The sequence below is a fragment of the Patella vulgata genome, chromosome 7, assembly GCF_932274485.2.
Source record: "Patella vulgata chromosome 7, xgPatVulg1.2, whole genome shotgun sequence".
In the NCBI taxonomy this organism is placed as follows: domain Eukaryota; kingdom Metazoa; phylum Mollusca; class Gastropoda; family Patellidae; genus Patella; species Patella vulgata.
The window spans coordinates 9,171,477-9,315,655 of NC_065885.2; the positions used below are offsets into that span (position 1 = coordinate 9,171,477).

The window sequence follows — 144,179 nt, forward strand, 5'->3', positions numbered from 1 at the left end:
GCTAGTTACGCCCTGGCGTCGATATCTGAACGAAAGCTGGTAGGATTTCTGTTAAATTTTAATGTGCCCGATATATAATGCGCGGTCGTCACATCGCTTCAAATTGACCCCAACCCAATTAACATTAGCTAGGACTTGCTGAAGCTTTGATTTCTTTAAACTCCGTACATTTTTAAGAGAGTACGAGGGAGCCATTTTTGAAGCTAATATCTATGGGCGATCAATTGAAAAAATTACAATTAATGAATGGATGCATTCGTCAAATCGAAAATTATCATTTTATATAGCCCTCTCTCTCTCTCTCTCTCTCTCTCTCTCTCTTCAACATTAGATACAACTTGCTGGAGCTTTAACGTCTTCAAACTTCTTATTGTGTCTCGACGATCAGTTGAATAAATTACCATAAATGAATACAGTATTACTAACTTATAATTCCTACGTACAAAATTCCCTTTAACTTTAAAAACAATCAACGAATTCAACTAACATAATGCCTTGCCTCGTGTGACAGTTAGCACGAACAACGCTGACAAGGGGACGCCCACTTTCCGATTGGTTGCGCCTTCTACTAGAGGTATTTCCTTGCCAGAATACTTTATCGACTAGTTTTGGCGTTGAAAGGATTTCTTGTGGAAGCGTTGAGAACAGTAGTACGGCTGTCAGAGAGAAGAGAGTGAGGTGGTGGCTTGAACTCTATATACAAAAATTAGGTGTCGGATTACTTCCAGACATCTTATCGGTGATGTGGCAACAATTCTACGAAGAAATAAAACCATTCATGTAACAACAACAAACTTTAACCGCTGCAAAAAGTTGAAATATTCCAATTGATTCGTGTGACCTGCAAATACAGATCAAAACATTATTTGGAATTTTTTGGACTTTCAGGACAATTTGGAACCAAAATGCTTGCGTTTTTGGCTGTCTTGCTACTGGCCACTTGTGGCATTGATATAGGGTCATCGTCCGAATTAAAACATGGTGAGTTGACCTATTTGTAAACTTTTGTTTATTAGGGATTTGTAGGCCTATGTAGATGTGGGCTTACAGGTTTTGTACTAAGAAAGATGAAACCTGAAAGAAAGCCTCACCTCAGCTTACTACTAGTCAGGAATTTGAAATGAAAAATATATCATAAGATCTACAAGATGTCATGGTTTGACTCTCTATGATTTAAATGATGTGGTAGAGGGGGTATAATAATAATCTCTGTATTTTTTTTACTCTATGCTATATTAATAGACATGCGATAAATGAATAGACTGCAGAATCGTAAGTTATTAAATGAAAAAAGACCCCAACAAATAGCTATTTTACCCAGCCCAGCTGCTTTACAAATCATATTTTTGCTTATATCCAAAAACAACAAAAACAGATTTGATGATGATCATTATTAATAAAAAAAATTGTAACGGTATTCAGTTCTCTTTCAATGCAACACATTGAATGCATCCGTAGATAATGTTATGATGAACTGAAAATCAGATTTGTAATAGGGGTTTTATGTGTATTTCAATGTGAGTTATTGGTAAATATGTATATTGTATTGTGGATTATTTGTGCATACATCTAGCCAAATGCATATTATAACATATGCATTATATATATTTTTCACTGTGTTGTTGGTACCCCCCCCCCCCCCCCCCCTAGACTTGTGTATATTGTTAAGTTTATTGGAGAATACACAAGATACTTGTGTATATTATTATAAAGTATGGGTTTTATGTATATTTCACTGTGAGTTATTGATAAATACACCATAGGTGTTACATATTAGTATGGGTTGTATATTTCACTGTAAGTTATTGGTGAATACACAACAGAGGATGTATATATAGTCTATGAATAGATGATGAAAATATGTAGTACCTGTACATAAAATATCCAGTATTCTTTTGGTGTTATAGTTCTCTTATTAATTGTTGATAAATACTGTATAAAATGTATATTTTATCATAGTTAGGCTACTATGTGTTTCTGTATTTGGGGAGGTTGGAAGCCGAATGGTTAGCGCGTATGCATGCTGTATCATAAGGTCTGTCATTGAGTCAACTGGTGTGATTTTGATTCCCGGTTGACAAGGTACACGACAAGGAGTAGGGTCGCCTGTCCAACCTTGTGGTTTTTCTCAGGCTCCTCCGGTTTCCTTCCACCACTAAAGAACAGCGCACAAGCAAGTTATTGAAATAAAATTGAACCATATGTTAGTGCCGAAATGACCTAGTTTGTGTCGAGTGCATGTTACACTCCCCCTCTCTCTCTGTGTCTCTCTCTCTCTGTCTACCTCTCTTATTTAAAACATGTGGTTTTTTGACACCTTTAACCTGAAGATTTACTGTTTGATATAATCTATTGTTATATATACTTAATTATAACTGATTAAATACTTCTATAAACTATAATAGAACAGGTGTGACTTATTGATATCCTTATAAACACATATAATGAATCTTTGATGTATCTTATAAAACAATATAAAAACAAGTTAAAAATGGTTTAACTGATAATTTTAAAATAATTACCTAATAATTAGTTTTTAACCAAAAAAAAAATATATATGAATGATGCTATTTATTTTGTATTTGGTGCAGTATTTGCATTTAAAATACAGATGTGACGTCAATCATCCTTTGATGTTGGCGTACCATTATTGGAAAGAACTTGCCAATCGTACATTATCTATACTAGATGAAATATTGGACTCGCGTGACGTATTTCAATGAAAAGCACGTGCGGGATACAGTCTGTATTTTAAGTTGTTTAATGGTCTCGAGCTAAAGACATTGCGTAATATGTTGAAACAACACTCGGCTAACGGCTCGTGCAGTATCAAAATATTACTTAATGTCTCGCTCTCCACCATTAAACCACACATTGATAATGCCCAAACTCAAGGATGATTTTTATACGCTGTATACACCCTTGGTTTACATGTAAATGACATTAACAAGGCTTGCCTAAACTATTATTAGTTGCAATCAACAGATTTATCAAGGTATATGTTTGAATGAAATGTATGTCTGAATTGCGTGACTCCGGGAAGCTGTAGTATGGATATATATATGTAAAACATGATTTTAACCAACAACCAATAAAAATGCAGCCTCTGGCCTCAGTTCCGCAAAGCATTCTCGGACTTAAGTTGAGAATTACTCAGAACTGTTCGCCTTGTTTTAACTAAAATAGGACCCTTTATAAAGCCTTTCTTGTTTTAATGTTATCAGTAAGAAACTATGTGCAAATTTTTGTGTTTCTAGATCAAAGATTGAAAGTTGAGTAAATTATTAACTTCAGTCAGTTATATAGAGGGATTACACGTGTTTTCCTTTTGGGTTCGTGGCTTCCGATTGTTAAAACATTGATTGCGCATCTATCGTAGCAATGTATCTCTGTGTTAAAATTATATTTGGAACGTGTTTAACCAGTTCCATCACATATGTGATAATGACTGGCACCAATATTGTCCTTTCAGTTTCGGTAATATCCATGACAGTTGCTCCAGTTTTGGTAATATCCACTTTAAATTTCAAAAATGACAATGTCTGCCATACAAAGAACAAGTATGTTATGGTAAGCGCTGTAATAACGAAGGACCTATGTTAAACACTACCATATGTTTTAAGTGACGATTCTATTTTAGATACATGTATATATCCCACAAGCTGGTGACAACACCCAACAATTTATAATGTAACATATAATTTTAATTTAGTTTACATAACGTAAAAATTGAATTCTTAAAGTAATATCAGTCCAAAATGTTTTTGTTTCATTCAGTATTTACAAAGATGAGTGAATTGAAAATTTGTCAGCATCCATTGTAGACCATATAGTATAGGATATAGGTAAACCACCCAACAACTTATGATGTAACATAATTTTGATTTAACTTACATGTGAGAGAGAAAGAGAGAGAGAGTGAGAAAGTTTAATATCCACTAACACAAACTAAGTCATTTCAGGGCTACACATGGTTTAATTCTATTTCAATAATTCACTTGCGCATAGGGGTCTTTAGCAGTGGGAGGGAACCAGAGGACCTGGAGAAAACCCATGAGGATGGACGGGCGACCTTACTACTTGTCACGTACAACCGGTGAAACGAAACCACACCAGTTGACTCAATGACAGACCTTATGATACAGCGCACACATGCTAACCATTCGGCCATCCAACTCCTCAGATCCAAAAGGACTTTCGTTTATGTATATTAAAGTCTTAAAACGCCATTTGAGGGATTGGGGAATCCTTTACAAACTACATACAATATTGTGAATGTTTAATCTCTAAAAGAAATATCAATCAAAAATGGTTAAGTTCCGTTCAATGTATACAAAGATATGTGGAATTGAAAATTTGTCAACATGCTGCATCCACGGTGGACGACATAATATAAAATTCACGAATAGGACCCCTTAAAGCGGAAATTGCAAATTTTTAAGTTATATTTTTAAAATTTATTAAAATAAAGCCTGAAAATAAACAGTCCTACCTTGTTAAAGAATAATCCTATTAATCCTATAATTCACTATTGCCAGCTGAGAAATTGGCAAAAATATCATTTTCCTCTTCATTTTCAAACGTTTGGATATCGCTACTCCATGATGGAGAATAGAAAACAAGGGAGGTAATTGTGTTATTATTTCCTGTGTAAATGAATCTTAAGTGTGAGAATGACACCTATGATCGTATAATTGTGAGTTGACAACCTATTGAGCAAAAGACATAGAAATAATTACGTTTTGACTTTCTTAGAAAATTTGCAATTTCCGCTTTAAATTGTCCCTTGGTGGATTATTATAACTCGTCAACATAATTCTTTGTGTCAAATGTTGGAAATTTGGATTTTTTTTTCTATGGTTACATATGCAGTTTGAGATTTGGGGGGAATTTTTCCCAGGTGGCTTGTTTCGGGGTTGTGACTGTGTGTGTCTTTAAATACATATACTAATGTCCATAAGAAAGTATACACTGTGCATTTTATGCTGCATCAACCAAAGTTGTTTTTCCATGGTATATGTATTTGGGTAGAATGTCAATTTGTTTCACATTTTAATTTTGCTTAGAAATGTTGAGTTTGGACACAAGAGACAAACTCAGTAATGCTTTATCAAATGTTTTTAATCTAAACAAAACTTAGTTATACTTTTAGTGTGTATACTTTCTTTTGGACATTAGTCTATGTCGAAACTTCTATAAGTGTCATTTAGTTATTGAATAGTAACACTCTAACACTATTTATAGAATAACAATTGCTGGTTTATAAAAACACAAATTTATATGGAAAACAATCACTGAGTTTATTTCGCACTACGTTTCAACAAGTTCCTCTTGTCGTTCTCAAGTAAATTTACTTACTTGAGAATGACAAGAGGAACTTGTTGAAACGTAGTGTGAAATAAACCCAGTGATTGTTTTTTTTCCATATAAATTTGTGTTTTTATATTATATGTTCAGTTACTAAGATTTCAATTACATGCAACGTTTGCAAGATGATACTCTCGTCTTTATCAAGTAAAAAAAATATGTGATAAACATGTGAGTATCATAGTCGAAACGTTGCATGTTAATAAACTAGTAATTGGTGTTCCATAAATAGTTGTTAGTGTCTTTAAATATGGCCATTTTGGATTTACTTCCGTACATATTTTTTTTAAGTCTGTAACAAAATCAACGCTTAAAATACTTCCTGTACATTCGCCCGATTTAACATAGCGCCACAGTTGATAATAATTAAACCATTCACAAAATATTATCACCTTTTTTTTATGTCAAATTTAAATTCAAAATAAAAACTTTTTTAGGACATCATCTGGTTTCCATTATAAAACCACAAATATAATTTAAAGAGTCCTGAACACTGGAAAGAAATGTTATGTGTAAATATTTTATAGCATGTATGTATGATTGAATAGAATTAATTCATAATTTTCACCTGATTATTAGGTTAAAACTTATACTTTGATTATTCTAAAATGGCTCCTTTTTTATGCCCACATGGAAATGTGGTCGTACATTGCCAATGCCCCTGTCTGTCGAAAGTTATCATCCGATCTGTATGAAATTTATTTGCATCATTTAAATTAGTGAATCGAAGAAGCCTATTGGATTTCAGCAATTTCACTTAATTACTTCTAGAATGGCCCTTGTTTCACTTTGTAGTACATGTATCTTGTGAACCCTCAAACTAGGAAAATTATAATCTGATTCGTTTGAAATTGTCTTGTAAATGCCCCAGATTACCTTCAAACGAATAAATATCCGACAACCCTTGTCGACTGCTCAGACGATTTAGCATTATTTGAATTAGTATACTGAAGAAGCCTATAGAATTTCAATAATTTTTGCTACTTACTTCTATAGAGTTATGGCTCTTGTTTCACTTTATAGAACTTTGTGAATGCTCTGACAAAAGTTATCATCCGATCCACATAAAATTTATATGCATTATTTAAATGATGAAACGAAGAAGCCTATCGAACTTGAACAATTTCCATTAATTAGTGATAAGAGTTATGGTCCTTGTTTCACTTTCTGGATCCTTGTGAACGCTCAAACAACAAAAGCTGTCATCCTATTTGTATTAAATTGATATCATTGTCTTGCAAATGCTCCCATTATCCACAAAAGAATAAATATGAGACAACACTAGTTTTACAGCCCAGTAAGAAAATGCGCAAAAACCATGTGATTCCAATTTAGTATTCACTGGTGTCTACTGATAAGTTCATAGCTGTGTTTTTCTTTATTTAGTTTGAGTCATTCTATATGTTTCTATGACTAGTCTCTGCCCACGGTTGTATGCTTTCTGACTTACCATGTTTTTATATTGCAAAATTCTAATATTTTTCATATACATTTAGCCAGGTGTGCCGCTATTTTTTCATGTGTTCCAAGGTGTGCCGTTGGCAAAAAAAGGATTGAGAATCACTGCTATAATAGAACAAACAAAAAATGTATCGAGACAGGGCCAGTGAAGGACTAAAACTAAAGATAATCCGTAAACCAAATAAGACATGTTGCACCATTCTAGTGTTGGTAGGACATGATTTTTACAGTTAATTTAACATGAAATAGACACAACCTGTGACATAGTATATAAAATAATACCCATGTGTTACTTACTGTTTTACTTATACAAACACAACCTGATCAGCAGTAAATATTCGTTTGGCCACCAATATCACTGATCGGGGCGAATTAATTACATGTAGCTCTCAATATGAACTTTTATTTCTTCTGCTAAATAACATTCCGCAGTAGATATTCGCTTGGCAACCAATATCACTAGTCGGGGCGAGTTAATTAGCTCTCAATATCAACTTTTATTTCTTCTGATAATTAAATTCTAAAACATTTTTTAAATTATTAAAGGGCATTATGGAAGATTAGATAAAGAGCCTGCAGTTCTCACTATAATAGTTAAAAACTAGATAATGTAAAGGGAATATGCTGAAAATTTTAGTCAAATTGCTTCACTCGGAACCAAGATATTAGCGGATTACTAAAGTCGGTAAGATAAAAAGAAACATAGTCTCAATTATCCATTGTTGCATTTAATCATCAATGAGCGTTGAGCAGTAGATCGGATTCAAATCCAATAAAAATTAAACACATAAGATGGCATTGAGAGTTGATTAAGGTCTTTTCATGTTAATAGGCAATAGGCAGATTTAGCTCTTGCATAATGTATGTTTAAGAAAATGAATAAAGGTGTTTCAAGTATATCTATATTAAACATATTTCCTAATTAGTGTGAATGGGTGCATGTACATAAAATAGTATGCAGGGGCATAAAATGAGTAAAAGGCACCAATTCTGCCAGGACCAATTTGTATTAATACGTCCTATGAAAATAATGCAAATGGTATTGTTGCCATTTGATGTGCCGTTGCATGTAAAACTTTACTGGGCGTGACCTTAAAGGTCAGTCATTTTGTACAGTGTTAAAAGGTTTTTGCATTACCTCTGTGAAACAGTTTGATACAATCAATGGGGGCTGTATACCCCAGCAAACAATGAGGGCCATATACATGCACAAGCAAACAATGATACATACATCAACAAACAATGAGGGCTGTATACATGCCCCAACAAACAATGAGGGCCGTATACATACAACCAACAATACACTGATGACACACAGCTTCACACTGAACTTGATGCCATCTCACAGATACCATCCATCAAGGTGATAGAAATGAAATAGAATGGGGTTTAACGTCCTACTGTTCTGCTCCAACCGGAATTATAAAGACGGAGAAATGCTATACAGTGTGCTATGAGGGAAATTTTGGCCGGACAACGGCACTCTGGTTCACTCTCATATCAAATTCCAACTACCAAGGGATTTTTTAAGTGCATGGCAATGTGTACACAGGACCTTGGTTTTTCGTCCCTTGCCAGACCCGTTGTCTTGTACTACTGAAAAGGCCAACACTAGGATCGATCACGGGATAATTGGTACCAGACAGCAACCACATTGATCAGCAGTGAATATTCGCTAGACCGTGACAATCACTGATAAGGATATCATCGATGTGACTTAATGATACATTATGGGAGATTTTTATAAGGAGTTAGCCATTCTTGCTATAACAGTTCAAAAATAGATGATGAAAGAAGAATATATTGAAAATTTCAGTCAAATTACTTTATTCTGAACATAGTTATCACCAGTGTAATTTTTGACTAGAAATGGGATTGAATTCCATCTTCACCGATTCTTAGTATGGCCGATCGTTTGATTGACAGGCGTTAACTCCACCTACATAATCTCTGCTGTCTTTTGTCTGCTGTCATCATATCCGATGTAATCATAGCCAATGACATGGTTTGTTACAGCGAGTTCTTGGCGTGCCATGCACGAAACTGTGCATAAACCACTAGAAACGTCAACGCTGGTTGATTTATCGATGTCTGACATCATAGTTTCAAAAGACACCTGTATGACCTCTGACGTGACTATCTAACCTCTAGGTCCCGTGTTCGATCCCGGTGTTGGCTGAGAAAGTTCATCTGGATTTTCTGGCAGGGTTCACCCTTGTCAGTCGTTCGGATGGGACGAAAAACCAAGGTTCCATGAATCCATGTACAGATTGGCATGCAATCCTGATGACATTTCTGGACCAACAACGGGATCAAACATGGGAATACCAGGTTAGCAATCCACAGCAGATCCAAACACATTATAAATGTATAAATGTTATATTACAATAGTTAAACTATAGTTGTAATTTGACAGACTGCCCATTTAAATAGATTATGATTGTAAATATTGATATTTTTTTAAAGATACACTATGAGAGATTTGATAAAGAGCTGCCAATTCTCACTATGATAGTTAAAAACTAGATACTGTAAAGGGTATTTTCTGAAAATTTCAGTCAAATTGATCGACTCTGAACCAAGAATTTAGCAATTGAATTTTCGGCCTAGCCTCGATCATCATTACTAAAGTCGGTACGATAAAAAACATAGTCTCAATTATCCATTTTTGGATTTAATCATGAGCTGTAAATTGAATCCTAATCCAGTAAATATCACAGGCTAGCGATGACATTGAGAGTTGATTATGGTCTGGATAAGTTAATTAATGTCTAATTAATAGTTTATATAATATTTCCGAACTTAAGAAAGACCTGCAATAGGCAGATTTAGCTCTTGCATTTAAAAGTATGTTAAATAAAGTGGTAATTTGACAGATTGCACTTTTAAATACATTATGATTGTTTGTAAATATTGATATTTTTTAATGATAATATTATACACAATGTAGGTTGAGTAGGAAAAGCACATTGTATACATGCTTGTGAGTGACTATACTGCGCTGAAGGAGGGGGGGGGGTGGATGGCTAAATGGTTAGCGTGCGTGCGCTGTATCATAAGGCCTGTCATTGAGTCAACTGGCGTGGTTTCGAATCCCCGGTTGTACGTGGCAAGGAGTAGGGTCGCCTGTCCAACCTCGTGGGTTTTCTCCGGGTCCTCCGGTTTCCTCCCACTGCTAAAGACCCCTACGCGCAAGCGAATTCTTGAAATAAAATTAAACCATATGTTAGTCCCGAAATGACCTAGTTTGTGTCGAGTGGACGTTAAACCCCATTTCTCTCTCTGAAGGAATCAATGATATCCAAATAATGAGTTACACATTGCCAAATATAGTTCACTTGCCCCTGCTTCATAGTGGAAATCAGAGTTGATTTAATTTGTTTCTAATGATATATTATACAAGCGCAATTACAATATTCAATATTCAAATCGTAATATAATGAAATATAATATGCCACATCTGCAGCATGGGTAATGCGCCACTTATCACGTAAGGGTTAATATGGATTTCTGACTTGAAGAAACTATTTGTATGATACATGTTTATATAGAATGCTAAAGATTGATAAAGGGTTAATATAGGTTGATAAAGGGTTAATATAGGTTGATAAAGGGTTAATACTGATTGATAAAAGGTTAATATGGATTGATAAAGCGTTAATATGGATTGATAAAGGGTTAATAGAAATTGATAAATGGTTAATATAGGTTGATAAAGGGTTAATAGGTTGATTAAAGGTTAATATAGGTTGATAACGGGTTAATACTGATTGATAAAAGGTTAATACGGATTGATAAAGGGTTAATATGGATTTTTAAAGGGTTAATAGAAATTAATAAAGGGTTAATATAGGTTGATAAAAGGTTAATATAGGTTGATAAAGGGTTAATACTGACTGATAAAAGGTTAATACAGATTGATAAAGGGTTAATATGGATTGAAAAAGGGTTAATAGAATTTGATAAAGGGTTAATATAGATTGATAAAGGGTTAATAAAGATTGATAAAGGGCTAATATGGATTGATAAAGGATTGATAAAGGGTTAATATGGATTGATAAAGGATTGATAATGGGTTAAAACAGATTGATAAAGGGTTAATGTGGATTGATAAAGGGTTAAAACAGATTAATATAGGATTAATATAGATTTATAAAAGGTTAATATAGATTGATAATGGGTTAATATAGATTGCTGACTTAAAGAAACTATTTGTATGGTATGTATGTTTACTGGGTTAATATACAATGTGTGTACGTGAGAGTGTGTACGTAGTCCAGATGTAAATCTACTTAAAGATAAAAACAAATATGGCAGTGGTTCTCATTTTGTGCTATATTGATGTAGATATTGTCTAGATGATTTAATAGAAGCCATTTGTAGTCTTAAATTCATTTTGTATCAACATACAGATATTTAAATTAATGGAAAAATAATCTTTTGAAAATTAAACCATCTGCTGCACCCATGAATATTGCCTTGTAACTGCTATGCTTACACCCATGAATGCATCTACCCTGTATTGCAATCTCTACATTGATTCCCATTTCACCAAAGAATTAAGTTCAAGTCACTCCTATTTGTCTTCAAAGCCTTATACAACCAAGATACATCTTATATATATATATAAATAGAGGGAGGGGCTAGGGGGATGGGAACACCCCCTGAAAAGCGGGAATAAAGGGAGGGGTGTGGTGGCGGGTGGCAACACCCCCTTAAAAGAGTAGCAGAGGCTGGACAGGCCGGTAGATCTGTGTAGCTGTTGGATCAAACAATGATGCCGGCGGAAAAAGCAATGAGTAATAGATATTTAAAAATCCCTGCACAGCACCAGTACAAAAACAGACTTAGGTTACACGAGCGGTGGTTTATGTTCTGATAATGTTTCACTTTTAGGCTAAAAGACCGAAAACTTATGAAGATGAATAAATCACCTCATTTGAACCTAAGTCTGTTTTTTTTTGGGGGGGGAGGGGTGTTACTGCTGTTTTTAAATATCTTATTATATGAAAAGTCTTGTAAAACCCTATACTACCAGCAAAAATCTCTATTCTGAAAAAAACATCCTCTAAAAAAATATCCAGCTATAATAAACAACCCTAACTCAAATCATTCTTGCTTCAAAAAAACTGATCACTTGCATGAATTGTATATATATAATATATATAAACGTCCCATCACCATAAGCATAATTAATATGCTAATTTATCAAGTCCAATCATTGTTGCGAAGCGAATGTAATTTGCTCTGAAATGATGGTGACTAGTCATGAGAGAGAATTCTTTTCATCTGTATGTATACCAGACAAATCAAATATAAAAAAAATTGAAGTTATTGGTGTATTAGACATTTCACACAAGGGTTTGTTTGTTGGCTTGCAGACTTATTTTTTGGGATTCAGGGGGTCACAGTGGCTAAATGGGTAAGACACTGGCTCGCTAGCCTGGAGGTCAGGTATTCGATCCCTGCATTGGCCGAGAAAGTTCATCCAGATTTTCCAGCGTGGTTCCCCCTTGTCAGTGATGCAGGAGATAGGGCCTGACAAGACAGCTGTCTAGTTGTTCGGATGGGACGAAAACCAAGGTCTCGTGTACACATTGGCATGTACGTAAGAGATCCCTTGACAGTTGGAATTCAATATAAGAGTAGGTCATAGTGCTACTGTCCGGGCAAAATTTCCCTCATAGCACACTGTATGGCGTATGCCAATCTTCATTAGCCCAGTTCGGAGCAGAACAGTAAGACGTTAAACCCCATTTCATTTCATTATTTGGATTCAAGGGTTTTCTTGTGTTGGCTTTAAAAGGGCTTCATCCCTTTCACCAAGAAAATAAATGTCGTTAATGGGCCCCTCTTTAATCTAATCGTGTCCAAGCTGGAAGATTATTTACCGTTGATACTTTCGTTTAGTGTACCGGTACTTAACTGAATGATGAATGTAGATACAGCCATGAAAAATGTGATATTGTCAAGAAATTGATTTCTTCATTGAGAAAATGCTAATTCCTTTGAAAAAATTTCTTGTTAATCGGACGAGCATTTGTGGTCAAAGTAACTCAGAAATATTTATAGAACGGAGATCCAGCTGTTACAGTTTTGAAAGGATTTAAATAGATTTTGTTTTGACTTGTTGAAACTGGTTTTCTATATACACCCACATTGAAATATATCTGATTGACTTTATTTTTTTACACACTGTTTAAGGTCGGGAGACTAAGAAGTCTATTAATTTACAGCAATTTCCGATAATTGCTTCCAGAGTTATGGCGCTTGATCTCTTTGAAAAATATTTTGGATGCTTTAGAAGTTAAAATGAATATCCGATTAAGTTTAAATTTATACACAGTGTTAAGGGTCATGAGACAAAGAAGCCGATTGATTTTCAACAAATTTTGATAATTACTGCCAGAGTTATGGCCCTTAATCACTTCGAAAAATCTTGTGGCCGCTCTAGAGGCTAAAGTTAATATCTGATCCTAACAGGATCCTAATCATTTTCAACAATTTCTGATAAGTACTGCCAGAGTTATGGGCCTTGATCACTTAGTGGTTGCTCTAGAGGCTAAAGTTAATTTAAATTTGTCAAGGTCACGAGACACACAATCGAAACAAATTCTAATGATTTCTGATAATAACTTAATGTGTTATTATTCGTAGTATGGTTTTTATGTGCTGTGAGCATATGTTTCGTTGCCTGGCAACCTATCTTTGATAATTGGAACAGCTAAATCTATGATAATGTTTTGTATACTAAATGTGATCATGGAGCAGAACTAGAAGCCAAACCAATTCTAATGAATTCTGATAATTACTTAATGAGTTGTTACTCTTAATCAGATTTTAGTGTATTATAAATGTTTCATTACCGACAAAAGAAAAAAACATGTGACAACTCTTGTTGACTGCCCAGACAACTTAGCTGCTGTGGGTGTATGTTTCGTTGCCTGGCAACCTATCTTTAATTGATTCACATTTTTTTTTTCTTTTTAATAGTTTAAGTGTAAAACTGGAAATCATAAAAGCTACTATTTTCGTTTTTATGCAAACTCATCAGGCAAATTTCAAAGTGAATTAAAGAATCTGATTAAGATACAGATCTATATTTCGTTTTCGTTTCTTTATACTTTCGATGGCCTACACTACATGAAGATCTGACCGGTTGTAGTGATAGGTCGCGTCAGAGGTCATATGAGAGGATTTTGACCCTATGACGTCAGACATTTGATTAACCAATCAGCATTGATGTTACTAGTGGATTACCCACAGTTCCATGCAAAACATGCCTAAAGCTCGCCGTAACAGACCGTTTCATTGGCTAATTCCTCATACCATTCAGAACACGTCAATGATAACAACTTTTCCAGATCCAAGTGTAGTAAAGACAAGTAAAAGGAGATTTTGAACTATAAAAAACGAAACGAAATAGGATCTGTGTTTTAATCAGATGGCTATTAAACATTACAGATCAAAATCGGTTGAAATACATTTTAATCTTGAAGGACAAGCGAGTAGAAATGTTAAACTCCATTTCATTGCATTTGATTTTGTGATTGGGCACTATATTGAATTACTTGTTTAAAACTCCGTACCAGATCATAGAATCAAAGACAACATCGAAACTTTATTTTGCTTTATTCAAAATATCATGTATTTGGTAACCCCTGACAAGGACAGCTGTCTAGTCGTTTGGATGGGACGAAAAACTGAGGTCCCGTGTACACATTGGCGTGCACGTAAAAGATCCCTTGACAGTTGCCTCTGTCCGGGCAAAATTTCCCTCATAGCACACTGTATGGCGTATGCTCGTCTTCATTAGCCCAGTTCGGAGCAGAACAGTAAGACGTTAAACCCCATTTCATTTCATTTCATTTTGTAACCATAGAAAGAACAAAGGCTTCCCTATGTTAGTCCCAAAATAATCAGTGTTGGGTTGACGTGACATTAAACCCCATTCTAAGTTTGATTTCTTGGTTTATCACCAATATTTAATCATGATGGTTTTCTAGATGTTGGACATTGAACCATGTGGTGCCACTTGTACCAAAGGTTGTTTGGATGTCGGACATTGAACCATGTGGTGCCAGTTGTACTAAAGGTTGTCTGGATGTCGGACATTGAACCATGTGGTGCCAGTTGTACTAAAGGTTGTCTGGATGTCGGACAGTCAACCATGTGGTGCCAGTTGTACCAAAGAATGTCTGGGTGTCGGACATTGAACCATGTGGTGCCAGTTGTACCAAAGGTTGCCTAGATGTCGGACATTGAACCATGTGGTGCCAGTTGTACCAAAGATTGTCTGGGTGTCTGACATTCAACCATGTGGTGCCAGATGTACCAAAGATTGTCTGGGTGTCGGACACTCGACCATGTGATGCCAGTTATACAAACTTAAACAAGTTGAGCCGCTCAGGTCCAAAGGATTAAACTGTTGAATCCATCCCTTAAATATATATATATGTTAACCAGTTTTGTATTGGTAGAGTTTATTTCCAGTTTTGTAACATCCATAGTAACACAATAAGCACTAGTCAATTTTATCAGTAAATAATTTTAAACCACCGTACTGGTTGTTCAAAGCTAAGTCTCGCTCCTCCATTTTTAGATTAAATCAAAATATGGCTGAACCGTCCTATGGTTCTAATCTATTTAATATAGGAAAAATCTGATGCCATCGAGAGTTAGTTATGGCCTAAAGAAAGACCTGCAATGGCAGATTTAGCTCTTGCATAATGTATGTTTAATGTAAACAAAAAGTTTGAAAAATCCAAGATGGCGAAAATTCAAAATGGTGGCCAGAATTTCCGTAAAATGAATGATTTTTATTAGAAAATTGTCAATTTTCTGTTTTATATAGCTTATAATATCTCTTTTATAAGGTTTTCAGAGTCACTGAACTTGAATAAAAACTCAAAAATGAATGCTGAAAATGATGTTACTGATAATGCTAAAAATGATGCATCCGACCCTCCATTTAAAAATAAATGCTATATTTATATTGAAAGTTGTGAAGTTGATAAAAAAATTACACATATGATACCTAGGATAGGACAGGCGTATCTTTGCTCCGTGAGGTGAACGAAAGGGTTCTCTCCAACCAGGCTCGAAATTTCTTTCTAGAGTATATCCTGGTGTCTTTAGCTTATGCATATATCTTAATAATTCATCAAAACGGTGTAAATTCATGACTACGCAAGAACATTAACTAGTTTAGAGACCCCTGAAACTACCATACTCCTTTTGAGTGTAAATCCCTGAAAAGGGAGGCGAAAGGTATTATGTTAAAACGTGTTTCAAATTCCCGCATTACTTGAATACTTTAATTACATGTATCAGTAAAAATATGCCATATAAAATGATAATTTGTATATTATTTTACAGTTACTTAAAATAAAAAAAGTTTCCTTTTTATCCAATGAACAATTTATTGTTAGGTCGTGTAGAAAGATCTGGTGTTAAAACGTGTTGCAAATTTCCATATTACATGTACATGGTAGACTTTATCATATAAACAGTTGGTATTTATTTTACAAGTATAAAAAATGTATCTGTTTTATCCAATGAACAATTTATTGTTAATTCGCGTAGAAAGATATGATGTTAAACATGTTACAAATTAACAACTGGTGTATTAGTCGAGTAATTTACAGCTACAAGAAAGCTTACGTTTAATCGAAAATTCCAATAAACAATTTATTTTTAAGTTGAAGGGAGGGCCCTACGGATGAAAGACCATATTAAATGCTGTTTAAATGTGTATTTTCATAAACTTTGTATGCAGATAGATTATTGTACTAAAGGTTCGTCTAGATAGAAAATAAAATTTTGTGTGAAACAGGTGTCCTGGAAAAAATGGGTTCACTACCATCAAATATCTGCTTCTACAAATTGTATTTGTCCCTTCTAAGCTAATTCCTGTGCGGAACAAACCTTTCCGTATCATCGGAAATTCCAATAAATAATTCATTTTTAGACATTAATTTTAAATTTAGTGGCTACGAAAGCCCTATATTATGATATATCAAAAGCCTTAACTTGCGTGATACTCACCCATCCTAACTAGAAATTCCTTTTTCGGTAATTTTGGTGGCTATTTTAGAAATTGGACAGAACCCCAACCGAAAATGACATCACAGGAGTGTCATAATCACAAAATTGTCTTCAGTGACAAATTTTGACACAGAAACGACCCGTCCCCAAATATCGTTTGATTGTGACACACTAGCTGATCGTTCATTAAGTTGGTTGCCTGCCTCGCCGACGTTCAACACTTTAAATTTGACAATCTACTTCAGACTTTATGAAGGTTTCCCTGATGCGCTGAATTTCAATGAAATAACGGTGGCCATTTTTAAAAATGGCCATCAAAATGGAATTTAGCAAAGTGACCCGGAAGTCCATCAACCAAATTTCAACTCTTCAGCCACCAGGCTAACTGGAAATCATGGTTGAATTCATTTATTAAGTTGGTAATGATGCTCTCCAAAATCCGAGGTCTGTCACTGGACTATTCTAGGTCTTGACGTGTCTTTAAAAAAAAACAAATCTGTTTTTTTGTAGATTTATTGGCGTTGACTGTGGCGACTGAAGAAACCGATGGATTTAAAAGGTTTATGCGTTCAGCCAAAAAATATGATCTTAATGTAAAGGTAAGGTTAATTTATTTGTGGACAGTTTCTTCATGTCTTGTACATTGTTGAAACGCATGTCTCGCTTATTTAAAAGTAAACCAGGCCTGCAGGGTTGGCATGGAAATTATATTAAGAAGTTGCTGCAGTTTACAATGCATGTCTTAATGTAATCTAAACATATCAGTTCATTTTCCATGGTTTTAGGCTGGTCTATCCAAATAAATAAACTATCTTTAGATCTAGACTCGTTCATGTATTAAATATACTATCTTTATTGTCCGTCATCTTTCGAAAAAAGGAGACTAATAAATGGGTTTGTCTGTCTTTTTGGAACACAATTACTCTACCAGTTGCAGATACAGGTGTCACCCCCCACCCCCCACCCCCCTTCCTTAAAGATGCCTTCCCACGGACAAACTGGTTAATTTGATGATGTATTTGGACTAAAAACATATTCAAACTGATTATTCTATCTAAAAATTTGCTTCAAATCCTTCTTAAAACATTATATTTGCAAGGAAATATCCCACGATATAAAAAAATCTACTTTAAGAAGCCATATTTGTCACCGAACTTGATAGAGGGAGGGCCCATTTTCAGAAAGTATTACTTACTGCCCATTTACCATCCATATGAAACCTAAGTAAATGCTCGGATTATTTTCTGTCAACTTCTTTTTCCGTCATTTAATTGCAGAGTCTGTTGTATTATTAACCCCCTCAATGTTACCAAAACAGTCTAACCATTTGATCAAGAAATAAAAACCGCTCCCAAACTCAAGCTGGCAGACAATAAGCCATCTGGCTGACAGTTAGCGATACCCTGACATTTTTGCCCAGTATTTTTCTAGTAAGACTGAGTGTCTCTACTTTACATATATACCAAATTTGCCACATACCTATTGGAAATAACAACCCTGTAAATTATCTCGTGAGAATGTGTTTTTAAGTTAGGGTATAAAACATTCGCTTATTATTCTTTTTCTATGAAACATGTAATTTTTAGCTTTTTGTTGTTTGGGGTGTAAAGATTATGAAATTGAATGTTATGTTCAGGTCCAGGGTGGGAGGGGGGGGGTGTCCAGTGGTTATCGCGTGCGTGTCTAATCACAAGGTATGTCATTAAGTCGGGCGGCGTGGTTTTGAAATCCCAGCTTGTACGTGGCAAGGAGTAGGGTCGCCTGTCCTCTGGTTTCCTCCCACAGCTAAGGACTCCTACGCGCTAGCTAATTATTGAAATAAAGTTGAACTATATGTTAGCCCCAAAATGACGAAGTTTGTGTAGAGTGGAGTTAAACTCTCTCTCTCTCTGTCTCTCTCTCTCTCTCTCTCTCTCTCCGTTCCAGATATGTACCACCAATCACAATCTCAGAGGAGGACACATCTATTAAATATGCAATATTTAATTTTTTAGGTTCTAGGTTTAGGGAAGCAATGGAGAGGTGGAGATATAGCAAATTATGCTGGTGGAGGTCAAAAGGTCAATATATTACGAGAAGGTTTGGAGGAGTTTAAGGATCGTGATGATCTAATCGTAATGTTTGTAGACAGGTGAGGGCGACAATCAATAAACAAATCTCAACCTTATTCATTATAGTTTGCAATATCTAAAAGATCTCTTTGTTATACTGAAATATGTCTTATTAATGTGAGCCCGAAAATGAATTTTAAATATTTGGTGATCGACATGGACATTTGTGGATCCATAGGCAATGGTGCAGTATCCTATGTGTGGATTCGTGGGTGCGGATGGACGTGAATGAATCCACAGGTAGGAGATGGACATGTGTGGATTCATAGGTGGGGATGGACATGGGTGAATCCGCAGGTTGGAGATCGACCCACATGGATTCATGGGTGGGGATGTACATGGGTGAATGGATTCATGGGTAGGGATGGACATGGGTGAATCCACAGGTTGAAAATCGACCTACATGGATTCATGGATGGGGATGAACATGGATGAATCCGCAGGTTGGAGATGGACATGGGTAAATCCACAAGTTGGGAATGGAATTGGGTAATTCACAGGTTGGGAATGGAATTGGTGGATCCCTTGGGTAGATCTACAGGTTGATTTAAAGACATGGGTTTATCCAGATTTTGGGGTTGAAAATGGGGTGGTCTACAGGTCAGAATTAGACCTGTATGTTTCCACAGGTTGGGCATGGATATTGGGCAGAGACATGGGACGTATGGGATCTATAAAGGGACATGAAATCAAAATCTCCGTTACTTGTATAATTTGTTTTTCAGTTATGATCTGGTATTTTCTGGGGAAAAGTCAGAGATTTTAGAAAAATTTGCCAAGTTTGACGCCCGTGTTGTGTTTTCTGCGGAAGGATCATGTTGGCCGGATGGATCATTGAGTGTAAGTATCTATACATTATAAAGCTGACAGTTATCTTATGAATTGATGTATATCAGATGTATAGTTGACACAGGAGTCAGGACTAGGTCATTTCGGGACTAACACATGTTTCAATTTTATTTCAATAATTCGCTTGCGCATAGCGGTCTTTAGCAGTGGGAGGAAACCGGAGGACCCGGAGAAAACCCACAAGGTTGGACAGGCGAACCTATTCCTTGTCATGTACAACCGGGAAATCGAAACCCTGCCAGACCTTATGGTACAGCGCACACATGCTAACCATTCGGCCATCCAAACCCCCAGTCCTTCATAGGCATCTTCAGATGTTATAAAGTACATGTATATGTACCACAATACATTCAAGATCTACACACTCCATATGAATCCAGTAGAACCTTAAGATCTCAGAACAAGTCATTATTCCTGCTGTCAAACTTCAACAGACGAAACGACCTTTTTACTTTGCAGCACCTTTTCTCTGGAATTCTATACCCTAAGACATCAAAGAATCAAAAACTCTAGACACGTTTGAAGACACATCTATTTGACGAAAATAAATACTAAAAGAATCCACATCAACTTTATAGCGCATTAGGAACTTTATCGAGGTATTGTTGCGCTATACAAATTCTGTGTTGATTGATTGATTGATATGATTAAATACAACACTTCTTACTCTGTCTTTATGGGTATAAAATAACCAAAATACAATACTTATGTATAGACGTAATGAGAGGAGGAGGAGAGAGAACTACTTTAAGCAAAGATTGTATAAATGTAAGCTTACTCTTCCGGACACCTGTTACCACTGTTTGTCGTGTATTTTGTACATGAGGAGCAGTCCATTTGCTGATTACACTATTTTGCTTGAATACACTATTTTGCCTATAACGTTTTTTAGGACTTTGAATTCTGTCTTATGGTTTGGATTGTTCGTACTTGGTTTTATTTTATTATCTCCACTAAAATATTTTATGTGTGATGTAACTGTCGAGAGGGAGTCTTTAATATAGATTCTGCAAGAGGAAGTTAGTTCGAGGGCTGTATCAATATATACTATTCAAAAAAAGTAGGGGATATTTGATTTTTAAGTGTTATTAAAGTCACCTAATGAAACTGACGAAGAAACAAATGACAAAATGAAATGAAGTTCACATTCATCGATTTATTCCAAATGATCGTTAGACTAAGTAAGGCACAGACTGACCATTATAAGGGTAAAATGATACCCGGGGTCAAACAGCAAAGTTACCACAGCATCACAACCAAGTCAGTAACGGGTAAATCCTCCTCTGTTTGCCAAACAAGCATTGATCCGACGTGGCATACTCCTAATGAGACGTCTAAGGTCATTTTGGTCCAGATTGTCCCATTCCTGTTGCAACGCAGCAGCAAGTTCTTGGACATTGGCAGGACGTTGTTGACGTTGACGTAACCTCTGTCCAAGCATGTCCCAGACATGCTCGATGGGGGAGAGGTCGGGACTCAGTGCTGGCCAAGGTAATGTGGTGATGTTCTGTTGTTGGAGGGCTGTATCAATATATTACTCAATCTCTAGCTCGAGACCATTAAAAAGCTTAAAATATGCAGACACTATTTCAAATGAAATTGTCATGTGAGTCCAATACTTCTTCTAGTATAAAATAATGACGGTTAGCACGTTGCCCGTAGATTATTTAAAATACTACTATGCAAATGTCAAATGATGATGTCACATCTGTATTTTAAAACTTAATATAAACAGAAACTCACAATAACCATACCAATAAAATCTATAATGTAGTTGGGAAAATGAAGTCTTTTCTGCCAAACATACAGTTAATCGTCGAGACATTTGTTAATAATAATGTGAAATATTTGAGTTCTGTTTACAGAAGAATGAAATAACCATATGTTGCTACTTATATAATAGATTTACATTGATTTCTTTACAAATAGCGGGTGGTTGAGTTATAGTCGTACGGGTTTGATGACTGTTAGGGGGGCAGAACCTGAATGCCCGAAAAAAATTTCGGGTTACAGAGAGCGCGTCAGTCTTTTGCAAGAGGTGAAGGAGCGGAGCTTACCATGTAGGGATTCCTCAAGATAATTTGGAAAATTTGATGGCCGCAAACGCGTGGTCTAATAGTCAATTCAGTACAAGTTACTGGTACCCAACAATCTGATTAAAATACAGATCTATATTTGGTTTCGTTTTTTTTATACTTTCGATGGCCTACGCCCTACACTACATGAAGATCTGACAAGTTATAGCGATAGGTCACGTCAGGGGGTCAAAAGACCGACTTATGACCCTATGATGTCAGACATATGATTAACCAATCAGCATTGATGTTACTAGTGGATTACCCACAGTTCCGTGCAAAACACGCCTATAGCTCACCGTGACCATTTCATTGGCTTATCCCCGACACCATTCAGAACATGAGTTAAATAACAACTCTTCCAGATCCTAGTGTAGTAAAGACAAGTAAAACGAAATTTTGAACTATAAACACAAAACCAAATAGGATCTGTGTTTTAATCAGATTGGTTACTCAATTAAAAGAAAAGTAAAACTAGTGTTTTACTAGATTTCGGGCACTTATTTTTGCCAACTAATTTTTTTACACTTTACGTCAGTGAGGCCTTGTAATAATATTGGTAGAATTTTTGCTCTTGAAATTAATGGTGGCAGTATATTTCATTAATGAATATCTTTGGCAAGTTGATAGATTCCCACATATGTAGAATTGTACTAAATCAACATAGTCTGTAATTGACATATTGTTATATAAAAAAGAGTTACATGTGTCTATAAAATACCACAGAGAGAACATGTGACGGAAAATTACGATTGCATCATTCGGCTTGTTTGACCAATCTCTATACTTATTTACATGATATTTGACCAATTAGATAATTGAACGTCCAAAACCCACAGCTACAAAACTATCATACTGGTGAGAATTCGTTAGACTTGCATTAGATTCCGGAGAGGGACCATCTGAGTTCTTAGACAGCCGCGAGACTGGCTAGGGAGGAGAAATGGTTTTAGTTAGAATTGTAATTTGTGCTATGCTTGTATACCTGTATTCAGCTATATATATATAAAATGTAGAAGCGAACTGTTGCATTGTTATTCCTGGTAAGACAAACGTCTTGAGAAAAACCATTAAGAAGTAAATACACAACGTGAAGCAGAAGTAAAGACAGCTAGAGTCAAATTCTAGACGATCACAAGGCTACAGAAATATGTAGTAAGAAAAGATGCATGGGTCGTACGTAGGATGTGGCGACCGGTTTGGGTGGCTCGCTCTCCACGTCAGACAAAAGACCTATGGTGCTACAGCCTATTGAAATTGGTTTATGTACCTGTCTATCTGTTCCTCCATCTCTGTCTGTCACCTTTGGGAATATAATAACCATAATAATAACGAGGTAGGACAGGCAACCCTACACCCTGTCCTGTAGGGATGGAAACCATGTCACTTGAATCACTATAAAGTACATGCGTTAGACCACTCAACAAAATCAGTCTCGCCCATATGCTCTGGAAAAGCGTGGTTTCGATTCCCCGGTTGTACATGACAAGGAGTAGGGTCGCCTGTCCAACCTTGTGGGTTTTCTCCGGGTCCTCCGGTTTCCTCCCACTGCTAAAGACCGCTATGCGCAAGCGAATTATTGAAATAAAATTGAACCATGTGTTAGTCCCGAAATGACCTAGTTTGTGGCGAGTGGACGTTAAAATGACGAAGTTTGTGTAGAGTGGAGTTAAACTCTCTCTCTCTCTCTCTCTCTCTCACTCTGGAAAAGGTTCGTAATTTATTGTTGTGAATTAGGTGAATGTACGTGATAAGGAGTAGGGTTGCCATGCCCAACCTCATGGGTTTTCTGCGGATCCTCCGGTTTCCTCCCAGTACAAGCTTGTTATTGAAATAAAATTATACCATGTGGTAGTCCTAAAATGTCCTGGATTTTAAACCCTATTTCTTTCTCTCAAGTGTTGAATAAAGAGAAGCCTTTAGCACAACTCCCAGCTAATTGATGTCTATTATAACTTGAAATGAAATAAAATGGGGTTTAATGTACTACTGTTCTGCTCCTGACCGGGCTAATGAAGATGGGCATACACCATACAGTGTGCTATGGGGTCAATTTTGCCTGTAAAGCAGCGCTACAGCCTACTCTTGTATCGAATTCCAACTGCCTATGGATCTTTTACGTGCACGCTAATGTGTACACAGGACTTTGTTTTTTTGTCTCATCCGAATGGCTATACCTTGTCCCTTGACACGTTCTCTGTTTTGTACCACTGACAAGAGGGAACCACACCGGAAAATCTGGATGAACTTTCTCTGCCAATGCAGCGATCAAACACCCGACCTCCAGGCTAGCGAGCCAGCATCTTACCCACTTAGCCACCGTGACCCCCCCATTACAACTTGAAGCTACAGGATAGAGTTTAAACTTGGCACAATGGCTGCCAGTCTTTAGTAACCAGCCATAGAAACATTACAACAGTCTGATAACTTTAACATTTTATTACTTTCAGGAAAAATATCCACAAGTGAAAGCAACAGAGAAAAGATATTTAAATTCTGGAGGTAAATATTGTTTCGTAAATAAATCTTGGCTTTATTTTAAAAGATCAATGAGTGGAATTGTGACAATTATCGACAAAACAATCATGCTAAGTTTCATGTCTCTCTGATTTATTAATATTCTAGGACATGATTTCATTTTTATACTTCCTCATTTTAAGGTGGTCGTCTATTGCTATCAATCGTCCAGATGTCTTATGAGCACAATAGAGGCTGCAATAATCCATATGTCTTTTTGAATTACATGTTGATATGTAATATCTTATAGAGTTATTCCCCTTTGTTATGAGCACAATAGAGGCTGCAATAATCCATGTCTTTTTGAATTACATATTTGTTGTCTATCTCACTGATATGAAAAAATACTACACATTTTCAGTAATATCTGATAAGAGTTATTCCCCTTTGTTATGAAATCTTGTAAGCACTTTATAGGCTGCAATTATTAATTTATTTTTCTTAATTTATCTTGATTGTCTGTTTTATTGCAAGAAAGAATCCCATTAATTTTCAAAGATTTGTAATAACTTACAGAGTTATTCCCCCTTTTTATGAAATAGTGTTAGAAATTCGTAATCCTGTCTGTTTGGCATGTGTTCCAAGTCTTGCCCACCTCTTCTTATTATCAATAATGCAACTTTATTACGATTTTAGGTTTTATTGGTTATGTGAAAGATATTTACGAGATTGTGTCTTATAAACCAATTCAAGATAATGATGATGACCAACTGTATTATACTAAAATATACTTAGATGAATCTTTACGGGTAGGTTCTAATTTGAAGCTGGTTATACATCCCTGACAAAGTTGTAGCAAAAATGATATTAAAGGAGCTAAATCGCTAATATTTGGGACTTACAAATTGACACAAATGTTGCGCAACGCATATAATAATATGATATGAATGTATATAAACTGATTTACATTCAATTGTATCTGTTTCTACTATAATTTCAAAATCAGTTATGTTTGGCGACATACGCCAGAAGTCTCAATCGAATGGCAATCACTAGCGTCTGGTTATTCCAGTCTACACCGATGGTAATCAATGCGCATGCTTTCCAGATAAGAATATGGGTCACCATTTGACATGACTTGTAGAATATGTCTAACCTTGTTCTTTGAGACCCTTATTACAAATGGCACTGAATTGCATCATGGTACATGATTCGTGTACCAATGGTAAAATGTTTATTTTATCTTAAATATTGGATATCAGAAGCCCATTCTTTCCCGGTAAGAACACAGCATCATTGTTGATTTAAATTGACAAATAATCTGTGTTTTCAATGTCGAAGACTTTGGATGATATTGAGTTAGAGACTTAGTTACTTTAAGGTCAAAAACAATAACATAATAATCAAAATGGCCAAATTACTCTTGAAATGTATGGTAGACATCCAAAAGCTTCTGTGCAAATAAAAAATGTAGTTTGTGCTTTGTGTTGGATTGTGTATTACACCGTTTTAAAAGCTTTAATGTTTAGTAGGTTAATATATTTATAAAGGATATTCGGAGGGCCTGACAAGGACAGCTGTCTAGTCTTTCGGATGGTAAGAAAAACTGAGGTGCTGTGTACACATTGGCATGAACGTAATATTAATATTTTTAATTACACCCAATTCATTGCTTTTCAGTTTCTTTATTGTTATTTTTATTGTAGTTTTTGTTGTATTGATGTATTATTTTAGTAGATATTTGACTTTAAAATTGTGAGTTGAAAAAAACAAAAGTTCTTGATAAAAGATGATAATTGAATCATTCTTTGAAAATATTTTATTTTAGCAAAAGTGGAGTATTAAATTAGATACCAAGTCAGAAATATTCCAAAATTTAAACGGTGCTTTAGGTAAGATTAGTTGTTTTATTGAATAAACGCTTTAAGGGGTGAGGCTACCCGAAAAATATTTTCTGAAATTCTAAAGCTATTGAATAGAAAATGGCACAAGTAGTTAGGGAATGTAATAAACAAGGGAAAACTAACATTAAAGAAAAAAAAAGTTGTTGCCAGGGTAACACATTTTTTTGGAAAAAGTATGAAAAATGTAGGTACACCATCTCTGATAATAATAAAGATAAATGTCTCATTTTCAGACTGCTTATTCTTTAATGATAACCCTAAAACCAGACAGAGGGTTTTTCTCTATAATTTTTATGATTTCTTGGAAAATGATGGTTTAAAACATTTGCCTCACCACAGTATTTTGTCTTTGGAGAAATATTTTGATAACTTTTGAAATATTAATGATAATTCAAATTGCTTTCTGTCTGACTATGTGGTAGATATGAGTCTATATACCCTGCAAATTTGGTGAAGATATCTTAATTAGTTACAAAGATATAGCGTACCTACATTTTTCATAATGTTTTTCCCCCAAAATGAGTTACCCTGGCAACAACTTTTTTTTAAATGTTAATTTTCCCTTGTTTATTACATTTTCTAACTACTTGTACTATTTTCAATTCAACAGCTTTAACATTTTGGAACAAAATTTTTCGGATAGCCTCCTACCTTAACACTTTGTAGAATTAGAGGAAAGAAAGGGTGGAAGAGTCCCTCTAACAGTGCAGGTCAGTTTGGATCTCAGTGATACAGCCGAAGAAGAACAGGAAACAATCCTTGAAAATAATCCATAGTATAAGTCCCCTGATAACGAACTTGACAAGACTGTGTAGTGGTCAAAGATTTAATCCAGTATTCGTTTTGGGCGATATGCCCTTCTTCTGCCGGTATTGTACATGTTACAGATTGACTATATACACCAGAGCATCACTATAACACTGTTGTTGGTGTCCACTGACTACATCAATGTTATAGGTTGACCCTATACACTAGAGCATCACTATAACACTGTTGTTATTGTCCACTGACTACAGTTCGTGTCCGGTGTTGGCCGAGAAAGTTCATCCATATTTTTCAGCATGGTTTCCCCCATGTTTCAGTGGCGCAGGTAGAATTTCCTGACAAGGACAGCTGTCTAGTCATTTAGATGGGACAAAAACCAAGGTCCTGTGTACACATTAACATGCACGTAAAAAATCCCTTGGCAGTCGGAATTCGGTATGAGAGTAGGCCGTAGCGCCGCTGTCAGGGCAAAATTTCCCACACCCCATTTCATTTCATTTCATAGTTTAGGTTATCAGTAATATATTATTTGGTGTTTTTTGTTTTAGGTGAAACAACTTTAAAATTTAAAGGAAGTAAAAGTTACATGTATAATTTTAAAACTGGTTCTTCTCCTGTCATTATTCATGGTAACGGACCCATTAAGGTACGTCTATCCAATTACTGTGGTTAATTTTATCATTTGTTGTTTATATATAAGTTTGTAGTCTGTGGTGGGACAAGGATACAAAATCAACTTAAATAAGAATTGGCACTTATTTTTCAATTGGCAATCCTGTTTTCAAATATCTGGTCCAACTAAACTGACAAAAGTGGACTTTTTGGTTGCCAATATTGCTCAAGTATTGCAAAAAGGGACTTACAAGCACAGATATGTTACATATATGCATATTCTACTTATCTTATCCAAAATTTAGATAATTGTTTTTGTACTGTTTATTTAAACATACATTATACAAGAGCTAAATCTGTCTATTGCAGGTCTTTCTTTAGGTCTGAAATGTTATATAAATTATTAATTAGACATTAATTAACTTATCCAGACCATAATCAACTCTAGATGGCATCGCTAGCCTGCGTTGTTTATTGAATTAGTTTCCGATTTGCTGTTCGACTTCTATTCATAATTTAATCATGAAATGGATAATCAAGACTATGCTTTTTATCGTACCGACTTTAGTAATGATGATCGAGGCTAGGACTAAAATTCAATCACTAAAATCTTGGTTCAGAGTGGATCAATTTGACTGAAATTTTCAGCAAATTCCCTTTACACTATCTAGTTTTTAACTATTATAGTGAGAACTGCCAGCTCTTTATCTAATCTCCCTTTATGTATCTTTAAGATTGATATAATGTTTTTGTTTTTTATTATCTAGTCTGAGTTTAATCGTTTGACTAACTACCTGGTTGATAGTTGGACCGTTAATAGTGGTTGTCAAGCTTGTGAAGAAGATACTATTAGTCTAGAGGGTGTACGGGTAAGTCTATGTTATTAGTTCATTTTGCATTAGGGGTCACGGTGGTTAAGTGGGCAAGATGCTGGCTTGCTAGCCTGGTGGCTGAATGTTCGATCCCTGCATTGGCCGAGAAAGTTCATCAGGATTTTTTGACTTGGTTTCCCCTTGTCCGTGTTGCAGGATGGAGGGCCTGTGTATGCATTGGGATGCACATAAAAGATCCCTTTGCAGTTGGAATTCAACATAAGATTAGGCCATAGTGCAGCTGCCCATCTTCTTTAGCCCAGTCTGAGCAGATCAGTAGGACGTTGAACCCCATTTCATTTCATTTTGCATTGTGAAATAGCTTCTTGGAAGTGACAGACACACTGTAATATCTAGCCAGTTCTCTCGGATAAGTTCTCAGGATTGATCCTGATTCTTAGTTTTGGCCATTTTGAGAATTAGAAGTGCAGGTCAGTTCGTAGGACAGATCCTACAAAGAAATGATTTCTCCGATTGATACAGAATCTAAAGATCAATTCAGTTTGACCGCTATAGTTATAAATATGTAAGTGTTTTTACACATAAAGCTATAGTTATAAATATGTAAGTGTTTTTACACACAAAGCTATAGTTATAAATATTTATGTCTTTTTACATATAAGTCTTTTAACACACAAAGCTCTGGTTATAAATGTAGAAGTCTTTTTACAAACAAAGCCATAATTATAAATATATAAGTGTTTTACACACAAAGCTATAGTTATTAATATGTCTTTTTACACATAAAGCTATAGTTATTAATATGTCTTTTTACACATAAAGCTATAGTTATTAATATATAAGTCTTTTTACACACAAAGCTATATATTAACCTGTATGTGGTTCCCATGGTTACTGCTTGACTGATAGTAACCAGACTGTATACCCATTGAATGAGATGTATAGAAATAGATCCGTTAGTAGATGCAATAAAATGCCCCAGCATGGGAAGAAATTTTACATCCCATTACACACATCTGAATTACAAATTTTATTTTTCTGTTTTTTGTTTCTGTTTGCAGGAAGATGACTACCCGACAGTTTTTCTTGGTGTTTTTGTTGAAAGTCCAACAGCCTTTTTACGAGAATTTTTTGAAGATCTTGCAGCATTGGAGTACCCTAAATCAAAGATAGACATATTTCTTCATAATTCTGTAAGTTTATTTGGAATAGGTTAATTTTTTTTAAGGGATGCAAAGTAAGATATTGAGTTAATAAAGTTAGACTCTGTCTAGAACAGCCCTGTGGTTTCCAGCTAACTGTAAACAGCTTATTATGATCACAAACTAACTATCCCCGGTCCAACCTCGTGGGTTTTCTCTTGGTCCTCTGGTTTCCTCACACTGCTAAAGACCCCTACGCGCAAGTGAATTATTGAAATAAAATTGAACCATATGTTAGTCCCGAAATTACCTAGTTAATGTTGAGTGGACAGTAAACCCTTCTTTCTCTCTCTCATATAATTTTTATTAATATATTTATGATATGCTACAAAGAAATAAAATTTTAATAAAAGAAAACAATTAAAGATGTAAGAGAAGAGGGAAAATGTTTATTAAAGTTACAATTTCATATTTTCTAGGAAAGTCAAAACGTAATTATTTAAATGTCTTTTGCTTAATAGGTTGTCAACTCACTATTATACAATCATAGGTGTCATTCTCACACTTAAAACTCATTTACACCGGAAAAAATAACACAATTACCTCCCTTGTTTTCTATTCTCCACCATGGAGTAGCTTACTTCAAACGTTTGAATTTGTCGATGAAAATAATATTTTTGCCAATTTCTCAACTGGCAATAGTGAATTATAGGATTAATAGGATTATTCTTTAACAAGGTAGGACTGTTTATAGATACCATCTATTTTAAGGCTTTATTTTAATAAATTTTAAAAATATAACTTAAAAATATGAAATTGCAACTTTAGATATTTGTCTCACAAAAAAACAAAACAAATTGAGATATTTATGTTTTGATAAATTAATTGAAACAGTAAAAAACTTGTATTGTCTTTAATCATTGTTCATTGTGACATTTGGGGGCTTGGATGGCCGAATGGTTAGCATGTGCATGCTGTATCATAAGGCCTGTCATTGAGTCAACTGGCGTGGTTTTGAATCCCTGGTTGTACATGACAAGGAATAGGGTCACCTGTCCAACCTTGGGTGTTTTCTCCGGGTCCTCCGGTTTCCTCCCACTGCTAAAGACCCTGACGTGCAATCGAATTATTGAAATAAAATTGAACCATATGTTAGTCCCAAAATGACCTAGTTTGTGTCAAGTGGAACCTCATTTCTCTCTCTCTTTCTCTCTCATTGTGACATTTCTCAAATAAATTTGAAGCCATGTTTTTTTTTTCTCCTAATTATAGGAATCACATCACAGAAAAGTAGTAAATAAATTTTTGGATACTTATAAAGGAAGATACAGATCAGTAAGTTATATAACACCATTTGAAGATGTAGACGAATCTATGGCTAGAAACCGGGCTATGTAAGTTGAGTTGTATATTTAAAATGTTGTGATTATTAACTAAAGGGAGTAAATAGGGCTCTGGCTGGGCGGGGGGGGGGGGAGTATATGATGCTGGCTCACTAACCAGGAGGTTATATCGGGGGCAGGGGGGTGTATGATGCTGGCTCACTAACCAGGAGGTTATATCGGGGGTGATGGGTGGGGGGGTATATGACTTGACTTGAAATATTTATTGAGACTCAACTCGAACACGGCAGTCGTGACGACTTGCGACTTGAAAGAGCTCAGGACTCGAGTTGCTGCAGCGGGGGTGTCTTACTCTAAGTTACCTTATTCGACATGAATTTCTGACTCGTTTGGTGAACTGGCGACTTGAGCTGGACTCAAGCTTTGTAAAGACTTGGGACTCGACTCAACTTGGTACTAAAGTCAGCGACTTGGGACTTGACTCCAGCTCCAGGTGCAGCGACTTGCAACTCAACTCTGACTCAAGGTCCCGCGACTTTTGACTTTTTCCCACCTCTGGAGGCTATCACTCAAAATGTACAGTGACTGTAACCTCCAGAAGAGGTTATGTTTCGTTAGCATCCATGTTTTCCTTTCAGAAAAGCCGGCTGTAAAAGGCTATCTTTTTTTTGTGAGATATAACTGCTTTGTGGGTGTATTTCAGCGCTTTATGTGGGTATCTTAAATAGTATATTTATGGGGAAGCCCCAGTTGGCTTGATAACCTGAGGTTGGGTGTTCGATCCCTGCATTGGACCGAGAAAGTTCATCTAAATTTTCCATCGTGGTTCCCCCTTGTCAGTGGTACAGAACAGAGGGCCTGACAAGGACAGCTGTATAGTCATTCGGATCGGTCGAAAAACCGAGGTCCCGTGTACACTTTTGCATGCACGTAAAAGATCCCTTGAGAGTTGGAATTCGATATAAAAGAGTAGGCTGTAATGCCGCTGCCCGGGCAAAATTTCCCTCATAGCACAATGTATGGTGTGTGCCCGTCTTCATTAGCCCAGTATAGGAGCAGAACAGTAGTATGTTAAACCCCAGTTCATTTCAGTTTATGTATTTTTATGAATTATCTTGATATGATCTAGTTAAAGCGGAAATTGCAAATTTTTAAGTTATATTTTTAAAATTTATTAAAATAAAGCCTGAAAATAGATGGTATCCATAAACAGTCCTACCTTGTTAAAGAATAATCCTATTAATCCAATATTTCACTATTGCCAGATGAGAAATTGGCAAAAATATCATTTTTCTCTTCATTTTCAAACGTTTGAGTATCGCTACTCCATGGTGGAGAATAGAAAACAAGGGAGGTAATTGTGTTATTATTTCCTGTGTAAATGAATCTTAAGTGTGAGAATGACACCTATGATCGTATAATTGTGAGTTGACAACCTATTGAGCAAAAGACATAGAAATAATTACGTTTTGACTTTCTTAGAAAATTTGCAATTTCCAGGTTAAATCTTTATGTTATATTTCAGTGATGAATGTATTAAGAAGAATTGTCAGTATTTTTTCTCGGTGGACTCATCGGCTCATTTATCCAATCCTAAAACACTGATTGATCTCATTCAACAAAACAGGTATGGTGGCTTTAATTCCTCAAACACAAAACTAATACATTTTGGGACTAACACATGGTACTATTTTATTTCAATAATTTGTTTGTGCATAAGGTCTTTAACAGTCTAGAAGAGGAAACTAGAGAAAATACGTAGGAACATGCTTTAAAGTTGAGGGAAGTTGTGTGGCTGAGTGGTTTAAAGTGTGCGCAAGTGTGCGCAGCGGATTATTGAAATAAAATAGTACGGTGAGTTAGAAGAGAAGAGAGAAATAGATATCATGTTAAAGATGCCTTGCCACGTACAAATTTGTGTGATTTGATGATGTATTTGGACTGAAAACATATTCAAACTAATTAATCTATCTGAAATTTGCTTCAAATCCCTTTCAAATCCTGAAGACATAAAAAATCTATTTTTAAAAGCCATGTATCTTTCTAGTAAGAATTGGTGTCTCTACTTTCGATTTATGCTAAATTCGCTATACTTTTATTTGAAATAACTACCCTATACATACTTTTGTAGTAGAACTGTAGGACGTTAAAACCCATTTCATTTCATATTTTCGTGAGAATGTATCTTTAAACCCCAATTTCATTTTGTATATTAAACTCTACTGTCATAACTTGTATTAATGGGTTCATTAAGATATTTATCTTTTGTTTTAGATCTATTATTTCTCCTATGATGACTCGAGATGGTAGGTTGTGGTCAAATTTCTGGGGTGCGTTGAATAAAGATGGCTTCTATGCTAGATCAGAAGATTATATTGATATTGCAGAGAGACGAAAAATGTAAGTATAAGTAGATTTATCGTTATAAATAAAAGGTTATCGTTCATATTTCGATATTTTAAATTTTCCATAATATTTTAAATTTTCTATAATTACAGTTTACAATGGAAGCTTGCTAAGATTCAACATAATCTGTTTAAAATACAGATCTATAGTTCGTTTCGTTTTTTTTATACTTTCGATGGCCTACACTACATGAAGATCTGACCAGTTGTACTGGGTGGTCACGTCAGGGGTCATAAGAGCGGCTTTTGATTAATCAATCAGCATTGACGTTTCTAGGGGTTTAACCACAGTTCTGTGCAGAGGTCGCCAAGAACTCACCCTAACAGACCGTTTCATTGGCTAATTCCTCTTATCAACTAGAACGCCTGTTATATAACAACTCTTCCAGATCTTAGTGTAGTAAAGACGAGTAAAACGAAATTTTGAACTATAAAAAACGAAACGAAATAGGATCTGTGTTTTAACCAGATTGGATCCAGCACATTGTACAAACTGACTCATTAATTAGGAGTTCCGAGATGCTGACCGTGATAGTTCTTCTAATTTCCCCTTGTCAGTAGTGCAAGACAGCAGTCTGGCAAGGTGTCTAGACATTTGGATGGGATAAAAAACCAAAATCCTATGTAAACACCATCTGCAGAACGTTAAAGATCACCTGACAGTTGGAAATTCTAATAACCTTATGTTGTGTAGCGTCCATCTTCATTAGACAGTTCTTGTAGAAATTTTATTTCCGGTGATTTTAACAAGTGTTTGCAATAGAGGCCTAGTGTATGTACAGGACGGAGGGCCTGGCAAGTTACAATGCATAGTCGTTTGGATGGGACGAAAAATCGAGGTCCAGTGTACACATTGACATGCATGTAAAAGAACCCTTGACAATTGGAATTCGATAGAAGAGTAGGCCATAGTGCTGCTGTCAATACATAATTTCCCTCATAGCACACTGCATGGTGTATGTCCGTCTTCATTAGCCCAGTCGGTGCAGAACAGTAGAACGTTAAACCCCAATTCATTTCATTTTGTATTTTTTGTATTTTCTAGTGGTGTGTGATAATATTGTTTATATTTTCTCTAGTGGTGTTTGATAATATTGTTTATATTTTCTCTAGTGGTGTTTGATAATATTGTTTGTATTTTGTAGTGGCGTATGATAATATTGTTTATATTTTCTAGTGGTGTATGGGTTGTACCATTTATCAGCACTGTTTACCTGATCCATGGTTATAGACTTCCAGCCTTACGTAATTCTAATACTTCTCCAGATATGGATGCTGATATGGCCTTCGCTCAATACATCAGAAATAAGGTATGTCACTGTCAGAATAAGTTATGTCAAGGTGGGAGGGGGATTGGGTGGTGGCCAAATGGTTTAACGCATGCACCTTAGATCTTTCATTGAGTCAAGTGGCGGGGTTTTGATTTTCCGCTTGTACTTGACAAAGAGTATAGTCGGCTGTCCAACCTTGTGGGTTTTCTCCGAGTCCTCTGTTTTACTCCCAACTGGTAAAGATCCCTAAGCGCAAGCGAGTTATTGAAGTAAAAGTGAACCATATGTTAATCCCGAAATGACCTAGTTTGTGTTAGTGGACATCAAGGCCTTCAGTCAGCATGTTAGAAATAAAGTATGCCAAGGCCTTCACTGAATATGTCACAAATAAGTATGTCAAATCCTTCAGTCAAACTGTCAGAAAAAGGTCAAGGCATACACTGAACATGTACCAGTACATGTTGCGTTTGTGTTAGTGCCAGGAAGAATGAGAAACTTCTCTAATTTTTAGCACCATTACCTACAAAAGTGAAAACATATGTGACAGCTCTGCTGACTAAGTGGGTAAGACACTGGCTCGCTAGTCTGGAGATCGCGTGTTCGATCCATGCATTGGCCAAGAATGTTCGCGATTTTCTGACGTGGTTTCACCTTGTCAGTGGTGCAGGACGGAGGGCCTGACAAGGATAGCTGTCTAGTCGTTTGGATAAGACGAAAAACCAAGGTCCCATCTAGACACTGCCGTGCATGTAAAAGATCCCTTGGCAGTTGGAATTCGATATAAGGTAGATCGAACAGTATGACATTAAACCTCATTACATTTCTGATTGTGAGCACATTAATGGAATATAACCTCTCCTCTGTCCTGGGGTAATATTTACACATGCATGATGTCTGAAATGTTTTCCAATCACTACTAGAAAGTTACAGAATGCATCTAGATTTTAAAATTTTTATTATTGTTTATTTTTTTTCTTTCCTTTTTTTCAGGGTATATTTATGCATATTACAAATCGTCAAATGTTTGGTCATCTTGTAAATAGTGATAATTACGATATAGAACATGTTACAGATGAATTATTTCAAATCTTCGACAATCCTACGGTAAAAAATATATTCATATTAAATAGTATACACCATGGGTTACATGTCGGCCGTATATGCCAGTCATGACCGAAGGTTATGGAAAATGACTGAAATTAGATCTGACCCATTGGTCATTCTGCACGCTGTAAAAATGTTATGTAATTTGTCGGGTAAATTAATATTCATATTAAACAATACACACTGTAGAAGGTAAAAGTATTACATCCTCGATGAAGTGTCAAAAGGATGTATCTAAGAATTTATAAAGATTAAGAAATAGAACCTTTTGCATTTCAAAATTTCCACAAATCAAGATACAAAATTTGGACACCTGATACCTAGAACATTTCCAATTGGCGTAAAGATACACAGCTTAGACAGAAATGTGCATATTAATTGGGTTTTTTAAAAAATGCAAAAAAGTGTATTTGACTAATTTCCCGAGATACACCCTTTTGACATTTCACCGACGACATGATGAAATTGTTTGTTTTATTGTAACTAAAACATAGCCCTTTATAAAACGTTTGTTGTTTTAATGTATCAAATACATCAATAAGAAACTATGTGCAAATTTTTTTGTTTCTGGATCAAAGATATTTCTCATAAACAGTGGTTGAACGATCTTGAGTAAATTCTTAAATTAAGTCTGAGAATGCTTTGTGAACTCACGCCCAGATTTCTTGTCACAGCTTCAGATTTTTGCTGGCAAGGGAGTTAATCAAATAGCAAATATACACCAAATGATATCAAATTCTATTTATCTCTTTATTTGGGACAATGGGGGATTAGATGGCTGAATGGTTAGCGCGAGTGCGCTGTAACATAAGGACTGTCATTGAGTCAACTGGCGTGGTTTTGATTCCCCGGTTGTACGTGACAAGAAGTAGGGTGGCCTGTCCAACCTTGGGTCTTTCTCCAGGTCCTCCAGTTCCCCGGTTGTATGTGATTCCCCGGTTGTACGTGACAAGGAATAGGGTCGCCTGTCCAACCTCGTAGATTTTCTCTGGTCCTCCGGTTTCCTCTCACTGCTTATTAAAGACCCCTACGCGCAAGCGAATTATTGAAATAAAATTGAACCATATGTTAGTCCCGAAATGTCCTAGTTTGTGTTGAGTGGACGTTAAACCCCATTTCTCTCTCTCTCTCTTATTTGGGATATTTTGTTTAATTTTTAGGATTGGGAGAAGAGGTATATACATGAAGATTATCACAAACAGTTATTACCAGATTCCGAAGCAGCACAGGTACAGAAAATTATATATATTATCACAATGTATTATTGATAATTTGGGGGCGGGAGTGGGGGGGGGAGGGAATTTCAGGATGTGTCTTCTGGTTTCCTCCATCACCTTAAACAATTATTGATTAAAAGTGTATTGTATGTTAGTCCCAAAATGACCTAGTTTGTTTTAAGTGGAAAATAAACCCTCACTTTTAGTGAACAATTAGTGTAAAGGGAACAATTAGACGTCACCAATTATAACATCTGACAAGTGTTACCTAAGATCATAATGGTTGTCGTTGAGTCAAGTAGCGTGGTATTGACCTCAAGGTTAAACTGACAAGGAGTAGGTTGGGCTGTCCAACAGGATCCCAACACACCTCTTCCCCCATTCCTATCCCGCTTACCTTTGGTAATAGATTTGATATGATTGATATTTACAGCCATGTCCTGATGTATACTGGTTTCCTGTAACAACTCCTGAATTCTGTCAAAACTTTATTGACGAGATGGAAAACTTTGGACAATGGTCAAATGGTAAAAATGCTGTAAGTACCTTCTTATTCATCTTTGTTTAAAAGTATCCAGGTAAATTCAGCTCATTGATCAGTTGATAAAACAAAAATATAGCTAAAATAAATTATGCTGTAGAAAAACAGAAGAATGTGTGATGTTGTGGAATATTGAACCAGAAACTTGGGGCAACAGTTCAAACCAATTTTAGTACGACTGACATGAAACTTGGGGCAACAGTTCAAACCAATTTTAGTACGACTGACATGAAACTTGGGGTGGCGCTAAAAAAAACCCAACAACCTATGGTTCATCAATTCATATACAATCGACATTGGTATATTTATACCAAATTGAGGACAATGTTTATAATCATATTTTGATGGATTAATTAGCAATTCCAGATTATAAATTCAATTCTTTATCAATATTCGCTACACTGTATCTCCTGCGACTGTTTTTAAGAATGAGAATTTTTCTTCTATGAAAGAGGACACACAAAGATGATATTACCTAGTTTGTATCGATTGGACCCCATTTCTCTCTCTCTCTCTTTCAAATGTGTATATATATTTTAAAGGATCCTCGTATAGCTGGTGGATATGAGAATGTACCAACAGTAGATATACATATGAAACAAGTAGGCTATGAAAGACATTGGTTGTGGTTCTTAAAGAAATATGTTTCACCTTTACAAGAAAAAGTATTTTTAGGATATATACATGATGTAAGTATATTTAGAGCCTTAGAGGATATATGCATGATATACTTATACTTGGGGTAATATGTATTTTCCTGAGGATATATGTATAATATACTTGGGATAATGTATATTTTCTGGTGATTATGTTATATGTATAACACTGATTCATGAAATAGCACGTTTAACCACTGACTGAGTCTGTGAAATCGTGCTAAAAATTGCTTGAAACATTGACACCTGTTGACACCTGTCAATAATGAGTGGGTGAGATGTATCAGGATCAATGCACTTGGATGCATGGACAGCTTTTTGTATTATTAAATGGTCATCCCCTTGCACGTCAATGGTTGTCCTGCCTTCCCAGGTGGTGAAATAGAGGTGGGGGCTATACATGTCACTGATACATATCACTGCACAGGAAGCTACTTCTCCTTATAATTTCTACTAAAACTGGCATAAACTAGCAAAAAGTCTTGTTATTGAATGGTTAAACTTCAGCCAATCTACTAGAGCAAAAACAATCTGCTTATTCAATGAAAATAAGAAAGGAAGATTCCCAGTCCATGTTACAAATTTTGTTATAATACATATTTTCCAGCTATTATTTTTTTTGTGTGAATCTTATAATACATATTTTTCCAGTGATTATATTTGATGTAAATGTTATGATATATGTTTTTCCAGCTGTTATATTTGGTGTTTATGTTACAATATGTATTTTTCCAGTGATTATATTTGATGTAAATGTTCCTGTGATTATATTTGATGTGAATTTTATAATATTATTTTTCAGCCACCACACGCCATAATGAATTTTATAGTAAGATATAAACCGGATGAACAACCATTGTTACGACCACATCATGATTCCTCCACATATACTATAAACTTGGCTTTAAATACTCCTGGAGTTGACTTTGAGGTTGGTTTTATTCATTTATACACCCACATGTTATATAGGAGTATATTCTAATCCAATCTACATTGTAAAGTGCCACAGAGCAGTTCAGCACTATAGAAAATGATTATTATTATTATTATATTATTATTATCTCTGTCCGTCAATCGCCCTTGACAGTTGGAATTTGATAGCATAGCACACTGTATTGTGTATGCCCGTTTCATTAGCTCAGTTTGGAGCAGAACAGTAGGACGTTAAAATCGATCATTGACTGAGAAAGTTCATCAAGGTTTTCCGACAGGGCTTCCCCTTGTCAGTGGTGCAGGGCAGAGGGCCTGTCAAGGACAGCTGTCTAGTTGTTTGGATGACAAGAAAAACTGAAGTCCTGTGTTTACATTGGCGTGCACATTAAAGTTCCCCTGGCAGTTGGAATTCGATATAAGAGTAGGCCATAGTGCTGCTGCTCTGGCAAAATATCCCTCATAGCACACTCTATGGCGTATGCACATCTTCATTAGCCCAGTTCGGAGTAGGACATTAAACCCCATTTCATTTCATTTCCGTCAATTGGTCCCGTCCTCATTTGACCAGTCGGAGCAGAAAAGAAGGACATCAATTTTCGTCATTCTGTGCTTCTGGTCTACAAGTCAAAGTTTGCTGGCTTTTTCTTCAAACTTCCAGTGATTGTTCAGCTTGTCTTCAAGAGGAAGGGGTGTGGTAGCTGAATGGTTAATGGATGAACGTTGAATCCGAAGGTCTGTCATTGAGTCAAATCTTGTGGTTTTGATTTCCCGCTTGTACATGACAAGGATTAGGGTTAAACTTCTCTTGGATGCACCTTGAATCCGAAGGTCTGTCATTGAGTCAAATCGCGTGGTTTTGATTTCCCGCTTGTACATGACAAGGAGTAGGGTTAAACTGCCCTATCTAGTGGACTTGATCATCTATATAACAACATTTTTGTAGTAAAATAAAATTCTTGCAATTTATCTTTTCAGGGTGGTGGTTGTAATTTCCTGCGCTACAATTGTAGTGTAACCGCATCACGTAAAGGATGGTTGCTGATGCATCCTGGGAGATTAACACATTATCATGAAGGTTTACGAACAACAAAAGGAACACGATATATTATGATCTCTTTTATTGATCCGTAAACATTTTATAATAAAAATCTAAATCCGTGAGAACTTCCATATTTGGAGAGGAAAAAAAATCATTTTGGATAAGGTGAACATCTGATATAATCTCATTGATCATTTTGAGACCTGTAAAGTATTTTACAAGTTATTTTTATATTACAATGAAATCTATGTATAATCACACCGAGGGCTGTAATATTCTACCATTCTAGGACATCGTCCGCAAAGCGAATTTCATCACTACAAATATTTTAAAGCAGTGTGCGTTACAATCTCTGCCATGCTGTGATCAACACAAGATAATACCAAAGTAGAACGATTATTTTATTCTATTAACTAATCCAAAAACAACGATCAAGAAATCCAATTTATAATGTCTGCTTCTGTTGATTGTCTGTTGCTTGCAGCATGGCTGTTGCTGGTGGCATGGCCGTTGCTTGTGGCATGGCATTGAATAATTATTGACTCTATCTGTTTTTCATTTTTAAAATTTATAGCAAGGTTTTTCTAGATGTTTTTTTTCTTGGTGAAATTGTTTTTGTATGAATTCTATGTAAAATGTTATGTTAATATGGTTAAAGAGCATCATGATGTTTCATGAGGGCTGGAATATTTTTATTTAAAGCTGCTGATCAAGGTTCGAATTGTGCTGAAATTTATTTTGTGACAGTTTCTATTCATCATATATTTGAAGATACTGAATTCAATTTAACCATTTGTGGCCTGATTTAACATTCACTTATTATATTGAGTCTCAGTTCGTCATATCTTTGAAGCAGTGTTCCTATTTCAAAATTTTTCTTGTCAGACATTTTTACCAAAAATAAAGGGACATAACTCTTATAGTTATTTAAGCAGACGGATTCAGACCACTATTAAAAATCATGTATCAACAAAATATTCAAATCTGTACTAATGAAATTAGGTGTACATTAGTATTTTCCATAAGGGATGAGTAGTAGTTATACACTCAGTACAGTCAATTAATTTTGGAATTTTGAATATTATTCACCATATCTTGATGTCCGATTAGGCATATTCCTGGTCAGACATAGTACATATCTGGGATATACAGGCAAAATAGCATCAATACTTTGAAGATACTGAATGAAATTTAACTGTTTGTCGACTAATATCACTTTTAGAGATGTAACTTTCACAATATTGTAATTTGCAAGCGATTCCAAATCCTTCAAAAGACAATCAGTGGCTTTAAAACATATATAGCTTACTAATTGAATTGTTTTTCATGGCATTTAGTAATTGAACTGGAATATAATGTCACAATTCTATTACTCAGTAATAAGCAGTAATTGTATTCCATAGAACAGTGACCAGTATATGCTTATTAATTAGTTAATACTATATGGATTTAGATTTGTTGTTGAATCCAGCGTTAATGTAATTTGCTTCTGTATATCGTAAATAAATTAATGTAAACCATATGGGCTATGGTGAATTAAGATATATTGTTACGCTTTAAAATATAATCTTTAGCTTTAAAGTTGGTATATTGAATCTCCATTTTATTTTATTTTACACATTGAGATTATTTTTATCATTTATTAAAATGTCACAAATATTATTTGTAAATGTCTTTAAGATACAGATGTGACTTCATCCTCTGATGTTGACCGGTACCCTTATTTTAAAAAATGGTACGGGCAACGTGCCCAGCATCTATTATATATACAAGATGGCAGAAATAGTGGTCTTGTGGGATGATTTCATAGAAATGCGTATTCAAGCTAGTTTAACTGTATTTTAAGTTGTTTAAAGGTCTCGAGCGAGACATTAAGTAATGTGTTGATACAGCACTCGAGTTGACGCCCTCGTGCTGTATCAATATAATACTTAAGGTTTCTCTCTCAACTTAGTTCAATGTAAATAATTGTATGTAGATGTAAGGATGATCATGTATAATGCTGTGGATGAGATATCAGAATTCCAACTCACCAAAAATATTAACATGTTTAATGGATGGGATATCTGAATTCCAACTCACCAAAAATATTAACATGTTTAATGGATGGGATATCAGAATTCCAACTCACCAAAAATATTAACATGTTTAATGGATGGGATATCAGAATTCCAACTCACCAAAAATATTAACATGTTTAATGGATGGGATATCTGAATTCCAACTCACCAACTCTGATTTCTGAATGGCCCAAAATACTTTCTCAACATTATGAAATTTCATTTTATAGGCACATACCTGTAAAATAACATGTTTAGTCTATAAAAACCTCGTGGTCACGGATCTGGGGTTGTGACCCGACTAATAAGTGTGTTTATTCACTATGGTCAAATTGAGAACATTTACCTGTACATTTACATATAGGGTTAGATGGTTAGTCGAATAAAAATAGTAAGTGTGCTTTTCACTTTGGCCTGTCTACGATATCACCCTTGGTGGTAGTGGACGTAAAACTCCAAGAACGAATGAATATTCACTTGGGTACAATTAAGAACATTTAAATATTGGAATCTCTCTCTTTTACGTCTTCATACACTACATATTTTGTTTGTTTTGTCAACGACTTTTTAAGCGACAACCTGAATGTATAATATAATGAACAAAAAGAGTAGAACAAAACCCATATTCAAGTCTCTGTGCATTTGTTGTCTATTTTATTACTATCAGTATTATAAGAAATAGATATCCAAGTATGTTGGATCAGTTTTCTGTAGAACTTAACGCAGCTAAACCTCTTTGATTTAGTTCAAATTAAAGCGTTGAATTTGGTTAATTTGATGTGTTATTATGTTAAAATGTATGGTATATGTATAACTCAATATTGAATACCTATAATATTATGTGAAAAAAATCCATGGTATATGTATAACTCAATATTGAATACCTATAATATAATGTGAAAAAAATCCATCACACATCAAAATATGTATTTATTTTCTTGATGTTGTCTTCGTTACACTGAGAATCATCCAGTAACATAAAATATTTTATAATTAAAGGAAATACCAATTGTACATATATAAATCTCGGCCCAGCGGCTTTAAATGAATATTTACTAATAAAGCGATAAATATATCGATACCGTCCACAAACTGTGATTGTGAATAATTGAATATATACTTGCACTAATTAGGTATTTTATTTAATTTTTTTTTTTAAGTTAAAAAAAAAGAAAAAGGTTGAATAATTTAGTCAGTAAATATCTGAAATAGGTTCAGTTGGCCAATTTTGAACTTCTTTCCCCTATTGAGCTTTAATTCAATTTAAATGTTAAAAAAGGAAAAGAATTGGTTTAATTTCAAGATAATTTGGTAAATCGAATTATCATCACAGTTATAACCACTGTAAGTTTATGTCAATGTGTGCATTTAAGAATTTTTTATGCATCCTCCAAAATCTGTTTTTTTTTAAAAAATAGGTAATGGCCATTATGTCGGAGGATACAGTATCCCATTTAAACATTTGGTATCTTGTTTACATATTCCCCAGTTAATTTCTAGTCATATGAACTGTGCAAATTTATGTCATTATCAGATATTACTGTAGATTAAGACAATGCAGATCATCGTAAATAGATTATCAATCTTTATTTGGACTTTTGGTCACTCCTCTTAACTGGACTCTGGGTCAGTCCTCTTATTTGGACTCTGGGTCAGTCCTATTTATTGGAATCTGGGTCAGTCCTATTTATTGGAATCTGGGTCAGTCCTCTTGATATGATACTCGGTTGTCTTTATTGGTCAACTTAACGATACAATTTTAGTTGGTTTGAAAATCACATTTAGCCATGAAAATAAAATAAACATCGCCATTGAATGTAATTAAAGAACTTGTTTAAAAAAACATTTTAAAATCTTTTACAAAAGGAGTCCATTTTCTTTGAAATACCCAAGATGAAGTGATTTAGTTACATTTTTATTTGTAAAATGAATCAGGGATATTAAAAGCAATAAGGAAAGATTTCGAATGGTACCTTTTACAAAGATTTCTTTAATTTCAAATGTTTTGTATTTAAGAGTGTGTGAGAAGTTATTTTTGTAAATAATATATAAATAACACTCTCTCTTATTGGCTGATTTAGGGTTTTTAGATCGCTTGTCTTTCCAAGTAATAATAGACTCTTAACAGAGCTGTGCTTGTCTTCCATATTGGTATCATGTATAGTATTATTATAACGAATAAAACATTATATTCATTTAAAACTATTTGTCTTTATTTTTATTTACCGTACATTTCGTGGGGTTTCGTACCACAATTGTCGTTTCTCAAAGTGATTGGTGTAGATTTGGCACAGTTTCTCTTTAAAGAGAAATGGAGTTGGTTTCCTTTTTTATGAGGAGTGCTTCACTCCACAAGAGAGTGATTCAACAAGAGGGTAGAGGTGACGTCTCTTAACACAGCTGCTGTCTTCTACATGGAGTGCAAATTCACTATCATTTTCTAAATTTAGGTTTTGGCTGACATATTGGTTTTGCCTGCGAAATGCAAGAAAAGCACCACAACTAAACTGGATCTACATTAGATTCCAACAACCAAGAGATCTTTTATGTGTGGTTGAATGGTCGAGGGGGAAAAAGAGAGAAATGGGGTTTTTTAACGTCCACTTGACATAGACTAGGTCCTTTCGGGACTAACACATGGTTCAATTTTATTTCAATAATTCGCTTGCTGGTAGGGGTCTTTAGCAGTGGGGGGAAACCAGAAGACCCGGAGAAAACCCACATACAACTAACCATTCAGCTAACCACTCGACACAAACTAGGTCATTTCGGGACTAACATATGGTTCAATTTTATTTCCATAATTCTCTTGCACGTTGGGGTCTTTAGGCAGTGGGAGGAAACCGGAGAAAACCCACGAGGTTGGACAAGCGACCCTACTCCTTGTCACGTACAACTGGGGATTCGAAACCACGCTAGTTGACTCAATGACAGACTTAATGATACAGCGCGCACATGCTAACCATTCGATCATCCAACCGCTGTGGGGCCTAAGGATCAGTGTCTAGTTTGGAGAGAGAGAGAGAAATGGGGTTTAATGTCCACTCGACACAAACTAGGTCATTTCGGGACTAACATATGACAGACCTTATGATACAGCGCGCACATGCTAACCATTCGGCCATCCGACCGCTGTGTCTAGTTGTTAGGATGGAACAATAAAACAAAAACACAAATTCATATTTTATGGACATTTTATGACAAAATAAAAAGACAAAAATTAATATTTACAAAATCAAAAAACAGACAACAGATAGAAAGGTTTATAGAGTGAGAGAAGGAGAAATAATGACAATAGGTGATACATGTTGATATCTTAACAAGTGTATTTAATAATATATCAAAATTCATCAGTTAAAAAAAAATGCAAGGCTTATTAGGGGTCAGGGGTCCTGTTTCAGGAAGTTTTAACTAAGATAAAATCCAAATTTTAGTAATTTTAGTGCTTAGCCAATCGAAATTGAATAATCTACTAAAATTTGGATTTTACCTTTAGTTAAGATTTCCAGAAACAGGCTTAAACCTGTAAAGCCGGTGATTGTTATATGAGGAATTTTGAATCCCTTCTACAACATGGTGAAAGTTAAATCTCTAAAAGAATCATCAATCAAACCAGCGGCCCACATTTTGAATCCCTTCTACAACATGTTTGAAGTTAAATCTCTAAAGGAATTATCAATCAAAAAAATGGTTCCATTCCTTTCAGTATTTACAAAGATATGATGAATGAAAACTTCCCATGTCTCATCCCCTTCATACAATACAAACAGGTACAGGACAAATCGTCCCTTGACAACTCGTCCCCTGGGACTATTCGTACCCCACCAATTTGTCCTCTAGGACTATTCGACCCATTATTGTTATGCGTGGATAAATTGTCCTAGGGGACGAATATATTCGTACCCCACCAATTTGTCCTCTAGGACTATTCGACCCATTATTGTTGTGCGTGGATAAATTGTCCTAGGGGACGAATAGTCATGAGACTAATTGTCTGGGGATGAATTGTCCTTGGGGACAAGTTGTCTGGGGACGAATAGCCCTAGGGTACTAATAATCCTGGGACGAATTGTTCTTGGGAACGAGTTGTCAGGGGATCAATTGTCAAGGGACAAATTGTTCAGGGACGAATTGTCCTAGAGCCAATACAAACAAGCTGTTGTTAGTAAAATGTGAATTAAGATCAGCATCTTGAAAAGTTCTGTTGAAATTTAACATTTTTGCACATAATATGATTTTATTTGCTACAAATAATTTTAAAAGACTAATGCCCGGTTTAAAGGTTTATGTTTTATCAGATCCAATTTAACTTTATTTATTGTGCTTCAAAGTTAAATTCAAACTGAAAATGCATCTTTAACTGTTTTTATTAACCCGTTAACTGCGTAGGACGTTATATAACGTCCTGGACAACTGCCACTCACTGTGTGTAGGGCGTAATATAACGCCTTGGAGGTATTTTCCCCAACCTATTCTTCGAACATACGATCGCAGCATGTATAGGATGTTATATTACGCCTGGTACTGGAAATCTAATTGAAGGGAGACAACTGTATTTACAGTTATTTTTAATATGGTTTCAGACTACTATCATTTGTATTCAGGAATAAAAAGGTCCAAAAATGACGTTTTTCGTCAAATTAATTACACAATAGGGGATAGTTAACGTTTTAAAAACTACACAGTTAACAGGTTAATAAATTCTACTGCGATCGATTTGACAGAATATTGACAATATAAGCCAGGCATTAGATGAACACAACCAGTCTGTTTTAATATAGACAATGACATTAATAATACCAACTGTTGTTATCAACACTTATATTTAACACAATAAAAATATCCCCTAATATACACAATTTATTATTATAGCTTTGTACAAAACATTTCCATGCACAAATATATCCCTCATATTTTATAGGTTTTCTTTATATATATATTTATATATATAACTTTTCTTAATAAACCTGGGCCCTATTTCTTGAAATTACTAAAATTTGGATTTTATCTTAGTTAAAATTTCGTGAAACAGACCCCTGTCTCCATTTGACCTGGGGCCTGTTTCACGAAATTGTAACTAAGATAAAATCCAAATTTTAGTAATTTAATTTGATTGGATAATATAAGATTGATTTTAGTGCTTAGCCAATCAAAACTGAAGTATCTGCTAAAATTTGGATTTTATCTTTAGTTAAGATTTGGAGAAACTGGACCCAGTCCCAACAGGATGATACAAGCACAAGTTTAATTTGCAATGTTTTATTCATCATAATATACTGTCGTCCTTCATACATTTTTATAAGCCATAGCTTTTAAACTGTGGTGGACAGGGATATATACCCCATTCCCCAATAAACACTCCCTGACAGAGAGAGAGAGAGAGAGAGAGATTACCGTCCACTCGACACAAACTAGGTCATTTCGGGACTAACATATGGTTTAATTTTATTTCAATAATTCGCTTGTGCGTAGGGGTCTTTAGCAGTGGGAGGATACCGGAGGACCCAGAGAAAACCCACGAGGTCGGACAGGCGACCCTGCTCCTTGTCACGTACACCTGGGGATTCGAAACCACGCCAGTTGACTCAATGACAGACTTTATGATACAGCGCGCGCTTGCTAACCATTCAGCCATCCAACCCCACCCCCTACTCCCTGACAGGATGTTACAAGTACATCGTGAATTTGACATGTTGCCCCACCCCACCCCACCCCACCCATACATGCATGCATTTATAACAGATCAGTGGCAACGATCTTGGTTGTCAAATATAAGGATCAATTTCAGAAGATACAATACATAAATAGAATTGGCTTGTCAAAAATTCTAAGTTTCTAATAAAAAAAACTATTTATATTAACAGATTGTGATAAAAGGAGAAAAGTGACCTTTAAAATCCGTTCATTAAAATAATTCAATCATGCTGTAATTGTTTTAAATTAATCCCAGATATATTTTCAATAACAACATACAACAACAACAATACAACCTTATATATTACATACTTTCAATTATAAAATAGGTTTGTTTTAATTACACATTGATGAGAGTTGAAATACCAAGATGTAAAACAACCTTTGACAGGAAGCATAGCTGATGCCTTGGCAAAATTCTCTTTCCTCTACATATAACCATTGAAATTACCATGTGTTAGTCTCAATAAGGCAGGAATCTTGTGTTAAGATATTAAACTCCATCAGAGAGAGAGAGAGAGAGAGAGAGAGAGAGAGAGAGAGAGGCCATCACTTTCAAATTCTAACTGCCAAGAGATCTTTACATGCACTGGTAATAATTTGTATATTGTTTTTTTGATCAATCATAATGATGCTGTCCAGGCCGGTCCTGCAGACATTACCCCAAAAAATCACACAGATTTTTCATATCCCAGGGTTTGGGTTACTGCGCAATGATGAAAGATATACATGTTTCTATACACAACTTGTTAAATTATTTACAAGTGACATTACTCCCGTCAAAAGGCAAAACCTAGTAACTCACTTTTTTTTTTTATCAAAATTGACTTAGGACCAAATTTGTAGTTACTAGGGTATGTGCTTCCTGTTGTTGTACTACATGTAGATATTCCAATCTTTTGATTTTGTAAGCAGTTACACCCATGACACAACTTAGCAACTTCCTTCATTTGCCTAGTATACCACAGCAAAACCTAGTAACTCAATAGTCAAATCAATGGATGAGCTGGGGTTTAATATTCATTCATTACGTTTTCCTTTGTTTTCTCAAAATAAGAAAAAAGTGAGTTACCAGGTTTTGCCTTTTGACGGGAGATTTTGCAATATAAAATTTAAACCCATATATCCATCAAGGCAATCAAATTAAAGTACAGATCTATATTTCGTTTCAGTTTTTACTTTCTATGGGCTACACTACATGAAGATCTGACAAGTTGTAACGATAGGTCGCGTCAGATGCTTTTGACCCTATGATGTCAGACAAACCAGCATTGATGTTACTAGTGGATTACCCACAGCAAAACAAGCCTAAAGCTCGTCGTAACAAACAGTTTCATTGGCTAGGCCCTCACACCATTCAGAACACGTCAATGATAACAACTCTGCCAGATCCTAGTGTAGTAAAGACTTGTAAAACGAAATTTTGAACTATAAAAAACGTAACGAAATAGGATCTGTGTTTTAATCAGATTGGCCATCAAGGTAGGTTACATTGAAATTAACAAACTAAATATCAGGGATTGCTGTAAATCAATGGCTATGTCTCGTACACTATAGACACAATAAATAATAAATGAATGATGATTTAATGAAGCTTTGGTATATAGCTATTAAAATCTAACAACTAAATATGCAAACTTTTTCTTTTAACCCTCTTTTCAAAAGTAAGATCTTGAGTCTCATTTAATATAAACAACTAAAATATTTAAAAAATCCTAGCCTTTCATTGGCCTGGAGATAAAATTTGTCCGAGGATTTAAAATTCTCAACCAATGAAATGGCTGGATACTTAAAATATTTTAGTTCACGCTTTCATGAATAAGAGTCCTGTCAATTTATCAGTTCTTTTGAATTCTATGCTACGTTAAAGGGGCATTAGGTAAGATTAGATAAAGAGCTGACAGTTCTCGCTATAATAGTGAAAAAATAGATAATGAAAACAAAATACGCTGAAAATTTCAATCAAATTGCTTCACATTGAACCGAGATATTAGTCATTGAATTTAAGGCTTGTCTTGGTCGTCATTACCGACGTTGGTATGATAACAATGACCAAGTTGACTATCGCAGGCATCAGACATATATTCTAACCACTTGACTCTGTGAAGATGACTTTTATCTGGTGATCACCACCCTATCATAACTTGAAAACCTTTCTTTCAACTTGACTTTGTGAAGATGGCCTTTATCTGGTGATCACCACTCCATCATAACCTGAAAACCATTCTAACACCTTGCCTCTGTGAAGATGACCTTTATCTGGTGATCACTACCTCATTATAACCTGAAAACCATTCTAACACCTGGACTCTGTGGTGAAGATGTTGATCACCCCGACATAACTTGAAAACCATTCTAACACGATCAATCTGAAGATGCTGATCACCACCCAACACCATGACTTGAAAACCTTTCTCTGTAACACCTTGTATCCTTTTACATGTATTAAATAAATACATGGCTAATTACAAAAACTTCAAATATAAGTCTAGTTTACACATTTTAAATTTTGTTTTTATAACTTTTCAAGTTCATTCGAACCCTTTTAAAGAGTTTATTTTAGCACATATTTTAAGGGCTGGCCCCAGTTTAATGTTCATGGCCGTCATTAGATGATCCTCATTTAACAAAAGTAGAGCTTGTCCGTCAATCTCCTGCGAACGGAACTCTTCAGCTATTGAAGAACATCCTTGTAAGTTGTTGATAAAATCGCACACCTCCATTACCTGAAAATAGTCCAAATTAAATTATTTTTTCTTTTTTTAAGCAATATTTTATTCAGATTTATGTCTTGAATAGGGATTGGGGATCAGACATAGCCTATATTAAACCAATCTCCCTTAAACTTTGATAAGAAAGACGGATGGGTTTTTTTAACATCCACTCTACACAAAGTAGCTTATTTCAGGACAAACGTGGTTCAATTTTATGCCATAATAGGGGATATTTAGCAGTAGGAGGAAACCAGAAGACCCAGAGAAAACCCACAATGTGTTGTAGAAAGGGTTAAATGACCAACTGTTTCCTTACCACACCTATACGTCCTGTCACAGTGAAACCCTGCTGAAAAAAAACCATTGATGAACTTTCTCAGACAACACCAGCATCGAACATGAGAGACAGAGAGAGAGAGAGATAGAGAGAGAGAGAGAGAGAGAGGGAGAGAGACAGCCAGGGAGAGAGAGTGGGAGAGAGAGAGGGAGAGAGAGAGAGAGAAATGGGGTTTAACATCCACTCGACACAAACTGGGTCATTTCGGGACTAACATATGGTTTAATTTTATTTCAATAATTCGCTTGCGCGTAGGGGTCTTTAGCAGTGGGGGGAAACTGGAGGACCCGAAGAAAACCCACGAGGTTGGACAGGCGACTCTACTCCTTGTCATGTACAACCGGGGATTCGAAACCACGCCAGTTGACTCAATGACAGACTTTATGATACAGCGCGCGCACGCTAATCATTTGACCATCCAACCCCCCGGATCGAACATGAACCTCTATGTTAGTGAACAAGAGCCTTACTGTAGGCCCCCTTTCTGACATGAAAAACCAATATGAATGATATATTTTTATCCCAATGCTAACAATTCCTCAAAATCGTTATGGTATCTATCCTAACGCTAACAATTCCTCAAAATATGTAGAGTAATTGCAAGTAAGAGAAGAATCAATGATTCAGCGATGTTTAACGGCCTAATATAACTTACCGTCCATCTTGCAGGGTTAGTTGTAGTAGCTGGTTCAACAGGTTCTTCCATTTCTATATCTATATCTTGTGGATTAACTGGTGAAGCGGGTGATGAACTACTGTCCTGATTACTGTTAGAACTACTAAATTCATCTATTGGTACCTTTATACATAAAATAACACATGTAATTAATACACAATATCATCTAAATCAAGCTTGGAACATAAGACACCTGTCACAGACACAAATTATATATCACACTAAGTTTTTTATATTATAATACAGTAAAATTCACTTAAATTGGATTTGCTTAAGTCGGATCTTCGCTCCACTTGGATAAAATCGTTTGGACCCTTTGATCTTGTATATTTCTTTATTAAATTTCTGCGTGTAAGTCGGATTTCCTAAGTCAGATCTTTGCTCAACTCGAACATTTGATCTAATTCAGGCTTTTTTCCTTCGCCTAAATCAGATCGGCAGTATGTTCAGAATTTGACTGTCAGTTTCGTCCCGATGGTCTAAAACACGATTAGTTATAACATGCACAGAGCCCCAAAATACTTTCCCCTATCATTTTGTATCAAATCAGCCAATTTGACGCGACGCAATAATAGAATTTTCCTGGAAAATTCGAAACTCACTGTCTGCTGTACGAGACACTTTCCGGGAAAATTTAGGACTAACATATTGTTCAATTTTAATTCAATAATTCACTTGTGTGTAGGGGTCTTTAGCAGTTGAAGGAAACAGGAGGACCCAGAGAAAACCCACAAGGTGGAACAGGCGACCCTACTCCTGGTCAGGTACAAGCGGGGAATCGAAACCACGTCAATTGACTCAATGACAGACCTTATGATGCAACACGAACGTGTTAACCATTCGAACCCCCCCCCCCCCACTCCGGTTATTGAGAGTCAACAAGAATTGTAGAGAGTAGAGTGTTCACAAGGAAATTTGGACCAATCGCCGGACGACAATATATACGAATAATAAAAAGGTACCTGTGTAGGAGTATTATTGTTTTTATTCTCCTCATCATTCGGTAACATCTGAAAAATAAATAAACAAAATAATTCTTAATCTCAATCTGATTAAAATACAGATCTATATTTTGTTTTGTTTTTATATACTTTCAATGGCCTACACTACATGAAGATCTGACTAGTTATAGCGATAGGTCGCGTCAGGGGTCATACGAGCGGCTTTTGATCCTATGACTTCCGACATTGATTAATCAATCAGCGTTGACGTTTCTAGTGGTTTACCCTCAGTTCTGTGTATCGCACGCCAAGATCTCGCCATAACCAACCGTCTCATTGGCTAATCCCTGACTTCAACCAGAACGCGGATTATATTACAACTGTTCCAGATTCTAGTGTAGCAAAGACAAGTAAAACGAAATTTTGAACTATAAAAAACGAAATGAAATAGGATCTGTGTTTTAATCAGATTGTTCTTAATCTCAAATCTGAATGGTTAGAATCCACCGAACCAAAAGCAGACTTTAAAGAAAATTAAATGTAAAGCCGTTGATTTTCATTTCAGGGATTATGAATCAATTGTTGTAATCTATCAATATTTTAAAAGTTGAATCTCTCATTTGAAGGAATATCAGCCAAAAAATGGTTGAATTCTGTTCACTATTTACAAAGATATGATGAATGGAATATTCTCCAACATATGACATCCACTGCAGACGATATAATCAAGGGGGTTGGGTGGCCGAATAGTTAATACGTGCACGTTGTATCGTAAGGTCTGTCATTTGAGTCAAGTGGTGTGGTTTCGATTCGCTGGTTGTACGTGACAAGGAGTAGGTTCGCAGGTTTCTTCCCACTGCTAAAGACTCCTACGCACAAGCGAATTACTGAAATAAAATTGAACCATGTCAGTCTTTAGCAGTGGCAGGAAACCTGAAGCATGGTTGGACAGGTGACCATACTCCTTGACTCAATGACATACCTTTCAGCCACCCAACCCCCCTGGTCAATAGTTAGTGCCAGTTCTTTGTTTCAGGTCTAAAACTGTAGATGATAACTTACCCTCATAATATTATAAGTCAGCCTTCCACCACGACCAGGTCTCCAACCTTTTTTAACAAGTACATGTTTCCTTTTTCTGATATATCGTCCTCCCACTAAAATATAAACATTGTATTTATATTACTTATCATACCTTTAATAAAATATACAGGTATCAGGTATTTCACATTTCATCTGTCAGTCAATCATGCATAGAATGTGGCTGTAACATATGTTATTGTTTTAACTAAGGTCATGTGTGCAATGCGAATTTGTGTGAGTAGAATTTTGCCAAGACAGTGGTATTTACCCCTACTCTTCTTGGAATTCTAGCTGTCATGTGCTGTTTTACATGAACATGTGCACATTATTACAGCCATTACGCTTGACACATGAAAAAAACACAAAAAAACTGTTGTCCCTGAAGAGCCAAAGGCATCCTAAAGATCAAGACCCCCTGCAGCCCCTTCGTATTTATACACTTTAAGATCAACATCTACTGTAGTTCCCAAAGACCCATATGCTTGTTAAAGATCAACACCTACTGTGGCCCCTAAAGACCTATCAAAGATCAAAATATACTGTGGCCCCTAAAGACTTCTTAAAGATCAAAACACACTGTGGCCCCTAGTTAAGACCTACAGACTTATTATAAAGATCAAAATCTACTGATGCCCCTAGAGAACTATATGCTTCTTTAAAATCAACACCTACTGTGACCCCTACGGACCCATACGCTTCTTAATGATCAACACCTACTGTGGGTCCTCCTAATGATGACATATATGCCTCCTGATGATCAACACCTTTTGTAGTCACTAAAGACCTATATGCTTCTTAATATAAAGATCAACATCTACTGCGGCTGGGTACATACCTATATGTATCTTTACATTTACTGCGGTCCTTAAAGACCTTTGCACTTCTTACAGATTAACACCTTCTGTGTTCCACAAGACCTATATGCTTCTTAAAGACCTATGCACGTCTTAAAGATGAACATCTACTGATTTCCCTAAAGACCTACACATTTCTTACTGATCAACACCTGCTGATGCCTTTAAAGATCTACACACTTCTTAAAGACCAACATCTGCTGATGCCCATAAAGACCTACCCACTCTTTAAGACCAACACCTGCCCGTAAAGACCTACCCACTTCTTAAAGACCAACACCTGCTGATGCCCCTAAAGCCCTACAAACTTCTTAAAGATCAACACTGGCTGATGCCTATATAAAGATCTACACACTTCTTAAAGACCAAAACCTGCCCCTAAAGACCTACATACCTCTTAAAGACCAACACCTGCAGATGCCCTAAAGACCTATACACTCTTAAAGACCAACACCTGCCCATAAAGACCTACACACTTCTTAAAGACCAACACCTGCTGATGCCCATAAAAAACTATATATGCTTTATAAAGATCAACACCTGATGCCCATAAAGATCAACACCTACTGTGGCTCTAAAGACCTACACTGTATACTTATCTTAAAGTTGAATAGCTACTGTTATTCCTTAAGACATATGATCTGCATCTTAAAGATCAAAACCTACTGCGGTCTTTAACGACCTGTACCCATCTTAAAGATCAACAGCTACTGCGGTCTTCAAGGACCTATAGACTCCTAAAGAGCAACACATATTGTGGCCCATAATTAAACACCCAAACTGCTTTTGAGTTTGTATGTGAAAATAGTACACATTCCACATATTCAAAAATATTTTTATACAAAAAATATCTTGTGGGATAAAAAATGAAATAAATAAATTTTGCATGCAAATAGTTTGGTTTTGATTTTTTCTCCGTAGGCAGGATCAGTCCTGGCTTTTGACATTCACCTGGGAAGCGATAAAAACTTTTCCGCTTTTTAGGAATATTAATCGGAAATCAAAACAAACCTATTATTTTTATTCCCACCAACTTAGGATAAGACCATGAACACCTGAGGGTTGGGGAAACATTCCAGGTATGAATCAAATTTATAAAGCATGATTCTACCCCAAGAGAACAGAGATCTAACTAATATATTGTCATTTTTTTTTTATTTTAACAGGATAAACGTATTAAAGCCTATCTTTTGAGAACAAGTGACAATTATCTAACGTATTAGAAATTTTAAAATAAACGACTTGGAAGACAATCTTCCACATTTTTTTTTTTTTACAAAATGTTTATAACAAAGCAAGTGGTAAATAATATGCATTTAAAGGTATAAAGGATAAAAAAAAAATCTGGTTTTCATTGTAAGAAATTTTGGATATTTGGTTTAGATCAGATCAGATCGATGTTCAATATTAACGGAAAGTAGAAATCCTAACACGAGAGAGCTAATCGGAGAGTAAATTTGATTAAAATAGAAATATGTGAGGACATACTGTTAGTGGGGTAAATACCCATTCTCTTGGAGCAGCCAACATTATAGCGTTTAGCACAGGATCGGGAACAGAATCGTTTGGAGCAGCGAAACTTGAAAGCTAAATCGGTTTTACCGCAAAACTCACATTTCAAGGTTGGAGGTTCTCGATTTCCTACCAGCGCTGAAATAAAATAGGATTTTATTCTATAAACTTGAAAGGGAAAACTAAATACAAATACCAAAATTAACGGAAATTTTCTGTCACCAATATAATTTAAAGAGCAGTCTCAGATATACGCCATTAAATAAAACATGTCAATTTCAAGGTCAAAATTCAGATTCTTAGAGGGGGGTTGGATGGCTGAATGGTTAGCGAGCGCGCGCTGTATCATAAAGTCTGTCATTGAGTCGACTGGCGTGGTTTCGAATCCCCGGTTGTACGTGACAAGGAGTAGGGTCGCCTGTCCAACCTCGTGGGTTTTCTCCGGGTCGTCCGGTTTCCTCCCACTGCTAAAGACCCCTACGCGCAAGCGAATTATTGAAATAAAATAAAACCATGTTAGTCCCGAAATGACCTAGTTTGTGTCGAGTGGACGTTAAACCCCATTTCTCTCTCTCTCTCTCTCAGATTCTTAGAAACCTATAGCCTCTATGATACTTTTCCAAACAAAAAATAAAAAAATTTTGTTTCAATATGGTGATAAATCAACTAATTCCAATCTATCAAAGTGCCGATTTAGCAATGTCTCTAAATTTGCTAAGAGTTTAATGTTAAATGTGTGACATACTTATCGAGTCAACACATGTCATTGAACGAATCCTAGCAATCAATTACAAACAACTCAATATTTTTATTTAAATCAAATCTGGGACTGCTCCTTGAAAGAATAATTCCAATCAAAATGGTTGCCATAGTTCCAAAATAAGAGTATGTATACCTTGCCTCATGCACAGTTAAAGAAAATTAGGTAAACAGAAGATGTTAAAAATAAGAAATCCTGTAAAAGTTTGTAACAAAGCACAATAAAATCGGGTAAATTTATATTTTCGATAGGACAGACGGTCTGGCGAGGAACAGTCTGTAGTTATTCGGATGGGTTGAAAAACAGAAGTACCATGTAGCCTACATGTAAAAAATAAACCCATGAAAGTCGGAATTCGAAATAAGAGTAGATTGTTCATGAGCCACTGTCCGGGCAGAATTCCCTCAAACATGTAGCGTAGCGCATTGCATGGTGCATATGTCTGTCTTCATTTTAATTAATGTGTAGGGGAGATAATTTTACATTGACAGATGTTTTCCTGTCAACTCTATTTTAAACCCTGCAGTAAACGATTTGTTACGTTAACTACCAAATTTAACACACAACTCTAGTTCTCCTTCTAATCAGTTTCCTGCGTACAAATTACTTTTTCTTATATACATAGCAATATATTGTTGCATGATATAAAATTGGGCAGAAATTTGGATGCAATGATTAGTAGCTTTAGTTAGTGAAATCAAGCTTTTAATGGCAATTTTCAAACTTTTTCTTACGCCACCTGCTTTTTTTTTGGGGGGGGGGGGACTTCCTGTCGACCCAGTAGGTGTTGGAAAATGGGAATAAAACGGTTTACGTCCTATCAACGTACTGTTTGGTCATATTGCGACTAATGTACAGTAAAAAATTTTCTAGGTCATTTTGGGACTAACATACGGTTCAATTTTATTTCTTTAAGTTGGAGGACCACACAACTTGGCTCAATGACAGACCTTATGATGCAACTCGCACACGTTAACCATTCAGCCACCCAAATACCCCTGAGACGATAAACCGAGGTCTTGTACATGCTGGCATGCATGTCAAAGAACCATGACAGATGGAATTTGATGAAGAAAAGAAATAGATGCCACTGTCCAGGCACAATTCCCCTCACTGCCCATCTTTATTAGCCCAATTGCTTTGGTGCAGAAAAGTTTGACGATAACCCCAATTCAATTCATTTCAATGAAGCGAGAGCGGGAGAGAAAGCTGGGGTTTAACGTCCTCTCGACACAAACTAGGTCATTTCGGGACTAACACATGGTTCAATTTTATTTCAACAATTCTTTTGCGAGTAGGGGTCTTTAGCAGTGAAAGGAAACCGGAGGACCCAGAGAAAACCCACGAGGTTGGACAGTCGACCGTACTCCTTGTCATTTCAATGAAGCCTGCAGCTTCCTATATACATGTATTACAAACAAACATATATACCATCATGAGCATCCAGTAACGGTGGAGGATTTTCATCAAATGATTCAGACATATCATCTTCTGATTCTTTATCATTTCTACATGGTTTAGGTGGAATAAATTCTGACATCTGAGTTGACCTCTGAACCTAAATAATGACACAAAAATAAAATACTATACTTTAATAAATTGTGGGGGGGGGGGTGTCTCAAGACCCCCTGATGAGATGGTTTAAAGATCATCAAGAGTCCATTTTAAGCTGACTATCTTTCCTCATGACAGCACAAAGGGGTTATGGTACATGTATACATGTTTAAATCAATTTCTATTTCAAACTGTTTCAGAAACAGAAAAGCCCTCTAATGTTGGCCCTTTAAGTCTAAGGTTGTTGAAGTGTATTCATTAAGATGGTAAACACTAGGTTTTATAAAAAAGTTTTACTAAAAATTCTAGAAGAGGACAACAAAGAGGGACTGTTAGAAAAAATAAATTCAAAAGTAAAAAAAATAAAGAGAAGCTAATTTGGGGTGAGATTCAGAGAAATACATATGCCTATCACTAGAGGTCTTCGAGTTGGTGACTACAGTAATGAATCATTGGTAAGAATGCCTGACTTTTGTCTTATCCAACTCCTTCGATCTTTGTATTTATTACAATCTAGCTCAAATGTTGAACTTATTACTGGGAAGGATTCAAATGTTAGCTTACTGGGAAAGATTCAAATGTTAGCTAACTGGGAAAGGTTCAAATGTTAGCTTACTGGGAAAGGTTCAAATGTTAGCTAACTGGGAAAGGTTCAAATGTTAGCTAACTGGGAAAGGTTCAAATGTTAGCTAACTTGGTTAGGTTCAAATGTTAGCTTACAGGGAAAGGTTGAAATGTTAGCTTACTGGGAAGGGTTTAAAAGTTAGCTTACCGGGAAAGGTTCATATATTAGCTTACTGGGAAAGGTTCAAATGTTAGCTTACTGGGAAAGGTTCAAATGTTAGCTTATTGGGAAAGGTTCAAATGTTAGCTTACTGGGAAAGGTTCAAAGGTTAGCTTGTTGGGAAGGTTCAAATGTTAGCTTACTTATAAAGGTTCAATGGTTAGCTAACAAGGAAAGGTTCAAATATTAGCTTACTGGGACAGGTTCAAATGATGGATTACAGGGAAAGGTTCAAATTTTAGTTTACTTGGTTAGGTTCAAATGTTAGCTTACATCTTTTTATTTTTCATAATCTAGCTAAAATGTTAAACTTACCGGGAATGGTTCATATCCTTCATGGATAACAAAGCCTTCTATAACGTGCGTTAATATATGAGGTTTAACGATAGCTCTCTGTTTTTCAACTACCGGCTTCTCTAGTGGTGGAGGTAATTTCTCATCACACGTCTCCACCAGATCTTTCTCCTTCTCGTTAAATAAAACATCACCAGATTTCTCTTCTTTCTCGCTATCTTCTGTTTTGTTATCGGTGGGTTTCACCAGTTCTTTTACCGTGGCTGCGACAGGTTGCTGTTTTTTACCCATTTCGACCTCGGAATCCGACTGACTCTTAGATGACTGTTTACCGTTAGTTTGTAAAGGATTGGATGTTGTTTTTGTGATGGCCGTAACTGGAGCAGTTTTGAGATTTGGGGAGGAAGGAACAGACGGCTTAGCAGATGATGATTTTGACCGATGTTTAGTTTTGGGAACGGAAGGGATGTTGAGTTGAGCTGAAGTTTGACCTATGACCTGTGTGGGTTGGATCTTAGCAGTTTTTGACACAGAGGGTAATAACGCTTTTCCTGGCGGCGCTATTGTTGTATTCTTTAATACCGTATTTGGTTTGACTTGTGCGGCTTGTTGAACTTCAATAACCTTATTTGTTTTCACGACACCAAAATTCTGCATGTTGGTTGTCATCAGGTTCTGTGGTGTTTGAAATGGTCCTGCAGCACGGATATATAATGACTGTCCAGCTAAAATAGCTTGTGATTGGCCATGACTGGTCAATAATTGTTGGTGTGCACCCAATGGGATGCCTTGTTGCTGTAGATTAGCCATTGCTTGTAAAACTGCCTGATTGGTCAACATGGGTTGCGATGTGATTATTTGACCAGCGTTGACTAGCTGTGGTTGTGTGTTTAGGCGCAAGGGTGCCTGGGAATTTAGAAGCTGCTGCTGACCAGGGTGAGCTACTGTTACAGTTTGACCTTTGGACTAAAATATATAAATTGACATCATTTCATTAAATACACAAGACATAAACCATGTAATAATTGGAGGATTAACTAGGCCATTTCGAAACTAAAATATGATACAACTTTATTCCAATAATTCGCTTATGTGTAGGAGAAAACACACAGGGTTGGGCCAATGACTTCACTTACGTCACGTACTGGCTTGAAATAAAGCATGCCACTTGTATCAAAAAGTGATCTTACACCTCCCAACAAGATTCAAGAACAAGGCATGGATGAACTGAATATGATATCTCTGCTATCATCACTGCAGAAATGGGTTTCCAGTGTTATGATTCTAACAACACACCATATTATGTAGAAGGATAGATTTGTGTATGGCAGAACTCAAAAATTCAGAGACGACTATATTTTTTTCACCACATTCACTGCCAAATTGTCCCCTATACCATTTTTCAAATTTCTTTTTAAGTGTGGTTTAATGGTTGAGAGTGAGATATTAAGTAGTATATTGGGCTGATCTTAAAAATATCTTTGTTTCGCCTTACGCGACCGACTAACTAAAACCACCCCCGACTTAAATTATTTTATTGCACTTTTCCGCGATCTTTTTATTTTATTTTGTGTGTCAACCTGAAATATATCACGAGAGTTATTTCCCTTTACTATGGCTATGGTTTGATTCATTATTGAAACTGGTTGATCAAGACGAAAGCGTCATAGGTGTCGCTTCTCAACAAAATGGTTGCAGGCGAAAGCACGTCCATTCCCGCGAAATGATTCTGCCTCTATGTCTGTGGGGCGTCGTTTTAAACATGGAGAAGATATTTTCAATATCCGTTTTCGAGAAAAATGAAGGCATGATCGTTAAAAACGTGTTGAAGGGGTTTCACACTTAGAGTTCGTGGCAAATCGTGTGCGAGTCTCGGAGTCGTGCATCACGAAAAATCCCGATGTCATACTCATTGATTTGTTTGACAATAAAAAAAGACGAATGTTTCCCCCCAGAAAATTATCAAGCTGTCAAATTAGCTCTTTAAAAAAAAATCTGAAAAAAAACCCCGACCTACCGACCCTTCTCCTCGATTGTGGGTCGGGTTTGGCGAAACAAAGATATTTTTAAGGTCAGCCTTGATGTTGTACACGCAAGTCAATGAAATCATTCATCGAGTCCAATATATCATCTAGGATTGGCATGCTGCCTGTACACTATTTGAGATAATGGTACGCCAACATCAAAGGATGATATCACATGTGTATTTTGAGATAAAATAATATATACCTGTCCAACATAAGCTTGACCTGTTGAAACTGGACCTTGTAAAACACCTGAAATATAATAAATACATTTAAACCATATACAAGTATTCAATTTCTTCATTTCAATTTCATGCATTTAAAGATATTATTCAAAATGATCGATCGTCATTTGGAAGATTTTAAATCCCTTTAAGAAATGAAACGAAATGGTGTTTAACGTCCTACTATTTTGCTCCGAACTGGGCCAATGAAGACGGGCATACGCCATACAGTGTGCTATGAGGGAAATTTTGCCCGGACAGCGGCACTACGGCCTACTCTTATATCGAATTCCAACTGTCAAGGGTTCTTTTACATGCCCGCCAATGTGTACACGGGACCTCATTTTTTGTCTCATCCAAATGACTAGACAGCTGTCCTTGTCAGGCCCTCCGTCCTGCATCACTGACAAGGGGGAGCCATGCCGGAAAATCTGGGTGAACTTTCTCGGCAAATCCCTTTCAAACCACAATATTGTGAAATTTAAATAGATAAAAGGAATATCAGTCCAAAAATGGTTTAATTCAAAATTGAGATGAATTGAAAAACTGTCAACATTCGGCATCCACTACATATGATTTACAGTGCCAAATAAATCATATTCTAGATGATAGAGAGAGAGAAATGGGGTTTAACGTCCACTCGACACAAACTAGGTCATTTCGGGACTAACATATGGTTTTTAATTTTATTTCAATAATTTGCTTGCGTTTAGGGGTCTTTAGCAGTGGGAGGAAACTGGAGGACCCGGAGAAAACCCATGAGGTTGGACAGACGACCCTACTCCTTGTCACGTACAACCGGGGAATCGAAACCACACCAGATGGCTCAATGACAGGCCTTATGATACAGCGTGCATATATAACAGTATTTGGGGCATTTTAAAAGATATTGTGTATTATCAAATACTACCTGTGCCATTGACACTGATGGTGAAATAATGGTGTGAGATGTTGGACTGACTGACGGTGGTCTCCCCTGCATTGCTGCGGCCATGTTTGACTGCTGATTCATGGCTCAATGACAGGCCTTATGATACAGCGTGCACGTGCTAACCATTCGGCTATCCAACCCACCACCCCCCCTATATTCTAGCAGATTTTAACATTTTATGGAATAGAACACTTTTTACTTTTTACATAAAAACAAATAATACTTATTTCCTTTATAAATCAACTCACCAAAATTGCCAAAGACTAGTGGACTAACAGCTTGAGCAGGCATCATGGTGGGTTTACTGGCAACCATTGTCTGCTGCTGTGTCTGTGTTTTACCGTTAGAAGATGTCTTTGGTAGGGTCATCGTCTGGTTTGAACCAGCACTTGATACTACTACATTACATCCTCCCTGTCATTTAAATAATAAATTTCATTTTATAAATAGTGTATTTGATAACAAAAATCTCCATTCGAAGGATATTGGAATAACATTCAATATTGTTTAATAGAAAGAGAGAGAGAGAGAAATGGGGTTTAACGTCCACTCGACACAAACTAGGTCATTTCGGGACTAACATATGGTTTAATTTTTTATTTCAATAATTCGCATGCGCGTAGGGGTCTTTAGCAGTGGGAGGAAACCGCAGGAACCGGAGAAAACCCACGAGCTTGGACAGACGACCCTACTCCTTGTCACGTACAACCAGGGATTCGAAACCACGCCAGTTGACTCAATGACAGGCCTTATGATACAGCGCACTGCTAACCATTCGGCCATCCCCCCCCCCCCCTTGTTTAATAGAAGGTTGAGAAATTGGTTAGTTTTTATGAGAAAGCCTCTTAGAATCTGAGCAAATATCGGAAGCTCTTTGATATTTCTTTGAAGAAATTGGAACTTCTCCAGTTTCTATATTCGGTTTACCATTATATAAGTGCCTGGGTAATCATGTCTCTATATTTGCCTACGTTATAGTGGAAAGTGATTGTCAGGATTATCAAGACAGTCATACATTTAAACAGTGAAATTCTGGAACTGATTCTTTCAAAGAATAAATGATGGCCAACTATATTCATTGTTTATGAACTAGGATTTTCTGCTTCAGTCCAGACTATACAATGAAATTCCAACTGTCAAGGTTTTGTTTTTACGTGCACAGATGGGACCTCGGGTTTTCCTCCCATCCAAAATCCACAGTTGTTCCTTGCCAGTCCTACCTCTTGCACCAGAGACAAGACGAAACCATATTGGAAAATCCAAGAGAACTTTCTCAGCCAACACCTGCATTGAACCAGGTACTGTCTGGTTAGTCAACCTGTGCATTACTCACTGAGCTAGTTTCACTTTCTACTTCAGAAGTATGTAAATTTCATACTAAAACATAAGAAACCCTGTGTCATAATGAACTCCTTGTGAACAATATATAACAGTATTTGGGGCATTTTAAAAGATATTGTGTATTATCAAATATTACCTGTGCCATTGACACTGATGGTGACATAATGGTGTGAGATGTTGGACTGACTGAGGGTGGTCTCCCCTGCATTGCTGCGGCCATGTTTAACTGCTGATTCATAGCCATTGCTACTGAAACATAGTTGGCATTATTTTATTATCAAATACATACATTAGTTAGTTTATAACATACAATAAGTTTATTATTAACACATGATTCTACAAAATGTCAGTCACTATTGAACTATAGTAATCTGATTAAAATACAGATCTATATTTCGTTTATTTTTATTAAAGTTTCGATGGCCTACAATACCTGAAGATCTGACTGGTTGTAGTAAAGGGTTGCGTCAGAGGTTGTACGAACGTTTTTTGACCCTATGACATCAGACATTGATTAATAAATCAGCGTTGACATTTCTAGTGGTTTACCTACAGTTCCATGCATCGCATGCCAAGAAGTCGCCTTACAAATGGTTTCATTGGCTAATCCCTCACGCCATCCAGATGCCAGTAATATAACATTCAGAACACGTCAATGATAACAACTCTTCCAGATCCTAGTGTAGTACAGACAAATAAAAACGAAGTTTTGAACTATAAAAAACGATACGAAACAGGATCTGTGTTTTAAGCAGATTGGAACTATAGTATTTGACACTGCATATTTCTGAGCTGGACAATAGGACATGTATTAAAACATTAATAAAATCGCTTAAAGTCAAGACATACATGTATATCTGTAATGACAGGCATCAGTGAGATTGTGCATGTCAGTGATAATTCCACTCAGTTATCAATATTCTGCACCTTTGTATTCTATGTTCCGGTATAGTAAATCCATTTGTTACCAAGGCAATGCATTAATTATTAAATACAAGAAATTTCTTAGAACAAAAGGCACAATTAACAAAATAGATTCATGTGTATGATCCAAAATAAAAATTGCAAACTAAAAATGAAATTAAATTTGTTTGCTTGGTGTGGGAAAATAAAATTGACAGGAATGGATGACCGCTTGCTGTCTTGCTTTTATAAAAAATAACACTCTTTTAAATCATATTCATGGTTTCCTCCTCTGCTAAATATCAAATCAAATAAAACATGGCAAGGGAACAACAAATTATAACTTATTTTATAACTTTTTATTTCATCTAAATTCAATTTAGTTGATTATTTTAATCTGCCAATCTGATTAAAACACAGATCCTACATGTATTTCGTTTCGTTTTTTATAGTTCAAAATTTCGTTTTAATTGTCTTTACTACACTAGGAACTGGAAGAGTTGTTATCATTGGAGTGTTCAGAATGATGTGAAGGTTTAGCCAATGAAACATGGGTAATCCACTAGAAACATCAATGCTGATTGGTTGATCAAATGTCTGATGGCATAGGGTCAAAAGCCACTTGTATGAGCTCTGACGCGACGTATCAGTACTAGAACCGGTCAGATCTTCATGTATTGTAGGCCATCGAAAGTATAAATAAACCAGCGGCTGCCAGGCAGATGGATAGAGAACAAGCTAACAAGAAAGTGATTTTTCCTACAATCAAGGGCCATAATTCAGGAAATTACAATTCGATATGCGCATATATCGAAAGGAACTGAACGAACGGCAGCCATTTTGTCTGTCAATTTTGGGCCGATTTTCACGAAATTCAAACTCAGTCGTCCTCAGGGTGTAACGGTGATATAATAATACGGTTTTTCAAATCGGATAAAAATTATGACCTCTATAGGATCCACAAGCTAAAAACGCAATTTTTCATACAATCAGGGGCCATAATTCAGGAAGTTACGGTCCGATATGTGCGAATATCGAAAGGAACCAAGATCTTTGGGTTATAAACTTACATTTCAAGTTTCAACAAAATCGGATAAAAATTGTGACCTCTATAGGGTCCACAACCTTGATTCCAGAACGAACGGCGGCCATTTTGTCTGTCAATTTTGGGCCGATTTTCACGAAATTCAAACTCAGTCGTCCTTAGGGTGTAACGGTGATATAATAATACGTTTTTTTAAATCAGATAAAAGTTATGACCTCTATAGGGTCCACAAGCTAAAAACGTGATTTTACGTACAATCAGGGGCCATAATTCAGGAAATTACGGTCCGATATGCGCGAATATCGAAAGGAACCGAGATCTTTGGGTTATAGACTTACATTTCAAGTTTCAACAAAATCGGATAAAAATTTTGACCTCTATATGGTCCACAACCTTGATATACCATTTTCTTACGCTATTTGAGAACGAACGAATTCAGTCATCCTTAGGGTGTAACGGTGATATAATAGAACGTTCTTTTAAATCGGATAAAAATTATGACTTCTATAGGGTCCACAAGCTAAAAACGTGATTTTTCGTACAATCAGGGGCCATAATTAAGGACGTTACAGTCCGATATGCACGAATATCGAAAGGAACCGAGATCTTTGGGTTATAAACTTACATTTCAAGTTTCAACAAAATCGGATAAAAATTGTGACCCCTATAGGGTCCACAACCTTGATAGACCATATTCTTACGCATTTTGGGAACGAACGGGTCCACAAGCTAAAAACTGGATTTTTCGTACAATCAGGGGCCATAATTCAGGAAGTTACTGTCCGATATGCGCAAATATCGAAAGGAACTGAGATCTTTGGGTTATAAACTTACATTTCAAGTTTCAACAAAATCGGATAAAAATTGTGACCTGTATAGGGTCCACAAGCTAAAAACGTGATTTTTTGTACAAACAGGGGCCATAATCCATGAAGTATTGATCCGATACATGCTAATATCGAAAGCAGCCGAGATCTTTTGGGGATAAACCTATATTTCAAGTTTCGTCGAAATCGGATATGTATTGTGACCTGTAGAGAGTCCACAAACAATTGTGGACGGATGTCCGGACGGACAGGGGTGACGGCATAATACGTCCACATGAAAATGTGGGCGTATAAAAAGAAATGAAATATAGATCTGTATTTTAATCAGATTGCTAATTTCCTGACTTGACTGATTAATGAAATATGTTAAATAATAACAAGGCATTAACATACTTAATGGTAAAAAAGTGTGTTGATATATTGAGCATATAACTGTATATGGATAAGGGTTTGATTTACTCAAGGTATTGATGTAATAAAACTATACACCAAGTTTCATCACTCTCACAGAACTAAAGTTCTTTGAAAGGCAGGGTACAAAAATTTATATGGGTAGTATTAAAGATATATATATATCTCACCTTGTACAGCAGCATTCTGCAACATTAATTGTTGATTGTACGGGAAGTTTGGTAGACCGTACGGAGGACTATGCATCTGTTGAGGGATGACTTGCACCTGTGGTATGGGTCCGGGAGATCGGATATTATTAGCTGTGGCAACTATTGGGGATGGTGTGGAAACCATACCTTGTGGAGTTGATGTTGCCACTGGTCTCTGGTCCGTCATCTTGAAGAAATTTATACTCTACCTTCTGAAAGATACAGTCACCAATAATAATACTGATAATTACCATCCCAAATTAGAGAGAGAGGGAGAGGGAGAGAGAGAGAGAGGGTTGAAGTCCACACAACACAAACTAGGTCATTTCAGGACTAATACATGGTTCAATTTTATTTCAATAGTTTTCTTGCATGTAGGGGTCTTTAGCAGTGGGAGGAAACCGGAGGACCCAAAGAAAACCAATGAGGTTGGACAGACGACCCTACTCCTTGTCACGTACAACTGGGGAATCGAGAGAGAGAGAGGGAGAAATGGGGTTTAATGTCCACTCAACACAAACTAGGTCATTTTAGGACTAACGTATGTTTTAATTTTATTTCAATAATTTGCTTGCACGTAGGGGTCTTTAACAGTGGGAGGAAACCGGAAGACCCGGAGAAAACCCACGAGGTTGGACAGGCGACCCTATTTCTTTTTACGTACCGGTACAACTGGGGAATCAAAACCAATCCAGTTGAATCAATGACAGTATGATACAGCGCGCACATGCTAACAATTCGGCCATCTAACCCCCCTCCTAAATTAGAAAGAGTTGAAATATCAAGGTATGGATCACAGAAAAATTAAATCAGCCTTCAAGATCAGAAAAAGTTTATTACATAATTAACCTCCTTAGAAACACTAATATTTGTAGAACTTCTAAGTTGAAATTTAAAGGGGCAGTATGGGAGATTAGTTAAGGAGTTGACAGTTCTCGCTATAATAGTTAAAATATAGATAATGGAAACAGAATATGCTGAAACTTTCAGTCAAGTGGCTCCACTCTGAACCAAGATATTAGGTTTTGAATTTTAGGCTAGCCTGCGATCATCATTACTAAAGTCAGTACGATTAAAAAAATAAAGTCTCGATTATCCAATTTAACGTTTGAATTATTTTTCAAAAATGTAAGTCCGCTAAATATAGCAGGCTAGCGATGCCATCGAGAATTGATTTATAGTCTGAATAAGTTAATTAATGTCTAATTAATAATTTAGATAACATTTCAGGCCTAAATTAAGGCCTGCAATAGGCAGATTTAGCTCTTGCATAATGTATATTTAATACATCATGTCTATTTCAGCAACAGCTTGACAGATTTTTCTCATAATTTGCATATTTTTTTATCTTACATGAACATACCTTAATGTACCGCATGCAATACTGTGTAGTCAAAAAGTGAAAAAAAATTGAAATGTGTTTTTTGTGCAGACACTACCAAGTGGTAAAGATCCATTAAGAGCCTGTGTCTCTTGAACCTAACCCCTAGATTTTCCGAATATTTGTTCCTGAAGGACTGGAGTCACCATCCCAAAGTGGGCATAAGGATTTAAAGCTTCAAAGATAATAATGAATTCCAACTTTTAAATTCACTTGATTCAATTCCGGTTTTGGAATCCTGATCTTTATGTCTAGTAGACAGAATAACATTTATAGCTGGTGTAATCTAGGATTTATTAATACTTTATTAATTATTTGTAGATCAACTACAGACGGTTTTAGCCTGGTAGGTCACCCAATTCTGTTCATTATTGCACTGATGGTTTGCAGTCTATAAATAGAAATCGTGAGGAAGAGATGGGTTGCTGGTTTTGTCACGCTCTAAATCACTTGAAATACTCAACATAATGCTTGCATATTGCTGCACCTTATTCACAAAAAAAACATCTTTATGTTGACATTGAATAAATATGATATAAATCAATGTACACTTATGAAATACTTACAAATATTTTGCTGTCTACAATATTTTTACCGTTTGTCTGCCATTTTGACCTCTTTTGTGACGTCACATTTTGGCTACGTCACGGGCACCTGCTAACTCTGATTGGTTAAAAAGGAAAGAGGACAACAAAGAAAATTCACAGCATGTGAAGAGAGACGTCCCTTGTGTAAATTTATCCGTTTCTGTCACTGGTATTATCATCAACTGTCAACAAATAATTAATAGGCACTTGGACCACTTATTTAAAACGTATCTTTTATTTCATACGATATACAAGTTTAGTAAGAAACAAATACTGCGAGATTCTAGAAATTTTACACTACTACTAGTACTACAGCCTGCCTCCGAATCCCTCTCTGACTCAACAAACAATTTTTTAAAGATATTTAAGAGGAATGAGGAAATAAAGAATTTTGTATATTTTTTGGTTTTCGTTTTATCAGATCTTAAAAACAAAAACGATCTGTGCTGCAAATAGAATAACAGGCTAAGCGATGTATGGCATACTCAATATTTAGGTAAAGATTTCAACTGAATCAATATTTCAAACTGGAACGTCAATATTAAAGGGAAACAACTCCATTTAAAAATAATGGATGCAGACAACTTAATGTCCATCCCATTATACAAATTCTAGTGTGTAATACCAAGGTTTTGGTGTGTGTAATACCAAGGTTGTGGGCCCTCTAGAGGTCACAATTTTTATCCAACTTTGACGAAACTTGAAATATAGGTTTATATTCCACAGATCTAAGTTGCGTTTGATATTGGCGTATATCAGAGGGTAACTTCCTGGGTTATTACCCCTGATTGTACGAGAAATCACTTTTAAAACTTGTTCTCTGTTCATTTCTTGCAAAATGTGGATGTATCTTGCATGTTGTATATTGTATATCTTCACTTCAAAATAAAAAGAAATATTGTTTAATGGCACATCAATTCACTAACAAGTTGTCTATTTTGGGTTGTTTTTTTTGCCATGGCTGGCTCCAAGGCCTATTTTAACCATGCTACATGTGTCTATTAAGATACATTATGGGAGATTTTTATAGAGAGTTGGCCATTCTTGCTATAACAGTTCAAAAGAAGATGATGAAAGAAGAATATATTGAAAATTTCAGTCAAATTACTTTATTCTGAACATAGTTATCATCGTTGTAATATTTGACTAGAAATGGTAGTGAAATGTGCCTTCACCTTGGCCGATCGTTTGATTGACAGGCGTTAACTCCACCTACATATCTCGATTATCAAGTAAAGTTTTCAATGGCATGCGGAAACGCTCTACAGCGGCCTCGCTAAGTACACTCTATCATTTAGCCTCGATCTAACTGACGTATTCTCATTAGGGTGCACCATATTTGGATTAATCAATTTAAGTGAAATCCTATTTAAATCCGAGCTGTAGCCGAGCCATCCGTGGGTCTACAGAGTTGATTTTGGGGTTGTTGTTTAAATAAAGATCTAATTTATAATTTCTATAACATCTGAAGCCTAAATTAAGATTTGCAATAATCAGATTTTGCTCTTGCATAAATTTAATAAACATACATTATGCAGCATAATGTATGTTTACTGATGATATTTAATTATATTATGATTACCACGGTAAACCATGGTACCATACAATGTGTCTACAACTGATGGAAAGTATAATATTATTTATTTCCACAGTAAACCATGGTATCATGTGTCTATTACTGACAGAAAGTATATTATGACTACCACAGTAAACCATGGTATCACGTGTCTATTACTGACAGAAAGTATATTACGACTACCACAGTAAACCATGGTACCATGTGTCTTACTGATAGAGAGAGAGAAATGCGGTTTAACGTCCACTCGACACAGACTAGGTCATTTCGGGACTGACACAGGGTTCAATTTTATTTTAATAATTCGCTTGCGCGTAGGGGTCTTTAGAAGTGGGAGGAAACCGGAGGACCCGGAGAAAACCCACGAGGTTTGATAGGTGGCCCTACTCCTTGCCACGTACAACCGGGGAATCATTACTGATAGAAAGTATATTATGTTTACCACAATAAACCATGGTATATCACGATTAACACAGAAAACAAAGATTATCATTAGTGATCACTTTTATTATTTAAAGGGGCATTAGGTAAGAGCTGACAGTTCTCACAATAATAGTTAAAAAATAGATAATGAGAAGGGAATATGTTGAAAATTTCAGTCAAATAAATTTACTCTGAGCCGAGTTATCGCCGATACAATTAGAGTGTAGCCTCGATTGTCATTGCTACTGTTGTTAAGATAATAAACAAAGTCTTGATTATCCATTTTTACATTCAATCATCAACCTCATATCGTATTTAATTCTATTAAAATTCTAGACTGTCCGATGAGCAATGACATTGAGAGTTGATTATAGTTTTGTCATGTTGATTAATGTCTAACTGATAACAATTAAGACCTAAAGAAAGGCCTGCAATAGACAGATTTAGCTCTTGCATAATGCCTGTTTAATTCTCAGATGTTCTACCAATTGTACAAGACAGTGGGGTATTATACCTGATTATCATTTTATTCAATATTAAAAACAAATATTCCAGTTAAAGTCTGCACTTCAACACATGGTTTTGGATAATGTCATTTCATTACTTCACAAAATGAGGGTGATCACTGTATGTCTATTTCATACATCTCCAAAATATTAATGAATTAAAACAAAACTTAAAATTTATAACATAAAATAAATTCAATGAAATTAAAACATTTATAACATAACTGAATTATTACATCAATTTATAATTAAAGCAACATAACATTTCAATAAAACTTTGTTTATGTTTAATAATAAGTCCATTTATATCACGCTAATTCCACATAGAGTTGTGCTGGAAATGATATAATGAATTTACAAACAAGGCATACATATTTTATAGATACATGTATATTGCTATTTTTAGGAATCATAATGGCTGCTTAAGACGCTCGCACACAAATCAGGTCCCCTCGGTATCCCCAGTGGTTCCCTTTCTTATTTGCTGAGAGAGTCCCTCTTGATTATTCAGCCTAGTTTCCCTTATCAGTGAGAAAAAACGGAGGGCCGGGCATGAAATGGTATCTACATGTAGTTGTTCCGATGATATGTAAAACGAGTATAAACTTCATTTTTATTGATGCTTTTGTTACTATCTAAAAAATTGTGACCATACATGGAAACATAATGAATGGGATTTTGGTTCTGATTATCTTGTAATATATCCTATTTAGTACATGTAGTGTCTGAAATTCCACAGCGTAATATATCCTATTTAGTACATGTAGTGTCTGAAATTCCACAGCATAACTAGAGATATGTAGGCATCACACTGTGTCAGGATGCAGAATATATGCTTACTCTTTCTAAAACATGTGGTACATCTGAGAAATAGCTTTTTGTTGCACTTCAGCATTTCAAAGCAGTGTATGAAATAAGTATTATATTTGTTTTAATAACTTTTGGGCTTGCCATGAGAAATTGTGTTCGTCTGTTTGAAGAAAGCAGATTCTCACTAGTAGATTGGATGCTTGCAGATTAATTACCTATAAAATACAGATGTGACGTCATCCTCTGATGTTGGCGTACCAATATTACAAATAATGGTACGGGCAATGTGCCAAGTGTACATTATTTATGCTAGTACCTGTGTGACGTATTTCATTGCAAAGGACGTACCGGTGTCTGTATTATACAATGTCTAATGGTCTCGAGCCAATGACAATGCGTAATATATTGAAACAAAAGCTTAGGACTTATGTCCCTTGTTTTGTTTCAATATATTACTTAATGTATCACTCTCGACCATTAAACCACACATAAGACCCAATAAGAGATTATTATAATTATTCTTTAAACAATTCATTTACTCTGTAAACAATTTAGTTATTCTCTGAATACTTGAGTTATTATTCAAACAATTTAGTTTTTCACAGGTAGCTGAATTCAACTTATCCGTGAATGAACTGAATCACAAAACATTTAATAACTTTTTGAATAATTAAATTATTTTTTGAATTTACCTTTAAATTAAAGTACTGATCTTATAAATTAAAATAAATCTTAATGAATACAGAATGTAGATATAATATAATTATTGGGAATATTTGAAGTGTTGTTTTAATATTTGAAATATTGTTTAAATAACTGAAGTGTTGTTTGAATATTTGAAGTATTCTTTAAATATTTGAAGTATTTGAATAATGTTTAGTATTCTTTGAATATTTGAAGTATTCTTTGAATAATTGATGTATTCTTTGACCATTTGAAGTATTCTTTGAATAAATGAAGTATTCTTTGAATATTTGAAGTATTCTTAGAATATTTGAAGTATTCTTTGAATATTTGAAGTATTCTTTGAAGTATTCTTTGAATATTTGAAGTATTCTAAGAATATTTTTTAGTATTCTTAGAATATTTTTTAGTATTCTTAGAATATTTTTTAGTATTCTTAGAATATTTTTTAGTATTCTCATAATACTTTTTAGTATTCTTAGAATATTTTTTAGTATTCTTAGAATATTTTTTAGTATTCTTAGAATATTTGAAGTATTCTTTGAATAAATTAATCTTAACTAAGCTTATTCTTTGATTGATGAACAATTATAAAATCAGTGAATAACAAGATGAGTGATAAATAGATCTTCCTCCTGTCCATTTAAAATCCATAATGCGTCAAAACGCGGATCTGTCTCCATGTTCAGGATGCTGTATTTTGTGCATTTTCTGTGGAAAAAAACATAACAAAATTATATCTAACAGTAATAACATCTAATTTGTTATGAATTTACAATGTGATCATAAATACTTGTATCCTCTCCAGTGAGGGTTAATATGTGTGAAAACTGGTCACAGATTCGAGAAAAGTGGCTTCCCTCCCAAAATATTTTACCACAGGTCGCACATATATAAAACCAATCGACTTTTGTTATCATCGCTTTTGGAATAAGATCAATTTTAATAAAAGCTTGACTGTTCATAAAAGTCAAATTGGAAAATTCAATTCCATATTCCTCTTCAAATCGTTTTGACAAACTCTGGTTGTCATAGGGATTAGATGTTAAGCCTAAGGCTGTTTCACCCGAACTGATTAAGAAGTCTTTTCGATCAGATAAGATTGTCATGTCTGATGAAGGCATTTTAACATACTCGTCCCCATTGCAGACCTGGCATCGACTAAATATATCCTGTGGCGTGACCTTTACATTGAAGTGACGAAGAACTTCGGTAGCTTGGTCTTGTGCTCCTTGAGAAATGACATCGTAGCATGCATCTTGACCAACATGCGATAATATTTTTTTGTACGGATTACCACTTGACAGAATAATTCGTTCCTCTTTTAGGCCGATTTCTATCGCTATGTCATGATCCTCGTGGTTCTCCATTATTTTAACATCTACACCACAACTCCGTAAATATCGACCAGTCCCCTGTAGCATCGTGTCACACACCACACGTAACTTACCCGGAGATTGATAATCATCATTATGCACTATTTTCTTCTCCAAAGCTGACAGCCTTTGCATCTCGTTTTCTTCTTTGCGTTTTTTCCGTTCTCTCGAAGTTAAACCTGCAGCTCTTGCTTTCTTTTTATCTTGTTTAGATTTTTTGTTAAAGTTTATTTTCTTGGCTGCAGGTTCCAAATCAATATCTAAGTCATTCTCTACGCAGTAACTTTTAAGATAATCATAAATTTCTAATAACACAAAAGCGTCTAAACTTGCATACACTATTTGTTCTTGGCGTAAGGGACGTCGTTCCCAGTTCGACATTTGTTCATTCTTACACAATGGTTTGCCGAAACATTGCCGAACTAACTCACTCAGGCCCTTTTCTTCTGATTTTGAAAACGATGTTACCACCTTTGCGACAGGTTCTTGGGCAGCCTCTGACTCATCTCCATCTTCATCTTCTAATTTTGATTCATCCAGCATCACATTATCTGCATTGCGTTTGAGAACAAGAGTTGATACTCCCTCAATATCCACAAATCTTTTCATACAAAGTAAAATATCTTTCAAATATGGGAGACTTTTAACCACCATGTGGAGGTCCGCATCAAAACCGTAACCAAGTTTTACCGTTTCCTTGTTACAAAACACCAGCTGTATAAAACACGATATTTCTTCACGAGACAATGTTTTGATCAAGGTCATCATATCTAGTAGAAATATATGATCATGGACTGCCAACTGCATGATCGATATTCCAGACTTTTCTGTACCCATCGTTGGCTTCCATTCCGAATCGATTCCAATCACAGATCCCGGAACTGAAAGTCTCTTGGAACAGATTTTGAGAGAATCTCTTGTATCAACCATCGTGATATGATCTAAAGGGATGACAAGCTGATGATAAAAGGCAGACATGTCTTTGTCCGACAATGTTTGACTGTCCCAATTTTCTTCTTTATCACCGGTCGTAGAGCACCCGGCTTCATCAGTCAACTGCTGCGAAAACTTTTCTCTGGCTTCTAAAACGGACGGAGGAATTTTTGAATCAGGAAGGTTGAAATTTTTTGCCCATTTGACAGCTTCCTGAAGATCATTGTAACACATCAGTTGCTCTACTAGCTGTTCCTTTAAATAATCACTATCTGCAACTGCTGTCAGCACCATCTCTTCCCAACTTCCTGATCCCATTGACATCTCAATATAACGTTTATACAGCAAATATTTTATAGCCCCAAATCCACGGGCATTGGTTATATTTGGACATAGACTGGCTGGAATTTCATAAAGTTTCATTAATCGAACAGCCAGTTTGCTCAAAGTTTTACGATTTAACTGCCCTCTTTTGATGCTAGTCAATTCAACGCCTGAGTTATTAATAAAATCTTCGATACTGGTGCTGCGATCACACAGGTTATCCAACATCTGAACTACCTCTCTCTGTTGATTTGGCTGACCAATGACATAGTTTTCAAGCAAGTTCACTTTATCTTGTAGCAAAAGTGGGATGATAACGTCGTTAATTTTAAAATGTCTCTGTAATCGTAACTTAGTGATCGCAATGGACGCTTCTTTAAATTTCTGATTATCGATATTATAACGAACTAATGGCACAAAATAATCGTTTCCTACGTGATTCATTTCATACACTTTCACAGCCATGTCGAAGTATGTGAAGTTCTTTCCCGCAGTCACCTTGTAAACATGTGTTCGTAGTTCTTCATCTAACAAGGTCGCCTTATCAATCCGGTTTCTGTTCTGAGGTGAATTGAGCCATTTGTCTAATTCTTTGAGCATGAAAAATGATAAAGATGTTGTTTTGAATGTTGAGAAATCTTTTGATTTTTCTAACAAGAAAATGGTCAAAGAATAAGGATTTGGAGCATTTTGTAAATGGCTGCATAATATATTAGAAACGGTTTTGTTTACGTGAAATCGATCTGGTGTTTTATCGTCAAACCAAACACTTTCCAACTGAGCAAGGATTTCATACATTTCATATGTGGTCAATTCCGCTACTTTCGTTTTGTTCTGATTTTTGTTAATCCATGAAACAAGTTGAGGGCTGTTACTTGAAGAAGCCATATTCTAAACTAAGTCTCTAATTAAGTAACAGCGTATTCAACGCCTTACAAATTATTTATATTCGTCCATCACTTTAAATACTTTCAAACAAATTCGTGGAAATTTAGGTGAATATTTTCATTGGAAGTTTTTATCAATATTGCACAGCACATGGGAACTGTTTGCAATAAATCTTGACATGCGCAAACAGATGGACGATCCAAGTTACTAGCTGGAGTTGTCTCCCATAGACAGCGGTTGTATTATAATTTGATTCAGTTGGGAATCTTATAAGTTTTGAATATCATCATATGAAATATAAAAATTAAATGACCGTAATTCAAAGTAAATAAATCTCATCGCATTTCCAATGCGTTATACCAGTGTTGCTTTGTGATTGTAATTTTATAATATTCTGGTTTTGTTAGGGCTACATCATGTAAGAGTTATATCTGCATGCCCGTTATGTTAGTAGTTGAGTTCAAATATTACATATAATTAATTATTATTTAACATGACATTGACAAGCCCATAATCAACTCTCAGGGCCATCGGTTAGCTAATTAGATTTAGATTAGAAACCGTGGCCATGTATTGAGTTTAACGATACAACAGATAACGAAGACTTACATGTAGTCTCGACTGTCAAGAATCGTTGCTACGATAATAAACAATGTGTACACAGGTACGCTACATTTTGTTGAAACGTCAAACACTTATAATTCCACACAGCAAAAAGCAAAAAAGAAATTTGACTGAAAGTTTCAATTCATTCATTTTTCATTATCTATTTTTGAGCTTGTATTGCAAGAACGACCATAGTTCTAAAATAGGCCGGAGGGCCTGACAAGGACAGCTGTCTAGTCCTTCGGATGAGACGAAAAACCGAGGTCCCGTGTATATATTGGAATGCACGTAAAAGATCCTCTGGTAGTTGGAATTCGATATAAGAGTAGGCGATAGTGCCGCTGCCCGGGCAAAATTTCCCTCATAGCACACTGTATGGCGTATGCCCGTCTTCATTAGCCCAGTATAGGAGCAGAACAGTAGGACGTTAAACCCCATTTCATTTCATTTCATTTCTAAAATAGGCCTACTTACTGTTTGTAATAGACAGCAGTCAGGGATCATCAAGTAGTATATTGACTTGGGGATGTGGCACCTTGCACCTGTCTCATATTAGCCTATAGATCTGCCATATAGTTTGTACTGACTTGCCCAATGACTCACTACCACTGTCTTGTCACTCTGTCCATTGTTCAGAGTTTGCTAGAGAAATATTTTCTAGGCTGGAAAACGCGTTTGCGGTCGTCCAATTTTCAAAAATGCCCGGGGGAGAACCATTGACGGATCATTGCGAGAGCGACAGAGGTAAAATTCCTCGGGCCCGGGCCACTTTGGGGCCCCGCGATTTGGTGACAAAAATAAAGAAAAATATTTATTTTATATTTTGTAGAAAAAAAAAATAATGAAGACCCATTTCCCAAAGATCGTGAAACACAGCGACCCTTTTTCGAAGGGTTTTGAAATTATTAGATAGAGGGAATCCAAGGGACATCGGTCAGAAAAAAATTGATATAAACGTTTGGATGGGTTGGCAGCGGGAAGGTGAGAGAGAGAGAGAGAGAAACGGGGTTTAACGTCAACTCGACACAAACTAGAGGATTTCGGGACTAACATATGGTTTAATTTTATTTTAATAATTCGCTTGCGCGTAGGGGTCTTTAGCAGTGGGAGGAAACCTGAGGACCCGGAGAAAACCCATGAGGTTGGACTGGCGACCCTACTCCTTGTCACGTACAACTAGGGATTCGAAACCACGCCAGTTGACTTAATGACAGGCCGTATGATACAGCGCGCACGTGCTAACTATTCGGCCATCCAACCCCCAGGTGATATCAGAATTATTTCCAAAACCCGAAACCCGGTACTATGTCCAACTCTTATTTCAAATTAAAATTCTCATTGGTTGTTTCACGTGCACGGAAACGTGTACACGTTTCTGTTTATATACCCATGGCTCCTGACAGCACTAGAACTACTTCCTCTACTCTCCAATCGGTATTGATTGTCTTGCTTTCGATATTCATCACTTCATACTTCATCCATTTATGCGGAATGATGACGCGAGCTTCTGTACTCGATTTAGTTAGAGGCATGGACGGGACCTCTGTTTTCGTACCATCCGATCGATCAGACCCAAACTTGCCAACCCCACTTTTATGCACCAATGACACGGGTAAACTAGACCCGAGTTCACAAAACATTCTCAGACCTAAGTTAAGAATTTACTCAAAATTGTTCGCCCTATTTTAACTAAAATATAGCACTTTATAAAACTTTTGTTGTTTTAATGCATCAGATACATCAATAAGAAACTATATGCAAAGTTTTGTGTTTCTGGATCAAAGATATTTCTCATAAACACTGGTTGAAAATTGACGAAAGGTCCGTTCATACTACATCCGTATCCGTATCTGTAAATACGTACTGGTATACATTAGTCATTTTTAGAGAAAGGGTTCAAATAGAATCCGGCACGTATTGCGCACAAAAACAACTGCGTCCGTTAAGCCGGATTGATTGCTCCCAGAGCGTATTTTTGTAAAGTGCGTCCGGCATTTCGGCTAGTGAGCCGAGCATTAGCCAATCAGCGAGTACTTTCCCCTTATTACATCATCTCCCCAAATAGAAACTCAATCCATTGCAAGAAAAGCCTGGCCTTGTGTGCTGTGGATTTGTGTAGTCTTGTGAAGAACACAACATGGACAAGACAGAGGAAATAATCATCCTTGTGGAGAGAAATCCCATACTATATGACAAAACAGAAAACAATTACAAAGACACAAACAAGAAACAAGATGTTTGGAAAGAACTTGGGCAAAAAGTTGGACTGACAGGTATGTGATTAAAAAAATACGCGACTTTATTCAAACACATTTTCGCTTTCATGTCAACAGTCTCCATAATGAGTCCTTTTTAGTTTGGACAGAAATATATCAAAGCATGATGATATTAGAAAGTCAGAGTCTGACATTTAAGCAGTCTCTAAATTGGTCGATTTCTGGATTTAGTCCTATTCCACAGAACTTTATGTTTGTCTTTTTGTTTGGGATTTTTTCACTACATGTATTAACGTCTACGGATAGAAAGCCGTGATTTATACTATCTTCTTGGTGGAAATTGCTGTAGTAACACCTTGTTTATAACGTCCTTGCAAGGGTGCACTGACATGTCATGTCTATGTCCTAAGTAGCATGTCCAAAGCATGCATCATTTTGCCATGCAACTGCTCCTGCTGGTGAGACAAAGTAGCTTTTGAATTGCTCCCGCACCTCAAGGGCTGTAGCCTTTGGTCGATGACCTTCTCGCCTCAAAGGCCTCAATACACCATCGTGGATGTCTACTTCCGTCTTGTAAGAGTCAGTCCTTTGTGCGCCGGCCTCGTTTTCACCACACATCATGTTATGTAAAACTATGGTAGCTTTCACAACACAATCAATCAACATGTCCGGGTGACATAGGGAGTTTTCTGTGATACATCCTCCAACGATTTGCCAGAATGCCAAACGCGTTTTCTGAGATTCTCCTCGCTCGCGATAATCTGTAATTATAAATCCGCTTGGCATCATCCAAATCAGAACCTGGATACGGACGCATCAGATTGCTCATGAGCGGAAAACCTCCATCTCCTACTATTACATGAGGAGAAGGTGGACCATCCACGAACACTATTTGACCCATACGAACCAATGTCCACAAATGTAAAGCGATACCCACAGTCAACGAGTGCCAGAAGTACTATTGAGAAAGTTTTCTTGTAATTGAAGTATTTGCTTCCAGAGCAGGCAGGCGCCTGAATCAACACATGTTTTCCATCTAATGCACCCAAACAGTTGCCATCTTTCTTGGAATCAATTTCAATTTGGCGCCACATGTCTTGAGTTGGTTCAGGTAGATGAATTGGCTGTAGTTTATTCCAAATCGCTTGGCATACTTCACGGACGATCAACGACACGATAGAAAGCCCCACGCGGTAACTGAATGCTATGGTCTTGTATGAATCGCCCGTTGCCAAGAATCCGAAAGCACAACAAATTTTGATTATTAATACAAGTGTACATTTTTGTTTTTTGTTTCAGGTAAAGAAGTGGAATCGCGTTGGAGGACTGTGCGTGATAATTATGCTAGATATCGAAGGAAGCTGAAATGTCGGAGCGGGAATGCAGCGCATAACACTGTGAAGGAATACAAGTATGCTAAAGCCCTGTCCTTTCTAATTCCCCACTTTGCCGAGAGACCCACCAGCAGTAACGTGGCAGAAGAATTAGATGATGACCAATTGCAATCAGATAACTTTACTGACGAAGATGATGATACAAGTCAAGCAGCAGACCTGAAGCGGCAACAGAATCGTCTGGTTACACCTAAAAACCCCAGTACTGCCTCATCAAGCCATTTCAAGCAAAAACGAAAGCGTTCTCCAGCTGACGTGGACGCCGTGTTTTGTGAATATTTTAAGAAGAACTCATGCAGTGCAATAAAAACAGAAGAAAAGGCAGATGATGTGGATTTATTCCTTCAATCCATGGCTGGACCAATCAGAAAGCTCCCTGCATATAAACGGGCTGATGTCAAATTTAAGATACATAGCATCGTACATGAAGCAGAAATGCGGTGCTCTTTCCCTGCAAGTATGACACCATCTGACATGCCGTCTACAAGTGCACGTCTGGATATCACCTCCACCCGTTTGATGCCATCTCCCGCACCTCACATGCAGTCAATGGACAGCCAACCCACAGTAAGCAGCAACTTGGAGTCGGGCTTTCGTGGTTACCAGTCATACACCGCGTTTTCGAATTCTGATCATTCAACATGATGACCATGAAGACGTCTATTGGAACTTATTGAATCAGGAAAATAAAAAAAACAGTTTCTGTTATTTTTTAACATTGGAACTTATTTCGTTCATGACGATTTGATGGAACAAGCTGTAATTATCTTCAGTTTGAACATTTGATTGGAACTGTTGTCTTCAAGATTCGATGGAACAAACTGAAATTAGATCTATTTTCATTTGTTTGATTCAAGAATATACATGAAGGGTGTAAGGGAAGAACTGACTGACAATTTTGTCTTAATGCCGACGTGTACTCTCCCCGTTCTTCCCTTACACCCTGGTGATTGTGATTTAAAATAAGGGATCATTTTAAATTAAACAACGACTTCTGGCACCGAAAACATGCATACATAATAAATGTTTGAAATTCAACTAAAGTGTTGTTTTCATTTACAAATGCATTGCATACATTAAAATTGATAATTATGTTATAACAAGGATGAATAAATATATTTGTTTTGTGTTCTTACGAAAGGGTGACAAAATGTATTTTTGTCCATTTGGAGTTACTAAAACTACTTAAAGGCTCAATACCACTCTTGTTGTAACTGAATAATATGTCCCAATCTTTATTCTGGTCAACAAATTGTACTATTTTACAATATTTCAATTTATTGATGATACAAATTTCATCTAACACACCTTATTTAAACATTTTGAAAAATTCAACATAATGGTTTGAAACGTCTAACGTAAACCTTTGTAAATGAAACTTCGATTTAAAAATATTTTCGAACCCTCTGGACAAGTAAAATAGGATTAATGGATAATTTACACAATAGGTAGGACACTTAAACATCTAGTACTTAGATAGAGATATTATTTATTTTCTGGAGCTTTCAAGCCTGCAAGAGTGTTATTGTCCCTTTAAGAGGAGAGACTAAACTTTAGAATTATGTTAGAATCTTGTCTGTAGCTCTCTTCCACACAGATACAGTCTGTCCAACTCTAACTTTTGGAAAAGTCACTTTTGGGAAAATCGCAATTGACAATGATAGCTGTCTACAGAAACCTCAGTAGTTCATACAGGAATTTTGGCAAGCATTTCGACTTTCTAAACAATCTTCCAACTTCAACTCTTCTAGGTTGTAATAATTTAGGTTGTAATAACAGATACGAGTGTGTCAGAAACCCAAAAATGCAAACATCCATAATTTTCACCTGTTCCTCTCTTTCATTGATTTTCTCAAAACTGTCCCAGCGACTTTTTCTCATCATTTTGATAGAACACAACACATTTTAGCCTTAGCTAGACCCAGTTTCAGATTTCTAAATTCTATCTTGATTCAATTTTTCCGCGGCTAAATTATTCACCTCATCCTTGTGCATGCATGTGTACTACAGTATCTCCCCGGTCAAATATGAACACACATACAGATCAAGCCCCCCCCCCCCCCGGGGTTAACGAACTTGCTATCTTCACATTTGAGGTAAAATATTACAACTTCTTTATTATAACTATTATATTATCACTTTACTTACCTCAAGCAAATGGCCAGCCGTTCTCTCGGAGTGATAGCCTCTTTCCAACTTGTATCCTGTTTGCGAATTTTATCTGTAATCAGGTCCAAGATGTAGTCAAACTGTTGTTTTGTCATTCGGAAATATTGTCTGAATTTGTCCGGATGAAAATACAATTCTTGCACCAGGTGGTGGTATTCTCCATATTTCTTCCTTCTTTGTAACAGTTCATGGACCCTTACTCTCTTTTTTTTCTTTCGTCTTTGGGTCAGACTCCATGATTGCAAATTACAATATGTTATCTCTGACAGACAATTGCTCCTTGAAAGCCGGACGTTTTCGCGTTTTCTATTTGAACGGCAAAACGCGGATATGGATGCGGGTGCGGATACGGATGCGGATACGTTTACGGATAAGGATGTAGTATGAACCGAGCTTAATGCTTTGTGAAACCGGGGCCTCGCTGGACAATCTCCAGGAACATTCCATAATGGAACAAAGGACGCTCTGGTTCGTGAGCCACAACTTCTGAACTTACGCTGCTCTGTGATGAGGAGAATGTGGGAATTTGTTGTCATAACAAATTAGAAAACTGAATCTAGGGTATCCTAAGGCTTATAGGCTCATTTTATAGGTGCTAAATCGCTAATATTTGGGACCTAGAAAATGAATGCACATGTATATAAACTGATTTACATTCAATTGTTTCCGTTTTTACTCTAATTTCAAATCAGTTATGTTCGGCGAAATACGCCAGAGGTCTCAATCGAATGGCAACCTCTAACGTCTGGTTATTCCAGTCTACACCGATAGTACCATTGCGCATGCTCTCTCCAGATCAAAATATGGCATCACCGTTTGACATGACTTGTGGAATATGTCTAGCCTCGTTCTTCGAGTCCCGTTTTACAAATGGCGCTGAAACGCACCATGGTACAGGAATCGTCTACCAATGGTAAATTTTTTATTTTGCCTCAAATATTGGATATCAGAAACCCACCTTTTCCCGGTAAGATCACAACACCAATGTTGATTGAAATTGACAAATAATATGTGTTTTCAATGTCGAAGACTTTGGATAATATTGAGGTAGAGATTTAACTACTTAAGTCGTTCTTCAGCAGCCTTCGATCCCTGCATTGGCCGAGAAAGTTCATCCTGATATTCCGACGTGGTTTCCCCTTGTCAGTGGTGCAGAACGGAGGGCCTGACAAGGACAGCTGTCTAGTCCTTCGGATGAGACGAAAAATCGAGGTCCCGTGTATACATTAGAATGCACGTAAAAGATCCCTTGGCAGTTGGAATTCGATATAAGAGTAGGCGATAGTGCCGCTGCCCGGGCAAAATTTCCCTCATAGCACACTGTATGGCGTATGCCCGTCTTCATTAGCCCAGTATAGGAGCAGAACAGTAGGACGTTAAACCCCATTTCATTTCATTTCATTTCTTCAGTCAATTACGGTACTCGCTTTAGTGAGAGGTTCCGAAAATCTCGCAAACCCACTAATGTTAGTAGTACAAAACTCTGATTATTCACCAAACTTGCAATATTTCGTCAATTCTTTAATCCCGTTAAATATTTGTACATTATACGTTTAGCGATAATAGAGACTTTTGGCAAGCGGAATTTTTCCCATCCGTATCACGTGTCCGTATCGTATATGTGATACGTTGCGTCAATGTAGTTTTTGAGTTTTGGCAGATTTTCGCGTCGTATGCGTCGCTGAGCTGAGCTTAGTTCTATTACAGCATGATGACAGAGTGTCTAGTGTACAATTTACAAGAGGGAGCGAAGACGCTCGACCGTCATTTCAGAAAGTTTATTCCCCTTTATCATAGAATAAAATCATTTACAGATTTGAAAGATCCCACCTCCCTAAATTTAATATGTAGATTAATCAGCATGCAGACAGACAAACAGGAAAAGTATGACAATTCCGAGAAAATAACCCATAAAAAATAATGATTAAATTCCAGTCTTTATCATGGTTAAAATCACATCAAATATACACCTTCGTGTTCTAGGATACACATAGATTTATAAAAACGCCATGATATAACATTTCAACGTCTAAAAGTAGCAAAATAGACGGTAAAAAGACGACAATGTTATACGGAACTTCACGGTATGAAAGCTGTTCGATACGTGCTGCCGTATTCGTGTGCCGCATCACGTATGAGAAATACACACACATTGATGACGTCACATGCACAATCCATAGGCCACGGATACGCGATACGGACCAGGAATTTACGCTTGCCAAAAGTCTCTACTGACTGATCAGATACCATACAGTAAAGCAACCTTACCTGGAGTGCTCAATTTACAATCCGGTATTTAAAACAAAAGTGCAGAATAGAAAGAGAGAGAGAGAGAGAAATGGGGTTTAACGTCCACTCGAAACAAACTAGGTCATTTCGGGACTTACATGTGGTTTAATTTTATTTCAATAATTCGCTTGCGCGTAGGGGTCTTTAGCAGTGGGAGGAAACCGGAGGACCCGGAGAAAACCCACGAGGTTGGACAGGCGACCCTACTCCTTGTCACGTACAACCGGGGATTCGAAACCACGCCAGTTGACTCAATGACAGGCTTTATGATACTGCAGAATAGAACATTAATCATTAAATAATTAAATCATACCAAAACGTACTCACTCTGTCTACTGTTAGCTCCGCTTAAGAACAGGGGCCTGTTTCACCAAATTTTAATTAAGATAAAATCTAGATTTTATTAATTTGATTGGATAATATTAGATTGATTTTAGTGCTTAGCCAATCAAAATTGAAGTATCTGCTAAAATTTGGATTTTATCTTAAATTTGAAATTTCGTGAAACAAGCCCCAGATACGAAGCTAGTTGACAGACATTTTAAGTCTTAAATTAACTTTGGTAGTCGAAAACACGAGTATTTTGTTAAATATTTATTATGCTTCCACTTAATAAAATTGAAAAAATGTATTATGTCTGTATGTATGACAGATATGAAACGGAGTAGAACTGCATTACAAAACAGTATAGGAATTACAGAATGGAATAAAATATTACAGGAGAAATCAAAGAAGTATATACATTTAATACACGCGTGAAGGATAAGGCGTGATGTCAGTTCATGATTGCGATCATTGGTGGACCGTGGTAGATTTATGGGTTATTGTCCAGTATAACGTATAATTCTATAAGTTTGAATATCTCTTCAATTCAAGCATGGACATCGATTATTGTGGAATGGAGATGCTTTCAGCCCAATCTGATTAAAATACAGATCTATATTTCGTTTCGTTTTTTTATACTTTCGATGGCCTACACTACATGGAGATCTGACAAGTTATATAGCGATGATCACGTCAGGGTTCAAAAGACCGACTTTTGACCTATGACGTCAGACATTTGATTAACCAATCAGCATTGATGTTACTAGTGGATTACCCACAGTTCCGGGCAAAAAAGATCAAACCCTCAATTCGACAGACCATTTGATTGGCTGACCCCTCATTTCAAGCAGAACACTAGTTAAATAACAAGTCTTCCAGATCCAAGTGTAGTAAAGACAAGTAAAACGAAATTTTGAACTATAAAAACGAAACGAAATAGGATCTGTGTTTTAACCAGATTGCTTTCAGCCAGGCCTTATCATATTGTCCATTTCTTGGTTGCTTTTTTTTTAACCTATTGTCCTCTTCTGAACATCCGTTTAAATGTTGCTCTTAGTTCTGGTAGCCGCCATGAATAAATTAATGGATTTATGATGGAATTGAGTATAGTTAAACTGAAAGTCCCATTTAAAGCACTATCAGTCGCCATCTTAGTTACAGCAAGAGGATTGTAGGTTACATAAAAACAGAATAACGAAAATGGTAAATAGCAAACTATCGTTGGTATAACAACGGACGCGGTTGTAATTGTGGCTTTAAGATTCATTCTCCATGCAGCGGCCATATTTGACTCCCCAACTATTGACGGTAATATTGCCTTTATATGTTTTCTTGCAAGGCAGAAAACAACTAAATTCCCCAGGCATGTCATCGACATCATCATCACGTGATATATACCTATTATTTCACTGGTCTTTGGTGTGGCTAATTCTAGCCAATCACAGCGAGTTACGTGACGATTACACGTATCCATAATCAAAAATGAAACTATTATTCCGCAAGTCCAACATAGTACAAAGTATATCCCAAGACTGAGGTTGGTTACAAAGGCATCATATCGAAGCGGCATATACAGCGCAACGATTCTCTCCACTGTCATGGTACATATGGTATGTAACGTTAGTGTCGTCATAACCACTATGACGCTGTATCGGATATAACATTCTAAATAAGCACCACGTATCAGATTCACTGTGAAGGTATGGTATATGAACACTAGCCCAAAAAGAGCATCAGCCAACGATAAATTTAACAAACACATCTTCAACCCTTTCTTCAAATTATTGGTTTTTAAAAGTGCAATACCCGTCGTTATATTTTCAACCATCACCAGCAATCCTACAACTCCTTGAAAAACGATGACGATTAAAGACGTCTCGCTTCTTGTCGGACAAAGAGCACAGGAGGGACTCGATTCCTCTGTCGATAGTAGAGGAGTAAGCCCCCCTAAAGTCGTAGTTTCTAGTTGATCGGTCATTATTGCTGAACTGCTACACAAACAAATAGACACGACAAACCTACGGACAGCACAAAATAAACAGACAACACAAACAGTGATTCCACTCTATTAGTGTATGTGATCTGAATTGCCGCTTGACTCTGATGAAAAATAATATTGCAGTGTATTGAAAGGATGTACTCATATCGATTGGTGATAATCCAGATATAGTAGATTTAAATACGTAATATAACCACCATTATCGACCCTTGAAAACCTTTCTTTGTTTCTTCATAAACAGAATTCACCGGAACGGTTAGTTTCTGTCCACCGTAGCCATTAAGTCATAATAACTCCAATAGTGTTGGTTGCTTATCCATTAATGTAAATAAGTGTTTAATCTTTTTTTTTATGGCTAGTGACTATTTTACTGAATACAGAGTACATCAATCGTCTACTATTTAAACAAGTTCATTAGTAACAATGCTAACAAAATATGGGTTCGATTATCTCATAATTGGATAGAAATGAAATGGGGGTTAACGTTCTACTTTTCCGCAAAACTGGACTAATGGATATAGGCCACGCAGTGTGCTAAGAATGTGGTCCCACGTTCAACTCTTATTTCGAATCCCAACTGTTCGTTTACGTGTACGCTAACGTGTGTCACCACTGAAAACATGCTGAAAATGATCGAAAGTAACCAGCCCTTCTATACAAATGTTAACTTGCGAAATTCACCTTTGTTCTTTGTGGCCTCAGATGCCAAAAGCTCAAATTGTCCGTTTTTGCACTAGTAAGATTTAAAGCAATAAAATGTCAGCGTAAAATATAAAAACTAAAGCGAAACCTGTTTTAATTAATAAAAGGAACATTTAAAACTTGTCTTTAGGTGGTCTTAGCACCGTACATTTACTTTAGAACGTCGAAAAAGATCTTGCATAACAGAACCAAAACACTTCGAAACCAGTTTCAAAAGTACGTAAAACTGTCAAATCAAAATCTCTCTGATTTATATTAAATGGATAGATTAAGTAATCTTGCGTTAATAGTTTATTCAGTTAAAAATAAATAGAATTGAGGATTAATACAGGTGTATTCACAATGAAGGAAATACTCCTAGAGTGGGTTATCGTTGTCCAGCCATCTGGTGCCCAGAGCAGCCTAATTAAATAAAAGAAAAGGGTAGACGTTGAAGGGTGCCCAAAATGAACACTTACCTAAACATGGTAATGGCTCACCTCAATAGCCGACGTATGCAAACGATCTATATAAATTAAAGACCGTGTTTAAATTTGCTTGAGGGACGTTCCTAGAGGGACGTTCAACCCCCTCGGCTTAGAGGCCGGAATAGAGACAACATGCTGTTTTCTTAGAGAGACATACCTTTAGCCGCTGCGGCTTAGATGTCGGGATAGACAACATGTAGACTTAGAAAGAATAGCGTAACTCTTCCAGGAAACTTATATTTAGCTTATATGTAATGTTATAGCTGTGTGTGTGTAGTTTCTTGTATACAACTTTTGTATTATGGATGTTATAAAGTTATATAAACATAGTTATAACAACACAGTGTTCCAGAGTTAATTGATCAATGAGTAAAAATGTACACAACGTGAAAGTTCTGATCGGATAGGGTCACTGTCCAGTTTGAGGAAATTACTGACACACGTCAACATTACATTGTTTGTTCTTTTTGATGGTCGCGACTCGCGACCAGGATACTGTCACATATTGTCCATTTGTTGGTTGTTTTATTTTTTTTAATCTATTGTCCTCTTCTGAACATTCGTTTAAATGTTGCTCTTAGTTCTGGTAGCCGCCATGAATAAATTAATGGATTGATGATGGAATTGATTATAGTTAAACTGAAAGTCCCATTTAAAGCATGACCAGTCGCCATCTTAGTTACAGCAAGAGGATGGTAGCTTAAATAAAAACAGAACAACGAAAATGGTAAATAGCAAACTATCGTTGGTATAACAACGGATGCAGTTGTAACTGTGGCTTTAAAGGTCATTCTCCATCCAGCGTCCATATTCGATTCCCCAACCACTGACGGTAAAATTGCCTTTATATGTTTCCTTGCAAGGCAGAAAACAACTAAATTCCCCAGACATGTCAGAGACATCATGATCACGTGATATATACCTATTATTTCATTGGTCTTTGCTGTGGCTAATTGTAGCCAAGAACATCGAGTTAGGTGACGATTACATGTATTCATAACCAAAAATGATACCATTATACCGGAAGTCCAACATAGTACAAAATATATGCCAAGATTGCGGTTGGTTACAAAGGCACCATATCGAAGTGGTATATACAGTGCAACGATTCTCTCTAGCGTCATGGTACATATGGTATGTAACGTTAGGTTCGTGATAGCAGCTATGACGCTGTATCGGATATAACACTCCAAATAAGCACCACGTATTACCAAATTCACTGTGACGGTATGATATATAAACAATAGCCCAAATAGAGCATCAGTAAACGATAAATTTAATAATGACATCTTCAACCCTCTCTTCACATTATTGGTTTTTAAAAGTGCAATACCCGTCGTTATATTTTCAATCATCACCAGCAATCCTACAAATCCTTGAATAACGATGACTAGTAACGACGTCTCGCTTCCTGTCGGACAAAGAACACAGGGGGCGCTGGATTCCTCGGTAGATAGTAGAGGAGTAAGCTCCCCTAAAGTTGTAGTTTCTAGTTGATCGGCCATTATCGGTAAGCTGCTAATAGTAAGTGCAGAGGGATCGTACCATACATAAACAGATACACACGAAAAACTATGAATGGTTCCACTACTGATGTCTTCCGTCTTGCTCCAGCCACAGTATAGTGGACCGTCCTAAGACCTTCTCTGAGCAAGTTTTGTAGTTATTTGACTACAAGAAAGTTACTGGGCTATAACTCCCTTAAAATTCAATTACACTAACCCCAAACTGTACTGTACACAGCTTAACATATAATAAACCAATTGCCAATGACATAAAGGTGAAACCTTACCGTATAATTATATGATATGATTAAACCCAACTGCTATGCGAAATTTCTGTTCATTTTAAAATGGCCACCGAACCAGAATCACGTGGTGTCATGATCACTCGACAATATAGAAAAACTGTTTGGTAAGATAAGATTATGATTTCAATGTTCCACTCTTTCACTATTTGTAACATATTTACTTATTTCCATGCAAACTGTGATGATATGTGTTGAACATTTTGCAATTGAACCTAATTTTACTTGTTCAAAGCCTCGAATAGTGTATCAATTGCAGCCGTAGATAAGAATTATCACGGCTACAAATTGCAGCTAACGACAAACCTGCGTACGTGACACAATACACAGACACCACAAACGGTGATACAATATTTTGGTGTATATGATGAATTGTCGCTTGACTCTTAATGAAAACAAGTGTGTTGAAATGATGTGGCACTTAACTCTTATAGATTGGTGAGAATCCAGACATAGTAGATTTAAATACATAATATAATCACTATCGACCATAGAAAATTTTCCTTTGTGTCTCCAAAAACAGAATTGAACGGACGGGTTATTTTATGTCCATCCTCGTCATGAAGTCGTAATTTTTCCAATAGTGTGGGTTGGTTATCCATTAATCTAAACAAATGTTTAATATTTGCTGGCCAGTGGATATATTACTAAATACAATGATTTAAAAACAGACCCACCGTCCATTACTTAGTAACAATGGCAACAAATTTATTTTCGATTATCTTAAAATTGGATAGAAATGAAATGGGGGAAATTGTGCGCACAATGCCGTAACTAACTCAGAGGAACGAGGTGGGCGGGAAGTGTTCTCAGGGGTGCTGTAAAATTGACGGACAATTTATATATATTGTTTTTATGGTCGACAATTTTTTCACAGGGGGGGGGGGGGCGAAACTTTTTGCAGGGGGTCTTTGTTCCCCCCCCCCTCCCAGTTACGGGCATAATTCCAGGTGTTCGTTTACGTGTACGACAACGTGTACACAGGACCTCGATTTTTCGGCCCACACGACCGACTGGACGCTGTTGTTGCCAGGCCCTCCGTCCTGCATCACTGACAATGGAGAACCCACATCGAAAAATCCTAGATTGAACAGATTCATTCGTATTATTGGTTACAACTGTGTTTTCAATTATCCCATAAATAATTGAGACCTTAATCGAAGATTCATTGTGTAATATCATGGACCTTATAATACATGTATTATAAGGTCCATGGTAATAAACATGAAGACACCATATGAATAAAACAGCATCACCACACTCGCATGTGACTTTTGTTTGGTGAAATCGCCCATGGACAATACAAAGACCATCAACAATCAACAATACCATAGGACAACGAAGCAAGTTATTTATTAGATACATAGTTTTGTTTGGGCCCTTGCATCGGACCCAGGGGGGTTGGATGGCTGAATGGTTAGCGTGCGCGCGCTGTATCATAAAGTCTGTCATTGAGTCGACTGGTCTGGTTTCAAATCCCCGGTTGTACGTGACAAGGAGTAGGGTCGCCTGTCCAACCTCGGGGGTTTTCTCCGGGTCCTCCGGTTTCCTCCCACTGCTAAAGACCCCTACGCGCAAGCGAATTATTGAAAGAAAATTAAACCATATGTTTGTCCCGAAATGGCCTAGTTTGTGTCGAGTGGACGTTAAACCCCATTTCTCTCTATCTCTGCATCGGACCCCGGTTGACACCCTCTCTCCTCATTTACTCAACTGAAAGTTCTGGTCGCAGTTAGGCCTTTTTGCATGTTTTTGTGCCAGACATATAACTAGCTAATTCTGTGTGGCAGGTTATTACAACTCTCTAGTCTAGCCCTAAGCAACTACCTGAAGCTCATTGGTCCACTTTTATAGAAATACGAACATCCCGGTGGAGGTATAGACAAACGTCTTGACTAGCGATAACCATTTGTCTGGATAAACACGTCTACAACATTGTGAACGGGGTGCTATTTTTCGTACGCGGAGTTGATCCGACACTTGTGTCTGACAAGGAACAGGTTCGCCCTCCTAGCCCCGTGGGGTTTCTCAGCGCCCTTCGGTTTCCCTCAACTACTAAAGACCCCTACGGCCAAGCGACTTATTGAAATAAAATTGAACAATATGTTACTCCTGAAATGACTAGTTTCGTAAATAGAGTTTGACATGCTGTCGCTGTGTTTTAAACAACATCTAGAAACCAAGATCCTCGTACCATTTAAACATACATTATGCAAGAGCTAAATCTGTCTATTGCAGGTCTATTAACAAAACAAGACCATAATCAACTGTCGATGGCATCGCTAGCCTACAATCTGTAGTGGATTATGACCCGATTTACTGCATAACTTTCCTTCACCATTTAATGATTAAGTGGATAATCGAGACTACGATTTTTGTCCTACCGACTTTAGTAATAATGATCGAGCCTAGGCGGAAATTTCAATCGCTTAAGTCTTGGTTCATAGAGGATCAATTTGAATGAAATTTCAGCAAATTGCCTTTACATTATCTAGTTTTTAACTATTATGGTGAGAACTGCCAACTCTTTATCAAATCTCCCATAAGGTATCTTTAAACAAAATAATAATAACCAAAAGACGTTAAAACAAATATGACAATATATTTTAATGATCAAGGGTGATGATTAAACATCTATTTACTACACGTAGTGCCGCCTGACTGTTCTGGATGTAATTTTCGAATAACCAGACTCTTCAAACCTGTGAAGTTCAAGAGTAATAGATGTTAAATACATTTATTGAAATGTTTTTCGTTTATCATTATTATTACCAAATAAAGATATTCTAAGATATTACACTGCTGTATTATTTACTGTGTGAAAGATGACTATAGCACACTAGAGATATGTTGTTTGATCACTATAGGCACATATTATGATATGTCATACCAGACTTGTGATAGCACCTTATAGGATAATATAGTAACCCAGACTCCTTTATCTCAATGGGTAGCTGTGTACGTACAGACCATTAGATTATTGGTGTGTAACAAACGTACATGTAGCACAAATACGGTATGGTTATAAGACTCTTCATGGAAAAGATGTAGCAGAGAGACGGGTGCTTGGTGCTTGGGGAGTGGACCTCCGGGTCTAACCCTCTGTTCTAGTTGTATATAATGTTGATATTTACAAGGCTGTCCGTCTTTTTAAACTGATAGTATTACAGTATGCATACTTTTATCAATTAGAACAGTTTCCAGCACTGTGATGCATGTCATGGTTTACATCAAAAATATGTTCACCTTAAATTATTTAGAATCTACCTTTCTGAAGACATTAAAACAGTTTTAAGCACTTCGATGAATATCATGGTTTACATCAAAAAGATGTTCACCTTACATGCTTTAGAATTTATACCTTTCTGAAGACATTAAAACAGTTTCAAGCACTTCAATGCATGTCATGGTTGACATCAAAAAGATGGTCACCTTAAATGCCTTAGAATCTATACCTTTCTGAAGACAAAACCATAACATTTTACCTGCTACTGCAGCTTGGAATCCAGCGTTATAATCTGTAGCTACTTCATTGTTAATGTAGTTCTGTCTTGAATCTTGGTAACTGCCATCAGAATCTGGGCCTCCAACTAAAGCTCCGTACAGCGTATGGACATTAGGCTCCTTAGTAGACATTATAAATGGCCCACAAGGTGCCGGTGGATTGGGGCATGACCTAGAACAGAATTTAAAATTGATTTTAAAGGGAAGAAAATGGTAGCCAATGAAATGAAATGGAGTTTGGTGTCCTACTTTTCTGCACCGACTGGGCTCATTAAGACGGTTTGTTAGTACGAATCGTTAGTAATCGGATACAAATGTTCTGTTGAAACTTGTTTCATCAATAAAACTTTAGATTAGAATTTCTTATAAACACACATGAAATGGAACGTGTTACTTTTCATCACCAATGAGAGAGAGAGAGAGAGAGAGAGAAATCGGGTTTAACGTCCACTCGACACAAACTAGGTCATTTCGGGACTAAAATAATAATAATTAGTTTGCGGGTAGGGGTCTTTAGCAGTGGGTGAAAACCGGAGGAACCGGAGAAAACCCACGAGGTTGGACAGCCAGTTGACTCAATGAGAGGCCTTATGATACAGCGCGCACGTGCTAACCATTAGGCCATCCAAACCCCCTCATCAGCAATGAAGACGGGGATATTGTCAAAGGCATACAATTAACGAATTGCCCATGACATGAACGCACTCTCGGTTTTCGTACCATCCGATGGATTAGACAATTTATCTTGCCAGGTCCACCCTTATCTCGATTTGAATATCATCCGATCTATTAGAAGCATTGGTTTGTCAGACCCATCCTTGTGCACAAATGACACGGGGAAACCAGAGTGGGCAACCTCCAGGAAGATTCCTGAATGGAACAAAGGACACTCTGGTTTGTGAGCCACACGAATAATATAACATAACAACTTCTGAACTTACGCTGCTCTGTGATGAGGAGAATGTGGGAAATTTTTGCCATAACCAATCAGAAAACTGAATCCAGTGTCTCCTAGGGCATAATGGATCTGACTCATGGCCCATTTTCTATACTCAACAGCGTTAAGTCCTTCTTCAGCAGCCAACAGTGCAACCAGGGCCATGTTAGCTGAAAACATTTAATAAACGTAAAGTTTGAATGACCTAGCAAACAATTAATCACATCTACAGGATCGCCTTAATACTAAACGGAAATCTGATTAAAATACAGATCTATATTTCGTTTCGTTTTTTTTTATACTTTCAATGGCCTACACTACATGAAGAGCTGACATGTTGTAGTTGGAGGTCGGGTCAGAGGTAATATGAACTGACGTAAGACATTTGATTAACCAATCAGCGTTGATGTTTCTAGTGGGTTATCCACAGTTCCGCACAACTAAAGCCAAAGACTCGCCGTAACAGATCGTTTCATTGGCTAATCCCTGACATCATCCATAACAACTCTTTCGGATCCTAGTGTAGTAAAGACAATTAAAACGAAATTTTGAACTTTAATAAACGAAACGAAATAGGATCTGTGTTTTAATCAGATTGAGTAAACGGCAGAAATTATAAACAAATAACCATGATAGACTAGACACAACGAAACCGTCCATGAATCCAAATTTATAATAATTTCCAGACGAAAACTTGAAACGCAACCTTGGCTAAAGCTAAAAGTTCTATTTAGATTTTAACGAATTTGTTTGCAACAACCCTATCGAATCACTCAAAAGTCTTTCTTTTACAATCTGGTATGTTGATAATAGAATGGAATCTTACATGCATATCTGAGTGATCCCCACTGAAGTCGCCAGGCTAGTCCTTTAGGGGTATATTTGATAGTTCCTCCAGGCATCCAGTATTTAAATGTTCCTTCAACGGCTTGCTTATAAATATCCTTCTTGGTAAATTTGTACAGGAGAACCTAAAACGAAAGACAAAAAGCCTGTCAGATAATACAGAACATAATGGCCTCTGGACATTGCTCTACTGCTCTATGAACAATGTACGTTAACTTCCATTCTGGGAACTAATATTTTGTTTGTTTTAAGTTTTGTTTATCTATCATTCTTTATTAGATTATACAATCGGTGGTATCTCAATCTTGGATCATTGGACACATCCTAAGTTGTAGAAAATATATCAGTTATTTTAATTGAAATCCTATCAATATTTGATACCTGGTTAGCAGCTTGAACATCATCCCAGGACATTCCCCATGCAGGTTCTGGTTGGAACCATTTTTCGGCTTCAGCTAAATATTTGGATTCGTTTGTTACTTTGTACATCCACAACGAAGACCAACACATTTCGTCTGTCATATTGGTTGATCTGCAAAGCATAGTGGTTTAAAATAGTTCAAATAATATTACTGTCATCAGCTACTAATATATGAAGCCGAACACAGCCGTTACCGCCTACAGAGGCTTTGATGATTTCATCAGAAGGCGAGGTTGTTGTTCACCGAGACACAGAAAGAAGTCAATCAATTAAATGATATATGTTTTAAACACATAAGAGTTAGTAAAAACTTTTACGAAGATAGAGAGAAATGGAGTTTAACGTCCACGCGACCGAAACTCCGTCATTTCGGGACTAACATATGGTTCAATTTGATTTCAATAATTCAATTGCGCGTAGGGGTTTATAGCGGTGGGCGGAAACTTGAGGACCCGGAGAAAAACCCACGAGGTTGGTCAGGCGGGAAATCGAAACCACACCCCCAGACTGAATGACAGACCTTATGATCTAAAGCGCACACGTTCAACCATTCCGAATGGTTTGGAGAAAACAGTAACATTTTAGCCTTTTTATCAAATTGCTTTCAACTCGTAAATTTATTAACAAATAAACAATTTGAAGTTTTCTGAAAAATGCTTAGATGAACATCTGCGATACAAAAAAAATATACGACACACCTCTAACTAAGATATAATCTGTACATAGGTTCAACTTCAAAAATCAGAATTGGACTTGCACTTGAGCTCGTAGCCATCCAAAAGAGTTAAAACTTGATTTCAAATTTTGAGAATATGCCAAATGTCTTACTTGTAATAACCTGCTGCAGCACTGACGCTATCTGTGTATCTACCCTTGTGAGTCATCGCAAAATCATAGAGTTCTTTACCATGGGTCAACAGCTTAGCAGCATAGGCGGGATCTGAAAATATATGTAAATGAAATGGGGTTTAAAGTCCTAATTTTCAGTACCATCAGTACTAATGAAGACGGATATACCCGATGCAGTGTGCTATGAATTCCTTTTAACTCGGGCAACGGCGCTACGGATTAGTCTTATATCGAATTCCAACTACCAAGGGCTCCATTATACTGCACCTGGATTGAGAACTGAATGGAGTAAAATTCGCCAAGTGGTCGATTCACACAATGGTTCTACTTTTGATTGAACTCATAAGTAACAGATAACCACGAATCCTTTGTAATTGAGCCGAAAGTAGCTTGAATTATGATAACATGGTGTCCGGTTCATTGTTTTTGGCAATTGTCTTTTTCAAACATCAAACGATTAAGATCACCGCATTAGACCCTTCCTGATATTCTCAAGAGTGAAATGTCTGACCGATTCTTACCCTTTTCTTTAAAAGCGTAGTAACCCGCAATAAAAGCAACACTTGTGGCACCAGCTACATCTGTTCCTGGATTACTTGCTGTTATCTTATAGGATGGTCTTGCCATGGGTAGATCTTCTGGGCGGCCCCAATAGCTGTGATCAGTGCTTGCATCACCTACCTATAGACGGAAGTAAACTACATTATGTTAAGATGGTATAACTGCAATTTGATTAAAATACAGATCTATATTTCGTTTTGTTTTTTTTTATACTTCCGATGGCCTACACTACATGAAGATCTGACCAGTTGTAGTGGAAGGTCGCGTCAGGTGTTTTACGAGCGACTTTTGACCTTATGACGTCAAACACTGACTAATCAATCAGTGGTGACGGTTCTAGTAGATTACCACCTCATGCCAAAAAATCGCCGTAACAGACCGTTTCATTGGCTAATCCCCTCGAATCAATCAGACCGCGGGTTATATAACAGCTCTTTCGGATTCCCGTGTAGTAAAGACAAGTAAAACTATAAAAAAAAAACGAAACGAAATAGGATCTGTGTTTTAATCAGTTTGGTATAATTGTAAAGCACGGAGAAATAATGGCTGTGATTGATAATAAATGCCTCAAGAACATATTTTGCGATCTTTTGTAATATAAATCAAATTAACTAATGTATCAGCAGTGGAGTATATGACCTCACCGAGCTATACGTGGTGAATGAGGCAAAGTATGCTTGCTTTCTAGGCCGCCCAGAACCATGTCTAATGGTGGTGACGTATGGCAACATACTACTTTCGATTTCTGGAATCCAGAACCAAATAATCGCTCCATATTACTATAAGTAGTAACGAGTTTTGTGCACGAGACAAGATATGCTGACTGTGTAGGAAAACCACTTCTCATTAGAAGAGTTCATATTTCGAACAAACGGATCTTGTACTGCTACAATGGGCCTGGGAACTTCATAATTTTTCTCATTACATGAGTAGATATTTGGCTGTGCCATAGTTTGAACCATGGATCCATACCTGCACGTAAAGTTCAGTTTTACCGGTGTGAGCTTTTAAGAAATAATCCAAGGGCCATTTGATAGAATCGTACATATGTTCAAGTTGTCCACTTTTCTGATAGGCATCTTTAAATTCCAGCAAACTCCAGGCTAGAATGGCAGTAGAGTAAGCCATGGGGAAACCAAATTTAACATGGTCTCCAGCTGAAAGATAAAGAAAATATAATACTTAATCTCACCTTCTCAGCCATCTTGGGCTGTTGGGTGGCCGAATGGTTAACGCGTGCGCGTTGGATCAGGAGTCAAATGGCGTGGCTTCGATTCCCCGCTTGTACGTGATTCCCCTCATGGATTTTCTCTGAACCATATCTCTCTCAGCCATCTTAATTCAGAGCGAGGTGTTGTATAACGTGAGTGGGTCTTTTGAAGTGTGCGTGCGCAGGCGCAGTGGTGCTGTTTTACGCAGATCGGCCAAATATTGTAAATGCTATAACAAACTATCGAATGACCTATCAAAATACGGTTTCATGAATGAGAAAGATTCCTAAGTTGTCCAATACATGCACCTTTAGGAGGAGGGGGGGGGGGAGAGGGTTGGAGGTGCTAAAAGCAAATCTGTAACAGTAACAGTCAATTGTATAATAATATACACTGTAGTACCACCAGGCCCGTAACTAGGGGTGAGGTGGGGTGTGGGGGTGTGAATCCCCCCCCTCCCCTGTGAAAAAATTGTCGACCATAAAAACAATAGATATACGTTGTCCGTCAATTTTACAGCGGCCCCTAAGAACACTTCCCACCCCCTCCCCTCGTTGCTCAGAGCTAGTTACGTCCCTAAGTACCATATACTATATTAATTACGAGAGTACACATATATATGTCCACGATTACCTACCATCATACCAGCCCCCAGTAAGATCAATACCAGCATCTGAGCCATCCTTTAAACCAGAGTCACCTCTCCATGGGATGCGGTTAGAAGCTGGTAATTTACCAGATCTCTGGGTTTCGTAGAAGAGTATGGATTTATACAGTACGTCATCATAATTATATTTGGTACAATCATCTAAAAGATAGAATTGGAACTAGATTTAGTAGGTGCAGAACTCACTATCTAAAGTCACCTCAACTTGAGGACATAACGAGCAGGACATCAGAGCCACGGGGCCTTATTCACCATCTTATATCGTCCCAAATTGCAGAGGCCAGGTGCTTTACCCACCATCTTATATCGCCCCAACCACAGTGCACACCAGAGCCCAGGGACTTTACACACCCTCCTATATCGTCACCAACAGCTGCAGAAGTTACCAGTCTTCAGAGGCTTTATACATCTTATACTGACATGAACAGAAGTACACAGAGAACTAAGCTATATCTTTGTAAACTCAACTTCCACCAAATCAATGTGCATGCCCACAACTTATTGAATGGATTTAGAAATTGAAAATACACAGGACACAACTATATGGAATATACGTACTGATTATCATTGGGTAACACGTCGAATGTGGTTCCATTTTTTGACCGAAGAAGTGTTTTTTCGGCACTTGAATAATTCCTTCAGTTAAAATTATTTCATCTATTAATCTATTTAAAACAAGTAATTCGACAAAACTTACGGTTTGGTAAAGAAGGCACTGCGCGCTTATCAATACCCAGATTAGTGAATAAACCGATAGCTGATGGAGCCTTGCCACCAGTTCCAGAACCGTAATTGGCGAAGAATCTAACTTTAGCTGCATCCCCGGCTTTAAAGAATTCTCTATCGGGTTTACTGACTATCACCCATTTCCTTCCACCGTCAGATGTTGAATATTTGTCGGCATTCCACATCTGAAAACCGAAATCTTAGACATTATCCAACTGATTACGGAGCAAGGATAACTTTACTGAATTTGCTGAATTGATCCATTTGTTTGTGATGGTTTTCAAGCCACTTATGGCTGTCTCCTCTTACTCTGCACCAACCGGGAGAGAGAGAGAGAGAGAGAGAGAGAGAGAGAGAGAGTTTAACGTCCACTGGACACAAACTAGGTCATTTCGGGACTAACATATGGTTCAATTTTATTTCTACAATTCCCTTGCACGTACGGCTCTTTAGCAGTGGGAGGAAACCGGAGGACCCGGAGAAAACCCACGAGGTCGGACAAGCGACCCTACTCCTTGTCACGTACAACCGGGAATCGAAACCACGCCAGTTGACTCAATGACAGACCTTATGATACAGCGCGCACGCGCAAACCATTCACCCCCCCCCCCACCAACCGGGATAATAATGACGAGCATATGCCATGTACTGAACGAAAGTTTTCCTGAGCAGTGGCGTTTTCGACTTCCAACAGACTAGATGCTGTGACTTACCAAATCGCTAACGATTAAAGATACATAATGTAAGATTTAGATAAAGAGCTAGCCATTCTTGCTATAATAGTTCGAATATAGATAATGTAAAATGAATAATTTGAAAATTTCATTCATATTACTCTATTGCGAGCGAAGATATAAGCCTTGGAATGTTTGACAAGACGTGTGCAATAATTTCAACCACCGTACTGGTTGGTCGAAGCTAAGTCTCGCTCCTCCATTTTTATCTTAAATCAAAATATGACTGAACTGTTCTAATCTATTTAATATCGGTGAAATCCGATGCCATCGAGAGTTGATTATGGCCTGGATAAGTTAATTAATGTCTAATTAATAATTTAGAAAACATTTCAGGCCTAAAGAAAGACCTGCAATAGGCAGATTTAGCTCTTGCATAATGTATGTTTAATTAGCTAAAATAATGTATGTTTAATCAATGGATAAGACAAATAAAGCGAGCTATTAACTCTACTTACGTCCATTTTCACAACGGGTGAATCGAATGTAATGGCAACCATCCAACCTTCAACATTCTCAGTAAGTGGAAAAGAAAATTCGGCCTCAAATCTATTTCCCCAGTCATTATAAATCTTTAGGGTTCCAGGTATGCTACCATTTAGATTGGCTAAAATGGGAATATGCTATGCTATCATTTAGAATAACAGAATTGTCTTATAGATATATCTATCAGACTATTCTACCACCTCAGATACCATCATCACTGCATAAAAAGGAATTCCACAAGCCATGGGTATTCCCGTATCCACAGCTCTCATATACACACTATTAATTGGGACTGCACTACATGGGGCCAAAATGTCAACATCTTCTAGGGGTAGCATGCAACAGAACTTCACGAGCAATCCCATAAAAAAATCCTGACTAAAACACTGTTGTCTTGTGAAATTTTGGATTGCCTCTTAAAGAATAAGACCTTTGTATAAAGGCTTGAAAGTGTCGGGTTTTGGGGGATTATTTTATAAATATCTACATTAAAATGACTAGTCTTTGAGTAAACAAAATAATCTGTCGACATGTGGGTGTTGTTACTGTGATAAAGGTAAATCCATCATGTTATTTTAGTTATAGTCCTACCTGGATACGTGACTTTATGAGTTGGCGCAGCAGTTGGCGGCGCAGTGGCTGAAATATGAGGCATATGAATAGTTTATAAAAAAAATTACCAAATCTATTAATTTATTTATCTGACCATATTCTTAAACATACATTATGCAAGAGTTAAATTTGCCTATTGAAGGTCTTTCTTTAGGCCTGAAATATTTTAAAAATTTTTAATTAGACATTAATTAACTTATCTAGGCCATAATCAACTCTCCATTGCATTGGATTTCTCCGTGATTAAATAGATTAGAACAGTTCAGCCATATTTTGATTTAAGCTAAAAATGGAGGAGCGAGACAGCTTCGATCAACCAGTACGGTGGTTGAAATTATTGCACACGTCTAGTCAAACCTTCGCTCGCAATAGAGTAATTTGAATGATTTTCAAATTATTCATTTTACATTATCTATTTTCGAACTATCATCGTAAGAATGGCTAACTCTCTATCTAAATCTTACATAATACATCTTTAAACAAAACTAACATTTGTAATAATAATGGGTTAATGTCACAGAGATATTATTATGGTTACGACTCCATCTACAAAACACCAGCCGGTTTCGTCAAGATCTACTGATTCCGGTCACAAATCAACTGTTAGAAGGAAGAGAAGCGATGAGACAATGCGACCGACGATTTGACCAGGTATGGCGCTGTGTGTGCGTTTATTTACCAAGTAAATTCCCAGTTGAAGTAGTACAATATACATGTAGTGGGAATTTTAACATTTAAAAAAAAAACAAAAGACGTACTTGTGCCGGTATAATCTGGAGGCATGGTGGCACCTTGAGTTGCAGCACCTGTAACCTTGTTACCATGACTATCCATCCCTTCTATAAAGGCTGAGCCTGTGGGATTGATGTCGCCGGTTGTATGACCAACAAATTCTATACACAACTGATCTCCAACGTGTTCGTCTGCATTCCAAACTTTATTGGTGAAAACAAATTCTTTACCATCTTGGAGGGTTTCAGAGAGTTCTGCAACCCATACCTGTATGTAAAAAAAACGTTTGAAAGATGTGTGCATTCCGTTTTATGAAAACAAATTCACATGTTATTGACCAATAACCAAAATGTTCACGAATGAGTAATACAAGAACCAACTTAAAATACCCCCCCCCCTCTCATGGACAATGCACATGTTAATATGTCAAGGGATCAACTTGGATATAACGTCTCGTGAACACCCGCCATTGTAACGTACGGTAATTTATTTTAAATGTTTCATTAATTGCATTTAAACTGATTTAAGCGACTGGAAACCCCTTTCTTGTCAGCCAGACACATATGGGAAAGGACGTTGGTGGATGGGAGCAAAGATTTAAGGGTAAGCCAACTATGCAAAAGTCGTTTTTGACATTCATGTGGATATCTGCCATGACGAAGATCAACCACCTTGAAGGGCCATAAATCCTTCATTTTGGAAAACGTAACATATCCAAGAAATCCGCCATTTTATAAACTTATTGAACAGTGACAGTGCAAACAGTCCGCCATTTAGAATAAGTAGTATCTATGGGTGAGGAACAATTCATTATACCATAAGACTTATGGATCAAGTGAGACGGATGTGAGATATTTGACACCAGTTTCCAACCAACAATCTGATTAAATTACAGATCTCTATTTCGTTTCATTTTTTTTATACTTTCGATGGCCCACACTACATGAAGATATGACCGGTTGTAGTGGAAGGTTGCGTCAGGGTTCATACGCCTGAGTTTTGACCCTATGACGTCAGACATTGATTAATCAATCAAGATTGACGTTTCAAGTGGTTTACCCACAGATAATCCCTCGAATCAATCAGAAAGCAGGTTATATAACAACTCTTCCAGAATCTAATGTTGTAAAGACAAGTAAAACGAAATTTTGAACTATAAAAAACGAAGTGAAATAGGATCTGTGTTTTCATCAGATTGTTTCCACAAACAAAATCTCAACCAATCTGAAACACGAACGAAGCACTTACCTCTATGCTCTCAACTGGTTTATCAAATATCACGTGAGCTTTCCATGTGTGAAGTTCTTTAGCGATGTCTATACAGAACTTGCCATTAAATCCTCCATTCCAATGACTTTTGATTTCAACATCCACGTTGGCCGCAGCAATACAGACCAAAGTGGCTAAAATCAGTAGCTTCATGGCTATAATTCAAAGGTAAATATTGATTAAAATACGAATATCCGATTTTGCCAGCGCTAAAGAGGTCTGATTCCGCGGTTATACGTGACGAGGTGAATTTTCCAAATAAACATACATGTATATACCACGTTAATTTCCAACAACCTGCCATATTAATTAATTAGTTCATAATAAGGGATTTGGGGATTTTAAAATTCTCGAGAACAGATTTGCCCAACAATCGTTTGATAGCACCGTCGTTAAATCCCCGCTGGAACAAATAGCGGACTTTATTTTTATATCTGATAAATACTGGCCTGTGTACCTACTAGTATATATTTAGTATCGTATTAGTTTTGAAAAAGTATTTTATTCAAGAGCAGATGAGTCTACATTTTACTTTGGTTTTATTTTAGGGTGGGGACGGGGTTGTTGGGGGCGGGGGGAGGGGGTCATAAAAATACATTATGCATTAACAAGCAAAATTAATAATGTATTCCTATTGACCTGATACATGGAAGGGATGTGGTCATAACTCATAACGGCCATGAATCAAAACGGCAAAAACATGACTTTGGTTAAAACGACCATACATTTGGTCAGAAATAGAACTCAGTCTTGCCAATGTAGAATAATTCAAGTGAGAAATTAATCAAACGCCGTTTGTACTGAACCTACCTGTCTACTGCGTCTCGGCAAACTGGCACCTGTTTGTTTTAAACGCGTCCTTGATATATATAAAGAAGAGCAGATCGAGATAACATAATTCGCCTACGATAATTTTATTCAGAATCACTTATCTCTGATTATAATCTTTGATAATCCAAGATAAGCTCCAGTACCAGGTAATGCCACGTGGTCAAAATTTGGAACCAGCCCACTGAATATTTTTGTAATGTAAAAGTACAATACTCATGAATAGTTTGTGATTCACGTCATATAACAAAACACGTGCAACAGTTAAGTATTGTTTAATGGTCGAGAGCGAGACATTAAGTAATATATTGTAACAACAAGAGGACCGTCAGGTCCGAGTGTTTTTACAATATATTACGCAATGTCTCAGCTCGAGACCATTAAACATCTTAAAATACAGACACCCAGTACATGCGTTTACAGTGAAATACGTCACTCGAGTCTAATATTTGACAAGGTACGATTGGCAAGTTGCCCGTACGATTATTTGAAATAATGGTACGCCAACATCAAAGGGTGACGTCACATCTGTATTTTAAGCGTCATTAATGGACACTTTAACGTTTGGCACTGAATATTACAAAACTCTGTATAATCATTTTAATTCGTTGGATTCCTGGATTAACTGGGGTTATCTCCCTTTCATCAAAATGAATGAATTGGAGAGAGAGGGAGAGAGAGAGAGAGGTGGAGATGGCGTTTAACGTCCACTCGACACAAGTTAGGTCATTTCGGGAGCAATATATGGTTCAATTTTATTTCAATAATTCGCTTGCGCCTAGAGGTGTTTAGCTGTGGGAAGAAACCGGAGGACACGCAAGAAGCCCACAAGGTGGGACAGGCGACCCCACTCCTTGTCACGTACAACCCGGAATCGAAACCACGCCGGTTGACTCAGTAACAGACTTTTGGTGCATTCCATTACTGGCGCCGCGCTTACTCGAGCCTCCACGAGTGCCTTCGGGTTACCGATGACGTCATTTAAACGGCTTACTCGCGCCAGGCCGAAGTAACCTTCCCCACGGAGCCGGTTACTAAGGGAAGTATCCCATAATCCAATTATTCAATATGGCAGCAAATAAATTTTTTGATCGAAGTTATATTTGCAGATTAAGTTTATGTGACGGAAGAATTATTGTTGACACTTTGCTCCGATTAAAAATACCATATTTCCATTCAACATAGTGTTGTGTTTATTTTAGTTATTCTACATCTGGGTGCAACGATTCCAGGAGTTAGAAAATTACACTCAACGTCCTTCCAGTTGCCCAAAGACACCTTCTATCGCAGAACTGAGCTGTTTATTTTTTTGTATTTTTTTTTTGATTACTGGTCAATTTCTCCAAATCATTGTGTGAAGTCATAAGCCATGACTGAAAAGGGCAGACTGGGTCCCCAAGTAAGAATTCTTCCACCTGAAATTTGGAATCTGGTTTGAGGAAAATACAAGAATTCCTCAAAACCTTACCGTCATGTGTTCACCCAGACTAGACGATGATCACATACAGCCTGGAGTACGACCCAGTGAACTGTTTGCGATTGATGTATGATATTCGATTGTCCTTCATCTTGGGCGCCATAATTCGAATTTGACGGCCACCTATAGCTCCGATTGTTCCGGGCGGGAAATTAACAATAAATTCTGCAAAACAGTCAGAAAGTTCTTAACTTTTGTAGGGTAATAGCCATTGAATAGTTGTTTTCATTAGAAACTCTGTATACAGTGCGTTGTTGGTTTAGATATTCCAAATTTATCGGATAGTGAGCAAAATGGCTTTAGGGTAGCGATATGCCACAGAAACACCACTGCTTGTTTTGGAATTGTAACTGGTATAACCCTGCCCTCCTAATAAACTGCAATTCCGGTAAGCCATGGAGCGCCTTAACAAATTTATCAAACCTTAAATTATATCTTTGGGGTTTTATTTCGATTCTCCTGATTTAATTTTCCCAATAAGATGCCAATAAAAAAACTCTGTATCAATTAAAGTTTTTTGGTAGATTATTGTCTGATCGCCGTTATTTATCTGAGCATAATTGTTTGGCGGCGTTTATCTTCCATTTTGATACCTAAAGAAAGCGCCGCGCCGTTCGATTACCCGTTCCCACTGCACATGTCGAAGTGTACTCGAGGATCCTGGGGTCAAGTAAGTCCGGAGCAAGTAGCCTTATCGAACGCGATAATTATGATACAACGCGCACGTGCTAACAATTCGGCCCTAGGAAACCGGAGAACCCAAAGATAACGCATGAGGTTGGACAGACGATATTACTCCTTGTCACGTACAACAGGGGAATAAAAACCACGCTAGTTGACTCAATGACAAACTTTATGACACAGCGCGTACGCGCTAAACATTCGCCCATCCAACCCCACGAAAAATGAAATAAAATAGGGTTTTTCTGTACCAAATGGGTTAATGAAGCCATGAGATACGTCTACCGCATTCACGGGACCTCGGCTTTTTCGTCACACCGATTAGACTCTTTAGAAGTCTTGAAATGAAATGAAATGAGGTTTCACGTCCCACTGCTCTGCCCAGACTGCGGTAATAAAGACGGGCATGCGCCATACAGTGTTCTACGAGGGAAATTGTTACTGCCAAGGGATTTTTTTACGTGATCTGAATGTATACACCGGAGCACGGGTTTTCGTCCCACCCGAACGACAGACAACTGTCCTTGTCAGGCCCTCCGTCCTGCACCACTGACATAGCCGGATGAATTTTCCCGGCTAGTGCTGTGATCGAATAAAGACCTCCAGACCTCACTTAGTTTAATAAAATTTCAAATATTGGCATTGTAACATCTGGAATCATATGTAAATAGTTCATCGCGTGCATTTTGCATACCGATAGTTCATTGGCCAATCACGCTATTTTACCGACATTTCGCCTAATAGTTTGGATGCAGCTATGGCGGGTGTGGCGCCAGGCAGGGTAAGCTTACTCTTCCGGACACCTGTTACCACTGTTTGTCGTGTAATTTGTACACGAGGAGCAGTCCATTTGCTGATTACACTATTTTGCTTGAATACACTATTTTGCCTATAACGTTTTTTAGGACTTCGAATTCTGTCTTATGGTTTGGATTGTTCGTACTTGGTTTTATTTTTTAAGCAAAGCCATGGTACCACAGCATTTTAGCTACTCCGCCCTCTGTACGTCTTAAACATACAAAGTATAAAATTTCAATTTTTGCCTTGGTAACATCTGTGTCAAATGGACCTTACGTAGCAAAGCCATGACAGGTCCAGTACATTTAGCTAGTTAACCCTCTCTTCCTCCGGGGATGTTCTGGTCGACCAATAGATCACTGGTCGCAGAGAAAATACCAGGTGTAGGTCCTGAGCAACAATTGCCGCATAATCCACCCTCCCACCCCACCCTCTATTCACGATTTTCTAACGAAGAATTTCTCCAATAGTGTGGTTGCTGATAGTGACAATGTAGAACCTCGCCATTTACGAAAAGAAATGGGGTTTATCGTTCTACTTTTCTGCTCAATCCGGGAAAATGAAGTCGGGCACATGTTTAGGATTCACATTAAACCCTACATGTTTGCGGTTGACATTAAACCCTACATGTTTACGATTAACATTAAACCCTACATGTTTACGATTCACATTAAACCCCACAAGTTTACGATTCACATTAAATCCCACATGTTTACGATTTACATTAAACCCCACATGTTTACGATTCACATTAAACCCTACATGTTTGCGGTTGACATTAAACCCTACATATTTACGATTCACATTAAACCCACATGTTTACGATTCACATTAAACCCCACATGTTTACGAAATGTAATCAATTGGGGTTTAACGTCCTACGTTTCTGCTCCAACCGGGCTAATGGTTACGAAACAAAATGAAATAAAATGGGGTTTAACGTTTTCTGCTCGATTTGGGTGTAATAAAGGCGGGTATATGTTTACGATTTAAACTGAAAAAACTATATGGTTTTACAAAACTTTATTTAAAGACATAACTAAATGATTGCTTAAACGGGACATGGACATTTCGGTGCATCCGCTTTAGGAAGAGACTTGGTGTGAGTAAGATGAACCAAACCTAAATTTAAAAATATAAATGTGTTTATAGAATCGTTCAAAATACACCAAAACGGAGCCAATGGGTAATTGGTAATTGCACAAATGAAATGGGGTTTATGACCCAATTGTTCTGGACCGGCATTGCTAATGCAAGCGGATATCCGCCATAGAGTGTGCTATGAGGGAAGTTTTGCCTACGGCTTACTCTTATTTCGAATTCAAACTGTCAAGGATTTTTCGTCATACCCGAAGGACTAAACACTGTTCCTTGTTAGGCCCTCTAACCAATCTGATTAAAATACAGATCTATATTTCGTTTCATTTTTTTATACTTTTAATGGCCTACACTACATGAAGATCTGACAAGTTGTAGCGATAGGTCGCGTCAGATGTCATACGAGCGGCTTTTGAGAGGAACTTTTAACAAAATTATACTTAAAAAACAATAAAAAATAAACCCCCTAAAATCAGCAATAGAAAATATCGCTAGTGCGATCATGGGTCACCATACATCACATATTATGCATATTCTATAATTGATCACAACGTTAATACCGCTGGTGCGATCATGGACCACCAACATCACACATTATCTCTATTCTATAATTGCTCACAACGTTAACTTTCTCCAGTTCGTTCGTTCGTTCCTAGCGTTTTACGTCCACGTCCACCATGGATGATATCGTAAACAAGTGTTTCTTAAGAAACTTACTAGAGGAAGCCATAGGAAATAGGCTTGATCCAGTTTGAATTGGGTCAAACACAGGGAAATGTGCAAGGTAAATCTCATGACCATAGATGCTATGACCTTAGTTAGGGTAGGTAGATTGTAGGTTTGACTGTCAGCCGGACCCTAGGGCCCGCCGCCTGTCCTACCTAGGTTCAGGGCCAGGCATTGTCGTGCCATAAGCCTTACCACCAAAAGAAAAAAACGCCTGCCACAGGGCACCCGACATGGATACTCACCAGCAAGAGTTGATTGAAGACCAGAATTATAATCGCAAGCAACTTCATTGTGGACATAATCTTCTCTTTTATCTTCGTACTTATCAGAAGCATCAGGTCCACCAACCATAGCGCCGATTAATAAATGTGGACTGGCTCCTGGTGTGTGAAGATTAGCCTCGCTGCATGGTTCAGGAATATCAGGACAAGATCTAAAACAAGGGAGGTAAGAAATGTGTTAATAAAACTGATATACACCATGTAGTGCTCTATGAGGGAAATTTGAAATCATACGCGTGGACAATCTGATGAAAACACAGATCTTTTTTCGTTTCGTTTTTTATAGTGCAAAATTTCGTTTTACTTGTCTTTACTACACTAGGATCTGGAAGAGTTCTTATATGGATGATGTTACGGAGTAACCAATGAAAAGGTCTGTTACGGCGAGTTTTTGGCGTGGGGTGGACGGAAACCATAGGGAACGTCATATGGTCAAAATCCGCTCGTGTGACCTCTGACGCGACCTTCCACTAAAACTGGCCAGATCTTCATGCAGTAGAGGCCACCAAAAGTATAAAAAAACGAAACGAAATATAGATCTGTGTTTTAATCAGATTGATACGAGGGTTACTTCATATTTAAAGATACATTATGGGAGATTTGATAACGAGTTGGCAGTTCTCACTATAATAGTTAAAAACTAGATAATGTAAAGGCAATTTGCTGAAAATAATTTCATTCAAATTGATCCACTATGAACCAAGAACTAAGCGATTGAAATTTCCGCCTAGCCTCGATCATCATTACTAAAGTCGGTACGATAAACAGCATAGTCTCGATTATCTAGTTAATCGTTAAATCGTGAAGGAAAGTTATGCAGTAAATCGGCTGACAATCCACTAAAGATCGCAGGCTAGCGATGCCATCTAGAGTCGATTATGATCTGCATAGGTTAATTAATTTCTAATTAATATTTTAGATAACATTTCATGCCTAAAGAAAGACCTGCAATAGAAAGATTTAGCTCTCGCATAATGTATATTTAAGCATATGTTAAAAATGTAATATGAATGTATATAAACTGATCTACACCCAATTGTTTCTGTTTTGCTGTAATTTCTAATCAGTTCTGTTCGGCGAAATACGCCAGAAATCTCAATCGAATGCCAATCACTAGTGTCTGGTAGTATTCATTGCGCATGCTCTCCAGATAAGAATATGACCGCTTGACATGACTTGTGGAATATATCTAGCCCCGTTCTAGAATTGGTGTACCAATGGTACAAGGTTTATTTTGTCTTAAATATTGGATATCAGAAGCCCATCTTTTCCCGGTAAGATCACAACATCAATTTTGATTTAAATTGACAAATAATTCGTGTTTTCAATGTCAAAGACTTTGGATGATATTGAGTTAGAGACTTAGCTACTTTAACAATTTAGGTAGATGACTTACGCTGATCTGTGATGGGGATTTTTAGGGTATGATTTACCAAAACCGATGACATAACTGAAACATTTGTTGTTCTGTCCAAGAATGTAGTTGATTTGACTTTGAGCCCATTTTCTGTAGGTAGTGGCGTCTATACCAGCATCGGCAGCCATTAAAGCCAAAAAGGCGGAGTTAGCTGAAAGAGATGATAAAATTATTTAATCTGTGTTTCACTAATAACGCGATCTAATTAAACATACATTATGCAAAAGCTAAATCTGCCTATTTGCAGGTCTGTCTTTAGGCTTGAAATGTTATCTAAATTATTATTTAGACATTAATATTAACTTATCCAGACCATAATCAACTCTCGATGACATCGCTAGCCTGCAATATTTACTGAATTAGAACCCTTTCTGCTGCTTCTGATTAAATCAAAAAATTGATAACCTAGACTATGTTTTTTTTATCGTACCGACTTTAGTAATGATGAACGAGGCTAGGCCCAGAATTCAATCGCTAAAACCTCGGGTGTATCAATTTGACGGAAATTTTCAGAAAATTCCCTTTACATTATCTAGTTTTTACCTATTATAGTGAGAACTACCAGCTCTCCCATAATGTATTTTTAATGTTTTTAAAGTTGTCAGCAAATTGCCTTTACATTATCTAGTTTTTACCTATTATAGTGAGAACTACCTGCTCTCCCATAATGTATTTTTAATGTTTTTAAAGTTGTCAGCAAATTGCCTTTACATTATCTAGTTTTTACCTATTATAGTGAGAACTACCTGCTCTCTCATAATGTATTTTTAATGTTTTTAAAGTTGTCAGCAAATAGCCTTTACATTATCTAGTTTTTAACTATTATAGTGAGAACTACCAACTCTTTATCTAATCTCCCATAATGTATCTTTAACCACTTATATTGTCGCTTATAAAGTGGAAGGGGACAAAAGGTCTAAGGCAGACGTGCGCTTTAGATCGTGAGGTCTGTTATTGAGTCAAGTGGAGTGGTTTTACTCCGTGTCCTCCGGTCTCCTACGCGCAAGCAAATTATTGAAATAAAATTGAACCACATGTTTGTCCCGAAATGGCCTAATTTGTATCGAGTGGACGTTGAACCGTATTTGTCTCTATATATTTCTTTTTTCAATAAAATTCTGATTTGAAAGCAAGAGGGCTGAAAATGCAAATGCGCCTTGTCGTACGGATGGGAAAAACACGTGCACGTAAAATAAACCATGACAGTTTGAATTCAAAGGAGAGAAGGCACACGCCATTCCATCCAACGAAAGCATAGTTTGTACAAAGGGGCACGCTATACTGTATTTGGAACCTTTAATGACAATTCATTCCATAACATCCACATTTCAGAATTTTAGCGTCGAGTAGAATACAACATTTCTAATGGGTTCTACCAATTTTACCCCACTGATCTCTCCAGGACATTCATAGTAGAACCCTATTGACCTCTTTAGGACCAGCATATCTAGTAGAACCCCACTGATCTTTCCCGGGCCAGATTTCTAGTGGAACCCTATTGATCTCTCCAGAACCAACATACCTTGTAGAAACCCACTACTAGTCTCTCCAGACTAAGACACGTGGCGTCTATCTAACTTACCAGCATACCTTGTAGAACCCCACTGATCTCTCCAGACTAAGCCACATGGCGTGTATCTAACTTACCAGCATATCTTGTAGAACCCCACTGATCTCTCCAAGCTAAACCACATGGCGTGTATCTAACTTACCAGCATATCTTGTAGAACCCCACTGATCTCTCCAAGCTAAACCACATGGTGTATATTTCATCTGTCCACCGCTTGGTAACCAGGCTTTAAAGAATCCTACTACAGCTTTGCTGTATTGACTATCTTGGGTTTCTTGATACAACATCAACTGTAAATGTGGATCATACAATGAATACATCATTGATCAAATCATCGTACACCTTCGCCTCTCCCAGCTGGGCTGGGAAAGTTGAAGATATTCGATAGCATCATTGATTAATTCAAGAGACAATGACTTAGCTGCGTTATTGTATCCGTGACCAGAATTTCTAAACGCAATTTCTAAAGCCGCTGATCTTTTCCATATTGTGACAATCGAATCTCTAAAAGAAATACCAGTCTGAAATGCTTCAACGACATTCAGTATTTACAAAAATATGATGAATTGTACCACATTTTAATCCGATTGAATGCATGTCGAGAGATACTCTTCCATTGATAACCGGTTTTGACATAGATAATCAGTTGGGAGTACATTTTTAGTGTGGATTAAAATTAGATATTGTCCGAAAAGAAATGCAAATGACGATCATCGGTTTTAAGACTAACATACTTTATTACTGGTGATTGGAAATTTTGTTTTAAATCCTATTTTCACTTTGATAACGCCAGCAACCATCCAAGTCGATTTCAAATGCGAGTTTAATATCAAAATTAATGTAAGCCCCTCAAATTCATATATGGATTTCTTTGTTGAAATTCTTAGGGATTACAGAGATTTTTTTTTGTTATGCAAGGGATAGAGTATGCCTACTTTCTTTTTTAAACAAAAACCTGATGATGTTTTAATGGTTCACATACTGTCTTCTGTTTAGAATCAACTGTTATTTACCTGACAAGCAACCTTCTTATCATCCCAAGATAAAGCCCAAGCCCAAGCTGTCTCCACGAATGTTTTAGCATCACTTAAGTATTTAGGATCTTTGGTAGCTCTGTACAACCAGATAGCTGCTTCACACAGTTCATCCACATAACCACTGGAACTGTTATTAGAAATAAAAGGAGATGCATTTAAAATACAAAAGAACTAAATGATATGAAATGGGATTCGTTCGAAGTCCTACTTTTATGCAGCAACCATGCTAATGAGGACCATTTTTTAAGAAACAAAAAACCCGTTCACCAAGAAACAGATAACCCTAGACAGAAATTGTCGGGTTTTTTAACTTGGAAATTGTTGACATTTATTGTTTTCTATACCCCTTGGTGGATCAGAAATCATAGTACTTACGAATAAAATTGTCCAGCGCCTTGAACACTCTGTGAATATTTTCCTTTGTAAGTTTTAGCAAAGACGTAAAGTGATTTGGCAGCAGTTAATAGTTTGGTTGCGTATGCAGCATCTAAAAAGACAAATTCACACAGCTTGTTTCATTTTGGAATATTTATTGGTCTGATACCAATAAGCTATTATTACAATGACCTCCTCCTTTGTTAAGCGAAATCTTCAAGTGTCTTGTTTATAGTTCGCGGTTATCAAGACTGAATAAAGATGGAGATGAAACCTTTACGATGTTTTTTTTTGTTATTCTTCTACACGTTACAGAAAAGTAGGCCATGCTGTAGAGGGCTCTTTGGTCGTTTACACAGTTAGTGAACTTCTTTAATTGGAAAAAGTACCTCGGTAAGTAAATTAGTAAATGAAGATATTTACCTCGTTTCTTGAAAGCGATATATCCAGCAGCCATTGAAGCAGCTGTTTCACCAGCAACATCACTACCTGGTTTACTTGTTGTTACTTTTAAGGATGGTCGGGCCATTTTCATATCTTCAGCTCTACCCCAGAAGTGATGATCATCATCACCATTACCAACCTAATGCGTAGCAACAATTAAATGGTAAAGGTTAAATCTAATAAACATGTTACAAGTTAGTGAATCAGTCTTTTAAAATACGTCCCAATTAAACAACACAAATATTGCAATGCACCCTGATATCCCCAACCTGCGATAGCAATAAAATAGCAAATGATAGCAACATTGAAGGTGCGGATATTGAAACTACTAAAAGCTTTACCGGTTAGTAAAGGTGTCGCTTTGACTACTTCTCAGTTAGATGGCATATGTACCGCAATATGGACCATGAAAAAAAAACCCGCTAATTCAACAATAGAGTCCTAAGAATTACCTGCATGTAAAATTCATTTTTCGCGGGAATCCAACATTTCAAGAAATAATCCAAAGGCCATTTAATCATGTCAAAGAACTTGTCAGTGAGACTTGTAGAGGAATATGCATCAGGCCATTGGATATAAGACCACAGTAACAGGTGAGCAGTGGCGGCCATTGGTAGACCAAATTTAACATGATCACCAGCTGAAAAAAAAATCCACAAAATGTTATTGGTTAAACGCGATAACAGCGATACAGAACCCTATCGAATTTCAAATGTTTGGAATTTTCAATTTGGAACTCAATTTTGTGGATTTATTTTTGTTATATTTTGACATTGATGTAACAATTTAACATGATCACCAAGTGGATAGACATCACAATTAATGTTAAGAGAACGGAATATGGATGGAACTAGATCCGTAAAATAGGATTGGATAGATACGAGTCTATTCGCCGTGATCAAAATAAAATATGTAAACAATTAACTCCTTTAATGCCTAATACATCCTTTGGTCAATGTTCTTTGCCATATTTATGAAATGAAATTCACAAGTTTTTAACGAAATGTTCTAGTTTTATGCTATTTCTTTTAAAGGTTAACTTCAGACTTAGTTTTTGTTAATATGTAGATTTTTGTTTATTAATATCTCTTTTTGTCTTACTGTACAATTTATCTTTAGTCTCACAGTAATATAAATCCAAAACGTCCTCGGCCCTGTAAAGCCCATTAGAACAGTCAGTCACTGTCTAGATTTACTTGCGCTTCATAGATGAATACTGTTCTAGCCCGTGATGCTATTCTCGAGGTTTTTCTATGGGCAGTTCATTTGGAGTCTTATTCCTTTGCCGTTTTCAAACGGAGCTGGATGAAACTCGATAGGGACATTCTTTGGAACAGTCCTTAGGACACATGTGGGCTATTCAATCGTTGTACTGTTTATCAACCGTCCACAACCGCTAGTTGATGCAGTTTGCTGGAAACCATGTGGTTGTTTTAGGCGGACTCGTACTTCTTATAATAAGCCAAATCAACAGAGATCAGTTCTTACCATCATACCATCCACCAGTCAGATCAACACCAACATCAGAACCATCATTCAAAGCAGAATCACCCCTCCATTTGATTGGATTGTTAGCTGGAAGTTTACCAGATCGTTGAGCATCGTAAAAGAGGATGGAATTAGCGAGTGGTTTAGAATAATCGTAAAGTCCTCTATCACCACCTGTAGTTAACCATGAAACATTTAAACATTAGACATACATTAAACAATTCTATGGACAATTAATTTTAGACGGCGTTTCCACGAGGCTTTTTCTCATGCTAGGTTCCCATTGTCGTGCGATGCATTACGATAGAATTGTCCCTATTGAATCCACGATCTGGTACGTGCAGATACGTTCGGATACGATCATCACGGCTGCTACGATTGGTCTCAATATATCATAACACTTAAGAGGATCACCAAGACTACTCCAAGATTAAAACGGGGATTTCAATTGTAGCATGAATCGTGATAGCGGGAACCTAGCATTACCAAGCAACGTTCATGATGGTCAAATCAGAAACATGCCACTTGAAGATGACCTAATACCAAATATCATAAAATAAAAAAAAACATTATGCAGATGATTAAGTTTGATTATGGTAATACCAGTTCATTTACTAAATTCCAATGAAATATTTTAGACATATAGTATTCAATCAACGGTGTCTCGTTAATACCCATATCTATCTTGAAAACCCCATCTGACAGAGCACTCGACCGAAGTCTTGAGTAAAGGACATCTATATTGAAAGAGCAAGTCTTGAGTAAAGGACAACTCTATTTACTCCATAGTGTTAATTAATAAATATCTTAATTACCTGGTGTAAATTAATAAATATCTTAATTACCTGGTGTTAATTAATAAATATCTTAATTACCTGGTGTTAATTAATAAATCTTTTAATTACCTGGCATAGGTACAATCACAGGTTTTGTAACTGGGCGACCTGTTACTGGTGCTGGAAGGGAAAATATGTTTTTTTGTTAATAAGACTGAATTTTATTTCAATTATTCGCTTGCGCGTAGGGGTCTTTAACCGTGGGGTGGGGGGAGCGGAGAACCCGGATAAAACCCACGAGGTTGGACAGGCAACCCTACTCTTTGTCACGTACAACCGAGGCGTCTTAATGACAGGGCTTATGATACAACGCACACGCGCTAACCACTCGGCAATCCAACCCCTCGAGATAAAGAGAAATGGTTTCTGTAAATTGATAACCTACTTTTATGCAATATTTGATAAAGAGATAAGAACGCATACAGCCCGATGCCTAATGTATACGACTGTGACCTTGTCAGAAAGATTGGATTGATCTTTTCTAAAAGTAAGTGCAGGACGACCGCACAACACACAAAACAAAACCGACAAGACAAACCCGCGGACAAGGCAAACTAATGAGGTGTGGGTCATTATTCTATGTTTAAAATTCATGGTGCGAAAATATTACACATTTTATTTATTGTAGTTGATCGTTTAAACATACATTATGCAAGAGCTAAATCTTCCTATTGCATGTCATTATTTAGGCTTCAGATTTTATAGAAATTATTAATTAGACCTTTATTTACATGACAAGCTCAAAATCAACCCTGCTACATACATCTTGGATTTAAACAGTCGTCCATTTAAAATTAAATCAAGAAATGGCCGACCAAACTAACGTTTACCGTTAGTCACAGACGTCACTACCGGAAACTGGCGATGAAAGCCCACCAAGCGAGAGTACCATAGCCATAGAAAATGTTACTTGATAATCGAGAATATGTGGGTGAAATTATCGCCTGTCAATCAAACGATCGGCAAATTTCGTTGACGGTGCGGACACAGTTGATGCCTATTTCTAGTCCAAACTTCCAACATTGACAACTCCGTCCAGAATAAAGTAATTTGACTGAAATTTTCAATATTTTCTTTTTTTATCATCTATTTTTAAATTATTATAGCAATTAATAAAACCCCTAACTAATGTATCTTTAAGTGATAAAGAAGCACGCCTCGTCTAAACTCACCATGTGAAAATTTGTTTCCACTACCATCCATACCCTCAATAGTAACAGTAGCAGTAGGGTTAATATCACCCGTGGTGTGACCAACAAAATCAACGCAAAGTTTGTCACCAACCTTCTCTTCGGCATTGAAATCTTTGTTAGTAAGAACGAATTCTTTACCACCCTGTTTTGTTGCACTCACGTCTGCAACCCAAACCTGGTTTTATTTATAAAAGAAGAATGTAGTTTGTTTGTACAAAGAAAGGGCGGTAGGTCAATATGATTAAAACACAGATCCTATTTCGTTTCGTTTTTATAGTTCAAAATTTCGTTTAACTTGTCTTTACTACACTTGGATCTGGAGGAGTTGTTATCATTGGCGTGTTCTGAATAATGTGAGCTATTAGCCAATGGAACGGTCTGTTACGGAGAGCTTTAGGCGTGTTTTGCACGGAACTGTGGGTAATCCACTAGTAACATCAATGCTGATTGGTTAATCAAATGTCTGACGCCATAGGTTAAAAGCACGCTCATATGACTTCTGACACAACCTATCGCTGCAACCGGTCAGATCTTCATGTAGTGTAGACCATCGAAAGTATAAAAAAACGAAACACAATATAGATCTGTATTTTAATAAGATTGGGCAGTAGACATTGTTGAATGAAAACCTTTAAAATATATAAATTTCCACAAAAATGACACTTTTTGCGATATTGTTATTTCCAGGCAGGATCTAGAAAAGAGCACATCAGCGCAGTGTGTAGCGTGGGCTGGTGGGCCACTGCGGTGGTTGCCATGGGCGGAAAAATCGTAGGGGGTTCAATTTAGTAATAATAAATTCGAACATGCACAGTGTAGCGAAAAACATGGTGGGGCAAGATAACGCTGCTCGGAAACATTTGGTAGATGCTAGATCTAATTCGTAAGGCCAACTCAAGATTTCGTCAAGGTCGCTGAGATGTAAATAAGGTTTGGGCACGTGATTTTTGGAGGAGATTGCAGGTTAGGGCTAGGTTCAGGTTTAGGGTTGGGATTAGCGCTAGCCCTGTTTACATCTCGTGACCTTTGACCAAACTTGAATTGGTCTTATGAAATAGATCTAACCATTGGTAGGCGCAATACTTGTCTTGTCCCGAGCGCTGGCAATCACGCTACGCCACCACAACAGCATATATAAATGTACGTACTATAATTCAGTAATGGAAACAGGCAACGTTATTGGTAAGCTAGATGCATAACTGCATGTTCCATCCTCATTTTATCTCTCCGGTTTTGTACCAAGGTAAGTAAATCGTACAGGGTGGCGCGTGGGGGGGGGGGCAGAAATGGTGTTTAACGTCCACTCAACACACACTAGGTCATTTCGGGACTAACATATCGTTCAATTTTATTTCAATCAATCGCTTGGGTGGAAGGAAACCGGAGGACACGGAGAAAACCACGAGGTTGGACAGGCAACCCTACTCCTTGTCACGTACAACCGGGGAATCGAAACCACGCCAGTTGACTCAATGACAGACCTTACGATACAGCGCGCACACGCTACCCCCCACCCCACCCCAAATCGTACAGGGAAAATATGTAGCAAAAGATTGTCATCAGCCCAAGCACATCAAGCACCTATCGGGTGATAGACCATGATAGTAACATATCGTTAATTAAAGTTAATTAATCGTATCTACTTACATCAAGGGATTCTATTTTTTGATCAAATATAAGATGAGCCGTCCATCCATGTAACTCCTGGGTGATTGGGATACAGAAGCTTCCGGTGATTCCTCCACTCCAGTGGGTCTTTATGGTCACATCCATAGAGGTGGTGGAACCCAGAAGGATCCCAAATATAAATAACAAAATCATAATTCTTTCTGAAATACAGAATACACGATTATTACTTAAAAACAATCCCTGGATATTTGTTCTAGGATTAATCGAAGATAAAAACTTAAACAAAACAATGGAAAAAGTTCTGTAACTCTTAACATGGTTCTGCAAACTACATCCCAAGTATAAAAGTCCTACAGCCTCTCCTATCCATGAACCTCTCATATATAACAATGCGTTGCGACTACTCACTTTACAGGTGCTCAACAGGATCTGATAGATACCACCAATCTTCTGGATTATATTCAATTTGAAGCCCATAGACAATAGACTTGACGCCCACATTTTAACATAATGAACCAATCTAGGAGTTTAGGAATCAGTCAGCTGTTAATCAACAGACCTTTACCTATATTTCTTTACTGATAACAAATCTTTTGGTACTCTACATTTGACTATATTTTCAACTTATATAATGTGTATAAAACAGTGCCTCCTCCATATCCGAGAAAGTTCATCCAGATTTTCCGGAGTGGTTCCCTCTTGTCAGTGATACAGGGCGGAGGGCCTGACAAGGACAGCTGTCTAGTCGTTCGGATGGGACGAAAAACCGAGGTCCCGTGTACCCATTGGCGTGCAAGCAAAAGATCCCTTGACAGTTGGAAGATGATATAAGAGTAGGCCGTAGTGCCACTGTCCAGGCAAAATTTCCCTCATAGCACACTGTTTGGCTTATGCCCGTCTTCATTAGCCCAGTTCGGAGCAGAACAGTAGGACGTTAAACCCTGTTTCATTTCATTTCCTTCATATCAGATAGGAGTCACGGTGGCTAAATGAGTAAGACGCTGGATCGCTAGTCTGGCGGTCGCAGGCTCACTCCCGGTTGTGGACGATTTTCCGGAGTGGTTCCCTTTTGTCAGTGGTGCAGGACGGGGGGACTAACAAGGACAGCTGTATCGTCATTCGGATGGGAGGTCCCTTGTGCATACTGGTATGTACGTAAAAGATCCGGTATCAATTGGAATTCGCTGTAAGAGTGGGACGTAGCGTCGCTGCCCGGGCACAATTTCCCCCATAGCAAACTGTATGGCGTAAACCCGTCTTCATTAGCCTTGTTGGAGCAGATAGCTGCTATCGATTATACGAAACCTGTATTCATTAGAATCCACCGAATGATTCTGTTGTTGTCGAGGTACAGTTATCACCCATTTCATTTCATTTCATTTCATTTTTCGGGGGGTTGGATGTTTAGCGCGTACGCGTGGTATCATAAGGTCTGTCATTAAGTCAACTGGCGTGGTTTCAATTCCCCGGTTGTAGGTAACAAGGAGTAGAGTCGCCTGTAAAACCATCTCTCTCTCTCTCTCTCTCTCTCTCTCTCACTTCCTTTTTCAGTTTCAACCATTCACGCCTACATTCTAATATGATTCTATATAGTGCTATCACTTCAGTGTCCTTCACCCACGATCTTTGTTAGTGTTCAATGTATGTAAAACATTACACAGCCCGTTTACTCACCAATAATAAACGTCAGCGGTGCACTTTCTTATCTGTTCACGTCCTACTTTCCTGCACTAACTGGGCTAATGAAGACGGGCGTACATCATACAGTGTGCTATGGGGAAATTTTGCTCGGGCAGCGGCACTACGGCCTACTTTTATTTTGAATTCCAATTTTCAAGATTTCGTTTACATGTACTCCATTGTGTACACGCCGGGACCTCAGTTGTTCGTGTGATCCGAACGAATAGACGCTGTTCTTGCCAGGCCTTGCGTCCTGCACCAGAGGGGGACCAGGACCGGAAAATCCCGAGGTACTTTTTCGGCGAACATCGGGAGTTTTTGGTTGTATTTTAAATCTTTAAGGGATTGAAACGAAGTCCTATAATTGTACGGAAAATTGTGTGCTATTAATGAACCCTCATCAGTTAAATGGCTCCGATACAAGTAACACATGTTGGCCAATTATCATTAGATATCTCATTAATTGAAAGTCTTTGTGGTATGGTATATCCTTTTCATTTCAGAACGTTTGGACAGCGTGGAGCATTTTATTTTCAATATACAAGCTTCTTCAGACCCGTCGTCTTTAGCCAAGTCAGTGCAGGAAAGTATGACGTCAAACCCCATTTCAACAGTAGGATGTTAAACCCTATTTCATTTCATTTCATTTCTTGCCAGGCCTCCGTCCCGCAACACTGACAACGTGAATCCCGAGCCATAGACGTACGAGCCAGGGGGGTCGCCCCCACCCTAATTTTCGGACAATCTGACTTTTCGGGCAGACGGGTAAAGTGAAGTCGACGGACTCCGCCGCCGGTTACCCAAAATTGTTTCGGGCATTTCAGGTTCTGCCCCCTAACATCCATTGAGCCCGTACGAACCTTTTCTGTCAACATCGGAATCCAATACGGGACCTCCTGTGAACCAGATACAATGAATTATAGTTTGTGCAAAGTGAGCCCAGGGGCCTGTTTCAAGAAATTTTTAACGAAGATAAAATCCAATTTTTAATAATTTGATTGGATAATATTAGATTGATTTTAGTGATTAGCCAAGCAAAATTGAAGTATCTACTAAAATTTGGATTTTATCTTTAGTTAAGATTTCAAGAAACATGGCCCAGTGCGCTTAAACCCGACGACAATCCATCAACGTAAAGCTACAATTAAACTATCGATCTACTTGACGTTTGTTTATTTAACTGGTTGATAATTAGGAGAAAATGATACTTTATACGTACAGATCTAAATCATCAGTAGCTAACCGACAATAACACACCATTATCATTCTACGAACATACGTAGTTACACTATTACACTACACCCACATGAAGGTATCCCTATTGACCAATCCAGAGTGGCCAAATCAAACTGCGAGTATTTACCAACTGTTGAATGGCTTTGAGTTTCAGAGAAGAGTAACCACCATCCGACTGGCTGTTCGGTGTTTTGTTTGCTCGATCTGTGAATAGTTTTAATGATGGCAGCTAAAATTCTTTTTGGAGTTTTGATGGCCTTGTCAGTTATTCAGTCTTTTGGTAAGTTTTCTTTTACTTTCTGGTCAACTGATATTTAAAGTAGTCATTAAGTCTTAAGACTACATTATGCAAGAGCTAAATCTGCCTATTGCAGGTCTTTCTTTAGGACTGAAATGTTATCTAAATTATTAATTAGACATTAATTAACTTATCCAGACAATAATCGACCCTCGATGTCATCGCTAGCCTTCTATATTTACTGGATTAGGATCCGGTTTGCTGCTTAACTTTCATCCATGATTTAATCATGAAGTTAATAATCGAGACTATGTGTTTTTATCGTACCGACTTTAGTAATGATGAACTAGGCTAGGTCGAAAATTCAATGGCTAAATTCTCGGTTCAGAGTGGATCAATTTGACTAAAATTTTCAACAAAGTCCCTTTCAATTATCTAATTTTTAATTATTATAGTGAGAACTGCCAACTCTTTATCTAATCTCCCATAATGTATCTTTAAGAATTAATATGTTTTCTAATGTGTAACCCTTTTCTTAGAGGGAAGTAGAAGGGACGTAAAATAGAAAAGAATAAAATAAATATATAAAGATAATAGCCCCAACGATAGAGTATAACTATCTGCCATGAAGTGAAATGGGGGTTTAACGTTTCGGTACAAACTGGGCTAAACAAGACGGACAGCGAGGTCTCCGCCTACTCCCCGTTTTTCAAGTGTCAGTTGTCTTGCCAGAAACATCGTTTTGCATCTCTGACGATGATAAAATCCGAGAAACTTCCTCCACCAACGGAATCGAACCCAATACCTTCTGGTTAGTGAACCAGTACCTTACTAACTGATCCACCGTGGCCCCCTTGTATTTTGTAAAGGGTTAGTAACACAAATTTTATATATTTAAAGTAGCCAAGTTTCTAACTCAATATCATCCAATTATTTGTCAATTTACATCATCATTGATATTGTGATCTTACCAGAAAAGATGGGCTTCTGATGTCCAACATTTAAGACAAAATAAACATTTTACCATTGGTACACGGATCGTGTAAAATAATGCGTTTCAGCGCGATTTGTAACAAGAAATTCGAAGAACGAGGGGTAGACATATTCCACAAGTCATATGTAATCTAAAGAGCTTGCGAACAAATACAATCGGTGTAGTCTGGAATACCCAGCCGCTAAAGATTGCCATTCGATTGACACTTCTGGCGTATTTCGCCGAACATAACTGATTAGAAATTAGAGTAAAAACTAAAACGACTGAATGTAAATCTGTTTATATACATTCATATTACATTAATATGCGTTGAGACCCATTTGTCTCAATTTCTAGATCCAAAATATTGGGGATTTAGCTGCTTTAGAAAAATAAAAGAAATACCCGTAACCCAAATGTGACGGTCGTAAAACTTATTTGATAACGGTATCTAGCTTAGATTGAATTATTGTGTTTGTCCATAGATTAGTTTAAAGTAGCGATATTATTATTAGAAATATAAAATAAAAAAACAAACATGTACATCACATAACACGTTCAAAATCCCTTATCAATTTGAAGGAGCCACGGTGGCTAAGTGGGTAAGTGGGTAAGTCGCTAGCTCGCTAGACTGGAGGTCGCGGGTTTGATCCCGGTGTTGGCCGAGAAAGTTCATCTAGATTTTTCGGCGTAGTTTTCCCTTGTCAGTGATGCAGGACTGAGGGCCCGATAAGGCCAGCTGTATAGTCGTTCGGATGGGACGATTTACCAAGGACCCGTGTAAACATTGGCGTGCACGTAAAAGATCCTTTGGCAGTTAGAATTAGATATAAGAGTAGGTCGTAGCGCCGCTGTCCGGGCAAAATTACCCTCATTAGCCCAGTCGGAGCACACCAGTAGAACGATAAACCCCATTTAATTTCATTTCCCGTTCGATAGAGTGAAATGGTTTGTATATTGTAAATTGATATTTCTAAGCCTTTATGCAATCTGTTTCACAGAAGTAATGCGAAAGCTTCTTTTAACTCATGATGACTAACCTTTATTTAATAAGGAACTAATTTTATATACCCATTTACACTTAATAGGAAATATTTGTATCCAGAAATGGTTCCAATCTTTTCTTTTTTTTTCTTAATAATTCAAAAAATTGTTTTAAGATTTAATTTGCAGAAGAAAAAAAGTTAATATTGTGAGCTAATTAACTAGCCCCGATGTTATCCCTATCCGTAATTGTAGCGGTCGAGCGTATATTCACTGCTGATCAGTTTGGTACACGAAAGTATGAAATAAATGAGCTTGCCTTATTGTTGAACGAACTGTCAGTATCTATATATCTATATTGAATTTAATGATCATTATCACCATTATGACGTCTGTTGTACACCACTGGGAGAAGTATTAATGACGTTATGGCTGAATTTGACAGAATTCTACTCATAAAACAACAAAATCACCCCCAGCAGTACTCTATGTTACATTAATCAATGTATATAACAGTATAACTGTTAGATCTAGTAAAGATATGTTGCCAGGCAACGAATCACGCGCACAAAATGTCCAATCTTTTATCTAAGATTCCCACAGTTTTAAAAACAATTTCTCAGAATCCTAACATGGAACAGCCTCTAGTTGTTCGTTTGGGACGAAAACATATTGGCGTGAGAGAGAGAGAGAGAGAGAGAGAGAGAGGGAGAGAGAGAGAGTTTAACGTACACTCGACACAAACTAGGTCATTTCGGGACTAACATATGGTTTAATTTTATTAAACCCCATTTCATTTCATTTCGTTTCATTTCAGTAAGAAATAGAGGGAATGGGATTTAACGTCCACTCGACACAAACTAGGTCATTTCGGGACTAACATATGGTTTAATTTTATTTCAATAGTTCGCTTGCGCGTAGGGGTCTTTAGCAGTGGGCGGAAACCGGAGGACCCGGAGAAAACCCACGATGATGAACAGGCGACCCTACTCCTTGCCACGTACAACCGGGGATTCGAAACAAAGCCAGTTGACTCAATGACAGGCTTTGTGACACAGCGCGCACGTCTTAACCATCCCCACCCCCCCGTGCACGTAAAAGAGCCCCTGGCAGATGGAATGCAACGAAGATTTTGGCGGAAACGCGACTGTCCGGGAAAAATTCCCATCATGCAACATCCTATCCCGGTTGTTGATTAAAGGTAGAACATTACACCCAATTTCATGGCTCAATTAAACATACATTATTCAAGAGCTAAATCTGCCTATTGCAGGTTTTTCTTTAGGTCTGAAATGTTATCCAAATGATTAATTAGACATTAATTAACTTATCCAGACCATAAACAATTCTCGATGTCATCGCTAGCCTGCAATATTTACTGGATTATATTCCTATCTGCTGCTCAACACTCATTCATCATTAAATTTTTAAAAAAATAATGGATAATCAAGACTATGCTTTTTTTAGTAATGATGATGGGGGCTAGACCTAAAATTTAATCGCTAAATTCTCGGTGCAGAGTTTATCAATTTGAGTTAAATTTTCAGCAAATTCCCTTTACATTATCTAGTTTTTAACTATTATAGGGAGAACTGTCAGCTCTTTATCTAATCTCCCATAATGTATCTTTAAGTTTACAAATAATTCAATATGTTCTAGATTCTAAATTCGTTTATTTTATTTTATATAACAAACAGAATATATAGTTATACCAAGAATTGGTTTGTGATTATTGATATAAAATGGAATGGGATTTAACGTCATACTGTTCAGTGCCATATTTTATATAAAACAGATAGGAATCAGAAAATAGAATTATTACAAGAATTGGCCTGGGACTGGACTACAATCATTCTGTATTGACAATCAAACCTTATGGTGATTTAATATTTGATGTTTTACATATAGGATGTTACTCTAGATAATTGGTAAATTAGAACCCAGTAGGGATTTTTAATAGAGTCCATAATAGAGTCCAGTGTGGTAAAGCATAATTATTGTCCATAATGGCAGATAGAGTTTAATAACTCGTCAGGAAATTACTGGGCTAATGAAGACGGGCATACAGAGACCTATGTGGAATACAGGCGCAGGGACCTATTCTTATTTCGGGTTTTTCGTCCCATGCGAATGACTAGACCACGTCGGAAAATGCCGTGGAACTTCACGAATATGTTGGAGGCATACAAGGCAAGAGACAGCTTCAAAGTCCCTGGATAGAAACTTACGTACGATAAATAATTCAACTGTCTGATATACGTTACGTAATCAGCTTACTCGAGCCAACTTTATAGATGAGTCTTGGGGAAAGTAAGGATACTCGTTTACGAATTTGGGGTCTAGCCGACCCGAGGCCTTATTCACGAAAATTAAAATGTTTTAAGGATTCGGCCATTACATTGGCTGAGAGAAAAATCATATTATAAATTTGAGCTCTCGGCCAATTAAAAGGTTGCATTCTTGAAGTAATTTAATATAAGTTCTTCTGCTAAGGACCCAGACACTTAAGTATAAAAACACCGTTGATCGTTAGGAACAGCAAAACTAGCTGACAAGCCCCGGCTATCTACCTGGCTTTAATTCTAAGTTGGTTTTAATCTTGGTCATCTAAACAGTTCAGCTAAAAAATATCGTCTTTAAAAGGAAAACGACCAAGCCCCATTTTAAAATAAAAGTAAAACATTACAAGAAATGGGTTTTAACATTGTACTGTTCTCCACCGACTGGGTCAAAGAAGACGGACATGCTGTGTGTACTTTAAGGTGCTACCAATGGTGTATAAACGGGTCATCGGGATTCCGTACCATTGTAAGAGTACACACAATTTGATGATCCACGTCCAGTATGGAACTAATCTGAGCCAGAAAAAAAAATAATAATATTAACAAATAATAATAACAACAACAACAATAATAATAATAATGTATTTATAATCTATAATCTGAACCAGAAATAATAATAATAATAATAATAATAATAATCTATTTATAAATCGCTGAATATCCAACAAACTAGTGGCTCAAGAGCGCTAATGTAAGTAAATATTCTAAGTAATATCACTTTTCACCTTGTCTTCAGCATTTCCATAATTAGATTTAACGTGGTGTTATTTACTTATTAAACGTCTTGTTTTAGACTCAAACAAACATTCTTTGGATCAGAACAGATAAAAAGTGAAGTTTTTTTCTATGTTTATATCAATGTTTGACATTTAAGAGCAATCTACGGAATTTCATAAAACTACTCGCCATGTTCTAGTGGTAATTACGCCACCTGACTATCAGAGTCGGGAACACGAAGGTTATCATTAACCAATACAGACCGGCCCACATACGATAACATAGTTGAAGGATATGTCCCGTATTTAGCTTGACTAACAATAAGCCTCTCTTATATAAAAACCAAAAATAACATTTGCGTAGAAGACGAAAACTCGTTCGTCAAAGGAGAGCCGTATTCGCGTGCCAGGTGCAAATTTGAATTAGCCAGATTGGCTTATATTCTGTGATTAGAGTCAAACATATCCTGTGTTACTTACCTACTTCTGCGTAATAGCAAAAACTTCTAGGTTACACAATGGAATACAATTGAAGAGTCCAGGGGAAGAACGATCTAAGTCACATTTTTGTCTTTCGCATAAAAGGCAAAACAGACTTTAGGACGAGATCAATGCTTGACGCGAACAGAACAACGAGTGGGTTTAATTACAACTTCAAAATGATGTTTAATACGAATCATAATTACCAGTACAACAACTGACTTCCATTTTTCAGCCAAATTAAGGTCAAATAAATACGATGGACTTGTATTTGTCTGGGAGGCCATTTCAGAAGGGCGCCATTTCAGAAGGGCCTTGGTTGGATGTGACTCCGGTCGTTTTTACCTGAAGAAATTGATTGTTCCACAGAAAGCGTATACAATTTGCTACCAGATGGCGCCATTAACTGGGGTTCGTTGAAAACGTGACTTCGGCCGTTCTTTGTCCTTCATGGACGTTTGATGCAATAAACATCTATCTATCTATCTATCTATCCCTGGGGCTCTTCAAATGTTGTTTTTTACGGAGCAACTTTTGCTCTGATGAGCAACAAGAGACTTGTCATTATTGGTCATTACTAAATTCTCGTTATTGTTTTTTTACAAGTATACAATGTCCCATCATTTGTTTTAATATAATATCAGGTGCCGAGTTCACAAAACATTCTCAGACAGTCTGATTAAAATACAGATCTATATTTCGTTTCGTTTTTTTATACTTTCGATGGTCTACACTACATGAAGATCTGACAAGTTATAGCGATAGGTCACCTCAGGGGTCAAAAGACCGACTTATGACCCTTTTGACGTCAGACATTTGATTAACCAATCAGCATTGATGTTACTAGTGGATTACCCACAGTTCCGTGAAAAACACGCCTAAGGCTCGCCGTAACAGACCGTTTCATTGGCTTATCCCTGACACCATTCAGAACACGAGTTAAATAACAACCCTTCCAGATCCAAGTGTAGTAAAGACAAGTAAAACGAAATTTTGAACTATAAAAACGAAACGAAATAGAATCTGTGTTTTAACCAGATTGATTCTCAGACTTAAGTTAAGAATTTACTCAAAATTGTTCGTCTTATTTTAACTAAAATATAGCCCTTTATAAAACTTTTGTTATTTTAATGTATCAAATACATCAATAAGAAACTATGTGCAAAGTTTTGTGTTTCTGGATTAAAGATGTTTCTCATAAACAGTGAAGGAAAGTTGAGTAAATTCTTAACTTAAGTCCGAGAATGCTTTGTGAACCCGGGGCCCGTTCTTGATAAATACTGAAGAATACCAATTTAAACGTCGCTTTGTATGAAACAGTAATTGTATTTCCAGTTTAATTATTAAATAGGTAATTTAAAAAAAAAGAAACAACAGATTGTTTTATGTTCTAATTAATTGGTTTGGCTACTCTCATTTGCGAGGGGAGCCACAGTGGTTCGGTGAGTAGTACGTTAGCTCACTAAAATGGAGGTCCCGTGTTCAATCCCTGCGTTGGCCCAGAAAGTTCATCGGAATTTTCCGGCGTGGGTCGGAGAGCCTTGTAAGGGACATCATATAGTTGTTCGGGTGGGACGAAAAACCGAAGTCCCGTGTACACATTGCCGTGCACGTAAAAGAACCCTTGACAGTTGGAATTCAAGTAGGTCATAGCGCCGCTGTCCGGGCAAAATTTCCCTCATAGCACACTTCATTAGCCGAGTAGGAGCAGAACATTAGGACATTAAATCCCGTTTCGTTTCATTTCATTTCATTTCCCATTTGCGAAATTACACCATGGGTTCCGCGAAGATAAACATCTAAAACAAATTTCTATGATTTTACCCTAGGGCATCTTCACAATATTGCCATTGTTGTACTATTAATCTACTATAATGAAACTAATGATGCCTAGGCTTCAGGGCCTATAATAACAGATGTTCCCCAGAAGCAACACTATTCCGTATTGCTTAAAGGAGGCAAGTCTTTAACTCAATATCATCCACAGACTTCGACATTGAAAACAAGACTTGTTGGTCAAATTAAATCAACATTGATGTTGTTATCTTAACGTGAAAAGATGGGCTTCTGATATCCAATATTTAAGACAAAATGAAAATTTTAAAATTGGCACACGAATCGCGTGCCAGAATCAATTCGAGCGCTATTTCTAATGAAGCGACTCGAAGAGCGAGGCTAAATATATCCCACAGGAGAATACTACAGGTGTAGACTGGAATAACCAGACGCCAAAGACTGTCACGGAATTTGAACTCTTCGCGGATTTCGCCGAACATAACTGATTAGAAATTAGAGTAAAAACAGAAACGACTAAATGTAAATCAGTTTATATACATTCATATTACATTATTATATGCGTTGTAGGTCAACACTGTAGTGGCGGAATCTTTGAATAGGGGAGTTAAGGGATGAATTGCTGCTTTATTCAATCTCATTAAAATACCGATCTATATTTTGTTTCGTATGGCTTCTACAATATGAAGATCTAGCCGGTTGTAGTGGAAGGTCGCGTCAGAGGTCATACGGGCGTCTTTTGACCCTATAACGTCAGACATTTGATTAATCAATCAGCGTTGGTGTTTCTAGTGGGTTACCCACTGTTCTGTGCACCTCACGCCAAAAATTCGCCGTAACAGACGGTTTCATTGCTAATCCCTCGCATTATCTAGAAAGCAGGTTATATAACAACTGGGGGGGTTGGATGGCTGAATGGTTAGCGTGCGCGCGCTGTATCATAAAGTCTGTCATTGAGTCGACTGGCGTGGTTTCGAATCCCCGATTGTACGTGACAAAGAGTAGGGTCGACTGTCCAACCTAATGGGTTTTCTCCGGGTCCTCCGGTTTCCTCCCACTGCTAAAGACACCTACGCGCAGGGGAATTATTGAAATAAAATTAAACCATATGTTAGTCCCGAAATGACCCAGTTTGTGTCGAGTGGACGTTAAACCCCATTTCTCTCTATATATATAACAGATCCCATTGTAGTAAAGACAAGTAAAACGAAATTTTGAACTACGTATGTGGTTTCCATATGCTTATATCATAAATGTAGTGTAAATGCTATTATAAATTTGAAAAACGGAAAAGAATTGAAAGTAAGGTCTAATTGTAATCAGACTGGTTCACTAGTCCACCATCATCATTATTTACAGTGTCTGATTTTGACAAATTATATAATTAAAATATAATTGAATCACGAAATTTGAGAATGATGAAATGTTTTTTCTTGGCCTCTATCATAATTGGATTGTATGAAAAGATTGCATTTAATATTAATCTTGTCATTGAATTAATATTTACAAGATAATAATCAACATGGCATCTTTGAATATATCCGGAAAGGGGAGAGATAGAGAAATGGGCTTAACGTCCACTCGACACAAACTAGGTCAATTCGAGACCAACATATGGTTAAATTTTATTTCATTAATTCGTTTGCGCGTAGGGGTCTTCAGCAGTGGGAGGAACCAGTGGACCCGGAGAAAACCCACGAGGTGCTATAAAAAATTTAACTAACTCCACAGTTCGGGTTGTAAAAGAGACTGGTTCATTTTCTTCTGAAAACCCAACACATGCTGGATGAAACCATTTCAAACATGAAATGACCGATAGTGGCGATGGAGGTGTGTTTAAAGCCATATGAAAGGCGTACTTTTTGAAAGCATTATGCCTATCGAACACACAACGAATTATTGCACTATTATAAATGTAATGTAATGTAATGGTGTACTTTTTGAAGGCATTATGCCTCTCGAACACACCACGAATTATTTCACTATTATAAATGTAATGTAATGTAATGTAATTGTGTACTTTTTGATGGCATTGTGCCTATCGAACACACAACGAATTATTTCACTATTATAAATGCAATATAATGTAATGTAATTGTGTACTTTTTGAAGGCATTATGCCTATCGAACATACCACGAATTATTTCACTAACATAAATGTAATGTTGTCTTATTATTGGTTATTTGTACATCATAATTATAATGGTTTTCCTGAAATTATTAGTAGACCAGGGACCATTTCACACCGGCGGAAGTAGGTATCGGTTTGTTGTTATGTAAACAATAGTTTCGGACATGCGCAAGTGCCCAGGAGCAAACACACACTGGGGGTAAATCCATCACGTCACACGGAGCACTACAAAACATCTGACGCCCACTGAAAATAAAATACCGAAGTACAAAAAGGTCATTATAGGAAACAGAGGATAACAACATTAGTTAGGCTAATAAGCGATAGAATATTGAAATAACATGGAACATATACGTCACTACCGACATTTGTGAAGGTCATTGATACTAGTGTATTACTATTAATAAAACTAACTACCTATAATCCATATTTGATAATGTTGGATCCTATTAATCAACGATAACAACCTACAGGGGCGTTTTTCTGTCAAAATCGCCCAGAGTATTGCAAACAGTGACCGACAAAGAAAGATATGTTATATGTATGCATATTCTACACACCATATCCAAAATTTAAACATACATTATGCAAGAGCTAAATCTGCCTATTGCAGGTCTTTCTTTAGGCCTGAAATGTTTTCTAAAGTATTAATTAGACATTAATTAACTGATCCAGGCCTTAATCAACTCTCGATGGCATCAGATTTCTCCGATATTAAATAGATTAGAATGGTTCCGCGATACTTTGATTTAATCAAATATGGAGGACCGAGACTTAGCTTCGATCAACCAGTAGCTTCTGTCAAACCTTCAAAGGCTAATATCTTCACTCTCAATAGAGTAATTTGAATGAAATTTTCAAATTATTTATTTTACATCATCTACTTTCGAACTATTATAGCAAGAATGGCTAGTTCTTTATCTAAATCTTACATAATGTATCTTTAAAGGATTTTAGTGAAAAAAAACCCAATTGATGAATGATTGAAATTATGACAAAGCGGACATGGACACCGACAATGTGATCACTGAAACTGGCGTTTTGACCATATTCAACCAGAATTCAGCCGCGTTCCCTGTTCGGGGAACCACGGGAGCCACGGTGGCTAAGTAGGTAAGACGCTGGAGGTCTCGATCCCTGCATTGGCCGAGAAAGTTATCGGGATTTTCCGACGTGGGTCCCCCTTGTCAGTGGTGCAGGACATGGTTCAATTTTATTTCAATAATTCGCTTGCATGTATATAGGGGTCTTTAGCAGTGGGAGGAAACCGGAGAACCCGGCGAAAACCCATGAGGTTGGACAGGCGACCCTACTCCTTGTCACGTACAACCGGAGATTCGAAACCACGCCATTTGACTCAATGACAGACCTTATGATGCAGCGCGCAACGCTAACCATTCGACCATCCAATCCTCCTCAGGTAAAAGAATAATTATGGTTTTCTATGTGTTTTACAGGGTCACCATTAACTACTAGTTTTGTGTTGTGTGATTATTTTGGTGGAATATGTGGAAATAGTTGTGCTTTGTTTTATTGGCATCGTTTTAACATATCTCTATGTCCCACACCAGGTCATTTATGTTGTACACAACAACCAGACAATCGTAAGTACAATATTTATATATGTTACGGTGGGAAATGAAATTAAACTATATGAGGTTTAAAGTTTAATATATATATATATGTTACAGTGAGAAATAAAATTAAACTATATGGGGTTTAAATTATAATATTTATATATATTACAGTAGGAAATGAAATTAAACTATATAGGGTTTAAAGTCCTACTTTTCTGCACCGACTGGGCTACTGAAGACGGACATACGCTATACAGTGTGACATGAGTACTGAATACGGACATACGCTATACAGTGTGTTATGAGGGACATTTTGCCCATTTATAATTCCGACTGTCAAGGGTTGTTTCGCGTGCACGGGGCCTTGATTTTTCGTCCCATCTGAACTACTATATATATATATAGACACCGTTCCTTGTCAGGCCCTCAGTCCTGCACCACTGACACGAGAAATCACACCGGAAAATCCCGAGGATCGTTCTCGGTCAACACCCTCATACCGCACGCCCTTTCTTCATTAACCCAGTCGGAGCAGAACAGTAGGACGTTAAACCCCATTTGACTTTTGTTACAGTTGGGGTAGGGGTGCTGAGACATGTTTCAAACCACTAGCCACAGATTTAATAAAGAAAGGAATTTAAATTACGTTGAAATTTAATAATAAAAGAAATCTTATAGTTATTACATATTTTATTAAAGGAAGTCAAGGGGTCCCTCTGGCCCCCTTTCCCCCTCCTCTTGAGGCCGGAAACTTGGCCAGGCATTAAAATATATCCAGTACTAGAAAGAATTGAACGATGATTAAATACTAAAACATTTTATTTTTTAGATGTGGAACAGACTGATACCCTGCCAGAAACCAATGGTAAGCTACAGTCATTTTTATAATCCAGTTTTCAAATAACCTAAAGAATAACGCGGTTTCATGAATGTATTACGTATTTTAGAGTATCATAAAAATGTTCTCGAACTAAACTGCTGTCCTCGGTTTTCTGAATGTATCGCGTATTTTCGAGTGACTTGAGAATCATAAGAATTATCCCCAACTAAACTGCTGTCCTCGGTTGATTTCAGAGTGATTTGAGTACCATAAGACTTTGCCCTAACTAGACTTTTCTTTCCTCGGTTTTATCTTTGTATCGCGGATTTTAGAGCGACTATAATCATAAATATGTTCTCCAACAAGTCTACTGTACAAGTATATAACATATAGCAATGTCATCTTTCACAGATTAGAATCACAGACAATCTGTACTAAAACAAAGAATATTCACCCATATGTCCCACGGGCCAATGACAAGCTATCTTACAGAATTGTCGTCTTGGGGCCACGGTGGCTAAGTGGGTAAGACGCTGGCTCGCTAGCCTGCAGGTCGGGTGTTCGATCCCTGCATTGGCCGAGAAAGTTCGTCTAGATTTTCCGGCGTGGTTCCCCCTTGCCATTGATGCAGGACTCGTGTACACATCGGCGTGCACGTAAAAGATCCCATGACATTTGGAATTCGATATAAGAGTAGGCCGTAGTGCCGCTGTCCGGGCAAAATTTCACTCATAGCACATTGTATGGCGTATGCCCGTCTTTATTAGCCCAATTCAGAGGACGTTAAACCCCATATCATTTCATTTCATTGTCGTCTTTGATCACAAGTATAAATCCAAGCAAATCCTGTGTATCAAACACAGTCCTTGAAGCCTCGCCATACCAAGGGCAGTCCCAATAATTCCCTTGTCTGGCAGAAATATGGAATAGTGAGAGTAAAATAACAAGGACTAACAAATATTACGGGCAAAAGTCTTCACGTGAGACTAATGTATCTATAATCTACAATATCCTCATTGAAGTTTGCTCAATTTTCAGACTCAAATTCACCTGTTTTACCGGATATTCCAATGAAAGATGAAGCTCCGCGAAACACATCTTCTCCAACTCACCTTCAAGGTTTGTGTTAAATACATATATTTTAGCAACCATCGGATGCCACAAAATGCTTATTCAATTTTACAGGTTATACTTTGACTTTACCAACATAAACTAAGGCACATATTCAAGTTGGGCAATCTTATTGACTGTTACCCGAGAGTCGCCTTGTTAGCTTAATCTAATCTAGAGCAGGTATTTCCAACTTGGATTCCCATTTTCAGTGGTACAGGATGGAAGGCCTGGCAACAAAAAGTGCCTAGTCGTTTGGATTGGACATAAAACCGAGGTCCCTGATACACGTTGGGGTGGACGTCCAGGAACCCTTGACATGCTATGACGAGTAGGCTGGCAAGAAAGAGTGCTCAGTCGTTTGGATGGGGACATAAAACCGTGATCCATTGTACACGTTGGGGTGGACGTCCAGGAACCCTTGACATGCTATGACGAGTAGGCTGGCACACTTTCGCTCAGAGCATACTGAATGGCGTTTGACAATCTTCTAGCTGGTGGAAACAAACAGAAGGTTAAACCCCATTTAATTTTATTTTCATTTTTTCAGAGCAATGTGGCAATACTCCGCCTATACATCGCCGTAAACGGGTTGTTGGTGGAACTGTGGCCAACACGGATGCATGGCCTTGGATGGTGGCGCTGAGATCAGTTCTTGGTGCTCACGCATGTGCTGGAGCTGTTATCGGAAGTCGTTGGGTTTTAACAGCAGCTCATTGTTTCAGATAGTAAGTACTGTTAGACCAGTAACTCTGAGTTCAATCTGCCGATCTGCCAATCTGCTTCTTTAAAGGACACTATTGGTGTCAGTCATTATCACACATGTGATAGAACTGGTTAAACACTTTCTAAATATAATTTTAACACAGTGATCATTGCCACGATAGGTGCGTAATGAAGATTTCAAGAAACGGAAGTGACGAAAGCAAAAGGAAAACACGAGTTATCCTTCTATATAACTGTCTGAAGTGACGAGTGATAATATATAAACAGGCAAATTTCTGCCTACTAATAATTCCTTCGAAGACCGAAAGTTATTGTATGAGACTGTGGGAGGATATCTGACAATTAAAAAAAAAAGATAATTGACTGTCACTAGATAAGAGAAATCGAAAAAAATATAAAACGTCCGTGCATTACCAAGTTTTTTTTTATTAATATATAATTTAATTTCAACAATATTTCCAGTTTTTCCCAACCAGAATATTGGAGAGTAAGAACAGGGGAATACAATCTTTTACAGTTTGAAGAGTCAGAAAGAGATATTCCGATATCGCAGATATTCGTTGTAAGTAGAAATATCCGCTGTGCTCGTTAGATAATATCGGTCTCAACCATATCAGACCCTACTTGGTTGGCTGAGCGTGGGGTTGGGAGGTCGAACCGTATGTTAGCCCCGAAATGATCAAGTTTGCGTGTGTGTGTGGGGGGGGGGGGGGTCTCTCTCTCTCCCTCTCTCTCTCTCTCTCTCTCATTGCCATGTATTTTAAAGTTTTATTTTAACATATTATCGCTTTAACTATTTAGAATTTCAGTAATCTGACCAGTTTTTCTTATACATACACATAGAATTTCTGCATTAATGATTCGAAATTCCAAGTCATGCCTGAATGATGACCTGGTATCATGAGTATCTGATGTATGATTTGGATGAAATCCATTTAGAACTCTCTGTGTTATATTGCCTTCCAATAACTTTTTGTCGTGTTACCATAATATGATGATCCCGAAATGGCACCCCCCCCCCCCTCTCTCTCTCTCTCTCTCTCTGCCTCTCTCTGTCTCTCTCTGGTTGACTGATGCAACAAGAAACGTATTATCCTGTTTCGCTTAGGCAGTGGTATAGACCTGGTCGTATTTTACGACGAAACCGCGTATTCATTGCCATGCAAATAAAGGATCCCCGTACTACACCCATAGCGTATGAAATGTCGTCCTATTGATCCGCTCCGAACTGGGCTAATGAAGACGGGCATACGCCATAAAGTGTGCTATGAGGGAATTTTGCTCGGACAGCGGCACTACGGCCTACTCTTATATCGAATTCCAACTGTCAAGGGATCTTATACGTGCATGCCAATGTGTACGCGGGACCTCGGTTTTTCGTCTCATCCGAACAACTAGACAGCTGCTCTCGTCAGGCCCTGCATCACTGATATGGGGGAACCACGCCGGAAAATCTGAATGAAATATCTCGGCAAATGCAGGGATCGAACACCCAAACACAGGGCTAGCGAGCCAGCGTCTTACCCACTTAACCAAAACAAAGTCTCGATTATCCATTTTTACGTTTGATTATGCTTTGATAAATGTATTCCACTCTGCTAAATATCGCAGGGTAGCGATGCCATCGAGAGTTGATTATGATCTGGATAAGTTAATGTCTAATTAATAATTTAGATAACATTTCAAGCCTAAAGAAAGACCTGCAATAGGCAGATTTAGCTCTTGCATAATGTATGTTTAATGGTAACAATGTCGACATTTTATATTTTCAGTTTCCGAACTACACATCGAATGATCCCGGTGTCAACAGGGAGAATTCAACGTTACATGCGCGTTACGCCCATGATCTGGCTTTGATAAAACTCAGTGAAGATGCTGAAGTTGTTCCCCTTTGTTTAGCAGGTGAAGCCCAAGCACTACCAGTCACCGAGGAAGATCCATCAGGGTTTAGAATGGCAGCGGTTGAAGCCAAAGGAGATTGTTGGGTAACAGGTTGGGGAACTACATTAGGTAAATATTATAACTTCCCAGAAGGTACATGACCTTGACCACCAGATACACGTGTTTGTGTGTGTGGGTGTGTGAAAACACCAGCCTCGCAACAGTGACGTATCTGCAGAAAGTACTGGAATTGCGCCCCTGTCTAAATATCTGACACCAATTTTTTGTCAGATAACTTTACAAATTTCGTATATTTTGCAAAACATTCCAGACTACTTTCCTAGCTTACGGATGAGAATGGCCTTACTGTTAGTACCTCTTAGTGGCACCGCCATCACCAAATGGGACATGTGCCATACCTACCATAACGTAGATACACCAGTGTTCTGCACAGGTGGGGGATGCAGATATGAAAGGTACCCCGCGAGAAAATTAATTAAATACCAATCCAGGTAATCACCTGAAACTAAAATCTCTGTTTTTATTTTTTTATAACAGATCACAATGAAGATCAAGTAATGAGACAAGTTCATTCGAATGTTGTTGATCATGAAAGATGTGGAGATATGTGGCAGACCACCTTAGAGGAAGATATGGTCTGTTTTGGGGATGGTATCCGAGGACCTTGTGCTGTAAGTGCCATATTTGTTCTTTATAGTACAAACAGAGATGTGATCGTATCGCCGCCTTAGGAGAATTTTCTTGGTTCATTACTCTACTCGACCAAGCTCCTTATGTAATGAAATTTTAAATTATTCGGAGCGTGGGGCCTCTTTTTATGCGTTCACTCCTAATTTTAGAACGCCGGTACCTACTCCCTTGCCTGAAATAATATATGACGTCATAGTATCTAGGCAACAGACATTACCGAAATTATTTTTGCAACGATGTGACCTTCGTCGTAAAAAGTAAACACAATGAGAGATAAGGGGAGACAACTCGGTTTGGTTTGAGCATGAATTTGACCCGTTCATTGTCGTTACTTTTTATGACATAGAGAGTTCCTCTCATGCTGATATGAAATGAGGTTTCTCGTCCTACTGTTATGCACCGACAGGGTTAACGAAGACGGGCGCCTCATGCTAAACTATGTCACTGACTAATTAAGGACGTTTTCAAATGTTACTTTCAGGGTGATTCTGGAGGCCCACTGGCCTGTCGAATGGATGGCAAATTCTTTATTGTTGGCGTAGTCTCCTGGGGAGCAGAAAATTGCAACATGAATGGATATCCAAGTGTGTTTGCGAGAGTTCTGTCTCATATGGATTGGATTGAAGCTACGATGAACGGCAGTCGGTTATAGTTATTTTGATGTGAACACATTTCATTTGAATATAGTATATTGACAACTATGATAACAATCACTTACACGTCATACGCATAATATCACTAAGTGTATATATTGGACTCAAAATAGAGTGCATAACTAAGGGAGTCGTTTTGAATTTGAAGAGTTACATCCCTTTGAATTTTTTGAGTACGATTATTAAGTAAAAATTTTCAACGGATATTAATGGTTGACTTTTCGGAAACGAGAGAGAGAGAGAGAAATGGGGTTTAACGTCCACTCGACACAAACTAGGTCATTTCGGGACTAACACATGGTTCAATTTTATTTCAATAATTCGCTTGCGCGTAGGGGTCTTTAGCAGTGGGAGGAAACCGGAGGACCCGGAGAAAACCCATGAGGATGGACAGGCGACCCTACTCCTTGCCACGTACAACCGGGGAATCGAAACCCCGCCAGTTGACTCAATGACAGACCGTATGATACAGCGCGCGCGTGCTAACCATTCGGCCATCCAACCCCCCCCCCCCCTTTAGGAAACGAAATTAAATCGGGTTTTACGCTCTGATTTTCCGTACCGACCGGGCCAATGAAGATCCTACGGCTGGTCGAATTTCAACTCAGATGAGTTCTTTTACGTGTACGCCCACGTATAGTCTACACGTGCCGTTAGTTTTTCGTCCCACCCGAATGACAAGACGCTGACACATGGCCCTTTGTACTGCATCACTGAAAAGGGGAACCAGCCTGGAAAATCCCACAAACACGGGGATTGTACACTTGAACCCCTGGTTAATGGGCTCTATCTACTGATCCACCACCACCACCAGAAAATGGCTGACAAAATCAACTCCGCTCTTTTCAAAAGACATTGACAATCTTTACTCATAGTGACAAGATGATAGGGTATGAAATGTATAGCACGTCTTTTAATTAAAAACTGTTATTTTCTTACTGAAGTATTGTAATATTGGACCCGTTACACATCGGAGTGGGACTGGAACCTCTATTCACAGGAAAACAGGATTCTTTTCAGTTATAATAGGTTTAATATAAGGAACATAACGTAAGTAGAGAGTACAATGTACTATATCATAATGGCCCAGGTACTGTACGCTGTATAACCACAGGACTAGAATAGGAGGTCAGCTCCCCTAAAGGCGTTCAGTGGTCACGCGAGTCACCGTTATCTCAGGTCCTTAACCTTCACAGCAACAGGACCGCCTCTACTTTCTACCCCTCACAGCAGCTGGACCACTAGACATCGCACCCCTCAAAGTAACGTAAACCCCTAGGACGCTGTACTTCTTTCAACATCTGAACCCCCTAGACATTGTACCTCTCACAGCATCTGGTCACCTAAACTTTGTTCCCTTGGCGTCATCTGAACCCCTACACTATGTCGAGGGCCTGACAAAGACAGCTGTCTAGTCGTTCGGATGGGACGAAAAACCGAGGTCCCGTGTACACATTGGCGTGCACGTGAAAGATCCCTTGGCAGTTGGAATTCGATATAAGAGTAGGCCGTAGCGCCGCTGCCCGGGCAAAATTTCACTCATAGCACACTGTATGGCGTATGCCTGTCTTCATTAGCCCAGGTTAGGAGCAGAACAGTAGGACGTTAAACCCCATTTCATTTCATTTCATTTCCCTACACTATGCACCCCTAACAGCATCTGAACCCCCTAAACTTATTACCCCTCAACAAAACACAGACGTTAGAGTACAGATTATTTATTAAACTACAGTATACGTGTACATATCAAAAACATACAATTTTTAACTTTATCATTAAAAAAAGATTCTGTGTTAGTTTCAATTTTATTAGTGATACTTTCTGTGTTTCTTGTGTTCTTTATATCTTTTATGTTCTTTCTTGTTATCCTTACGCTTATGATCCTTGTGATCATCGTGGTCGTCTCCGTGATGGTCATCGTGATCTCCGTGATGGTCATCGTGATCTCTGTGATGGTCATCATCGTGATCTCTGTGATGGTCTCCATGATGGTCATGATGATCCGTATCGTTAACATGTTCCTCGTGTTCACCAAGGATGGTATCCCAGTGGTCGATAGTTGCACTTACAACAACACAGCATGCAAGTCGATCTCCTGCAGAACCAGAGTCTGATAAATCATCTGCTGTTTTATGGATCTGAAATGAAATGAAATAGGGTTTAACGTCATCCAAACTAATCTAGATGCTGGTTGCTTCTCCGTCCTGCACCTCTGACAATCTCCGGGGAACTTACTCTGCCGACACCGGGGTAGAATCCAGGGAACTTACTCGGCCCAACCCGGTTAGAACCCGGTGAATTTACTCGGTCGACGCCGGGATAGAACCCAGGGAACTTACTCGGTGGAACAACGGGATAGAACCCTGGGAACTTACTCGGTTGACACCGGGATAAAACCCTGGGAACTTACTAGGTCAACACCGGGATAGAACTGGGGTAACTTACTCGGTCGACACAAGGAGAGAACCGGGAGAACTTACTCGGCTGACACCGGGATAGACACCAACATCATGAAACCAACAGCCGAATTTTGTTTCGAAGACCACAAGTTTTCTAAGAATAATATATATGGTATTCGTAGGTTTTATAACCTTTATTCTTGCAGTCGTTTTTTGGGGAACACAAATGTTGTATGAATATGCTTAACACTAACTGTACGTACCACTAATCCCTTTCCAAGAACACCATAGTGTCCCTCTAGATCTGTATGGTGATCATAGAACGTCTTGTAAGTCTCACCATGCTCATCACATTCTATATTTCCATAATCACCACTATGTCTGTTACAACAGAAAAACATACATTAAAACAAAATATATCCCCCACAAAAAATAATTTAATTTAACAGACAAAACAAGTTAATCCGATGTTGATTTATCCCCAATTAAAAGTAATTTAATAAACAAAACAACTTAAACCGATGGTGATTTTATCCCCCATAAAAAATAATTTAATAAACAAAACAATTTAAGCCGATGTTGATTTTATCTCCCACAAAAATAATTTAATTAAATAGACAAAACAATTTAAGCTGGTGTTGATTTTATCCCCCATAAAAAATAATTTTTTAATAAACAAAGCAATTTAAGCCGATGTTGATTTTATCCCCCATAAAAAATAATTTTTTAATAAACAAAGCAATTTAAGCCCATGTTGATTTTATCCCCCACAAAAATAATTTAATTTAATAGACAAAACAATTTAATCCGGTGTTGATTTTATCCTCCACAAAAAATAATCTAATTTAATAGACAAAACAATTTAAGCCGATGTTGATTCCCCCCCCCCCCCCCCCCACAAAAAATGATTTAATTTAATAAACAAAACAATTTAAGCGCGAATTTGATAAATTCAGAAGCTTTGAGACAATATTTCGGCTCATATGAGTTCAGTGGAGTGAACCAAACGGCGTTATTTCCGTGAATGTAATAGTGAAATATATATTCTCTAAATTAACAGAAAAATATTTTATAAAAAATGTATTAGGAATTGGTATTTCAGAGACTCCATCTAGATATCTTTAGAGCAGTTACCTGTGTTCTCCTTCAGGACCACCATGTTCTTTACCATCAGGGTTAAAGTGGGATCCCAGCGATTGACAACCATCACCCAAATCGCCGAACTCATGCACGTGAAGACCATGAATGTGGCTAACGTGTTCACCAGACATATCAAATCCGCTCAAATGAACTTTAACCTCTAAATGTTTGCCATGCTGTAATAAATTTTACAACATTAATATTGAATGTAGGTGAATTGACATTGAGGTGAAAATGAAATGGGGTTTAACGTCCTACTGTTCTGTCCCGACTGGGCTAATGAAGATGGGCATACGCCATACAGTGTGCTATGAGGGAAATTTTGCCCGGGCAGCGGCTATATGGCTTATTATTATATCGAATGCCAATTGCCAAGGGATCTTTTACGTGCACGGCAAT

At 37.2% G+C, this 144,179-nt stretch overlaps 7 protein-coding genes across 11 annotated transcripts in view; 2 read left to right on the top strand and 5 right to left on the bottom strand.

Moving 5' to 3' along the window:
• The first annotated feature begins 603 nt into the window (after window positions 1–603).
• LOC126828860 (multifunctional procollagen lysine hydroxylase and glycosyltransferase LH3) lies at window positions 604–44,394 on the top strand. The gene is made up of 20 exons (XM_050558936.2): window positions 604–981; window positions 17,386–17,474; window positions 18,870–19,006; window positions 19,712–19,826; window positions 24,361–24,412; window positions 25,064–25,176; window positions 26,196–26,259; window positions 27,585–27,682; window positions 28,416–28,517; window positions 29,543–29,674; window positions 30,896–31,017; window positions 32,492–32,593; window positions 33,241–33,366; window positions 34,549–34,681; window positions 35,633–35,746; window positions 36,907–36,975; window positions 37,397–37,501; window positions 38,047–38,193; window positions 38,963–39,091; window positions 40,069–44,394. The coding sequence occupies exons 1-20, from the start codon at window positions 906–908 to the stop codon at window positions 40,222–40,224; spliced, it is 2,181 nt and encodes a 726-aa protein (XP_050414893.1). The 5' UTR covers window positions 604–905; the 3' UTR covers window positions 40,225–44,394.
• Window positions 44,395–47,909: 3,515 nt separating this feature from the next.
• On the bottom strand, window positions 47,910–69,352 carry LOC126828858 (polyhomeotic-like protein 2). 5 transcript variants are annotated; one of them, XM_056102601.1, is made up of 12 exons: window positions 69,240–69,352; window positions 67,272–67,504; window positions 64,052–64,161; window positions 62,823–62,988; window positions 61,625–61,671; window positions 59,417–60,361; window positions 58,195–58,321; window positions 55,980–56,141; window positions 53,617–53,711; window positions 52,572–52,623; window positions 51,593–51,732; window positions 47,910–50,612 (listed from the first exon to the last, which is right to left on the bottom strand). In XM_056102601.1, the coding sequence occupies exons 2-12, from the start codon at window positions 67,477–67,479 to the stop codon at window positions 50,418–50,420; spliced, it is 2,247 nt and encodes a 748-aa protein (XP_055958576.1). In that variant the 5' UTR covers window positions 67,480–67,504; window positions 69,240–69,352; the 3' UTR covers window positions 47,910–50,417. The 5 variants fall into 5 exon arrangements, with proteins under 5 accessions (XP_055958576.1, XP_055958577.1, XP_055958574.1 ...); XM_056102602.1 differs by having other exon boundaries at window positions 56,106–56,141; window positions 64,052–64,164; XM_056102599.1 differs by having other exon boundaries at window positions 64,052–64,164.
• Window positions 69,353–73,835: 4,483 nt separating this feature from the next.
• Window positions 73,836–76,957, bottom strand: LOC126828854 (exonuclease mut-7 homolog). Its single transcript, XM_050558907.1, has 2 exons — window positions 74,710–76,957; window positions 73,836–73,970 (listed from the first exon to the last, which is right to left on the bottom strand). Exons 1-2 carry the CDS (start codon window positions 76,778–76,780, stop codon window positions 73,945–73,947), a joined length of 2,097 nt encoding a protein of 698 aa, XP_050414864.1. The 5' UTR covers window positions 76,781–76,957; the 3' UTR covers window positions 73,836–73,944.
• A 16,397-nt stretch (window positions 76,958–93,354) lies between these two features.
• LOC130013604 (endoglucanase A-like) lies at window positions 93,355–105,162 on the bottom strand. The gene is made up of 15 exons (XM_056102387.1): window positions 105,119–105,162; window positions 104,288–104,463; window positions 103,066–103,306; window positions 102,287–102,334; window positions 101,668–101,816; window positions 100,447–100,660; window positions 99,720–99,890; window positions 98,844–99,028; window positions 97,832–97,991; window positions 97,290–97,401; window positions 96,422–96,572; window positions 96,021–96,165; window positions 95,199–95,364; window positions 94,239–94,429; window positions 93,355–93,455 (listed from the first exon to the last, which is right to left on the bottom strand). The coding sequence occupies exons 2-15, from the start codon at window positions 104,459–104,461 to the stop codon at window positions 93,388–93,390; spliced, it is 2,175 nt and encodes a 724-aa protein (XP_055958362.1). The 5' UTR covers window positions 104,462–104,463; window positions 105,119–105,162; the 3' UTR covers window positions 93,355–93,387.
• A 3,938-nt stretch (window positions 105,163–109,100) lies between these two features.
• Window positions 109,101–120,657, bottom strand: LOC126828091 (endoglucanase A). The gene is made up of 13 exons (XM_056102379.1): window positions 120,598–120,657; window positions 120,208–120,389; window positions 118,540–118,735; window positions 117,437–117,487; window positions 116,532–116,705; window positions 115,496–115,683; window positions 115,023–115,182; window positions 114,600–114,711; window positions 114,201–114,351; window positions 113,330–113,477; window positions 111,597–111,768; window positions 110,162–110,352; window positions 109,101–109,214 (listed from the first exon to the last, which is right to left on the bottom strand). The coding sequence occupies exons 2-13, from the start codon at window positions 120,379–120,381 to the stop codon at window positions 109,144–109,146; spliced, it is 1,788 nt and encodes a 595-aa protein (XP_055958354.1). The 5' UTR covers window positions 120,382–120,389; window positions 120,598–120,657; the 3' UTR covers window positions 109,101–109,143.
• Window positions 120,658–123,164: 2,507 nt separating this feature from the next.
• On the top strand, window positions 123,165–142,000 carry LOC126828879 (elastase-1). The gene is made up of 9 exons (XM_050558957.2): window positions 123,165–123,385; window positions 134,221–134,367; window positions 135,170–135,205; window positions 136,199–136,279; window positions 136,821–136,998; window positions 137,459–137,558; window positions 138,769–139,006; window positions 139,436–139,569; window positions 140,070–142,000. Exons 1-9 carry the CDS (start codon window positions 123,325–123,327, stop codon window positions 140,238–140,240), a joined length of 1,146 nt encoding a protein of 381 aa, XP_050414914.1. The 5' UTR covers window positions 123,165–123,324; the 3' UTR covers window positions 140,241–142,000.
• Window positions 142,000–144,179, bottom strand: part of LOC126828880 (histidine-rich glycoprotein) — a 4,584-nt gene continuing 2,404 nt past the window's right edge. Inside the window, exons 4-6 of the mRNA XM_050558958.2 lie at window positions 143,775–143,956; window positions 142,904–143,021; window positions 142,000–142,379 (exon numbers count right to left, since the gene is read on the bottom strand). Coding sequence (XP_050414915.1) covers window positions 142,050–142,379; window positions 142,904–143,021; window positions 143,775–143,956 — 630 coding nt within the window. The 3' untranslated portion in view covers window positions 142,000–142,049. The remainder of the gene's footprint in view (window positions 142,380–142,903; window positions 143,022–143,774; window positions 143,957–144,179) is intronic.

What these genes read in the sequence shown, in the direction of transcription:
- LOC126828860 (XM_050558936.2), top strand. Translation starts at nt 906, where the DNA reads ATGCTTGCGTTTTTGGCTGTCTTGCTACTGGCCACTTGTGGCATTGAT. An exon ending in AAATTTAAACGGTGCTTTAG is followed by an intron (nt 26,260 to 27,584) that starts GTAAGATTAGTT and finishes TTTTTGTTTTAG; the next exon opens with GTGAAACAACTTTAAAATTT. An exon ending in CTCAATACATCAGAAATAAG is followed by an intron (nt 34,682 to 35,632) that starts GTATGTCACTGT and finishes CCTTTTTTTCAG; the next exon opens with GGTATATTTATGCATATTAC.
- LOC126828858 (XM_056102599.1), bottom strand. Translation starts at nt 67,479, where the DNA reads ATGACGGACCAGAGACCAGTGGCAACATCAACTCCACAAGGTATGGTT. An exon ending in GCAGAATGCTGCTGTACAAG is followed by an intron (nt 64,165 to 67,271) that starts GTGAGATATATA and finishes ACTATGTTTCAG; the next exon opens with TAGCAATGGCTATGAATCAG. An exon ending in CATCAGTGTCAATGGCACAG is followed by an intron (nt 62,989 to 64,051) that starts GTAATATTTGAT and finishes TTTAAATGACAG; the next exon opens with GGAGGATGTAATGTAGTAGT.
- LOC126828854 (XM_050558907.1), bottom strand. Translation starts at nt 76,780, where the DNA reads ATGGCTTCTTCAAGTAACAGCCCTCAACTTGTTTCATGGATTAACAAA. An exon ending in TGATGATTATCAATCTCCGG is followed by an intron (nt 73,971 to 74,709) that starts GTAAGTTACGTG and finishes TTTTTTCCACAG; the next exon opens with AAAATGCACAAAATACAGCA.
- LOC130013604 (XM_056102387.1), bottom strand. Translation starts at nt 104,461, where the DNA reads ATGAAGCTACTGATTTTAGCCACTTTGGTCTGTATTGCTGCGGCCAAC. An exon ending in TACTGGGGGCTGGTATGATG is followed by an intron (nt 99,029 to 99,719) that starts GTAGGTAATCGT and finishes TTTATCTTTCAG; the next exon opens with CTGGAGACCATGTTAAATTT. An exon ending in AAACTGAACTTTACGTGCAG is followed by an intron (nt 97,992 to 98,843) that starts GTATGGATCCAT and finishes TTCCGTCTATAG; the next exon opens with GTAGGTGATGCAAGCACTGA.
- LOC126828091 (XM_056102379.1), bottom strand. Translation starts at nt 120,381, where the DNA reads ATGATTTTGTTATTTATATTTGGGATCCTTCTGGGTTCCACCACCTCT. An exon ending in TGTGATTGTACCTATGCCAG is followed by an intron (nt 116,706 to 117,436) that starts GTAATTAAAAGA and finishes GGTTAACTACAG; the next exon opens with GTGGTGATAGAGGACTTTAC. An exon ending in GGGTTCTACAAGATATGCTG is followed by an intron (nt 111,769 to 113,329) that starts GTAAGTTAGATA and finishes CATCTCTTTCAG; the next exon opens with CTAACTCCGCCTTTTTGGCT.
- LOC126828879 (XM_050558957.2), top strand. Translation starts at nt 123,325, where the DNA reads ATGATGGCAGCTAAAATTCTTTTTGGAGTTTTGATGGCCTTGTCAGTT. An exon ending in GCAGCTCATTGTTTCAGATA is followed by an intron (nt 136,999 to 137,458) that starts GTAAGTACTGTT and finishes CAATATTTCCAG; the next exon opens with TTTTTCCCAACCAGAATATT. An exon ending in CGATATCGCAGATATTCGTT is followed by an intron (nt 137,559 to 138,768) that starts GTAAGTAGAAAT and finishes TTATATTTTCAG; the next exon opens with TTTCCGAACTACACATCGAA.